This window comes from Thermobia domestica, chromosome 7 (assembly GCF_964235325.1).
Source record: "Thermobia domestica chromosome 7, izTheDome1.hap1.1, whole genome shotgun sequence".
NCBI classification, from domain to species: Eukaryota; Metazoa; Arthropoda; class Insecta; order Zygentoma; family Lepismatidae; genus Thermobia; species Thermobia domestica.
In genome coordinates this window covers 280,841,456-280,985,634 of record NC_137460.1, presented here as the reverse complement: position 1 = coordinate 280,985,634, position 144,179 = coordinate 280,841,456, and the positions used below count along the sequence as shown (strand labels likewise).

General features: G+C 35.4%; 1 protein-coding gene across 1 annotated transcript; it reads right to left on the bottom strand.

Moving 5' to 3' along the window:
- Positions 1-46,089: 46,089 nt before the first annotated feature.
- LOC145690967 (uncharacterized) lies at positions 46,090-96,523 on the bottom strand. Its single transcript, XM_081766436.1, has 2 exons — positions 95,633-96,523; positions 46,090-46,579 (listed from the first exon to the last, which is right to left on the bottom strand). Exons 1-2 carry the CDS (start codon positions 95,995-95,997, stop codon positions 46,099-46,101), a joined length of 846 nt encoding a protein of 281 aa, XP_081622562.1. The 5' UTR covers positions 95,998-96,523; the 3' UTR covers positions 46,090-46,098.
- Between the last annotated feature and the right edge of the window lie 47,656 nt (positions 96,524-144,179).

Genomic DNA, 144,179 nt, shown 5'->3' with positions numbered 1-144,179 from the left:
TTTCCAATCGACGTTGTGATAAATCATAAGAAGATTGTAATAACCAAACAGGCAAGCGTCAAGAGACTTTAAAACTTTCTCAATATATGAAATAACTCAATTTCATTGTAATAACCACGGTCCCTGGCCATTGAACCAAAACCATTGAAAGTTGTTGTCTGAATATATAATTTAAATTCCTATTATTTGATCGAATGTAAGCACAAGATTCGTTTCAGACAATTAAAGAAGCCTATATGTGAGTATAGTAATCGACTCTCCACATTCTCATTCCACTACGTTAAAACCCGTAATTTTTGGAACCCCTGTATATTTATCTTTTGTCAAAAACCAAAGCGAAAAAGAACAAGGTAGTATTTTATTAAATTATCCATTGCACATTGAAATTAATCATATCTGCATTCAACTGTTGCTCAACAACAGGATGTATATATATATCCATGTATATAGTATCTATGTAGAATTATTCTCTGAATAACTAAATCACTTACGATTATGCGTTTGCAGTTTAAAACAGAAAAGTTCACCACAGACGGAAACATATGGTTGTTATCAGTCAAGGTTAGTTGAATTAAAAGAAAGCACGGAGCATACTTCCGGTGTTTAAAAAAAATACTCTAGCTCAACCATAGCTTTCGTTGTGGTTAACTTTTGTGTTTAAAATCTATCCTATAAAACAACAAGAACCACCAACATGATGGAACATGATGTAACTTTACTTCGTAAATTTCCTTTTTTTTTTTACAAAGAAATCCCTTTCTATTTTTGTTTGTATATAAATGCTAGTACCAATGCTAGTACCAATACTACTTTTAATAATAATAAGAATAGGAATACTAACAATACTAACCTATAGTCCCTCCAAACATCGCCCCTGATTACGAAGAAACTTTAAAGCGTTTCCTTGTACAGTCCCCTTCAAAACATGTACTCTAGTATGGTAAATGTAACTGTATCCCTGATTATTATAATTTGTATCCGTTATTGCCGTAGGCCATTAGGGCATAAACTAACACACTAACCATAGGGTAAATTCTTCAACTATTCAGTCTCCCTCTTGCTGACAGAACCTCTCATAGAAAGGAAATCCATAATTGTTTGTATTTCATCCCTAGGTGCGCTAAAGTGCGCTCATTAGTTTGTAATTTCTGTAATTTGCCAGTATACGTAAATGTCAATGTGTCTGGCGTGATGCATACCACACAGGATGAGAAAGAACCAAATAAAAAAAACCGAAATGGGTAGAAATTAATAAAAAATATATATGCTTTGATCACTAATATAGGACAGAGTTATGCAGTAAGATTGTAATATATTACACTTATTGCAACCAATATTGATAGTAATAGCTAATAATGTTAGTTATATTCTTCGCCAAAAATTGGGTTCAGTTTTAAATATCAAATGTTTATAGACACACTTGAAAATATTTATTAAGCATTGTGTATTAATCGTTAGTTGCTCATTATTCAAGTTATATTACATACACGATTTAAGCATTTAGTATGCAATCGCTTCTGTATTACAAGAAATATATTACAGGATACGTAACATTGTACTCAAATACTTTCCAAGTTATATTTTTCCTTATATGCCATAAATATTCAACATTCACTTGATTCTTGTTTTATAGGAAAATAGAGTATCGCCTATGCTTTATTAATAATAAATGGTATATTGAAACAACATAATGAATTTTGTTCACAAATTGTAAGGCACAACCCCGCAAGGTTTAGAGAAATAAGGCAAAAACGATCGAGTGTACTATTCTATATCATTATGTGTTTCCCATTTGGTTTATACTATAAACAAGGAATATTGCTGTTGTAATTTTATTGTTCATTTCAGTCAAACTTTAAAGCGCTTCACGCTATTTGTTTTTGAGTGTACTTAATTATACTACTAGATTAAAATCTACTAGATTGATTTCACACGAAACCTCTTAGTAATTATAGGCTAGAAGGATACCATGATTGTAAGGTTTCATCCAACAAATTTCAACTCATAAAGCTTCGTACTAAACATGGTTCTTTAATCTACTATTTTGTTAGTGGAACTGTTCTAGCATTTAAATGTAGTATAGTCAAAACACATGAAATCTTACAATCCCGCTCTCTTGCAAATCATTCGTTCATAATCTCCAAATTCTCAGGAAAGTTTGTTTTTAGTTCCTTAGCGCCTTACGTAAGGCCCGTTCTATATTAACCCTTTAAAGTCCAGCAACTTGCCTTGGACAACCGTTTCCGTATTTGGTTATTTTATTAGGAAGATAACTTTCGACATTTTTTTATTTATTTCTTTTACTGAGGTCAGCGGATAACTGTTACGCAGTTAAGCCTCGAAGTCCTAAGCCGGACTCAAATTATAGGGCGAGACGCCCGCGCTTTTCTAATTGTGTGTGTTGCAAAGAAAAGAGAAAAAGGGAGAACGGAGTCAGGTGAGGCTTTGATTGTATTAGCAACCTGAGACCTCATTGACACCAACCCACCCGCATGTAATAGTGGTATGACCCTGGCTTTGATTTACTCAAATCACAGTGCCGGGTCGCGGATGTAAATTTAGTTAACACCACGGAAGCGATAAGTACATGAAAAAACATTATGTATTTGGAGCTATGTGTGAAATAAAAATGTAGTAGTAAATGTAAAATAGATACTTCAGCCCCGGCGTGATGGGGAAAAATCATAGAAACACTAGAAGTCTTGGCCACTATTGAGCATGCGCGTGAAGAAGCTTTTCCAAGCTCGTCGAGGCTCGTGACGTAGCTCTCGAGCGACGTCATCACTGGCAGAAATGCGTGGGACGAAGTCGCTTTATAAGCGAGGCCCGTCGCCCAGCTCGGTTGATTTTTCTTTCCAGCATTCGTCCAGTGTGTTTCGCTCTTCGACCCGGACGCTCGTCGTAAAATCAGGTATGTGATTATTTTTCTAAGTCCCCCCTCGATACGGGATGAGCACCTTGAGATTTGTCAGTGATTAATATAAAGTTTAATTCCAACATGAAACCAAGTTCCCCCTTCAAGAATTATCACTTCCCCTTTGGGCCAATTCAAGTTAAAGTAAAAATCATCAAACTTACTATTTTCAATAAATCGCGGCTTAGCATAAAAACCTCCTAGCTCCCATTTGGTAATGAAGGGGTTGTGCCCATAAATGTGATGTATGTAATAATAAGTTCAAGTTGTAGTTCCAAGTAACCGATTTGTGAGATTCTTTGTATTTTCATTTTTATTTTTTTATTCTTATAAATAAACCGTACAATGGAAATAGTCTCTTTAATTTAGTCAAGCTATCCCTCCCTATCTAGATTCAGTTCACAATCTTCATATGTTACCTGGGTTTCGATTTCCAGTACAAGCTCTACCACTGAAATACGAGTCTCCCCCCCCCACTATTGAGACTTTTAGTGCACTTTCTCATCATCTTCGAACCAGTAAGCCAAAGACGTTTCGATACTGAGGTTTAAAGGGAGTTGGACTCAGAACCAACCTTGACATACTGGGTGGAGAGTAGAGGAGTGATATCAAATACGATTACGCAAAAGAAAGTGTATAACAATATAACACATAACAAAAAACACATAACAATATATATATATATATATTGGGTGTGTATGTTCCATCATGTAAATAAACTTCCTACATGTAGTACTTACAGTCTACAAAAGAGTACTCTCGGGGTAAGCTATTGGCAATTGGAAGGGGGATATACATAAATTAAATGCGTTCGATATTAGTGTCGAATCCATAGTTCGCGTTGTTGCAAATATTAATAATTACAACTCCGATAGCGTTAAAGTCCAAATATAACTCTCATCGTAAAGCTCCGGTGTGGGATAACGAGATTCGGCCCTCAAGCGAGAGCTCATGTAGTTCGGATTCTACGTTAATTAGTAGGTCTACGTCTCATATAGCCTCACTGCTGAACGGGACGTTAAACTCAAAATCAACTCAATCGATTCAAAACCCATAATCATGGCGGGCGATAAAGGATGAAAAATAAAATGCCTCAAGTAACTGAGATTAGTGTCAAATCCATAGTTTGAGTTCGTGAGTTATTACAAACACAATGTTTTTTAATGTCAATTTTTGGAATGAGCGATTATGCCACCTGGATTTTGAATTTACAGGAGCAACATCGAAAGCGTTACTCACACAGCTCTCAATGTTTTGATGTAAGTATACATGTATATTCCATCGAAACTCCAGAATGTCTGGCGCAACTTTTACCTAACATGGGAGACATATTACTTTCAATCTAAGAAAAAAAATATTGTGGAAGTCAGATACCTCAAGGGATGGAAGTTGGGAGGAGTGACATGTAAAAATAGTGTAAAACGACTGATTGTAGAGTGTTATCCATTGTTTTCTGGGTCGTTGAGATGAGTAGTGAGGCACTCAATGACGTTATATCCAAATGCATCCCCATCTTCACAGGATAAGGGGCTTGGAGATATGATTAATAAAATGTAAAAACTTAAAATTGTGTAGATGTATGTTTCATCTTTTAAATGATATACTACATGTTAAATCAGATATTGAGTGGGGCGGTGGGTCAAATGGGTCAAGATTTGTGAGTGGGTCAGTGGATTGTAGGTCAACAAGGCGTAACCCACTGCAAAACACCACTTACCGTGACTCATACTGACCCATTGACTCACCGACCCATTCTGCTAAGTGCCTTCTAGATATCATATTCTGAACACCTGTAAGTTTGTCTACGTTTTACTTTCAAGACCTCCATTTTTCTTCTTTTCATTTGGTTGTAATAAAGAAAGAAGTTCAGGCTCTTTTGGATTTTGATATTTCGAATTGTAACAATGGCAATAGGACTTACTAGTTGGATTTTGAGATGCAGGCTGTGAGATTTTAGAGGAGCTAACTACTGGTAAAAATCGGTTTATTACAAATGTAACCTCTTGTAAAGAGGATGGCGTGGATCATGGATCAAGTTAATGACGATGTATTTTAGTAGGTCGGAATTGGTAAGAATGATTGAGAGTTGTTTATAGTTGGTGGTGGGTCAGAGTGGGTCATGGTTAGTGATGTGCATTGGGAATATTCCCGGTGGGAAGGAATTTAAAAATGGTAATATTCCCGGTTTTTTTCACTGACCTATAAATTCCCGGGAAGGAATTTATTTCCATTTCTCTACTTTATCTTCAAAATTATAAGAACCATATAACTAATTACTTTATTTTAATATATTATGATTTACTTCTAGGTTTTAAAGAATTTGGAGGATAAAAAATTTAAAATTATTTGACGGTACTTTATATAACTAATAATATGAGTTTTTAAGTTCCATTTCCATTTGTACTAAAATGTAAGATAATTGTTTAGTATTGGGAGGCCAAAACTAGCAAAAAGTAAAATGATTTACGGAAGAAATGAGTTGATAGTGATGTTCAAGTAGTCAAGAAAGTATCGAACACAATTTGTTTAGAGCAGTAGGGGATTTATACAAAACGGAAAGGTAAGTAGAAGTGATTTATGTGAGAAAAGAAAGTGAATTAAAGGTAAAGAAGATAGAAAACAACGTGCCATGCGGGGCTCTAACCCGCCTTCATTCGCTAACGCTCGCTCTGCAATGCTGTCTGAATTTAATGTTGGTAACGTAATTTAACGTCTGAAACCATAAAACAACCGCATCGGAATAGGATATCGCAAAAAAAAAGTAGGTGCAAAAGCTGATTCCCAATGCTAAAGAACAGCCAAAATTAGCAAAGTACTAATTTACAAATGATGAAAAGGAACCATTTTGTAAAGTAATTTAGAATTATGTAGAAACAGAGATGAAGTACTATTAATAAACCCTGAACCACCATTAGTAATAGACCTCTTTCTGTCTCCTCTCTCTGACTCGAATTTCTGAAGAGGTACCCGGACTTCTTTTACATGTGAATTAACGTATGGAATTTCGAGAAATAAGTAGAATGAAAAGTCGTGTTTGGCAACGTTACGTGCTAAAATATAAAGACAAGTTAGTATCTTGAAACTTTTGTGAACATAAATCTGTATGCACAAATGTTGATAAATTCATAAGACATGTAACTTCTAGCATTTACCCAATCTAATTTGTTTATAACATTTATAAATTTAATGTGTTTATAATATCAGTAATAATGTGTTTAATGTGTTTAATGTGTTTATAATATCAGTATAATATCAGTTGAGCAAATCCACTTACATATAAATTTAAACTGTTTAGTGGTTTAAAAGTATTAATTTTTCACATATAATTAATTGATAGAACACATTGTAAATAAATATACATTTATGCGTACCCTCTAAATATAATAAAGTGTTAATAAAGTAACATAGTACCGTTCAGATTATATATTTTAAAGAATACTCTGTGGACAAAAGTAATAATATGCTGTGATATAAAAATTAATTCACCTTTGAAATCATAATATAGTAATAGAATGCAATTTTCTTTCTGATTGAACATAAATTCCCGGATAAACTCCAATTTTGGGAATCTTGCCGGGAATATTCCCAGGGAATATTCCCGAAAAATATCTTCCCGGGAATTTATCCATCACTAGTCATGGTGGGTGAATGGGTCTCGTTGGGTCCTTAGTCATTTTGGGTCACGGTGGCCGTCGGTCACGATGTGTGGTGAGTCAGTATAATGTGGATCAAGATTTCATTGACCCGCACCATCTCTGGGCAACATTGCATTAAAGAGGAGACGCTCCGAAGGTGAGCGTCGGCGATTTTCTCAAATTTTGCACATAGATAGTACCCCACCAGAAAGCAATAAATCTCGAAACGGTTCACAATACCATCTTACAGAACTCGAGATAGAGGGTTTTGTTTGATTGCCTAAATTAAGACCTCAATAATTTATCCTTCTACAAGCGAGATTTTCTTCATCGTTTCCGTGGCGAAGTCAGAAGAATATGCGGCAAGTAAACTTAAGGTTGAAAGTTCGCCCACCTCGGGATACTTCTTTTTTCACTAGTGTTTTTTACACTGACCTGAATATAAACGAATCAGGCATATAGACGATTTAACATATTTTGGGGGAGGTACTTGGCTTTTCGTCGAGTCTCTGAAGCTGGTAGTATAATTTTCAAAACGGAAGAGGGACCACCACGGATCGTAGCTACGGGATCACCAACTTTTGGCAAAAGGTTGCCAGTTGCTCATCGGTGGTCCACTGACGCTTACGGCATGGGGGCTTGTATCTGAAAACTAAGAGAATAAAGAAGCATGGTATCCACGAAGCCCGTTGGCACTAATAAAAATTTGAAACGATAAAACAGATGTCAAAACCGGCAAACACGTATTTTATAATTTCAAAGGTACCCCGTGTCAAGGAAAAAGATTTCCTCCAAGGTTCCCCGGAGGGTCTCAGGAGGGGTGCAACTCAAAATTTGAAAGTGGCAAGGGGAATCAAGTAGTGTGTCATTTAAAACTATTGCTAAACTTTAAAAAAATGGTAAGAGTCTCGAGTCTTTGTGCTAACTTGTGCAAAATAGCGAGCGTTCAAGATGGTAATAAGTTCTTCATTGAAAACTTCGTGACCACCTGTAGAAATGTAAAACTGTGAAACTACCCAGAAGAGGTAAACATTTGTCTTACCATTGCAAAAGTATAATGCACCAAGGTAAAACAAGAAGTTCCCCATTATGGGTTTATTACATCACTAATGTTAAATTCTTCGTTCCACGATTGTGCCTTTAAGCTAAAGGACAGGGTGATTATGAATTATGAAATTAATGGTAGAATACAGAATGGACCCACCACCAATTATGAACCACTCTGAACCATTGTGACCAACTCCGACCGGTCCAACTCCGACTCCGACATATATATTGGGTGTGTATGTTCCATCATGTAAACAAACTTTCTACATGTAGTAATTACAGTCTAAAAAAGAGTGCTCTCGGGGTAAGTTACTGGCAGTTGGAAGGGGGATATATATAAAGTATAAGTGATCGATATTAGTGTCGAATCCATAGTTCTCGTTGTTGCAAATATTAATAATTACAACTCCGATAGCGTTAAAGTCCAAATTTAACTCTCATCGTAAAGTTCCGGTGTGGGATAACCAGATTCGGCCCTCAAGCGAGAGCTCATGTAGTTCGGATTCTACGTTAATTAGTAGGTCTACGTCTCATATAGCCTCACTGCTGAACGGGACGTTAAACTCAAAATCAACTCAATCGATTCAAAACCCACAATCATGGCAGGTGATAAAGGATGAAAAACAAAATGCCTCAAGTAACTGAGATTATTGTCAAATCCATAGTTTGAGTTCGTGAGTTATTACAAACACAATGTATGTAATGTCACGTTTTGGAATGAGCGATTATGCCACCTGGATTTTGAATTTACAGGAGCAACATCGAAAGCGTTACTCACACAGCTGTCAATGTTTTCATGTATGTATACGTGTATATTCCAGCGAAACTCCAGAATGTCTGGCGCAACTTTTACCTAACATGGGAGACATATTACTTTCAATCTAAGAAAAAAAAATATTGTGGAAGTCAGATACCTCAAGGGATGGAAGTTGGGAGGAGTGACATGTAAAAATAGTGTAAAACGACTGATTGTAGAGTGTTATCCATTGTTTTCTGGGTCGTTGAGATGAGTAGTGAGGCACTCAATGGCGTTATATCCAAATTCATCCCCATCTTCACAGGATAAGGGGCTTGGAGATATGATTAATAAAATGTAAAAACTTACTTAAATATTTGACGAAGTAATAGTTTTCTGGGGTCGCGAAAGCGTTTCTAATAACTTCAAAGTGTAGTTTGTACCCACTTCAAGATAGTCTTTTTAATCGTATCAATTTCTCACCTCAACCAAGAAGAAATTACCATCTCAACTAGTATATGTATCAAGCTAGCCTTCGAAATTCTAGAAAAAATTGTGTAGAGGTATGTTTCGTCTTTTTAATTATATACTACATGTTAAATCAGAGATTGAGTGGGTCGGTGGGTCAAATGGGTCAAGATTTGTGAGTGGGTCAGTGGATTGTAGGTCAACAAGGCGTGACCCACTGCAAAACACCACTTACCGTGACTCATACTGACCCATTGACTCACCGACCCATTCTGCTAAGTGCCTTCTACATATCATATTCTGAACACTTGTAAGTTTGTCTACGTTTTACTTTCAAGACCTCCATTTTTCTTCTTTTTTTCATTTGGTTGTAATGAAGAAAGAAGTTCAGGCTCTTTTGGATTTTGATATTTCCAATTGTAACAATGGCAATAGGACTTACTAGTTGGTTTTTGAGATGCAGGCTGTGAGATTTTAGAGGAGCTAACTACTGGTAAAAATCGGTTTATTACAAATGTAACCTCTTGTAGAGAGAATGGCGTGGATCATGGATCAAGTTAATGACGATGTATTTTAGTAGGTCGGAATTGGTAAGAATGATTGTGAGTTGTTTATAGTTGGTGGTGGGTTAGAGTGGGTCATGGTGGGTGAATGGGTCTCGTTGGGTCCTTAGTCATTTTGGGTCACGGTGGCCGTCGGTCACGATGTGCGGTGGGACAGTATAATGTGGATCAAGATTTCATTGGCCCGCACCATCTCTGGGCAACATTGCATTAAAGAGGAGACGCTCCGAAGGTGCGCGTCGGCGATTTTCTCAAATTTTGCACATAGATAGTACCCCACCAGAAAACAATAAATCTCGAAACGGTTCACAGTACCATCTCACAGAACTCGAGATAGAGGGATTTGTTTGATTGGCTAAATTAAGACCTCAATAATTTATCCTTCTACAAGCGAGATTTTCTTCATCGTTTCCGTGGCGAGGTCACAAGAATATGCGGCAAGTAAACTTAAGGTTGAAAGTTCGCCCACCTCGGGATACTTGTTTCTTTCCTAGTGTTTTTTGCACTGACCTGAATATAAACAAATAAAAGCGGATTTTCATGTGTCCTTTACCTCCGTGAGTTGCGAGCGATTGTGCTAAACAGCCAATGAAATCACGCATCGGAGATGGCGCGCTACACTCGCGTCAGAGTAGAAATTTGTTCAATTCTGACGGAAGTAGCGCGCGTACACTATTGTATTCACTGACTAACATGGCGGAAGTCGCAAACTTTCTATTTTACGCATGCGCATTAGCTAGGGAGTAGTAATTTGGCGCAATACACGCACGGATGTATGAAAACGAAAATAATTTACGGTGAATACGCTACATGTGATGCTTCCGTTCTAACGCGGGCATGAAAATCCGCCTTAAGGCATATAGGCGATTTAACATATTTTGGGGGAGGTATTTTGTGCTTTGTTGGTTTTTCGTCGAGTCTCTGAAGCTGGTAGTATAATTTTCAAAACGGAAGTGGGACCACCACGGATCGTAGCTACGGGATCACCAACTTTTGGCAAAAGGTTGCCAGTTGCTCATCTGTGGTCCACTGACGTTTACGGCTTGGGGGCTTGTATCTGAAAACTAAGAGAATAAAGAAGCATGGTATCCACGAAGCCCGTTGGCACTAATAAAAGTTTGAAACGATAAAACAGATGTCAAAACCGGCAAACACGTATTTTATAATTTCAAAGGTACCCCGTGTCAAGGAAAAAGATTTCTCCAAGGTTCCCCGGAGGGTCTCCGGAGGGGTGCAACTCAAAATTTGAGAGTGGCAAGAGGAATCAAGTAGTGTGTCATTTAAAACTATTGCTAAACTTTAAAAAAATGGTAAGAGTCTCGAGTCTTTATGCTAACTTGTGCAAAATAGCGAGCGTTCAAGATGGTAATAAGTCCTTCATTGAAAACTTCGTGACCTCCTCTAGAAATGTAAAACTGTGAAACTACCCAGAAGAGGTAAACATTTGTCTTACCACTGCAAAAGTATAATGCGCCAGGGTAAAACACGAAGTTCCCCATTATGGGTTTATTACATCACTAATGTTAAATTCTTCGTTCCACGATTGTGTCTTTTTGTTTATCATTCTTTTCAGAATAACTGAGAACACGTGATTTCAGGGCGAATGTTCTACTATTATCAACTTACAGATAGACAAGAACACAAAGAATATAACAAATTATTTAATATTACGGCAGTTAAAAAACTACATATTGCATACTATATTAAGTGCGATTATATATGTGCACATGCAATAAGGATACACGTCCTACGCAATACGTTCGAGAGCTGTTTACTAACTTCACATACCAGCAGACATGTTTAGAAGTGTATTCATTGTAGAATATCAGAACAACAAGTATTTTGAAAGGAACATAATGTAATCGAACAACAGTAAAATTATTGCTTTAAAATTTTTTTCTATTATACCACGAACCAACAAACCATTAAACCTTCCTGGGGGATTTCTCGGTACTGGGGTATGTCGTAATACAACTAATGAGAAAATCGAATAGAATAATTTGTATCACTTGTTTTCTATAGAAAAATAAAACGGAACATTGACACAAAGTCATACTCATACCTAAATGAAAATCAATTATTACGAAAATTGTAAAGACTTTAAAATACATATTTCCTCTGCTGCTGTTTGATGAATCAAGACAAAAGTTTCAGTTTCAGTTGAACATAAAATAGAACACATAATTACATTTTATTATTCACGCAGTTTGCAGTGTTGCCACGTAATAACTGTACATTGACACAAAGTCATACTCATACTTCCATGAAAATCCATTATTATGAACCCTGTGAAGAATATAAAATACATATGTCCTCTGCTGCTATTTGATGGATCAAGACGAAATTTTCAGTTTAAGTTGAACATAAAACAGAATACCTAAATACATTTTTATTCCCCAATTTGCAATGTTGCCACGTAATAACTAAAAGAATCGCGAGAAGGGAATTTTTAAGGGAAATTTGCTTAAATATCCCTCCATTATTTAATCTTTGTAAGCAGAAATGTCTCGTTGGTTACGTACACTGAGAGCCTACACTCTTCCAAATCGATCGAGGTATAACTTGTTCCAGTGTTGCACCGACGGTCAGAATATTGACACAAAGTAATACTCGTACTTCCGTGAATATCTATTGCTATGAACTTTGTGAAAACTTTCCTCTGCTGCTATTTGTTGGATCAAGATGAAATTTTCAGCGTAAGTTAAGCATGAAATGAGATCCATAAATGCATTTTATTGTTTACGTAGTTTTCAGTGTTGCCACGTAGTAACTAAAAGAATGGCAAGAAGGGACGTTTTTAGGGGAAACTTTGTTAAATATCCCTCCATTAGTTTTCCTTTGTACACAGAAATGTCAATTTTATTACGTAAACTGAAAGCCTACAGTCGTATAAATCGATTGAGGTATAACGTGTTCCAGTGTTGCCCTAACGGTCTGATCTACGGTTATTTAGAGAGGTCCCATCGATGTCTGTATACATACACGGGTGCTAAAGGGTTAAGGGACCCAGGTGTTACAATTATATGTTGACTAACAACTATTTTTAGATTCTAAGGACACTAAGGAACATTCCTAATATAGTGGCAAAAGTTCCCTAGGGGGGAGAGTTATCACCCCCTTGGCCGTTTGTCTATATGTTTTGAACGCTGAATCGATCCTTGAAAACGGCTTGTCGACAGCTTTTGTCGTTTTGCTGTTGACAGACAGACGGACGTACTCCCATACGAAATAAAAATTGCGCGTATACTGCAACTCACGTTTTTTCGCATATATTCCATTTTATGGATAAAATTCACTAATTACTATGTGGAGATAATAGAAAGCAATCCATCTAACGAGATATTTTCAAAAAGTATAATAAAATAATAAAAATATAAGCAAAAAAAAAATTATGCTCGGTTTTGTGTATACTGGCAGCGATGCTTTCTAGGGATTTTTTCTGTAGCAGAGCATATTTGCGGAGGGAATTCAGTAGGGGAGTCAAGGAGTTGGATCAAGAAACTGGATAGTGGAGTAAAATGTTGCATTTATTGGTTAAAACCTAGTGTGTAGATTGCCTGCCAAATATAAATTAGATTCTGTAACTAAGATGTCGTACGAAAATATAGAATTACACAGAAAAACTCTTATCTTACGGTTCGAAGCGATACGAACCATGGTTATGAAGATTATTTCTTAAGAAAAAAGAGCAAACACAGCGTTGCCTCCGCGGTTAGGTGGATAGAGTGGCGGACTCGTAGTTATCTTACCAACGAATCCCATCCTATTCCATTCTTTTCTTTTTTTTTTACAAAACATTATAATTTTCATGTTAATAAGAACCGAAGCAATATAATAAGGTCAACTTATTGATATTTTGCTGTAATGACGTATTTATCAAGGATTAGAGTACTATTGATAATAGCTATTGTTTTCAGTTCATGCTGTTGTATAGCTTCTCTCATCCTGTTTTCTTGGGAAGAGAACAATTTTGTCTCCAACAAAGTGTGAAGGATATATACGGACAGAAGAAGACATCTTAGTACCAAACCTGATTTCTCGTGATGAAATGGACTAGTTTGCCATTATTAAAAAAAAGAAAACAAAATTATTGAAGTTGGCTTCTCTTTAGCTTTTAGGTAAAAAAAAAAAGTTTTTTTTTCTTTATAAAACTATACTTTATGAGGCAAGGTCTGCGATCGTACCCACAAATTTAGCTAAAGAGTGAAAGATAATTGTTTATACCAACATTTTACAAGTTTAGGTGCGTTAAACACCAATACACCATGGTCTCGCTTATCCGACCATCCTTTGTTCCACATACTGTATGATCCAATATATCATTGCAGATAGCACCAATCGGCAAGAAGAACTGCCAGTTGTGGTCTTAATCTATTTTTCATGCTCTGGAGTCTATCGCCTATCGCGTCTGTCTACACCTTGACTCATACGTCTATCATGCTGTGCAGACACGTATCCAGGTTTTCGATTCGGAGGGGGCCTAACACGAATCCTTGTAAGCACGTAATTCTAATGTTTTAAAAATATCAATAATAATAATAATAATAATAATAATAATAATAATAATAATAATAATATTGCAACAGTTATGTACTTCTCTTAAACTTTTTCCTACTTTTCATTTATAAACCGGTTTACTTTGGAAACTGCATTAAGCAAAAACAAAATGAAATATATTTTCGAGAGAAATGTAACTAAAGAAAACTGTCTATTACGTATATCACATAACAAAAATAGCAAGAAGACATTGAGTGTATCGTTCTAATATACTAAAGTTAAAAATAGAACGGAAACGAAGTGTTAATCCTATTTGAAACTATTCTTTAACCCTTAAGTACTATTGACGAAAATAATCACATAATCTGTCAGACCGCATTGTTGTTTTACATTTTCTGAATAGTAGTTTTATTGCATATTTTCTTATAATGCTATCCTACATATCTTAGTTGCTTATAGAAAAATAAAACAGTAATTTCACGATGTAGAAAAAGTTTTATATTTTTAAAGTAATGAGAAAAAGAATATAGTTAAAATTTGCAACAATGTTTTCATTGTTATTCTAAAATTGTAATTGTTGAAATATTCAATTCTTTCTTCGTTTCTATGTAGTAAAAATAACACTAATTTAAAATACGCTCTTCTTATAGATGCACTGAGAATAAAAAAATACAGTAAAAACGGAGGAAAAACATGGAATATTAGCTTTTCAAAACTTACAAGAAAGCACAGTTACAGTTGTACTGTTATATTTTTTGTAGTAAAAAGGTAATGAATAACACCTATCTTTAGCTTTTATATGATCGCGAGAGTAAAGAAAATTCGTTTTGCCGGTAAAGAAAGTACCGCACTAACTGTTCTGATTGCATGCACTTTCTTCAAGTAGGCACTTACATCTTTTTATTCTTCACTACATGGAAATCGGTACCCTACACCGCTGACACGAATATCATTGCTTTGCGGTTACAACTTAGTGTAGAGCGGACTATGTTCTCCTCTTCCACTCCTTGTGCGCGATGGTGGGAAACTCACTTTCAAGTTATAGTATGCTCTTGATTGAAAAACTCAGCTCTCATGGCAGATGTCCAATGAATATTCTACGTTCTATGTGAGGCCTAACAAGTCCTTTTGCCAACCTTTTCATGAAATCAAGTCTTGTCATCACTTCGGACTTAGCATAGACTTGAGGCAAGGCATACACATTGACACCACACTCAACATCCACCAGAAAAAAGAAAATTGTCAATGGCTATCGTCTTGTTTGACGACTTGATGTGTAATCTGTACATTTTTTGTCTAGAGTATCCACTCCGCCTTTACTCATGTTATAAAATATGATAATTTCAGATTTTCTAGTCTCTGGGTCATTATTTGATGTGTGGTGTAAGACGTGCCACACGGTAAGACTCAATACTGATAATAATCAGTAGATAACAAAAGACAACTGAACAGCAAAATACTCACGTAACTACTATAGTACGTCTGTGAGACCGTTCAACCCCTCCAGCGCCGAGCACAGGGGATCAATTATAACACGAACTTCACACTACATAACCATATGCTAGACAGGAATGTAGACGAAAAGATCCACTTGTAGTAGTGAGACTGTAGAAAATATAATGATACGAAAAGCAGCAGCGGTCTGAGAGATGGTCCATAGTACTTACGGGTTAATTCCACCTGGTATAATGGCATTATGATATGTTCTTAGAATTATAACAAGACAACAGCACATTGCCCAAAGTTTGAACACTGACTACTAGTAAACTGATATAAAAGAACCTCAAAAGGGTAGAAACAAGTTTATTAAAAAGTGCTTGAATTTCAGAGGAGCCAGCCCTCAGGCCCTCACGCTGGATACATCCCTGATTCAGTGCACTGCAGTTTTTTGTTATGAAACATTATTATTAGAGGCGTAATATGTAAAATTATATCATAAGTTTTATTTTTAATAGGTCTTCTCTTAACACATCCATATTATCCAGCGTTCTGCCTGCCTGTTTATGTCGGATAAGCGAAAGCCTACTGTATTTCTAAAGCTAGCATATAAATGAACTAGAATTGTATTGTCCTAGAACAGACAATAGTGGGAAATGCTTATATTAAAAGGCTGGAATAAAAAAGCATAAGTACTGCTTTGGTGGCGTGAGAACAAATTAAAAACAATTCAATATATTTCCTAGTATCAGATTATCATCTTATTGTGTCGGCGTGTATTATTTTTTAAACATGGTTTTAAAAGTCATACCATTCGTAATATTCCTAAGGAAATCGAAAGAAAAAACTCCTATGTGCATCTTGTGGCAAAGCGGCATAAGTGCATGGTCCGAAACCGATTCCCACGTTAATTTATAGATAGAGTTCTCGTACTTCAGAAATGCAAATCCGGGACGATACTAAATTACGAGAATCTTTGAAATGCTTAAAATTGAAAGAAGTGTTGAATACTAATTTACTTTCCACCATTAGATAGAGTTATTCAAGAGTAGAGTACATATGTAGGTTCTAGGACACTTTTCCCCCTCCACCCCTAACTGCCAAAAAATTATAAACCCACCCCTGACTTTAACACAGAGGGATAACCCAAAGTGAGATTGAATATGCTTTTATGACATTTAAATCATAAAAACTTACATCTAAAACTTATAACTAACTTACATCTACTTCTTTTCTATCTTATAATGACCCCAAGCTAATGTATTTACCCCATCTCGTAATATATATCTCTTATCATCTGAAGAATCTAATGCTAGCTTATGAACGGTTATGCTATATATATCGTGCTTATAACTCCTAATGAGGTTTATGTCTTTATACGTTTTAACATTTTAAATAAGCTTTCTTTATAATCACCAAACTGCAACTCCCTGGCAACTACACATTTAGTTACTCCTTTAGCTTTTTTCTCTTCTTTATTTTCTACTCTATAAGCATACATCTTTGATCTCAATTCAATAAACTCCGTCATTATTTTACCCTTATTCTCATCTTTCATCTTACCTATTACTTTTTTGTTTATTAGTGGCAGTCCATATATGTTATTTTCCCCGTATTCACTCGTATCAAACTGGTCAACTATTTCTGCTATATCCTTATAAAAGTCATCAGTCTCAATCTCATATATAAAGCTATCGGTATCCATATAACATAAATCTATATTGTTTCCATATTTCGGCTTCATCGTGTTATAGTGAAAATCATACATTAATAGCTTCGATAGTTCTAACACACTCATACCAACATATATTGGCTTATTAAATGTTAATCGTTCTTTTTTCATATGTATAGCACACAAATTCTCTGTAAATATTTTTCTGTAATCAAAATTAGGTTTTGCAATTAATTTTTCTACTCTTTCAGGATCACATTCTAATTGTATAGGTTGCCTCTTTCGAATATTTTCCATTGTTTTTCCGAATACCGAGTTATTCATGAGCTTATAAAAATCTTCTTCAAACTTGTTTTTAGCTTGCGTTCTCATATTTGTATTTAAATCAATGTATTTCTTTAACCAGTCTGATTGTTTGAATTCTAATACTCTATGCACTTTCTTTAATTTCATTCCAAGCGACATATATAGTTTTAAGTTCCTATAGTGAAGTATATATCTGTCCTTATTATAAAATGTTGTTAGTAGTTTCGATTGTTTTGATTCTGGTGGACACATGTTTTCTGGAGCTAATGGTAAATCAGAGTGTTTGTTGTGTAAATACTTCGGATATTCTAAATCTACTTCTAATATGTAGCCAGTTTCTGAATCATCTGTATTGTTCATTATATCTATGTAAGGTTTAACCCACTTAAAGTCTTTTTAAGGCATGTATTGACTCATAGCCCATCCATATAAGTTGTTTGCGTCTAGATATGCTAGGTATGTTGAACACTCATCCTTATTATAATCTTGCATATATTTGTTGTTAGCTTTTACATATCGTTTACTGCATTGTAGGATTCCTCCTCGTATACCCTTTTCTAGCATTAGTATTTTATCATAATCAGTCAACATTTCTAAGTTAATTTTAGTCATCTTTAACATTGCATCCCACGATAGACCTGGTGCTGTATAATACCAAGCAGGATCTAATCCATATGCCTTTAAACAAACATCTCTAAAGTTTTCAAATATATCTGTTAATTGAAGGACATCTGTTTTGTTATAATGTTCAGTTAAGTCCTCCAATAACTCTAGATTGAATTCTTTACAAACTCGCACATGAAGCTTATGACGTTCAGGACTCATTTTTTCTCCTGTTAATCTGTTTGTAAATTTGTCTGGAGATAATAGAACAGGTTCTTTCAATTTTTCAAATGAATCAACATAATCAAATGGGTAATCACCTTTAGAATTAACTAAATCAAGTTTATCAATCGGGAAAAACTTTAATGTTTCTCGAAATTGTTCTGGCTTTAAATTCTTTGTTAGCTCTGCTAAACTCTTTGGCATAAATCTAAATGAATCAACAAATCTTAAATTTATTCCATCTTTTTCTGATCCTGCTTTTACATATTCTTCATATGTTATGTACCTTTCCTCATTATTAGCGATCAGTTTAATTTTCTGTGTATCATAAGCTAACTCCTTAATAAAGAAATGCGTATCATAACCAGTTAAGTTGTGAAGAAATACAGGAACAAAGTTTGGATTTTTATAGTTTAAATTGCAATAACTGTGAGCTGCACCTCTAAACTTTCCAGTTAAATGATCATGATCTCTTACCTTTGCTTTATTTTTATTTATCTTATACAAACATTTTTTTAAGTCATGCTTCCATTCTTCTATTTTTTCACTCATATCATCTTTATCCTTGTAGAATTGTATTTTCTTCTTCAGTATATTTATTTTTTTCTCAACAGCTGGTGGTAAGTCATTCAAGTTTTTCTCACATATATGACAAGTATCCGAACTGTTATAAGCTTCTATTTCCTTCTCACTAAGCGGGATCATATCAACTACCCTATTATATATTTCCATAATTTCTATTGCTTCTTTTGTAACATTTCAATAAATACTTTCGCAGCATCTGGACCTATATAAATAACAGGAGCTTTATAGTCCCCATTTGAATATTTGACATAGTAACAAAAACTCATTGGTTCATGCTTTTGATATTTTACTGTTTTACTACAATTATGCTCTATTTTTAACTTACATAAGATACATTCGAAGTCAGCCATTATCGTAAATGGAACTCTTAATGATCGATTATAGTTTTGAAACTTTATTTGATTGTCGTATGGTTTAGGAAGTTCTATTCTAACAGCCTCATGCTCTTTACAATATAGCTCATGGTTTTGCAACTGTTTCTCATTTCGAAAGTGTCTTGATAAACATCTGTCGCAAAAGTATAGTTTTTCCTCATGTTTTGTCACTTGACTTCTTATTAATCGTGATAGTTTTTTTTATCCAACAAAAATGATTGTTTTTTTCATCTTTTACATATAATAAATTGACATGAGTTTCCTGCTTATTTTTTTGTGATTTGAAGTGGATATACATTATAGTTCTTGTCATAGCTGTAAACATTGATGGAGATATTTCTTCTTCTTTCAAATTTTGGAATATCTTTTAATTGTACAGGAAATTCAATGTTATCACAATACTTCTTTTGCAATTCATTAACAAGCTGTTTATAATGTGAAGGTCTTTCAGGATGTATTTCAACAGGTTTTAAGCAACTTGCAATAGAATACAAAAAACATTTATTGTCTTTATTTTTAACATTAATCACTGCTTTCTTATCTTTAATTGGTTTAGGAAGTTCAATATATGAAGAAGCTCTTAATGGTACATATTTGTTTAATCTGATTTGTAAGTATTTAATTTGGTGTAATGTCCATCCTGATCCTCTACCTTCAAACTCTTCCATTTCTCTACGAAGTATTTGTTTTGCATGATATATATATTCACTTAAGTCAGTTGATTCTAATATTCTCTCGTTTGATGTTTTGAAATTGTGCTCTTGTATTTCTTTATCTTTAATATAGTCACAAATGAAAACAAGGTTAACTTTAACAGGGTGAAATTTTAATTCCTCTTTGATTTTGTTAATAGCAACTCTTCCACTTGTATCTAAAAATTTTATTGGGTCTTTATATCCTCCTGTCTTTTCAACTTTAATGGTTTGTAAACGCTTCTTGAATGCTGTTTCTTCTAATTCTATCTTAATTGGTATACGTGCTGGTTTCGGTTCTTCAATTATTTCTTGCTTAAATGGGAATATATTTCTAATCTGTCTTCTGCTTTGTTCATCATCATATTGTTTAAGAAGGTCTATCAGTTCTGCTTTTCTTAATCGGGAATATCTTCTGATTCCCCTCTCTTTACATTGTCATCTTAACTCTACTACGGTAAATGTATTATAATTATTCATCCTATTTATTATATAGAAAATCTTGCTATAACTCAATTTTTTTCTTCACCGGATTATTTCAGTTCATTTTCGTGCTATTTTTAATTCCATATATCCTAATTCAACGCTTAACATTGTACACTCCTGCCATTGTCTACATATTACGCGCTGTATTAGAACACGGCTTTGATGAGAATACCTCATCAAAGTGACATATACACATATTAAAATTAAATCATTTTTGTAACTTACTCATCATCATCATAATCATCACTACCATATTTATATTCATCATCACTACTCAAATCAGATGTTTTTTGTTGCATTATTAATAATTCTTTTTCCTTCAACAGTATTTGCTTCTCTAGTAGTGTTGCTAAGAGTTTAAGATCATGATGAATTAGTTTAAGTCTATCATGTAATAAATCAAAATGTGCTTCCATATTTGTTATATAGAAAACCAAGAAAAAATGAAATAAATTTAAAAAATCTAAGAATAAAAACAAACATGACCAGTGCTAAGGATATATTATCTTACAAACCTATATTTGATTGTGTATGTAAATATTTAGATATTGGTGGTTATAATGATGAAGACAAAATAAATTTTAGCGTGTCCATAGGTATGTTAGATCATTTGTTCAAGAAGGCCAGTAAAGAAAACAACTCATTTCTCATACAAACCATTCTCTATGCAAACGTTATGAATTTGTCTGATGAAATATTAGATTCACTGACTGATGAACAATGGTTATCTATAGGCTATGATCATTATGAGGGGGAATATAACTATGATCACATTACAGAAGATTTCATACGCAAATATCTGCTGAAAGTTAATTTGAGTGAAATATGTTTATGGAAAAAGTTATCGGAAGAGTTTATAAGAGAATTAGCTGATAAAGTTGATTGGGAGATTATTTCAGGAAGCCAAGACTTATCAGAAGACTTTATAAGAGAATTTGCAGATAGAGTTGATTGGAAAGAAGTATCGTATAATCAAAAGTTATCTGAAGAATTTATTAATGAGTTTATAGATAAAGTTGATTTTAATGCTATATCTTATAAAAACGAACTCTCTGAAGCCTTTATACGAGAACATGCAGATAAAGTTTCTTGGTGGTGCATATCTGCAACTCATCAATTATCAGAAAACTTTATAAGAGATTACGCTGACAAAGTAGGTTGGGAAATGATTTCAATGTCTCAAAATTTAACAGAAGGATTTATTGCAGAGTTCGTAAACAGAGTTCATTGGCATAACATTTCAATTTATCAAGACCTCTCTGTAGAGTTTATATATGCATATAAATATTTTGTGGATATGAGAGCTATAATAAGAAAATATCATAATAATCCCGATTTAGGTAATATGTTGAATGTAGCATTCGCTGTTGCAGCAGATGGTTTTGTTTAACACTTAAATTGTACTTTGATGGGTTAACCCATAAAAGCAATAGCATATTTAGTTTCTCGTTTTTATACTTAAATGTCTCTTAACTGAATAAACCTGTCAACAAGATCTATATCACTTAAATCTGTGTTCATATGCGAGCCGTGCCAAGTTATTCTATCATCATATCTTTCTTTAGCTCTGTTGTATAAGTTTATAGAGTTAGGATCATCAATGTTAAGCACAGTACTCATACTTGGGTATTTAAGTTTGAGTTGTTTAATTCTATTTTCGTAATTGCGTGTTTGTACTCTTCCAACCCAATACTTATATTGTTCTATTTTTTCTTTTTGGTCTTGTTCTTCTTCGTCATAGTAAAGGAGTATATTTTCAAGTTGTTCTTTACTAAGGTTCTTCTTGATAATAAATAGCCTGTGTATCTTTCCTTGATCTTCTGTATATGGTGCTGCAACTGTTATAAGATAATCAACTTTGCTTTCTAGTTCTTGATTGTACAATCGTAATTGCTCCATTGTTTGTTCTATCTCCTCTACTCTTCTTTGCAACTCTTTTTGGTCTTCATGAATCTGTTTGAAGTCTTGTGTGAAGTAATCTTCGATTATATTGTAACACTTATCATAAAACTCATTTGAAATCCAAAACGAGATACTCAATATTAATTCTTTTCTTACATATGTTCCTGATACTAATAGATCTTGTTTATTTGTTCCTTTTGACTCAACTATGTAAATTGGGTTTTGGTGGTGCAGATCTGGCCCACCTAATTTCTTGTAATATCGCAGGAGATCTTTTGATTTATCTAACCTTGTCCAATGTTTAAATTGTTTTCCCCCATTTTGACACAACTTAGTAGCATTGAAATATCCTGTACTCTTATCTATAATCAACTTGAAATCACCAAAATACCATACCAAAAATTGCCTTTAATCTGTTCGTAGCAAATATCGTTTAAACTAAGAGAATTATCCTTAGTGCTCATATTTATTATATAGAAAATCTTTGATCACTGTTTGTACCTTTTGGCTCTATATATTACGTTCAGTTCTGCTGGCTTGGATGTAAGCCGGCTAATTTTTATCATAATGTTCAAGTAGTTTCTTACTTCTTACTAATCTTAAAGTCATCTTTTAACTCCAATCCTTTTAATTTTTCGATTACTTCATCATCTTGAATTTCTTCTATAACTTCTTTGATCGTGTTGAGTTCGCACTTGAAAAATTCACCTTTATATTTAAAATCATCTAATTGTTTATGCACAAGTGACTCTAACTTTTTAGCATCATTTGTCTTATAGGTTTCTTCATAATAAAATAATTCAAAGTCAAGTCTAAACTCATTAAACTGACCTAGGCGTTGTTCAAGGTTTTTTGTATAACCCACTTTATATATATTCTTCTCTTGGTGCTGTTTGGTAGTTGCTATATAAACAAAACCTGACTTATCATTATCTTTTTTCAATTGAGACTATCTTCTTATTTCTTGGAACAAGTCTGGATGAACATATGTACCCCTGATTATTTTTCGTCTTCCTCCTAAAATCAAGTAATATATTTTTTAGACTGATACTTTTCTTCTAATTTTTTATCAATTCCTTTGATTCTTTGTTCCTTAACCAATGATCAAACCTCTTTCCTCCATCTTGACACAGTTTAGTAGCATTGAAGTAATCAGTCTTCTTATCTATAATCAGTCTAAAGTCACCAAACAAACCATACCAGTAATCATCTTTAATCTGTTCGTAGCAAATATCGTTTAAACTAAGTGAACTATTCATAGTACTCATATTTATTATATAGAAAATCTTTATTTTTAACTTCATTTTCGTTACCAGCTAGTTTTACTGTGTAAGATGAGTTTTTGAAGTGGCCGGAATCCCGGCGACTTCGAATTTTCTTGTAGTCATAGCATTTGTCATAGAAGTCTTGTGAAATTCAAAAAGCAATAGCAAGAAATATTTTCCTGTATACATATGTTCCTGAGATGATTGATGTTGTTTCTTGGTCTCTAAATTTCAGAAAATTTTTAGCCCCTCTGTATTCGGAGTTCCAAAATAGCTGATGATGGTCACCGGTATACCCGGAGCCATGCTTTTTCTCATAATATTCAACTCGTCTCTTAGATCGTTTATTTTCTAACCAATGATCAAGCCTTTCTCCATATTTTGATTGTGTATATAGAGCGGTTGGTAGAATCGTCCCCATCGCCTTTTTTTATAATTTCTATAGTCGGAATACCGTCCCCGGAAATATATGCTATGAGGGTTATCGTTTCCTTACCCGTATCTCATTTAAACTATCCTTTTATGGCTATTATTCCATAAAAGACAACATTTATATTTACACTACAACATTACTCTTATCTACCAAACTATTATGTGAATCATCAAACCCTAACCATTTAACATATACTTTGTCACCTTTCATTCTTAACACCTTTTCCACCAAGTATTCATCTTTATGTTTCGTCTTTAATAGTTCCGGTTCGTAAAATCTACCTTGCACATCCTCTTCTTCTAAATCTTTAATTCTATATGTAGGTGGATTGGATGAAATAACTTCACTAATAACAAATACTTCTGTTGACCAATTAGGCGTATATCCCTTCTCAAATAACCCTTTCGATTTACTTATACGAACATGATCACCTAACTTGTATTTGGGTTTAACACACTTATATTCTTTTTGATACACTTTCTCCAATATTGTTCGCTCATTCTTCTTATTAACTTCTATAGGCTTTAAACCAATTGTTCTATGAATTTGATAATTATACTCTTTAACTAGTGTTGGTAATATCTCTATCCATTTGTAATTCCCTTGTGTTGTGAACCTTTTCCACATGTTCTGTTTAAGTGTTCTATTGAATCTTTCAACAACAGAAGCTTTCTTGCAACTATAGGTTGAGTAGTGATTAATCTTATTGTCATCCATTAACTTCTGAAATTCTTTATTGTAAAACTCTTTACCTTGATCAGTTTGTAAGTTACTAGGTTTTCTTGTTCTTAATATGGATTCGAATGCTTCTGTAACATTCTTACCACTTTTATCTTTAACAGGAACAGCAAACGCATATTTAGAGAACACATCTATAACCGTTAGCAAATACTTATAAACTTTATTTAATTTGGAAACACCTTTTAATACTCCACTATCCATTTCTACAAGATCAGCTTGCCAAAGATCATCGATACCTTTTATAACTACACTTAATCTGTCAAAATTTTTTCTAGATGGTTTGTGAATTTCTTCTATAATGTCTTCTCTAACACCTTTACCTTCTTCTAGTCAATCAGGCTTTTTAATGAATTGAGTTTTAGTAACACCACATACAGAACAAATACCTTTCTTTAGATATCTTCCATTCTTTGTTTGTTCAATTCTAATGGTATCTTTCTTCGTATCTGTCGATTTCTTACACTTAACACAATACATCCTGTTTATTATATAGAAAATCAATAACTATCGCTGTTTAATATTATGCTATCAACATTCTCACCATCATCATCACTATCTTCGTCTTCTCTTTCTACATGCATAAGAAGCAATAGTAATTTACCATGTTTCAGATCAGAATCTTTAGATGGTCTAACTGCTAATAGATCATTTATATTAAAGTGTAATGGAAAAGTTTCAACTAGAGAACCATTTAAATATATATCAAAAAAATACGTATTATAAGATGATTCTATATACATTACCCTACCTTTATAAAGAAATTTGTATGCGGTAGATAGATTATGTATTAAAAAGAACGGATTTTCAACATTTTTTGATATCAATCGACTTGGAAGTTCTATAACATGACTCCGTTTGATGAAGTTAAGCTCTTCTTTTAACATGGCAATATCTTTTCTCACAACTGTATTATCTAACTCTGATGTCATTTTAACATTACCAAAGATATCCATATTTATTATATAGCAAACGTCCTTAGGAAAGCTCTCTTTCTATGTACATTACAACAAACAATAATTGCCCTTCTTCCATAGCTGAATTTTTAGTTGGTTTAATCGCAATTATATCGTTCTTGTTAAAGCTAAAAGGTATCTCTTTAGTCAAAGTATCACCCAAATATATATCTAGAAAGTATTTATCCAAACTTAATTCCATGTGCATTATTTTCCCATTATAGAGAAATTTTTAACCATTAGAGAGATTAAATATTCTAAAGATTGGCTCCTTAACGTTTTTAGCTCTTAATCGATATAGTAGAGGCATGGTTTCTTTCTGCATAACCAATTTAGTAGTATCCATCCTAATCTTTTCAATATCTTCTTTCTTGACGTATGTGTCTTGTAACGTTTCTAATGCATCTTCAAATCGTTTTCTATCGTTCTCTAATTGGGCTTCTATCGATCTAAGTTGACTTACGCTAACAACATCATTTAAGTTCTCCAATAATTTTAATTTTTCTTCACTAATATCAACATCACCTTTCCTATCTTTAACATTACCGAATATATCCATACTCATTTATTATACAGAAAATGTCCATCCTAGTTTTTCAAAACATTTCTTTAACATCTCTATTTGTCTAGGTGAGTGTTTAAAATCAATATCAACATGAGCATCGTGCTTTTTCAACAGATGGTACAATACACATTTTAAGTTAATAAACAATGCTCTTTCCGGGTACAGCTCCCTAAAGACCTCGTGAAAGTTTTCGAACTCATTTATAAGTGTTTCCTCCATATGTTGTAATTTTAATGGTTTTTGATCGGTAAGGTGATAGTGTATTAAATAGACATCATCATAATATTTTGTGTATTTGTTTTTCTTTATTACTTTTAGAACATCTTTTGTTGATATTAAGTTTTTTGGTATATCTCTAAGTTCATCATGTAACACCTTGAGCACCTCTTCGGGAATAATTCTATCCTGTAAAGCTTGCAAACGAGATAACTGTAACTTAAATCTTTTTATAGTATCATACCATGGTTTTCGTACGCAAGCAGCTTTCGTTACTTCACAAGTACTGTAAACCCAACCACTCTCTACAGAACAATCATCACAAATGTATCTACTCATACCTTTTGTTAATGACTTACTACCACAATTACTGCATTCTAATATTCTAGAGCTATAATTTGACAACAAGTCCTTTAAGCTAATTATTGGACGTAACTTTTCCAGCTCTTCTTCCATGTACAAAAATTATGGTATTAGCATTTTCCACAAATCAATAACATCATATACGTTGTTTTTATCTTTTAAGTCTATCTCGCTAACATACTCAAAATACTGATAAAAATTATATCTATCTAGCGCATCTAGCTCATCCTCATGCTTCTCAAAATAATCTAAAAATCTATTGTGTATAGCTTCCATATTTATCTTAAAGCAAAACTTTTATGGATATAAAACCATAAAAGCGCTTAATCATTTTTAATCATATACATAACATCGCTAAGAGAATACCCTTGATTTAGAAGATGGTATATAGTATGTGTCTGAGATAAGAAGATCAAGCTTGTTTGTGCCTTTTGATTTGTTAAAGAACTCTAATCCTTGGCCCTTCACATGTGAAGGGCCTAAAAGTCTTGTAAACGTTTCAACTGTTTCCTTCGCATCTTGTAATTTTTTCCAGTTAAATAGATCCTTTTCCCCATCTTTACTTAGTTTAGTTGCGTTCATGAACCCGTTGCAGTAGTCGTCGCTCTTAATCATGATAACGACAAAACTTTTATGGATGTAAACCATAAAAGCACTTAATCATTTTTAATCATATACATAACATCACTAAAAGAATGCCCTTGATTTAGAAGATTTAAAACCTTAACACAAAGATGACCACATATAACTGAATTAAAGTCTTGTATTCGTTCGTCATTGTAAAATAAGTTTTCGGTACCAAGATATTGTACCAGCTGTTTAGGTGGAACACCACCATAAGAATCGAACACGTACTTTATGTTGTTATCTTTCCAATAGCATATCCAATGATTACCAATGTTTTCTAATTTATCAAGGTTAACTACACCACACTCATTTACATATGGTTTTTGTGGAAGTTCATCACTCATAAATACACCTCTAAATCGTTTTATGTTTAGTTCTTTAGCCAACCTCTCTATATCGAAGTTGGTCAATGGTTTTAGTTTTTTGACTTCTTCGGTTTACCTGCGCCCTGCTTTTCTTCCATAGCCATATTGTGTCTTTTTTGTTCTTCAAGTTCTTGTTTATTCTTCTTAGCATCCAATACAGTTTTAGTAATCGCTGCTGCACCACCTGCTAATGAGCCAACTTCTCCTAAAGCTGCTAAAATGGCTGGAATTGTAAAGATAAAACCACCCATATGCTCTTTCTTAATCTTTTTCATTTGTGCAGTAGTTAAAGTTAAATCCATTCCTTTACCTTCTTTAATTTTCTTAGATTTGTCGTTAAGTTGTTTCTTTGGTAATACATGATCAATATTTAAATCCTTTAGTTCACTGTAAGGAACACTAAACATACAACCTTTAATAGAACACATCTTCCTATTTATTTAAGAGAAAATCTTAGTTTGTAAAAATACAATTGTTGTTGCTCCACCAAAATCAATTAAGGAATCATTCTCATCTGTTACCCTTATCTCAAAATTGTCAACCTTGTCTTTGGATATAGGGTAAAATAATGGATAAGTAGGCTCGTAAATAATACTATGTTTGAACTCAGCATCTGTTTTGAATGATGCTATAATTCCTGTTTCTCTATGTGTGTACTCTGTATCTTTAACAAACATGCCATCTGTTATATTACAGTGAACATTTATAGTATCAAACGGATGAAACTTTGGCAACTTACTTCCAATGTGTGTTTTGTTCTTTTCTAAAACTTCAAAAACATTAAAAACCCGAGGACAGTGCCTATACTCCCAAGTGTAACATCATAACTATCAGTTTCAATTTTAACTCTATTTCTTAAATGATCTTCTGATAATGTTATGTTGATGGATTGAGATTTTAAATATTCATTAAGACTGTTTAAGCTGTATTGCCCTTCTGGTATAAAAACTTGTCTATCACCATATGAGAAACTGTTTTTTTGTTGTTATGTTTGGAGTTAGATATGTACTGTAAAACCCAACTAGTCCTATACTTAAATAGTTGCTCTTGTTGTAATGGAGTTTCTTCTTTAAAACAGAAGTATCACTCGTTAGCTTAAATACCTTAGCCATTTATTATATAATAAATGAATGAGTTTGATTTACCTAGAGATATTCCAAGAGAGAAAGTAATCAAGCTAATAGAAGATGTCATTCGAAAGTTAGAATACAATTTAAAGAAGAAAAAGAGAAAACTGCGAATTGTTAAATATGCATACTACACTTTGATCACGTTGTCGGTTATACTTTCTGCAACAACTGGGTTTATTAATATTTTTATACCTGTAACAATTTACTCGATATTAACAAGGTCTCTTGCAACTGGAAGTGCTATAATAACAGGTTTGTCTTCTAAGTTAAACATAAGCAAAAGAAAAGACGAATATAAAACCATTGTCACTTGTATTAACTCATTTAAAGAACAGTTAGAGATGATAATACCATTAAATGGCGAAATGGATAGCGAATATATAAAAGATACGTTGCTTAAGATCAGAGAACAACTTAAAGATATAAGATAGGCTATGTAAATACAAGTCAAGTCCTTAGAGACAACGTAAGGCCAAAGTTTCAGAGTAGATTTGAAGACCTGGAGGCTACAAATGGCGTCCTAGATTACTACAACAAACTTCGAAGTGGCCTGAATCCCGACCAGTTCAGAAAGCGTCCGTAATCCGGACACTCTTCCAAATGAACAACCTCACACAACCTTCATCAACGAACCGGGTCTGTACTCTCTAATCATAAAAGAGACGATTTTCTCTATAATAAATGAGTAAGAAAACTATTAATTGGGATGTAAAAGAGATTCTAAAAGAAACAATAGCTAAGAAAAGAAATGGAGAACTTATACCTGATGATATTCGTTGCGTTATAGTGGGTCCGTCGGCGTGTGGTAAAACTTTTTTGTTATTTAACTTCTTATTACAGCCAGGTTGGTTAAACAATAATTACTTCTACATATATTCTAAAAGCATGAATCAGCCAAAGTATGAGCAGTTAAAAGATCGATTTGAAAAGGCAGAATTAAAGTTTAAGAAGCAAATAGCAACGTTCTTAAGCGGTAATGATTCTATTGTACCTATTGATGAATGTGAAAAATACTCTGTTGTGTTTGACGATTACATTTTGGAGGGTCAAGATACTGTTAGAAATTACTTTACAAGAGGTAGGCATAGACATTTAGACTGTTTCTATTTTGCACAAACATATTCAAAAGTACCTAAACAGCTTATAAGAGATAACGTTAACTTCCTATGTATGTTCAGGCAAGATGATACTAATCTTAAACATGTGTATAATGAGTTTGTTGGAGGAGATATGTCTTATGATAAATTTAAAGAGATATGTTCAAAATGTTGGCAAGAAGATTATAGTTTTATAGTAATTGATATGACAAGGAAGATAAACAATGGTAAGTATAGGAACAAGTTAAAACACTTCTTAAACGTTTGATGTTTTTTCACGTTTTACGTTTTAACGTTTGACGTTCTTTGACGTTTATTGACGTTTTTTCACGTTTATTGACGTTCTTTCACGTTTATTGACGTTTGTTCGTTTTCTATACAATAAATGGATGAGAAAGAAATTAATAAGAATATCAAGTTAAAGGAGTTCTTGATAAAGGGCTTCAAATCTTGGAAGAAAGAAAGAGCAGGTATATACGATAAATTTAAGACACAAGAACAACCTGTAATTGATGCTATTCAAAACTTGGGAAGTGAGATCAAAGAAGTAGCAGAACAAAATAAAAATCTAATAACTGAACTTGTTCCAGTTGCACATAAGACGGCTTCAATATATCGTAGTCTACTAGAAACACCTAAAAAGATATGATAGTTTTCCAAGTAGTAGTGGTACGCCTATAACGGAAGAAATAAAACAAATGAGAAAACAAATTAAAGACAAAGTGGAAGGAGTAGAACCTTTAACAACAGCACAGTCATTTGGTAAGATTGCAACGAAATATTATAGTAAAAGAAATGATACTGTGTTTGGAATAAGAACTGTAGAAGAAGATGGAAAAATAATAAATAAGATAGGAAATTTGGAAGTTAAAGTGAATGGTGATGATTTTATAATTAATGGTAAAACTTATAAAGGAACAGAAGGTCTATGGGAATTGTTAACGACGAATACTAATAAAACCATTGAAGATTATGATGATGATGATTTTGAACAGTACAAAGAAATAATAATAGAATCAGATGCTGCCTTCCAAAAATATAATCGAGATAAAAAGGTAGCATCTAGTAGAGGTTCTAAATACATTAATATTATCAAGCCTATTTGGGATAATTATATTAAACCAACTTTACCTCCAACTTCTAAAAAGAGCACGACACCTAAAAGGACTGGCGAAGGAATCAAACAATATACAGAGATACCTAAAGAATATATATGGATGGATGATGTGGGAAAGTTAATTGATCGGCTAATAGTTATAGATGGAGAAGAAAAGGCTGGCAATAATAACTTTTACAATGAGAAAATAGGTATAGTGAGTATGATTAATAATAAGCTTTTACAGTTTATTCCTAATGATCCAAAAGGAATAGGGTATTTGATTAAGATCTTAAATACATTACCACCACGATTCTGGAATGATGAGAAGCTTGGGAAAGGATTAGTAAATGATTTGATTAATAAACTCCCATTTGAATTACATATTCCAGGATTTCGTACTGTGGTCCGGGAACTAAGCTACAAGAAAGATTAGAAAGAGGTGATAAAGGTATTAACCCATTAGATGAGGCTTGTAAAGAACACGTTATATACTACAGAGACAATAAAGATACAGAGTCAAGACATATTGCAGATAAGGAACTAGAAACTAAAGCTTGGAAAAGAGCGTTTAGCAGCGATGCATCAATTGGTGAACAATTAGCTGCTTTTGGAGTTGGTACTGCTATGAATGCTAAGGTTAAGTTGGGATGGAGGTTATAAGTTTTTAAATGTTATTATGTATGATTCTTTTATGGGTATATCCCATCAAAGCGTTGTTTCAAGATTTTCTTTATAATAAATGGATAGTGTTGAGAGTTACGAGTTACAGAATTTTAAAGCTAACACAAGAACATTTAATAATTTGAATGAAGCTAACAAAGATATTGAGTTTGATTTCGATGTGGGCGATGGCTTTATACATCCACACAAAGCAGATTGCCATATGACTTTTGAAGTTGTTGGTGCATTAGTTGGAGGAACACTTGGTGCAAATGATACTATAAAACTTGCAGATAACTTCTTCCCATTCTTCTTTTCTCAAATTGAGGTTAGAAAGCATGGAGTTGTTATAGATAAGATTGAACTACCTGGAATAACATCTACAGCTATCGGAACATTAAAGATTTCCAAACCAGAAGTTAAATATCTAAAACAAGCAGGATTTGAAACAGATGATAAACTTGGTCTAAGAAAGGACTTTAGCGTTTTGTATCGATTAAGATTAATTCCAGGCTTTTTAAGTAATTATAAAGAGGTTATGTGGAAAGGTCGATTGAGAATAACATTTACAAAAGCTAACAACAATAACGATGTCTTGTACAAATGGGCTGGATCAGGAGCAGCTCCTCATGATGGAAAAATAACAATAAAAAGTATGTAGATAAGAATGCCTATTGTTGAATACGTATCTAATTATGAAAACAAGTTAAAGTTGAATATTCTTAAAGAACCTAAAATCATGTTTTCATTCCATACATATCAATTTAATTAGTAAAAAAACTGTTGCAGGTTCTTTCTTGGAGTTTGATGTTACTACTCAATTTAATTCTAGACAATTTGATATGCCTGATTTCGTAGTTGTAATGTTCCAAACTGATAGAAGTGTAAACAAACAGCAGATGCAAGTAAGTTTGATCATTGTAAGGTAAAGAATATCTATCTTAAGAATGGGAGGAATGAGGTATTTCCAAAAGAATCAAGAAACTTAGATATTGCTAACAAGGATTATTTTAAGATGTACGAAGATTATACTGCATTTAAGAGAATAACATGTGGCAATACCGAAATGTACTATGATCCTAAAGAGTTTATAGACAACAGACCAATGTATGTGATTAATTGTAGTAAGAGGAAGAATGTATCGGTAAATGAGAGAACAAACATAAAGATTGTAGTAGACTTTGCAGAAGCTGTGGCTGCTGATACTATATGCTATGCGATTTTAATTGGACGAAAGAACTTTACATATGACCCTAAGAATGAGAAAGTTGTAGAGGAGTTTTAGATAGTTACATGTATGTTGGCATTGTTTTATGGAAGTTTTTCCATTAAACGAAATCGATAAAAATGAGTAAAATATTTTGGTGAAGATAAAAATTGAAGAGTTGTTTTTCTATATAATAAATACGATGGCGAGTCATATTGAACTTTTAAATAAACTTGAAAGTGTTGAGCAGAAACAAGTTGTTGGATTAAGAGAATTAGAATTAAATACAGAATACAAGATTGTGAAAATGGAAAAGATTAAAACTAAGTTTGGAAAGAGCATTTTAGTTGAGTGTGAGGAGTTCAAGGTCTTTCTTCCACCTAGATTTACAAAACACATAACAGATAAAATGATTGACGAGATCGTTAAAGATGGAATAAAAATCAAATACACTGGTCTAAAAGATAACTATCCAACTGTTGAGTTCTGTATGTGAATCCAAAAAATAATAAAAATGAAAAAAAATATGTTGCCAGAAGTAAAAAATGGAGTGGTTAGAAATGGATCCCCAAACGAAGTTCATTCTTACTAATAATTTCAATGTAATTGTGAAAAATGTGCAAACCGAAGTTCAAGTAGTTTTTGATATTAACGGCTGTCTAGTCAGCTTGAATTATGATCAGTGGACAGAGTTTAAGAAGTCATTGTTTCCTATAGGTTAACAGAATATTTCATTATCAGTATCCGAACTTGTAATTTTAAGTATGTTTTAAGTGTATAAGTGTTTTTATAGTATCAGACTATAAAAAACTGACTTTTGGGTATACAGAACACAGGATAGATAGGAAATTAAATTGTCTATTGATTACCGTTTGAATTTTAAAAATCGGTTAATATTTGATGAAGTTATAGCCAATTCGAAATTTCGGGAATTTTTTACGGGTTTATTTTTGAGTTTTCGGGGAAATGTTATTCTTAAAAAAAAGTCTTAGAATTCATTGTGATTATGGTAGTATTTTTATTTTTTCGATTTGTTGAAATTTTGTAGAGATATTGAAAAACGGAAAAATATCCTGTGGGTTATGCAACCATTTATGCATTTTAAAAAATTGGTTATGTTATTGGTATTCATTTGCCGTTTGAATTTTGAAAATCGGTTAACAAATAAGGATGGTATAAGCATTTTTCGTTTTTGCCCCTGAAATTTCAGAAGTTATGCAATCCGCAACACTTGCCCCTATAAGTATGCAACCCGCATTACATATATGGGCTATCCAAAAATGCAATCAGATTGCCAAAATATTCAATAGTAACCAAGATATAGATAATCTTATTGTTATACATTTTGAATTTACCGCTTCTATACTCATGCTCTCTCTAAAGGATTGTATTACGTTTTCTCCCCGAAGGAGACTACGTCACGGATTCAATGACGTCATGTATTACGTTTTCTCCCCAAAGGAGACTACGTCATTGTACAGCTCCCTCTGTCCACTGCTAGCTAGAAGCTCTGTTGAAGGAAGAGGCTAATGCATATATATGTATGTTGATATGAGAACAAGGAAAGAGAATCGGATTAGACAGTCCTGCGCTGGTACTGGAATCGTTCAAATGAATCAGTGACATATCACCTGTTCCGAAGTTGTATGTATTCCTTCTTATTGAGTTTTTAAAGCTAATTACTAACGGATTTTCATGATTCAAGTGTCAAATGAAAGCTTATAAACTGGAGATTAAGATGCAATAAATATATTTTGTGTGGGATTCCAATGTAATATTTTAGATGCAAGTTTTTATGATTTTAAATGTCATAAAAGCATATTCAATCTCACTTTGGGTTATCCCTCTGTGTTAAAGTCAGTGGCGGCTTCATAATTTTTGGTAGTCAGGGGGTGGAGGGGGAAAAGTGTCCTAGAACCTACATATGTACTCTACTTTCAAGTATTACGTTATAACATTATTTATTTCTTTCACTAGACCTTTTTCCAAGGACGCCGATTTCTCTGTAAATTTGGTGGGGGATATTCAAATGCAGAAGATATATATGAGGATTTTAAGATAAATTGCACTCAAATTATGCCAAATATTGTATATTCATAAATACAAAGGGGGCCTACATGAGCTTTGGTGCGCCCGGCCCCCAGGATCGGTGCCCTTGCCTTCTTCCTAGTTAAGCAAACGTAAGCAAATGATTTACTCCCTCGCCCTGATAAGCAAAATTGTTTTTTCCTCAAGATCTATTGTGTTTCGTGAAATAACAGCATGAATTTCCTGATTACTTAACCATTTAAATGAATGTTTTCACTTAGAGCCATCCCATTGATTCGCGTTGCGTAGGACTAAAATAGATTAAGAGTCAATAATGAAGATGAGACTTCCATATCAAACATGAGAGATATGTGGATCGGAGATCTTTCTTTCTTCGAACTTTGGTTTTTCAAATCCATGATGGGAAATTATATTATGAGTACAATTTTCGAAATTAATAGTATACAATCGTATACATATCTTACAAAACGATGTTTTATGCAAAATACTTTGACTCCAAGAATACATTACAATTTGTGAACCTCCCTGGTTCGTTTCTAATCTTGGGGATGTTTTGAGTGAACACAGAGAAGTTACCTCCCACTCACTATCTGAAATGAGTGGGAATATGATGTACAACTAAGCGAGAGATAATATTTCGGTTCATGTTATTATGGGGATTTCTGTAATTAAATAACAACTCCAGATTTCGATAATTGAATTACTGTTGTATTTTCATTACTTTGTGTAAGTACGTGTAAGGTGTCGTGTATGAATTCGGGTAATTAGAAATTGTCAGTTCTAACACTGCATACCAAACATTGAGCCTTCGACTAATGTTTAGAATGTAGCACATACCTCTTGGTGTTCTGTTCTGCTGCTTCTGCAAATGCTGGTCCACCAAAATCTCCTTCCGATCGTCAAAATACAGGCTGGATGGTATCTCGCTGGCGGTCACTCCAAAAGATGGAACGGAGGTTCGAACTAAGAACGGGCTGCGATATGATTTGATTACGCCGAAGTTTTGCGAACGGTCAGCATAATAATATCTCCTCCGTAACGTATGATAAGCTTTCAGAGTTCGTCTTAGCGAAACGTTAACTCGCTTAAGTTAAATAAAGCTGTTTCTAGACATTCTACTAGTTAGAAGTTTTAACGTCAATCTCCGACTTGTAGTCGTTGTTCCGTTTCTCCAAATCTCCGTCTCCGACTGATCTCGACTGATCACTCCTGACTGATCTGATCTCGACTGTCCAACTGCTCCAGTGACCTCTGGTCCTCTCGTTTTTGTAGAACTTCCTGTGACCTGGAATCTGCCGCTTCTGCATGACGTCAGAAGCGTGTGCTCTTTCTTGTCTAGGAAACGCAATGGTTTGCTCATTGTGGTCGACGACTGGCAATGCTTGGAATGCTTCGACTCACAATTCCTGGCAATTCTAACATACCCGACAAGAGTGTCTTGTGTTCACAAACATCTTACAAATTTACTTACAACGAATTCTGCCAATTCTTTTCAATCGGACATTAATTGAATTCTGATTTTAATTTCCTGTAATGAAACAATTTGCTAGAGAAAGCGTACATCATACCATCGTTGCATAAGTATTTCAACATTAAAATGCAATGACTACAATGTTTATGTAATTTGTTTTTCGTGGATTATTATTTCCTGACAATTTGCTGTTTTTATGAATCTAATACTCAAAATCAAAATCTTGAGTATTAGTAATAAAGTAATAAACTTGTTACTTTCCCTGAAGAGTCTAAGTCTTCAATGAGACGGAGGCTCAAGAGCGTAGTGCTTGGAGCGATTGCCTCACTTGTTCTACCTTCCCGTGGCGCGGCCTTGATTCGAGTTGATCCTAAACGAATCATTCGGAAGTCGAAGTCGGAAGATGTTTCCCATTTTTCCAAAACAATTTTGGCCGATTGCAATCTGTCTCACTTGTGAGGGGACAACCCCATGCCGTAAGCGTCGGTGGACCACCGATAAGCAACTAGCGACACGTCCACAATAATTGGCGTTCCCGCAGCCAAAATTTGGTCCCACTTCCGTTTTGAAAATTATACCACTACCGGCAGAGAAGCGACGGAACGCCAACGAACCACAAAATTATTCCCCTAAAGTACGTTAAATCGCCTATATGCGTAATTTCTTTGCATCAAGGTGAGTCTAAAACACTTTTAAAAAAAGTAAAAGAAGTGCCCTGAGCTCGGCATGAAACACCAGCCTTAGGGTTACTAGTTGCGTGTTTTTCCGAATTCGCCACGGAGGCGATTACGAAGACAGCTTGTAGAGTGATAAATCGTTGAAGTCGTTTCAATATTTCTAATCAGAATGCTCCTTTAACCGTGTGTATTTGACAATAACTGTTTGGAATCAGATGAAATGCACTCGTCATGTAATTTTATAACAAAATGACAAGCGTCTATTTACTTTTTTCATAGTTCTCCCATATTCACTTGCTAGTGATCGGTGACAGTTGCCAACCAAATTCATACGATTATACGCACCCATCTCAAGATTTTTCACTTTATGATGCAAAAGCACGAGTTACTCTTGACCCCCGGAGCTCAAGTGTTGTCCTTATAATAACAATTCGTCAGGGAAAATATTATATAATAATAACCGCATGCACGTGACTGGCGATAGTTCGTGTTTGTCCCTTTGCCATTCTCCGTGACAAATCAAAGGAGCGCGGTTCAAAATGAAGTTCTCGCTGTTATGTGGTGGTAACTTCAATACCTCCGATATTTCCTTTGACTTGACGAATCCCTGCCACTCTTGGCACACTAGCGGCAATAATTCGACGCGTCGCTATATCGACAATCGCCGTTTACCGTCAAGTGAGCCACTAGGTATTGGCGACGTTTACGGCATGAGGAAGCTAATAAACAAACAAACCAATAAACAAAATCTAAAGCCTTATAAAAAGTTTTCCCAAAATTTACATGTAGCAAAATCATTTGTTGGTATTCCAAACCTAAATTCACCTTTATTCATAATTTACTTCTATCGAACTTTTGATATGAGGATGATATGTCTGAAACTGTAACAAAGGTCATTAAGACTTTTTCTTTGGCTTTAGTCAGATTTAGCAGTTTTACTTAGCAGTCAGTGAATGTGGATCTGTGATTTCAGAGTTTTAGAGATTTCCTTAAATTTTTCATTTCTACAATAGTTTGAAACTAACACCATTAACGTATCTCTTTCGATATTTCCATAAGTATTGGCTTGGTCACTTCCAGTATATATCAAACAATAAACTACTTACGATGTCTTACTCCATCAATCCGAACTACATTTAATATCCAACAACTCTGTGCATTTTCCCTTAAATCTGCACACTTTCTACTAAGTTAAAACTGACTACTTCCTATTTTCATCTTTTCTTGCTAAAACGAAAGTGTTCTTTAGACAACCTGAAATGATGGCTCTATACTACATTATGTTGCATAGGGCATTTTATGTAGCATCTCATTTGACAGTTGGACAATTTCTTCGTATATTGAAAGCAACAGGGATCAAGTCCTTGTGCACTTACACGAGAAGGAAACAAATTCTTTTTAATTCTTGGAATTGTGCCAATGCACTAGGTCCAGAGAGTTTTCAAATTATTATTATTATTATTATTATTATTATTGACTTAGGTTTTCTTGAATATTAAGCAATATTTCACAAAAAGCTGGTATTTTTAAACAAATGTGTTCGATATCAAGTTTTCATAAAGTAGTCATCTCTCCTATAAATAATTTCAGAGGGGCCGCGGTGGCTCAGTGATAAAGCGTTCATCTTTGGTGCATGGGATTCTTGGTTCGACCCTAGCTCGCACCAAGTGAATTTTGTGGTGGAGAAGCACCATGAAGAAGGGTTTTCTCGGGGTTCTCCCGTTTTCTTCCACTTTCTTCATTCCACCATTTCATTCATTTCTCATCGACACCGTGTCCTTTAGCCTAGCCGGTATAACTGTAGGTCGTAAAATTTAAAGATTTGATTTCAAATAATTCCAACTCAGACAGTTGCAGGGAGTATGTCATTTCGAATAAAACAAACTACTGTATAGAATTCTGAGTATTATTATTTTTATATATACAATTCTAGTGGACCTTACTTTCAAATCGAAGGATAAAAAGACTAAATTCACTCTCTTATTATTATAGATTCATTTCAATTGAAGCAGTTAAAATAGCTGGGAAAAATAGAAAGCCATACCCTATATTCCAGTGTGTCACAACCGGATAACACGGCACATTGGCGTGCCCAGCAAAATGAAGTGTAACGCAAACTTTTACTTATTATTTACAAGAATATTTGTCGAGTTTATTTTATTTATTATTATCAACGATTCTTCCACGGATCAGTTATCTGTATACAGTTAAACAAGTATCACATTGAGTGAATGAGTGTAATTATTTACTTTAAAAGTAAAAGAAAAGTATATTTTCTTGTATATTCTACCGTGAATAACTCATCCGGTTTAAAAAATGGGACTAACAACAAGATTAGCCGATGTGCCAAACACACACCACCCTATAGTCGTGAGTGCCAAAAGTCCTTTTCTACGTCTTGATACCCTAAAGGTTGTTGCCTTCAAAGAGAGAGAGAGAAAACTTAAGTACACTGCACTTACATACTTAAATAAATAAATTATGTAAATAACTGTTTCGTTTTCGGTTTATTATTATTATTATAAATTTCTTAGGAAGTCGACTGCCAAAAATATGCACACTGCTCTCCCGTGCAGCGCCTCGTGTATGATTTTCTGTACACAAACTATATATTCCAAGTTTACTGTGTTCATTCTATACGTGTGTTTGTAATTAGATGCATATGAAGTAGAAGTCAAAATCTAATGCCCACGTTACGTATATGCAAAATCATAGACAAAGAAATTTAAGAACAAAAACATTTATGGCGCTAAAACAAAGGACAAAACTGAAGAAGTACTAGCGGATTGTTGCCCGTAGTGCACAGGTGACAACGGTTAACAGTGTTAAATTTAAACAAATAGTTTTTAATTAAGCACGAATTTAACTCACGGTGTACAGTGTGGAAGGCTCAGGAGTTCGCTGGGATCCTTACAATATCGAACTCCGTGAAATGCACTGCAAACCTGTCCGCAAGCCTCCGAAATATTCAACAGATATTGTGTATTAATACTCATTTCAATGCAAACCTATATAGACCTACGCACTTTAAGACTCAACGAAGGTGCAGACTATTCATGAGTTAAACACTCTCACCCAATGTATTCTCCTAACATGTAAATAAAACAAGATAGAGCAAATCTCAACTCTCTACGATAACCCTGTGCAAACGGGCAAGTGGTCAAAATGTCAATGCAACCTACATCAGAAAATCTATGGCCAAGCTTCTAAATCCGTTAAGTTGCGACAATAACAAAACAGAAAAACAAGTTTAAAAGTGCAAGGTATTGAAGTAAAGGAAATTTCTGCAGAGTCATTCTCTCTAAAGCATCCTCCGATATATTTTATTTCTGCACCATTATTCCAGGTTTCTCCAACCTTCCAATAGAAATTCCACGGTGGAATCTGTGAATTTGGGGTCCCGATGTGCGACGCATATACCGTTGGCTTTTGACCTTCTCACCCTCCACGACGGTTGCGGCTAACAATGTTACCATTCTCTTCTAGGACACGAAATCCAATGGCCATTGTCATTCTGTGGTCCATTGGTCATTCGAAGTCACACTTATACCAGGATAAGGTCCGTTGTGCAACTCTGTGAGAGACTGCAGCAATTTGTTTGACTTCAATACCTTGCACTTTTAAACGTATTTTTCTGTTTTGTTATAGTCGCAACTTAACGGGTTTAGAAGCTTGGCCATAGATTTTCTGATGTAGGTTGTATTGACATTTTGACCACTTGCCCGTTTGCACAGCGTTATCGTAGAGAGTTGAGATTTGCTCTATCTTATTTTATTTAACAATAGCTCTTATACAGTATGCTACTTGACCCCAGGTTCGATTAGCAAATTTTGAGTTGGACTTCGCATGGGATCCTGCGAGTGCCCCGGTGACACAAATTTTTCATTCAAAAGATGCTGGGCTCCCAACACTAATTTGAAAGTTATTGGCTACGTTTCCTTACGGGACCGTTCCCGAAAAATTTGACCCGGAATCCGAATTTGTAATATATAGTATGGAGCTCAATATTTAACTTTTCACGTTTTATCTCCGCAATGGTTGCGATCGAGGATATCCCTTTTCGTGTTATTTTCTTTTGGGACAAGGTATCTAACAGCCATAGTCTCGACTCGAAGTCAAGAGTTTTACTTGGATAGGTTTTCTCGTAAGAGGTAACACCGCAAACAATTTTAACTAGTCTGATCTCGCGAATATAAACGAGAATTCGGACACTAAAGAGCGCGTTATCCCTCACCAGGTAAGATTTTCAGTCAGTTCGAAAAGCAAGTCTCTAATTATTATGAATCTACCATAGAGGTACGCGCTTTAGCCACCTGAAAAGATTAAATTGGAGTTTTTCTATTAATAGAGCGAGATTAAATATGGCGATGAATCGCGAAATACAGAGAGTAGATAGTTAACTAAGCGTATACAATATTGACGATACTGTTTCTGTATATAACATAATCGAGTCGTTCATATTGAAGTATTATAATTACTAAGGGATGAAACTGAAGAAAAACGGAAGTCCAACTATGTATATACAATCATGAATATCTAATAATCAGTCACGTGTGCAGGAACTTATTTCGGAAGGGATCCAAAGCTTTCGAGGGTCCAAACTAAACATACGAATAAGTTATTTTAACATTTGTAAAATCTATTCAAAAATTAGACTAAAGATTAATTAAAACTTGGGATTTATTGAAGGATCAAGGTTCGTGATTTTGATTTTTTGTTACTTCACACACTATACTTAGTGATACGCACGAGATGATACAGAATTTTCGTTACAAGATTCGAGACCAGATAGATCTATTTCAATAGAAAATATATACGGTTTTCGAGACGAGACAGAACTTCGAAACTTTTTTGAGACGAGACATTCTCAAATCTTGTCTCGTGGGCATCACTAACTGTGTTTAAGCATTACTGTAATATGTTGTGTGTGACTCAATTTTTGCAGAGTTGCACTTGCGTTTTTCATTAATATTCAACGCTGTAAACATTAATAGATAAACTATCCAAACCTCTTAATCACATTTGGTTCTAGATAGCCCCCCATAGTCATAGTACTTGTTCATACGTTTAGACACCGATACTATAATTGCGAACCTGTTTTCTTTTCAGATGTTTAGATTGCTTTATACATTTTCTCTCAATGGGGCAGAAACATGGACTTAACCAAAAGGGACGATAAAAGATTGCAGGCTTTTGAAATGTGGACGTGGAGAAGAATATGGATAATTAGAATGTACATTTGATTTCACATAATATGAAGTATGCGTATTTTCTTTAGGGTTTTTGATAATTCTCGGTGCTTTGGATGCAATTCGGGATAAGATATGGAGTAGAAAGGATTACGTTCATTTCCAACATGAATGTTTCCGGTTCTCGAAGTGGCTCAGTAGTAGACCGATCAGTTCTGGTATGTAAGATTCCTGTTTGGATCCTAGCTCTTGTTAAGTGGGCATTTAGCTAGATAAACATCCTATCCGTGTGACTTCTCAGGTTTGTCCCGAACCCGATTTATCTCACGTTCTTCAGTCTACTTTGTCGTTCATCATCACCATCACCTACTCCCATAAACTCAGAGCAGAATTGGACACATCGAACTATAATAATAATAATAATAATAATCTCTATCAAACTAATAATGCTGTGCAGCGCAGAGTTGAGATATTTCTTATTTTTTTTATTAAGTTTACAATTACATCGCCTGACATATTAATAATTTCAACAATATACATAATAACTTCCACTTTATAATTATTTACATTCCAAGAAAACACACTACTCATTTCATGAAAAAAATTCGGAAGTTACTCTGAAACATATTATTTAATTTGAAAAGAAGAATTAACCATTACCATTGAGTGATCTCAACCATTAGTAATTGGTCTGGAAAACCGTACGCATTATTGATGTAAAATTTAAGAAGTATAATATTACTGTTTTCAACATTGACATTAGTATTTTCCCATCCTATTTCGTTCATTGATAGACCTACATCACGAACAGAACTACTAAAGGATATATCAACCCACTGTTCTTGAGAGAAAATACTGTCTTCGATTGAGTACTCTGAGTTCGTATCAACCTTCCTATTACTTGTTGTAAATGAATTCTAATACCGACATCTCTTTCGCTTTTGCTGTGCAAAGCCTTCTTCTTTGGTTTCATCTTTCCTGGAGTTGCTGTTAGTATTCTTGTTCGACCACTCCTCTTTTTCTCACGGTTGGTTTTATTAAGAGGGGTAGGCAGCCTTCGGATAAGGACGGATATTCTGAGTGAATACTAACGCAGTGGAAGATATTGCTGCAAAATATAACATATGTAGTTTCTTGGATAGCTAATATAAGCGAGCTTTGAGGCAGAAGCTCTGATGAACCATGGTCCATACCCTCAGATATGACAGCAACATTCTGTGTGGTAAGGTTGCCTATAGATTTTGCTGGTGAAACGGTGCGTTTCTGTTCAACGAGGGATTTGGACGGTCATTTACTAAAGATATCAGAAATTAGTCTTCTGTAAAAGAAGCACTGTTGAAAGGGTATATTACAGTCTTTTTAAATCGAGATATGATATTCTATTGTGTCATAGCATATACCCGTCCTATATACTCATCAATAGAATGAGGAGAAATAGTTTCTCCTTGGTTATTAATCAGCCAGTCATTGCACACACGATTGTAATGGGTCTTCAGAGGTCCATAAAGCGAAACATCCACCAGATGCAGTTTGACTGGAATGCGGGTTAAAATGTTCATTACACGCTATTTTGGTAAGCATTCTCTACCACAATGATGTTTACGAAGTTTTCGTGGTGTTCGAGGAGCAATATGATTGGATTTTCTTTCGAATATTTTGAAATTCGGTTAATGTGTTCTAAACAAACACCAAATACCTCAGCAATATTCCATGCAGTGATCCTTGTTAATACCAAGCTATGAGGTGATATTTTCGTCAGGAAGAAATTCTTGTACTGTCCTGGGTCCAGGAAGCAAAGTGTTAACATTCATGAAATTTTCTTTCACGTTACCACTGTAGGGTTAAGAACAATGAATGTCACGAGTGTGATGTAGAGAAGAATGCTGGTCAAAAGTGCAGTGAACAAAACCACGTTTAAACTATACTATCTAAATATACAATGCATTATAATCAATTTTACGGACTGTGGTATGAATATTAGTTAGTTGCTGGAATATGCTGTTTAGTGGTAATTGAAACGTGTCTGAAAGTATTGGTAAGGAAGAGTGGAATGCCTTTTCTCAACCAATTCTCTACATAGATAAACGACCGCAAGACCACACGGGCGGATTGTTTGTAGTATTAAAATAAATAGGGCAGCACAGCACAGAATGATCTCGTAGGTGAGTGTAAAAGTATTTGAGCCCAAGTAAGTCTATCCAAAACAAATTTTGTCTGGTGTTTCTGCAGAGCATATACGAACAGTCCTCAATTTTAGTTGAAACATGCCATGAATCATTTCCAAATGTTGTCACAAGGTGACAAAATTCTTCATTTTCGTGAATATATCTTGGGCTTACATATGAAACTACAGGAAACATGGGATAACATCGCACAAATGATATTCCTTTGTCGAACATTCTACTCAAGCACTCGACTTGGCATTGTACGATTTTCATAACGCGCGTAAAAATAGCAGCTGAAATTATGTCATGTCTTGGGACGTGTGATGCTTTACTACTGTGTGGATTGACATGTGTGAAGCCAAACTGGAATGTCGATTAAATGACTTACCACACTCTTTGCATGTGTAAGGTTTTTCTCCTGTGTGGATTAACATGTGTGAAGCCAAATATGAACGTCGATAAAATGCCTTACCACACTCGTGGCATGTGTAGCATCCTTCTCCTTTGTGGATTAACGTGTGTATAGCAAAATCTGAACGTGTACTAAATCCCTTACCACACTCTTGGCACGTGTGTGGTTTTTCTCGTATGTGGATAAACACGTGTCTAACCAAAGATGAACGATGATTAAATCCCTTACCACACTCGTTGCATGTGTAGCATCTTTTTCCTGCGTGGATTAACATGTGTCTAGCCAAACGTGAACGTAAATTAAATCCCCTACCACACTCTTCGCACGTGTGAGGTTTTTCTTCTGTGTGGATTAACATATGTGTAGCCAAATCTGAACGTGCACTAAATCCCTTACCACACTCTTGGCACGTGTGTGGTTTTTCTCCTGTGTGGATTAACACGTGATTAACTAAAGCTGAACGATGAATAAATCCCTTACCACACTCGTGGCATGTGTAGCATCTTTCTCCTGCGTGGATTAACATGTGTCTAGCCAAACCTGAACGTGCAGTAAATACCCTATCAACTTCTTGGCACGTGTGTGGCTTTTCTCCTGTGTGGATTAACTTGTGTGTAGCCAAATGAGCACGATGTTTAAATCCCTGACCACACTCTTGGCACGCGTGAGGTTTTTCTCCTGTGTGGAATAACATGTGTCTAGCCAAATATGAACGTCGAGTAAATGACTTACCGCACTCTTGGCACGTGTGAGGTTTTTCTCCTGTGTGAATCGACAGGTGTGAAGACAAATGGGAACGTTGATTAAATGCCTTACCACACTCTTGGCACGTGTGAGGTTTTTCTCCAGTGTGGATTAACGTGTGTATAGCCAAATCAGAACGTCGTTTAAATCCCTTACCACACTCTTCGCACGCGTGAGGTTTATCTCCTGTGTGGATTAACATGTGTCTAGCCAATCCTGAACGTGCAGTAAATGCCCTATCACACTCTTGGCACGTGTGTGGCTTTTCTCCTGTGTGGATTAACTTGTGTGTAGCCAAATGAGCACGATTTCTAAATCCCTGACCACACTCTTGGCACGCGTGAGGTTTTTCTCCTGTGTGGACTAACATGTGTCTAGCCAAATATGAACGTCGAGTAAATGACTTACCACACTCTTGGCACGTGTGAGGTTTTTCTCCTGTGTGAATCGACAGGTGTGAAGCCAAACCTGAACGTGCAGTAAATGCCTTACCACACTCTTGGCACGTGTGAGGTTTTTCTCCTGAGTGGATTAACGTGTGTGTAGCCAAATCAGAACGTCGTTTAAATCCCTTACCACACTCTTGGCACGCATGAGGTTTTCTCCTGTGTGGATTAACATGTGTCTAGCCAAATATGAACGTCGAGTAAATGCCTTACCACACTCTTGGCATGTGTGTAACCTTGCTCCTGTACGATTTAACATGTGCGTAGCCAAACATGAACATACACTAAATTCCATTCCACATACTCCGCATTTGTGGGATTTTTGACCTGTGTGATCTAAGTTATTGCTTGACAAAGTTGTACTTTGACTAAAGTGTTTTTCACTCTTTCGGTAGGTATTACGCTTTTGACTCTCCTGAGCTAGAATATGCCTTGACAAAAGTGATGGATGAAACCCCTTGCCAAACTGCATCGAAGTATGAGATTCCTCATGTGAATGAGAAATGGTTTCCTTTAAAGTAATACACGAGTCGTCTTCTCCGTGGAATGGTAATACGTTATCGCGCCTGTAACAAATTCAACAAATAAGGAAATGTGAATGGAGATAATGATTAAGTAGCAACAAAAAAATAATCATTCTCTTTATTTCATGATAAAATTACACTCAATTTTTTTATTACATGAAATATTGTACAAATGTGAAATGGAGTAACACTGAGTAGTTTCCATATCTTTCTATTCTCAAAATAAGAGGCTGTAATTTGTTTCAATACATCAAATTGAGCCATCGTTTATACCGTGGCTGTCATAAGTCTTTGACCGTGGCTGCTTTGAAACAAATGCACAGTACGAGAATTAAATCGAACAGTACGAATCATTTACAGCGTAGTGATTGTAGTTCAGTGGTCTAGGCGATTGGCGAGTAATCTGGAACTTTTTCGATCGAATACACGTCGAGCATTTTTTTTTTTACTTTAGGAATGTTGATGGCGGTTGACCAGCGATAACACACGCTTTATTACATTCAAATATTTGAATACTTCTTTAATAATTTTTTAATAATAGATTTCTATGATAGACACGCCCCTGTAGTTAAGAAACGTGTTTCGCAACACCCATCACCATGCTAAACCAATGAATTACTTCGTTAATGGCGCGGAGAGATAAAGCTTATCGAGCATACAGGAGACATGTTAAAAATAGTGATCCTTCCAATGATAGCACAATATCCTAATACGAAATTCAAAATAATAGGATGTTAAGAAACCGTTGCACTCAAGAAGTAAGGAAGGCAAAACGGCGCTTTGCCAATTAAATACTTGAATTCCAAAATAATGGAGCAGTTCTTTGGAAAAGGCTAAAGTATTAGGTGTTGGGAGAAACATAGCCAAGAATGCTGTTAACTATACGCCAGATGAATTGAACACTTTTTTCTGTCAAACCTGTATGGTACCAGCCTCCATGAAACTGCAAACAATGAATAATATTGTAGCTTCGGAAATTAACTCTCTGTTCTCGTCTTCTCACGTATAGCACATGTATTAAAAGCGATCCAAAGAATTAAAAGTAAAGCCATTGGTACAGATGATATTTCAATAACCATGATCAGGAAAATCCTACTGCATGTACTTAATCCCATCACTGACATTTTTAATTACTCTCTTGAAACAGAGACTTTTCCCACAGTATTGAAACTCGCTAAGGTCCCCCCACTTCCAAAAAAGAACAACGCTGATAATATTGCAGACTATCGTCCTATCAGTGTCCTTCCCGAGCTTTCAAAATTTTTTGAATATATTGTAAATGATCAAATTCAGGAATACTTAACAACAAATAATTTATTGGATACATTTCAATCTGGTTTTCGAAGTAATCATAGCACATGCACTGTACTAGTAAACATAACGGAGGATATAAGGTTGGCTATTTATAAAAGAAACCTGACGCTCCTTACTCTACTTGACTATAGTAAGGCATTTCAAACCTTTGATTTTGACATATTAGTTCAGAAATTATCATTATTGTTTAATTTTTCTGAATCCGTGGTTAAATGGTTTCATTCTTACCTTCACGAACGTAAACAAAGAGTAGTTATCAATCAGGATCACATATCGACATGGCATTGTATCAACAGTGGAGTGCCGCAGGGTAGCGTACTAGGTCCCCTTCTCTTTGCCCTTTACATTAATGATCTCCCTAAATCTCTCACCTATTGTAAATACCATATTAACGCTGATAATTTTCAGTTATATGCTTCTTTTCCCCAACAAGATATTAATAATGCGATTGACAAAATAAATACTGAGTTAAACAAAATCCGCGACTGGTCTACGGCTCATGGGTTAAAATTAAATGCAACAAAATCGCAGTGCATCTTAATTGGCTCCCCAAGAATTCTTTCTTCTATTAATATCTATCAGCTCCGAAATATAATATTGTCCAATACTGTTATTCCATTCTCTAGAGCTGCCAAAAATTTCGGAGTCATAATAAATCAAAATTTCTCCTGGTCAGATCAAATAAATGGAGTTTGTAAGAGAGCATTTGGTTCCCTACATACGTAAATTGACTATGAATTTTCTTACCAATATCTTTGAAGATCAAACTTGTCAAGGTGCTGGAGTTCCTACATCTTGACTATTACGACTCAGTCTATTCTGATCTAACTGAAAATCAATCAAAGCGCTTGCAAAGAGTGCAAAATGCCTGCAATGGATTTATTTTCAAAATAACTTACAGGGAACATCTCACATCTTTTTATAAAAAAAACTGTCATGGCTGACGTTAGTCGGAAGAAGAAATTTACATAATCTTACCCTATTGTACAAAATACTTACTAAGTCAGAACCATCGTATCTAGCCCGTAGATTTTTATATTTATGAGATTTTCATACTAGAAGCACAAGATCACAAGAAAATTTCTTGCTCTCCATCCGCAGTCACAATTCTGATTCATACTCAAAATCGTTCACAGTAAGTATTACACGCCTCTGGAACAGTTTACTTCAATTAATACACAACGTTTCCACAGTCGCCAAATTAAAAAAAAATCGGTATATTATCTTCTCTTAAGTAAAGATAAGGACACTGGTAACACATGAGGCATCTTCGTTTTACCAGATTATTAATAACCCACTTATGAACACACAACCAATAGGTAACCTATGTTAATTTGTACAGCTTATTCATACCTCTAGTATTGCTATATGCAATATGCAATTTTTGGTTTCTCCATGTTATTTTTGATTCCCCTATTGAATATTATTTTTCAATTTTTGTTTTTTGAAGTGCTTAACCATTTTTTAAATTAAGTAGTATATTGTTTTCTTATGTGGTTCAATACTTTTCTTTTGTAATTGTTAATATTTTCTATATAATGGTGTGTTTTTTAAATATATATAATGTATGCACGTGGTTAAGTGCTCGAAGAAGGCTGCAGATCCTTATCTTCGCCACGCAAAAGAAGTCATAAATACATAAATAAATAAATAAATAAATAAATAAATAAATAAATAAATAAATAAATAAATAAATACTCGTTTGTTTCAACACTTCAACTATCAAATTTTCAGGAATAATACTAGTGATAATAAATATTATCCGGAAAAATATTTAAAAATTTATTATCGCTCAGGGCATACCATTACAAGCAGAAATAAAAAAAAATTGGTTTTGTGTAACGTTGCCCATGAAAAGACGAATTTCTCATCTCGATTCTAAAAACAAACAAAACAAAATCGGGATGAGACTTAACATTTTAATTCCAGACGGGACAAGGCTAATTCACTGTATCGTCATGCTTTGGAGATGAGAATCGAGACGAGACGAAAAGTATCGTAAACATTTCTCGTCTTATCTCGATTCTAGAAATAGTATATGCCACTCTTTAAGCAACAATTTCTATGTAGACTGAATCTTATATATTATTTTGTTAGTTTGTACTTCAGAGCTCACTGATTTATGGTCTGGGTATATATTTTTGTAGCAAGGCTTTTATAATTACATCTGCGAACTCCACACGTTAGTTTATTACAAGCTTTAGTGTTCAATTATATTCAGGTCTTTCTATTACAGTTATTTTCCTGGAAACGTAAAGTAGAATATTTTCTACACGAAATATTAGCAGAAAGCTTTCGTTTAAATTAGAGTAGCTGTACCCCTTCCTCGAAACCCCTACGATTAAGTAAGTTTTGCCGAATTTTAGTGCAACTATAAACTTTTAATACCATTGCTATTATTATTATTATTATTATTATTATTATTATTATTATTATTATTATTATTATTATTGAAGTGTTGTAAATTTAATGGTACAACCTGTCCCACCTAGCTCCCGCGTAGCATGCATTGTGCTGAACAAACAACGTGTGCATAGGTTTCCTCTGTGTTCTGCTTCCTCGTACTTTCTTTATTTCAATATTTCTTTCATTCTCATCATCGACGTGTTCTGTAGCTTAGCCGGCATAACCACTACTTAAAAACAAATTTTCTTACGGCTCTTGTGAGTTCAGAATTCATACTTTCTAAACGAAATTTGCCTCGAAACTTTCCGTTATAACATTTAACTAGTACTAGGGAAAATTTCCGTTATAACGTTTAGCTAGTTGTAGGGACGTTTGTGAGGGTATGTCCTGTTGATCCTGACACTTCTCTCTAATCCCGACTATTTTGTAACTTCTGGCTAACGCTACGGTCGATTTTACAGATTTTAATACACTGTGTCCTCATACGGAAATTGTTACCTTTATTATTATTATTATTATTGAATATTTGAGACCTCAATATTACGTCCTACAGCAATGTAAATAAACATACTGAAGATACGGAAATGAAAATAAAAACTTTTAACCCTATATAAGGATAAATTGAGTTATGAGATACTATGCAAAAAAAAAGATAGGAAAAAGGTGTCAGCTACTGGATAATGTGAAAATCGAACAGAACCTAAGTAGGATGTGTCTTAATCACAACACCCTTTCGAAGTAACACCTTTTCTTTGGGTAAAGGACAGTAGTGTAATAACCTAACTCCTGGGCCAAACTCTAGGCCAACCCATTTTGGAAATATCTTTGACCAGCACAGATTGAGTAGGGTGAGATTAGGCAGGGTGCTTTGCGCATAGGCTTTAATGACATTTAAAATCATAAAATATTTACATCTGAAACTTACATCTAATATTAAAAATAAAAAAGAAGTTTTTATGTCAAATTATACATGCTGGGTTGATTTTCAGAATAAAAGATTGGTTAATGTATCTAATGCTATCGATAAACAAGATCTTGTAACATTAGAGCAGCTTGAATAAGCAAACGAAGAGTTTACACAAAAAGAAACTGTAGAATTACGATGTCGATTGGCAAAAGATGATGTTGAGAAACCAGGCATTTTTGTATATAATTTAGCTGCTGCCTACAAATTTCTTTATAGAAGTAGTTAATGCATACAGAATCAAGTTTAAATTCATAACTTATAGACACATTTTTAAGTACATTCTATTGGAAAGTTTTCCATTACATTTTAATGTAAATGATCAGTTAAACATTAGACCATCCAAAAATTCTGATTTGAAACAAGGCAAATCGTTAATGCTTATTATGTATGTAGAAAAAGAGGATGAAGATGAATACGAAAACGAATCAAGTGATAATGATAATGTTAGGAGGGTAGTATTAGGTAATGATGAATTTTAAATTTCTATATAATAAACAGGATGTATTGTGTTAAATGTAAGAAATCAACAGATAGGAAGAAAAACACTATTAGAATAGAAAAAAACAGAATGGAAGATATAGTAAGAAAGGTATTGGTTCAGTATGTGGTGTTACTAAATCGTAATTCGTTAAAAAGAAAGATTGACTAGAACAAGGTAAAGGTATTAGAGAAGACATTATAGAAAAAATTCACAAACGTTCCGGAAAGAATTATCTTAGGTTAAATGTTATTGTTAAAGGTATAGATGATTTATGGCTAGCAGATCTCTTGGAAATGCATAGTGGCATGTTAAAAGGTATCTCCAAGTTAAACAAAGGCTATAAGTATTTGCTAACGATTACACTGTTCTACAAATTTTAACTTTTTTTTTCTTTCCAAAACGAAAGTAGGTGTTCTTTATGGTTTCTGACCTGCTGATCACGAATCTGAAGTCAGATATGCTGTATCAGGTCTACCTTTTGAGAAATGTTTAAATGAAAGTTAGAATCAAACTCTATATTTGGTGAATTTATGCATTTTAATAATATTATTACTTTTATGTACAATAGAAACCATTTTTTAAAAAAAATGTAAGCATGGCATATCTGGATATCACAAAGATAAAAGAATGCTTATACATTAGTATTTCATGGAGTTTTTCATTAACAATAAACTAAAATAAAGTTTAAAAAACACTAAAATTCCACATTTGGATTTGAAATGCCTTTATACATTGCCACCCAAACAAAAGTCATCTTTTGATTAAAACGTAGAGATAGATTGAGACATCGTAAGAAACGAAATACCTACGAAGATTTCCTCTTGTGTGATGTGGGGACAGTATCACGGGCCAATGTCCAGCAGTAGTCTGCGAGCATTGAAACACCAGATTTCCCTTTGTATCGCTGCTCCAGGATCTGAATTGATTGATGAAACCTCTCACCATGCTCATCAGACACATCTCCTAGGTTTTCGGGAAAGAAAGACAGGTGACTATGTAGAAAATGCACTTTCAGCGACATATTGCACCCCATAGTGTGTAAGTTTGACAACAACTCCTCAACTAGTTGCGCATAGTTCGCACTTTTGTTGTTTCCTAAAAAGTTTTCTGAAACACTCTTAAGAGAATTCCAGGTTTTCCTCTCCACTTCAGTTAGTTTTCCATCGAATACGTCATCTTTCATCAATTGGCGTATCTGGGGACCAATGAACACACCTTCTTTTAGTTTAGCATCTGAGATGTTTGGGAACTTTGTCTGAATATACTTAAATCCTTGTCCTTCCTTTTCCAACCCTTTAACAAATACCTTCATAAGCCCTAATTTAATGTGGAGGGGAGGCAAAAAAATCTTCTTGGGGTCTACAAGAGGTTTCTCTTTCACATTCTTAACTCCAGGAGTGAGGGATGCACGGGTAGGCCATTCTCGTTGTATGTAGTGCATTTCCCTGGCTCTACTGTCCCACTCACAAAGAAAACAGCAGTACTTTGTGTAGCCTAACTGTAACCCTAACACCAAACCAATCACCTTCAGGTCCCCACATATGTTCCACTTATGCTCATCATACCTCACTTTTTGCAAAAGGAGTTTCAAATTTTGGTAAGTTTCCTTCAGGTTTACGGAATATCCAATTGGAATCGAAGGGTAAGTATTACCGTTGTGGAGGAGAACACACTTCATGCTTGCTTTCGACGAGTCCAAGAATAACCGCCACTCATCAATTTTATACGGTATTTGTAATGCCTGCATCAGTCCTACAACGTCAGTACAATATATGCAGTCATCACTACTGCTGTAAAATTTAAGAAAGTCATGTTGTCTTTCACGGTAGAATGTAACTTTGGTTCCTTTTTGAAGAAGGTTCCAACCTTGCAGTCTTGAAGCTAGAAGCTCAGCTTTTTGTTTGGGTAAGTTCAAGTCTCTAACAAGGTCGTTCAGTTCCTCTTGAGTTATCAAATGTGGTTCTGTGACACGTTCACTGTATGTAGGATCTTCATTCTCACTACTCACACAACATTCATTCTCATCATCACTACTGTCTACTGTCCATACTGCTGGCGGCACAGGCACAGGAAAACCTTCGCCATGTGGGATGGGTCTTCTAGCTGATTGTAGATTTGGGTATTGAACCGACTTTTTACCTTTGGACGTTATTCCCTTTACATTTGAAAGACAAAAGTAACAGTCATGTAAGTGATCATGTGATTCAAACCATAACATTGGTGTAGCAAATGGCATACACTTATGAGAACCACGTAACCACCCCCTTAGATTCACAGCACAGGATTTACAACAAAATTTCGGTGCCCAGGGCTTCCCTACGTCGACCTTTGATGAGAAATACAGTTCGTATGCTTTCTTAACAATAGGCGTTATCTTGGTGAGTTTCTGTTTTGGAGTTATTCGCCCACACACATAACAGAAATTGTCACGATGATTCTTACATTTCCTAGGCATTTTCAAAATTGTAACACTTAATTTCACAATACCAAACGTTTCCAAATGTTAACTACTTTACAATGAAACATCTACCCGTTACGGGTCACAAAAACACACCTTTCAATGTTCTTTGTCTGCTATAGCATTCAAGAGGAAATAAAGCTCACCACACCAACAAGCAAAAAGTAAATATTGATAGTCAGTTGTTTCACCGTCATCCGGTGTTGCCAGGTCTATGTGGGGAAATTTCTTTCCGACGTCCAATTTTCCACTTTTTCCGCCAAATTTCTTTACCTTTTGTGTGTGAGAAGGGGTAGTCATGCGTTTTATATTAATAAAGGCTTGCATTTTATACATCAAGATGTATGAATAATGTATAGTGTCTGAAATATATACATATAAAACATTATTATAATAAAGTTTTTAAAATATATATTTCCCCGAAATAGTTCCACAAAATAGAAAATTTTAACTACATTTCCCCATTTTTCCAGTAACTGAGACCTGATACGCAAAAATGGATATTATTTTCAGATTCAGCAGAAAAAAATCTTTAAGAATCACCTATTAGTTTACAGGAAAGAAATTCAGTGTTGAACAGTGTTATAGATGTGTTTTCGAAATATGCTTTTGCAGTTCCTGTTAAAGATAAGAGCGGTAAAAATGTTACACAAGCATTTGAATCCATATTAAGAACGGGAAAACCTAGTAACTTACAAACTGATCAAGGCAAAGAGTTTTACAATAAAAAATTTAAGAAGGTGATGGAGGAAAATAAGATTAATCATTACTCAACCTATAGGGGTAAGAAAGCTTCTGTTGGTGAGAGATTCAATAGAACTCTTAAACAAAACATGTGGAAAAATTTACAACACAAGGAGATTATAAATGGATAGAAATATTACCAACACTAGTTAACAAGTATAATAAACGTATGCATAGAACCATTGGTTTAAAGCCTATAGAAGTGAATAAAAAAAATAAGCAAATAGGAAATCGAAAGGGTTATTTGAAAAAGGATATACACCTAATTGGTCAACAGAAGTATTTGTTATTAGCGAAGTTATACCATCTAATGCACCTACGTATAGAATTAAAGCTTTAGAAAAAGAGGATATGCAAGGTAGATTTTACGAACCAGAACTATTAAAGACGAAACATAAAGATGAATACTTAGTGCACGTGTTGAGAAAGAAAGGTGACAAAGCATAAGTAAAATGGTTAGTATTTGATGATTCACATAATAGCTGGATAGATAAAAGTAATGTTGTAGTATAAATTTAAATATTATTTTTATAGAATAATAACCATAATAGGTTAGTATGGATCAAAGTTTGAATGAGATATGTTACGAACAAACTAAAAATATTGGTATGGTATCTTTGGTGATTTTAAACTGATTATAGATAAGAACACAGGTTACTTCAATGCTACTAAATTGTGTGCAATTTTAGAATATTAGAATATTACAATAACAAACTAAGTGGACCGAATTCAGGCCACTTCAAAAACTCACCTTATACAGTAAAACTAGCTGGTTACGAAATAATGTTAAAAAATATTTTCTAAACAATAAATACGAGTACTATGGATAGTTTAAACGTTATTTGTTACGAACAGATTAAAGACATTTATTGGTATGCCATTTTTGGAGATTTTAAATTGATTGTGGATAAGAGTACAAGATACTTCATTGCTACTAAGTTGTGTCAAGATGGTGGTAAGAGGTTTGATAATTGGTTAAAAAATAAAGTCACAAGTGTTAATAAGATACTATGAGCTAGAATTAACCAACTCCTCTAATTATAGGAATTGCTCTTCCACATACCTAATAAAAGGAGGAGACAAAGAAGCAACCTTAATCATATGTGGAACTTATGTACACAAGAAATATTTCTAGCTGTTGCCTTTTTGTTATCTAAAGATTTTTACAATAAGTGTTATGATACTATCGAAGACTATTTCATCCAGGACTTTAAGCAATATAAAGTTAACAACGAATTACTCCAAACACGAATGCAAGGAATAGAAATAAAGACGGAAAAGTTGTCTTAAGAACAAGGGCTTAAAAAAATAGCAGCACCATATACAGACGAAGATTCAAAAGATAATTGCCTAATCATATACAAGAAGAACAAACTTGCCCTATCCTTTCCCTTATTATGCTATCAGATGCCAAAAGAGAAGTCTATATAAGCCTCTTAATGAGGCAGAAGAAAAATATCCAGATCATGAGATAATATACGAAAAGTTTCGAGGTCCTAACAGAATTAAGTTATTCAACCTAGTGCAAAAAAAATTAGATATTCGTAAAGGTAAGGGTAATGAGTTTTGGACGTCCCTATCAGAAGAAGATTTGGTTAAAGAAATTAAAAAAAATTGATTGTTTCTATTATCGGTTAACATCTAGTCCTATGTAAAAACTTTCGATATAACTTTTATGACTATCATTTCAAAAAAAAAAAACTTAACATCAATATTCGATGTTGATATTTCCAATCTTCCACAGAAAAGAAAACGGATTATCAAAATCAGGATTTTCTTCAGGATATTCATTGTTGTTGTTGTTATTGTTGTTAAGTATAATAACTGTTCTACAGAACGGACAAGTGTTATTAATTCTTAAATAGGTAAGCATATATTCAACACAGAACACAAGCTTACACGTCATTTTGCATAATTCAGTTTTTGTTTCTTTGCATATTGAGCATTCTTCTGAGTTCTCTATTAAATGTAAACCTGTTAAGAGTAGCATTAGTTTGTTTCTGAGGGACTCGTGACATGCTTATTTACTCTTAACAATTTAAACATATCGATCTTACCTGTGATTTTCATTAGAAAGTTTTCTGAGAACTTCCTATCGCAACAAGTGCGTATTATGCTGTTTTTACTCTAAATCTTTGCTTTCGAACTGGAGAACGAATTTTTCGCTTTTATCGTGTAAACAAACATTTGACCAGTAAACTTTATTTTGTTATTTCTCACATGTGCTTCATCTAGCAGTGGTGTAATATCGTGCAAATCGATAATAGAATCAAATTCTCTCAAGAAGGCTGTTAGTTCTTTTCCTGAGATGCGACAATTTTTAGAAACTATATCCCAACAGAGTTTGTCTTTAAAGGTCTTTAGGAATGTAAGTATAAGCAAATCTGTTTTGCAAGAGAGTATGCTCCAAAGTAAGTATTCTTGGAATTGTGTGCAAACCTCAATAGCTTGTTTTTGCGAATATTTCTCCAGTTATTTTCTTCACCAAACACGAGCCAATCAACTTTTTCTTTAAATTCATTAACATAATCTTCACTCATTTGTTGACCGTATTTATACGTGTAGTCTTCCCAATGAATATGTCGTCTTGTATGTTCTTTATGGTTTCGTACGAAATCTGGTTTTAAATGATGATAACAACATGAACCATACCTTCGTTCACACAATTTGTCTCAGAAAAGTTTATCACTATACTTATTAATAATGTTTTCGTATCTAACTAAGTCTCTCCTGTTTGATAATCTGACCCAATTGATGTGTTCTTCATAACGTTCTATAAAAGAAAGTGACAGTTTATGGGTTGATGTAACTCAACACAAATGTATCTTGTTTTTGAAGATATGTAGAAAGTTATCGGGTAAGTTCTTTATTTCTAAACTTTGTTTCCATTCTTTGAATTTTCGACTACTAAGTTCATTTATAACTATATTTCTACAAATCGGATTCTGAAAGTAGTTTACAATATGCTCAGGGTTTAACCTTTGAATCGTGTCTTTTATAAGCTCATCTTTATTCATCATTGTTTTATCTTGTTTACTTGGTTGTTGTGAATTTGCAGCAGTTGTTGCTAGAGACTTATTTCTGTGCTCGTTGATTAAGGCTATTATTTTTGCTCTTCTAAGCTTTGAATAACCATGTACTCCGTTCTCTCTACATTATTGCTTAAGTTGGGGGATAGTTTTCCTTTCCATAACCTCCTTTTTTTATAATAATAAGAAAGTAGGTATTCATTTTTGTTCATTTCTGTATTTAATAAATATGGATAAGCAGTATGAATGGATACAGAATAAACTTAACCTTATTCATCAAGATCTTCAACTCATAACAGTACTACTAGAAAAACAAATATTAAAAGAACAAGAAATGCTATTAAAAGAAAAAGAGGATGGAGTATTAGAAAGATATACACCAGAATCAAATTGGGATAGCGACAAAAAACTTTAGCAAACAAATGATAGTGACAAAGAACTTGAGCCTACAAATGATAGTGATGAACATGATGAGGTAGATTTGAAAAAATAATAACAAAAATGAATTAGTTTTCATTAGATCATTAGTAACATTCATGGGTTATTCCCATAAAAGCAATGTTCTAATACAATATGCTAATAGACATCGAGATTTCCTACGTCACATGAATATTAGCTGTTGAATTAAATAACGAAAATGATTAAAAATTATTTTTTGTATAATAAAAACAAGAGAGTAATTATGAATTTAATTAAGCGCACAGTAGTGGAATTAAAAAAAAAAACTTATGTAAAGGAAAGGGGACCAAAAGTTATTCCCGATTAAGGAAAAACAGAACTCATAGACCGTATTAAAGAATATGAAGGTGAGCAAAACAGATTAAAGTTTAGGAAAACTTTCCCATTAAAAAAAGGCATATTGGAAAAACCAAAACCTAAAAGATTAGGTAGGAAGAGAGCTTTAAAACTGTTTCCATTTAAAAAAGAAGTATTTGAAGAACCAAAAATCAAATCTGAATCAGTACCAATCGATGTAAATCGTCAAAATACTACATTTAAATCAAAATTAGAAACATGGAGATTCACAACACAATACAAACCAGAAGATCCAATAGAACATAATATTAAAACAACATCTAAAGCTATATTAAGAAGAATACAACTCAGCTTACAAAAACATGGCTCATTGAAAATTAATAATTCAACTCAGCTTACAAAAACATGGCTCATTGAAAATTAATCTATGTTTGTTCTAAATATAAGAAAGGAAAAGAAATGCAAGAGTTTTATTTTAATACTGAAAACCGAGTAATATATCAATCAACCAATGTAAAGGAACCACTAACTAATATGAAACAAGCATTAAGAACAAGAATGGATGAGTTTCAAGCTTGAAGTTCTGGCTGGGCTCTTATAAACATTAACTTTTTTGAACTAGCAATCGTTAAATATATACCATACAGAGGATCATCATACATAGAATTACCTAAACAGATTCAAACAAAAAGGCAGTAATTAATGTAAAAATTAAGACGGAAAATGCTTCTTATACTCATTATACAGTGCCTTATATCCTACAAATTCACATCCTGAACGAGTACCAAAAGATGATGAACTATTGTCAAACTTAGAATCCATACTAAAGAATATTCATTTTCCTGTAAAACTAAGCGATATTCCAAAAGTCGAAAAATTACTTAATATTTCTATAAATGTCTATGGGAATGACAAAGACTCTCTCTCTCTCTCTCTATGGCCTATGAAACCCGGACGTTCAATGCCGCGTTCACAAAAGCTCTCCACTGACTTCTATCGTTAGCCAATTGGATCCAGTTTCTAATTTGCATTCCTATCTCTGCGAGATAGATCTTAATATTGTCCTCCCATCTGCGCCTAGGTCTTCCTAATGGTCGTTTTCCGATTGGTCTTCCAGTCAAGACTTTGAAAGCGTTTCTACTTTCTTCCATTCTAGCTGCATGACCCGCCCATCTAAGCCTCCTCGACTTGACAACCCTCACAATGTTGGGTAAACCATATAAATTATGTAGTTCCTCGTTATGAAGTTCCCGCCATTCCCCATTCTCGTTCCTCTTGCGTCCGATTATTCGTCTCAGGATCCTGTTCTCAAATACTTTCAGGCTATGTTCTTCCCTCAGAGTAAGCGACCATGTTTCGCAGCACAGAACAGCATGCAATATTATCGTTTTGTATATTTTAAGTTTCAAATTCCTCGACAGAATTCGCGACGACAAGAGATTTTGAACCGAATAGTATCACGAATTCCCTGCGTTTAGTCGACATTTAAATTATCCGTGAATATGATTTTCCTCCGTTAATATTGTTCCTAGATATTTGAAACTATCCACTTTATCAAAAGTATTATTTAATATTTTAACGCATCCATAATTTGCTGTATTCCGGTCCCGACGCACTTCCATGTATTTAGTTTTCTTTGCATTTACTTCTAAAGTATGATAAAGACTATTCAATTTATATAATACATCACGTACAGACCAAAAAAGAAAAAACTTGTTGAAGAAAATGTCGAGGAAATTGAAGCTTAAAATATACAAAATGATAATTATGCCTGTTGTTTTGTATGGCTCCGAAACATGGTCACTTACTCTGAGGGAAGAACATAGACAGAAGGTATTTGAGAACAAGATCCTTAGACGAATATTCGGACCCAAGAGGAACGCGTATGGGGAATGGCGGAAACTTCATAATGAGGAACTACATAAGTTATATGGTTTACCCAACATTGTTAGGGTCGTCAAGTCTAGAAGGCATAGGTGGGCGGGTCATGTAGCTAGAATGGAAGAAAGTAGAAACGCTTTTAAAGTCTTGACTGGAAGACCAATCGGAAAACGACCATTAGGAAGACCTAGGCGCAGATGGGAGGACAATATCAAGATGGATCTCGCAGAGATAGGAATGCAAAGTAGAAACTGGATCCAATTGGCTAAGGATAGAAGTCAGTGGAGAGCTTTCGTGAACGCGGCATTGAACCTCCGGGTTTCATAGGCCATAGAGTTAGTTAGTTAGTTAGTTGTAGACCAATGTACAGTATTTAGCTTTAACCTCAAAGCACTTTAGCATTCTAATTATTAAATACTTCACGCTATTCTTATGTTCTGATCAAAGCCTTGCGATAACGGGTGTGCTGAATGTTATAGACACTCAAAAAATGGTCTAGAAGTTATATACAATCAGGAGGACATTATGCGATAGAGTAAAAATGTAATTATGTTTACTGTAATGCAGTTTTAGATGTAAGTTTTTTATGATTTTAAATGGCATAAAAGCCTATGCGCAAAGCAACCTGCTCAATCTCACCCTACTCAATCTGTGCTGGTAAAAGATATTTCCAAAATGGGTTGGCCAGAGCTTTGGCCCAGAAGTTAGGTTATTACAATACTAGACATTGGATTACGTATGCGCAATATTGATATATTATCAAAATATATAAAAAGGAATAATTTTAATTTATCAATTTTTCTTGAAGGAATATACGGAACTTCTTGTAAGTGCCGAAAGAAAATATTATTATTATTTCTAGTAAGAGTGCAAGAACACTTAGTAACAATTACACAATGACGTTCCAGGAAAATTTATGACTCAAACTAGGCCTGAAAAATGACCCGTTTCTATTCATGAATCGTTTGCGAAACAAGCGATTTTTTCAGACAGTAGAAATCGAGATTGTAGACTGTGACGTCATGTAATTACTTTTTCCCTGTGAAGGAAGTCGTTTCAACTTTAGTTTGTAAGAACGAGAGAAATCGACAATTCTACATTTTATTACAAATCAGAAATATGATCATTCTAAATTATAATTTCTTTTCTGAATATCCACGGAGAATCGAATCGTGGATCCCTAATACACAAAGCGAATACTCAAGCCACTACCATAATAATGCTCTTTTAAGTAAGTGTGAAGAATCACTCGTCTATGTAGGAAATGCAAACGTTTACAAATGCAATGTTTTATTAACCATGAATCACTGATTTTGGTCATGATAAAATAGTGCAGTCCAGAGAATTCAAGATTAAATTTTAAAAAGACAGAAAGCATCTCTGAAATTTGTCTCTATTCTATTCGGTTATTCTCATTCTACAGGTAATTTCAATAACCTGGAAGGGCAGGGATACACCAAGGGCATCGTATATTTCAAAGGTTCTCCATCGAGAATCGAAAGTGAGACCCCGCCTACTAATCAATCAGATGGGTGGGGTGCCTACTTCGTTTCCAAGGCAAGTAAGGTTGAGACGGACAAAATAGTGGTCGTGGGTTTTCTCGGGACACTCGCAATTCCTCATTACACCAATTAATCCATCATCACCTGCTTCAATCATAGTTTTCCTTAGGCTAACAGGCATAAGCGTTGGACATTGGGTGATTTCGTTTTCAAGCTGTTAACCCAGACCAATCCGAATCGAAAAACAGTTGTATTTTCTATTGCTCATTAAGGTTTTCTCACAAAAACAATATGTAGAAAAAGTCATGGCGAATCGTAATTCCATTCAAAAATAAAACAGCAGACTAGCAATACCTTAACCTAAAATGTAACAATTACATATCCTTTAGAACTTTTTTAAAATCTGTACGGATATTCTGGAAAGTGCCACATATGGAGTTGGTCATTGAGTCGGTGGGACAGTCGATACTGGGTCAACAGCACGCGACCCACTACAACTCACCACTCACCATGACCCACTGCGATAATGACCCAGAAGTATGTATCTTCTGCACACGAAACTACAGACATGGCAGATTTAATTCTTACACTCTGCATTTGTTTCAAAGCAGTCGCCATTATCTGGTCAAAGACTTATGTCCGACACGACACATACGATATCAGAGTTAACTCAGGTACATACAAAATACTTATTTTGTGCTATATGGAGTAAATGTTTATTATAAGTGAAAATAGAGATCCGTTGTCACTAACATTATTGCTCTTTGTGTCAGAAAATTTAAAAATCGGATGAAACTTTTGCAATTGCAGCTACAAGAAACTGTCACTATGATTACAAAGAAACAAAGGGACGATATAACAACTTTTAAAATTTTGCACAAGATACGTGATTTCATTAAGCATTCCATTTTAAGGTTGCGCTTTATATAATCTGATACCTTGAGATAGTAAAATTTTGTTTATATTGATATGTAGCGACGTAGTTACATCTCATACATTCTAAATAAACAAATACATTTGAGAAGCATAGAGTTTGTAAATTATTGTTATTATTATGTAGTTATTTGAAATACATGATATAATGATTCCAGAATTCAACGTTAAGGTAATATGGATACCCAACAGCACCTTCGTTACTCTTACATTATTACTAGTGCTTTTACGTTTGTGCTCTCAACATAGAATTTATCACAATCTGCTGCAATGCCATTAGCAAAAATCGAAATATATAATAGGTTTGAAATTCTGCTGTTACAGGACTTTTGCAAACAATGTCCTCGAGTGTTATTAGCATCGTGAAACACTCTAGTCATTATTGCTTTTTTATGCTAAAAGTAAAAAGGGAGTGCGAAGATAAATGCTAGACTCTGAACACCGAAAAATTGAAGAAATATGTTATACATCACATTATAAAATACAGGGAGCTGAACTGTTTGAAATAAATATTTAATATGTTGAGCGTGTTCATTTAAGTGGCATTTTAAGATACGTTCATTCAAATGGGTATCATAAAGACGGGAACAGAATTAAAACTGTACGTCAAATATTATAATCTGAGTGGTTTCTCTTGTTAGAGAAAGGACAGATGGCACACTAGCTTTTTTACTTTTAAAAAAGTGTCACGTGCAGCAGTTTTCGGAAATAAATATTCAGAAGACAGAAGACGAACAATCTGCATACTACACCTAAGTACAAAAAATTTGACATCAACCTAATCTGCTATTAGCTACAGAAATAGCTGAACCGTGTGAAATTAAATTGTACATGTCTGCAGTTAGCCACAGATGTAACTCATTTAGAAAATTTTTTAATCTTCTCTTACGTTACTGTCACTAGAATGAAGATCCTACGAGTAAAAGAAAAGATTTAAATTTTACGCTAAAAATGGTGAGTGGATTATGCTTGAGAGGTGTCTTTACGCTATACCAGTGAGCAAGTGATCTAAGACTTACAAAAGAAAACGGGCAATTTCCGCAGGTTTCATAATACATAGATTTACCATATGATATAACATTAATATGCAATGTACAGAACTTCATCACACATTGGCTGATGCACTGAAGTGATCACAATTTTGCTAGCATAAAAAGAATTATAAAAAAAACTACGTTTTCAAGAGGATATTGTGAAATTAAGCTGTAAACCTCAAATAAACTTATAGACTTCTTTAGATGTTTTAACAAGAGCAACGTCAAAAACAGCAAAAAGGCTTGTGGTATACGACTTAAAAATTGTTTACTAGGAAACAAAGTATTTTCGTCATTCTCTTTCAAACTACGCATTTATTCCTTCCGAATGTGCTTCTTTACTTATATTGAGCAATCTACTTATATGGGGAAGTATATCTACATACATCTAGGAAAAAATATCGAACCTTGGACAATAAGCGTAAGCATATCGTGAACTTGGGACAATAAGCATAAGCTTGGTCCTGGTTGTATTTACTGTACTATGTGTGAAATTTAAAAGTTGAGATTAAGCATTGGTTTTCTGCACATTCTTTTGCAGAGGTAGCACCCTCGTGATCAGATGTTTGTTTCGCTGGTTACAAGAAAGTACAACGTAATGAGCATACGTTCGCGAAATTATGAATGAAGGCCGAAATAGTCAATTGATTGGAACAAACGTGACCTTCATTTGAAGTTTTCATAGTAATTTTCCCTGTGTAATTTTAGCAGCAAATATTAAAATTTTAAAAATAAAATATATACTTCACTTTAAAGTTTCGTATACATTCAAGAATATACGAAACTCATTCACTCAGTAATTAACGATAACCGAAGTCCCACATCTCATACATTTAACTTCTCAACTGGATCTCATACTATAATAAACCATACTAAACTAACTAACTCTATGGCCTATGGGACCCGGAGGTTCAGTGCCGCGTTCACAAAAGCTCTCCACTGACTTCTATCCTTAGCTAATTGCATCCAGTTTCTACTCTGTATTCCTATCTCTGCGAGATCCATCTTAATATTGTCCTCCCATCTGCGCCTAGGTCTTCCTAATGGTCGTTTTCCTATGGGTCTACCAGTCAAGACTTTGAAAGCGTTTCTACTTTCTTCCATTCTAGCTACATGACCTGCCCACCTAAGCCTCCTAGACTTGACGACCCTAACAATGTTGGGTAAACCGTATAAACTATGTAGTTCCTCGTTATGAAGCTTCCGCCATTCCCCATTCTCGTTCCTCTTGGGTCCGAATATTCTTCTCAGGATCCTGTTCTCAAATACTTTCAGTCTATGTTCTTCCCTCAGAGTAAGCGACCATGTTTCACAACCATACAGTACAACAGGCATGATTATCGTTTTATATATTTTAAGCTTCAAATTCCTCGACAGAATTCGCGACGACAAGAGATTTTGAACCGAACAGTAACACGAATTCCCTGCTTTTAGTCGACATTTAATTTCTTCGTGAATATGATTTTCGTCTGTTAATATTGATCCTAAATATTTGAAAGTATCCACTTTATCAAAAGCATTATTTAATATTTTAACGCCTCCACAATTTGCCGTATTACGGTCCCGACGCACTTCCATGTATTTAGTTTTCTCTGCATTTACTTCTAAACCCATGTCCCTGCAAGCGCTTAATAAGATCTCTGCATTTATTTCTACTGTTCTCCTATCATCCCCTATTAAATTTACATCATCAGCATATGCCATAACCTGGTGAATGCCGTTCAACTCTAGGCCCTGGTTGCTATCTTTGATTTTCCTTATGGCGTATTCCAGCACAAAGTTAAATAATAATGGCGACAACGCATCTCCTTGTTTCAGGCCATTTTCGACGTGGAAGCTCGTGGACAAAAATTTTTCTACCCGGACTTTACTTTGGGATTCACTTAAACATATCTTAATTAATCTAATTAGCAAGTTCTGTAAGAACGTTGTATAATGTTTCTCTCCTAACCGAGTCGTAAGCCTTTCTAAAATCAATAAATAGTATAATAAACCATGCCAACTTTTATTATTATAGCCCATTCTTAGTTTATCGTATTGTATAATATTATCTTATCGTTTTGGTACACCAAACTTTCACGAAAGTTTTACAGTTCACATGCATATTACTGACGCAAGCGACGTGACCCGCCTATAGTAGACATATCGGTTTCTACTGTAAGTGTTAACTATATATATATAACATGTAAACATTCTTTCCTTCATCTCACGCTAAGTAAGTTATTGAAGATGTAACGTCTTATTGCTGATTGCTAATAACCATTTCTACCCTTTCAGCCCTGACCTTCTAATCAGCAATATATACAATACCAGCCGAACGTGCATCATTGTGCACGTTAATTTTTTCCGAAAGTTAATAGTTAAAAAAAATCATGTTTAGAAGGATTAGTAGATCAAACTAGATTATCGAAACCACTATTCTTTCTTTCTATTTTTTGAGATAAAAGAAATGATCATCCATTTCTCAATCTGGTCTTTCTGTAGAGTTGTTCACAGTTCAGATGAAATTTTGTAAAGCCGGTCAACCGATACCTTCTCCTTCCTGATCGATTGCAAGTGAAACTGTAGCTGCGTGATACGTCTATTCTAACAGCTAAATTTATTCCATTCATAGAGCACTCTGAGGAACTGACGTAGAAGCGTTTCACTTCAGATCACGTTATCGCTATCCGATGAGTGAAATAATTATTTTCTACAATCTAGGAAATCATAAGAATATCGTAGGTAAGAGCTATAAAAATATGCTAAATCGTTTTATTTGTAACATGTTTTGAATTTGCATCTATTAATGGCGTGCGTCCAGCTTTTCACACCATTTATAATTTGAAATCACACCATTTAAAACACAAGTGAAATGACATAAAATTTTCGAGGATCTTACAGAACGAATGGGACTAGATAGGAATCACAAACAATTTCTTAGTTTTTTTTTTTTTTTATTTGAAACGTATTTCCAGACTGTAGTGATTATTGATTCCATTTTCGATTTCGAGTGGTGAATCTTTCAAAGATTGTTATAAATATTTTTACACATCATTGGAATCATTATGTATTGTCCTCGATTACTCAACAGGTACTGATTATTAATATATATTTTTCAGTTATATCTTTTGTATGCTTTGTTAAACAAATGATACACAATACGAATTTTTTGCGCAGTATTAGGTAAAAATTCTTATTATAATACTGTACAAACTTGTATTTTACCAGGTGTCAGGCGAAATTGCACTAGCTTTAAGAAAGAAACGCATATAGAAAGAATTTTGAAATAAGAAACTGATGAGAATAAATAAAAAAACACATTCTTGCGATTTCAATGTCTATTACCGGTACATTTGCAATTTTTTATTGTAATTATAATAATAACTATTATTATAAAAATTAAGCAAAATAAATACCAACAAGCAACATTTACTGCGCCAGAAGACTATGGATACTGATAGCGGCCCAATTTGATCATTTTCTCATCTCTACTCTTCATAATATTTTGGGGTCTTTCACATCTATAGTTCTCTTCTCCATAATGTTAGTTATAAATGTATATTAACTTGCTGTTATAAATTAGTATACGAATCGAGCTTTATATTCGTAACGTGATGACAGAAAGAGAAAAAAAATAAATTAATAACATCATCATAGGAATTCCTTTTCCCCAGTTAAGCTAAACCAAATAATGATATATAACCTACTCTTTATTGAAAACCATGATGTCTTGCATAAAACTATTTTGAAGTACCATAAGACGGGGTTACTTGGCACATCGGGCGTTACTTTGCACAAAATTCGAAAAGAGTTTCACAGTTTTCTGTTGGGAAAACCATGAGCAGTAAACCGGAAGTTTCAACTTCCACCGTAAGATAGAACATGTAACTGTATTTTGGCTGTAATGTTAGTGGTTAAATTCAGTTCTACTTACCGGGAAAGTTTATTTTTCTAGAGGTATTGAAAGCAATCACTGTAAAGGCTGATAAAATTTGAAAGATATCATCTATAAGAATTTCCGTCAAGGTTAAATTAGTTTCGTAGACTACCATGTATAGTGCGACTTTGATGCAGTAGTTGAAATTTAAATGTCTAACGTATTAGTCATAAAAAACGTAAAACTGGGAGAAGGGGTTTCAGCCTATACTCGCGGTTATTTTGCACCAGTCCAAAATAACGCTTAGATAGGAAATTATTACCACTGGAGCCTCCTGTGTTTTAACGTTAGGTAAATTTCCTATTTAGGTAGTGCCGGAATGAATTTCTTGTTAGAAAAAAATTATGAACAGCGGCGAATCCAGAAAAGTAGTTTGACAGGACCATCATTCAAAAATCCTTTTCTTATTATTTGAGAAATCACTAGATTTTTGTGAGTAGGTTTGTACCTTATACATGTTGGAATCACTAACAATAGATTTTTCGGCAAATCTTTAGTTTCGGTCAAACAGTGACTGCAAGCGATTCATCTGATCCAGTTACCAGAGCAGTTTAGGAATCATTCCTCAATTGCTCCCGGAACCGGAGCAGATGAATCGGTTACAGTGACTTTCCGAGTCAAAGTAAAGTTCAATGTAAAGAATGTTGCTATAAATACAAGGGCCAAAATGTTACTAAACACTATACCTAATCAATCCAGGTGAAGCGATGACTATCAATATTGATATCTAAATGGGGACTACCGCTCCCTCAACTTCCCACTCAAATATCGTAAAAACATCCCAAAAAACAATATTTATTCAAACCAGTACTATAAAGCTGACGTAAGAAGGAAAAATTTAGAAAAAAGAATCATCACTAATTATAAATTAGTGCAGCATGACGAAGAAAAATAAAGTACATCTCACCAAGATAATGGAACCACCAGCAGCCAAACAAATACTTTGCTAAAAACTCAAATGCAAAGCAAATCAAGAATAAAATTAATATCAATTAATAACGAAATCACTCACCGTTTCCCCATACCAGAACATTCATGAATAATGAACTCACAAGTGATGATTCACGAAAAAATAAGATAGCAAGAACTCATGCGCAATACTCAATTTCACATTACTGAAAAATGTTCCTTTCCGCACAGACGTCGATTTACTAAAGCGAGGACACTTGTTACAAACAAGTATTATTACAAACAAGACTAACCAATAAACGCCCACTTTTACCATACGTCGAAAATATCTTCAGCCTTCGACCACAACCATATTAGGATTTCTCTAACTCAATGAAACCACACAATGCTGCAAAGCGATGAGTTAATATCCGAATCTAATTCAAACTTATTTAAAAACCACAAGTTCAAATTCTTTGTATTAAATTCATGTTACGGTTTCTCATTCGTACTTGCTAACTCGATTGGCACTATGATACGAAAATTCAATTACCCGCTCACCGCATTTAACACATACAAACAGAAAGAACATGTGACGTCACAGTAACAAACTACCATATGACTGTACAGAGACATATAGTGAGAAAAATATGAACTACCAAAAAGGACGTCACTCAAAAGGCACGAACACTTCCAGCAAGTGACTCACGCAGAAACTGTTCCGAGAAGTGATTGAAACAATAAGAACCGTCTAAAGTCACTGTTTGAGTCTAATTAAGTATTTTCCTTTTCTTAAAAAAAAGAAGAAATCATGCAATTTTGGGTGGCCTTCAGCCTGAAAATTACAAACCCCATAAATCTTTCACTGATTACGGTTCGAATGATTCACACAACAGTAATACTATGTAACGGATTTTAAATTGAATTGGAGAATTCTGATATTTAAAAAACGACATAAGAATTTTTTTTTGATTCGTTGAGGAATCTAGTGATGGGTAGGTCCCGTTGTTCATGGTATGTTGAGGGAGTAATGCATGACCCAACTAGGCACGTGAAAATTGATAACGTTCGTCAAGCGAACAAAATGATTGCTTATAAAGTGTTTTAGAGCTGTGTACGTTTGAGTTCAACTAAATGGCAATTGGGCATTATAAATGATTTAGGGCTATTTTCAAGATGCCAAAAGGCTGATTTAGAGTGGCATCCTTACATGAATTTACAGTTATAATGAATGCGTATTTTAACGTGATGCCAATGGCCATTAGAGGTGGGATCACTCCGTAGATAGTTACTCCTTCTTGCTTCCCGAATGCCTAGCTTGTGAATGATAGATGAGTAGGAACCGTTTGTTGTGCATGTGCTAGTAGAGTTTTACTTTGCCGTAGCTAATAAGATGTTTGTTGAAAATAAGATTAAGTAATGATTCTATCAGCTAAAAATCGCGTGCTCGCTAATGTTGTAAAGATCCGTGCATTAGTGTTGATGCCTATGTACCTGTTATATTTGATGATTTGGTAAAAATAGAAGTTTGTTTGCGAGTACTACTGATAATTTAAAAAAATGTAAGTTTTCATATATATGTGTTTAAATAACAGCTAGACAAGAGGGATTGTTTTGTGAGTTGACCTGTTATTCTAAATTTATTTGAAACATTTTAATGAGTCTTTCGTTTTGCCGTATAAGTAATATGATTATTGAAACTTGAGACTTTAAATGTTTTTGTATTGCTTTAGAATTTTTGTTATTTAGTAAGTTGTGATACAGTATTTTAAATAATCAATATACAAGTAATGTTATAACTATTTTGCGAAATGCTTGTTTTGAAAATTGTCTTGCTTTTTTAATGTTTTTTGTGTATGAATATATATATTAATTTATATTATCATTTTAATGCTACATTGTGTGTTTATATTTAGTAGTTGAATATTACAAAATATTTTTGAATAAAAAGGTTTGAGTGTTGAACAAGTTTGTTGTAAAAAAGGTGCATATACACACATTACACTACACTATATACACATATTAGGAATTTCGGCTTTAGCGTTTACACCGTTGTTAGGCAACGCTTCCGAAATATACACATTTTCTATTATGGTTTAGTAATTAAGTATTTTTGTGTTAATGTCTACCAGTATATTCATTTAGTTTCAGGTGTTTACTATGATTTCAAATATGTTATATGTTCAGTGAAAAAGATTGGAAAATCAATTGAAACATCTACTCATGGTGAGAAACCTACAGTTGAAAAATAAATAGACAAATAAATAAATAAGTGAATGAAAGAAAAGGACTTATAAACTGCAAATTTAAATGAATAATATGTACATTTTTATTAATGGTGGTATAATGGTGGCTTAAATGAGGGATTATAAATATAACAGGTGGCTTTAAAAACAGTGGCTTATCGTCTTATAGGTTGAATAACCTTATAGTTAACAAGTGAAAAGTGATCCATTATGTACAGTGAGGTACCAATATACCGATTTCCATGGTGAACTTCCAGTGAATTGAACCTATATATAGGACGTTCCACAATATAGTGATTTCCTCAGTGATACTTAACAAAGACCATTAACCCTCTGGCGGCCGCGGTTCTCTTCACAATTGAATCACTTACAGATTCATCTATCTTTCTCCTAGACGTCCAATATTCAATTCCATTTTCTGAGCAATGGTTTCTAATTGTTTCTATAATTCCTCTGTCAACATTGCTTGAAATTGTTCTAAAACACTAGCCTCCATATCGATATGAGTTAAAAGCAACTATTTCAAAGTACAAAAATATAAATGTCTCAGTTTGTGACGAAAATAAGAAACATGCACTTAAAACTTGAAACACAAAGAATTTTGATATTACGACAATTAGCAACCAATCCTTGTTTTATTCACAGCTCAGATTACACTTTGCGAAGTGCTTCAATATAAAATATCAACAGATATAAACTAGTACCATATAGAAAACATTGTCTGTTATTCATAAATGCATATTAAGGCGGAATCTGCGGAATTTGCCCGTTTTCATCTCGTAAGTCGTAGATCACTTGCTCACTGGTATAGCGTAAAGAAACCTCCTAAGCATAATCCACTCACCATTTTTAGCGTAAAATTTAAATCTGTTCTTTTACTCGTAGGGTCTTCATTCTAGTGAGAGTAACGTAAGAAAAAATAAAAAGTTTTCTAAATGAGTTACATGTCTGGCTAACTGCTGACACGTAAAATTTAATATCAATCGATTCAGCCATTTCTGGAGCTAATACCAGATTAGGTTGATGTTGAATTTTTTGTACTGAAGTATAGTATGCAGATTGTTCGTCTTCTTTCTCTTGAATGTTTATTTCCGAAAACACTGCTGCAGGCGACACTTTTTTAAAAGTAAAAAAGGCTAGTGTGCCAACTGTCCTTTCTCTAACAAGAGAGACCACTCAGATTATAATATTTGAAGTACAGTTTTAATCCTGTTCCCGTCTTTATGATACCCATTTGAATGAACGTAACGCAATAAAATGCCACATAAATGAAAACGCTCCACATATTGTGAGCTTGTGGCCCCCTTACTCCCATTTCATCTTAATTTTTCCAGTTGTTTCTACCTGAATTTGAACGAGGCTCTATGCACTGTACGTTGACGCATACTGTGTTATGGTTTTATCTTTGTCAATGAGTTGGCCGTACTGTGAGTGGTGACTTGAACTTCTTGTTCGTCGGACAAAGGAATGTGATGTGGTCGTGACTTTATAAAAAAAATAGTCCAATTGAATCTAAAGTAATCGGAGAATATTTTGACTATTTTTAATATTTTAATCCTCGTATTTTAATGAAGAATACATTTAATACTTTTCGATATATATATATTCCTTGTAAGAAAACACTTCTTATAGATATTCTTAAAATATTTTCTCTGTCATGACTAGCGCAATCTTACAGACACTGAAAGAAGAAGACGCGGTGTGCTGAATAGTGCACAGCGAAATTTCACTATCACGGAATTAGAGGCGTATACAATTGTTACAGCTATACGTAAATGGGGACATTTATTATATGGACATCACGTGAAAGTTTATACAGACCATAACTCATTAGTGTTTTTGAATAAAATTCGCCATTGGAAATCTCGTTTGGCTCGGTGGAGTCTCGAACTACAGGGATTTAACTTAGAAATAAAGCACATTTCGGGGAGTGAAAATGTTTCCAGTGATGCATTGTCCAGGATAGTTTTAGCCCCTCTTAGTGAAATTTTGGACATCAACAATTTGGAAGTCCTCCCATCATTTTTCAGAAACCTCACACCAGAAGAGTTAACCGAAAAACAAAAAGAGCATCCTGAGTACAGAAAAATTATAAAATTTTTAGAAAAAACAAACGACCCTTATTCAAAGATGCAAAATAGAAATGTAGAGAAATTCTACAAATTGGAAAACACGATTTTGTTGTATAAGAACTTTCATTTCCCTAACAGCTGAAGAATTTGCATTCCACCATATTTAGTAAATCTGGTAATTGAAGAAATGCATTACAACCGTGGACATTTCGGATGTGAAAGAACTGTAAGTTTTATCAGCGAAATTTGTTATTGGAAATCTATGCGACGAGACGTGATGAACTATATTAACGATTGTCTCGAATGTAAACGAACTAAAGTTGATACTCGACCCCCAGCTAGACCTCTAGAAACCATACAGGTGAAAGGCCCTAGGAGATTGATTTCAATTGATATCATCGGACCTCTTGTGCCATCTCCTTCAAAATGTAAATTTATACTTTCAGTCTTGGATGTTTTTACTCGCTACCTTGTTGTTTATCCGATCCGGAACGCTACTACGAAGTGTGTAGCTAAATGTTTGGAATCATTGTACTTTGTGCACTTAGAAATACCTTCAGCTATATTAGCGGACAATGGTAGTTGTTTTATTTCTAAAAACTTCAAACAAAAATGGAAGAATATGGTGTTAAAATATTTTATTCCACGCCATATCCTGCCTCGAACGCGGTCGAGAGAATTCATCGAGAGACGAAAAGGTTGTTCAGACTATTTTGTAAAGATGATCATGGTTCCTGGGAGAAATTTATACCGCAAGTTGTTGTGTTATTGAATTATTCGATATCAAGTAGTCTTGGCGCGAGTCCAGCTAGTTTACATTTGAACATTCATGCTGAAAAACCCATCTTCGAACATTTTGGCATTTTAACAAATGATACAAGTGAAAATGACAATGAAAGTTGGGATAATAAATTGGTAATGGCAGATTTCAAAAGAAAAGAAGTGACCCGAAAGCGAAATGAGAGGTACAATCCTCAACAGGAGAGTAAACACAAAATACAGGTGAATGATCTGGTTTTCTTGAAACAGACAAACTTAAGTTCTGCAACAGACAAGAAAATCTCAAAATTCTTTAATGTGTTCAAAGGACTTTATCTTTGTGTTAATAAACCGTCAAATTCAGAAAAGGTGTTCGAATTGTTAGATCCTTTAACTGGTAAATCAATTGGATCGCATTCAGTAGACCGATTTAAGGTGTGGAAACCTACGAAACAAACTCGTAAAATTGGTTAGATTTAGCTGTGAAAAATAATTCTGAGAAATACCTTGAAGTGATTTCAAGCGAATTTAAAAATTCAGATTTAGAAAGTAGTGTTGAAACTGTTCTTTGCAACGCATTAACCACAATACCAGTGTGTTTATCTCAAAAGGTTCAATCAAGAAGTAATAACCAACGAATACACAAAATTTTGGGAAAATTGTTGGAAGTTGATAAATATTTGAATTTTCTCTACTGTAAAAATCTGTGGTCATCCGATGTGTTGGAATTAGCATTGGTAAATTTACAAAACCCTTATGTGTTATTAAATGAGAGAGTTCAAGGAATGTAAAAAAAAAGTTGTTTCATACGATATAAGCAGGCATCTGTGATCAGCTATGCGACTTCCAGATGGCCGTTGATGTTTTCTTTTCCAAAGTAATGGAAAAACTAGCAAAAATATATGCCAAGTCATTGAGATGAGGCTCCCCCCTATATATTTTGGGTAATGTATTATTTCTTTAACGCTCGGAGTAAGCAATTTTGGTAAGTCCCATTCTTTATTATTTTAAATTTTTAACCTTGTGTTCTATGTTTCGGCCTCATCTCGGGGTGGAAAACAAATAATTCATTGTGGGTAGGTATCTTTGAAATTTAGCCAGGCAGACCTTGTCGAGTGGTCAGAAAGAATCATAGCTGAATTATTACGATGTAAAAATTTAGCTGTGAATCTTAAAGGCGCCGATAAATTTTATTAAATCTCGACAAAAACGTACGTTAGTCAATATTGTGTGAAAATAAAGTTTTAATGTGTAATATGTTTTGAAAAAAATATTTACTAATGAGAGAATTTATTTCATATATTCGTGTTATCGTATTATTGCATTATGTTTGAAAATTTACTTATAAGTTGATATAGTGTCTTTAAATTTCGTATTTTGAATGTTTGAATAATGAAAATATAACATTATTAAAAGTTATTTTGAAAATTAGCCATAAGTAAGTATATATACGTATAAAAATAGTTATCTTTGCATTTTATATTTTATTCTGTTTAAAATATTGAAAATTTTATATGTTTAGTATAATAAGGATATTTAGTGTAAGATGTAATAACACGAGTCAGATACTTACAAAGAAAGAAAAAAAGGAAAGGTTGAAATTTTACGATTTATGTAATGGTATAAGAAATATATTAGTTATGTGATGTGAATAAATAGAATATGAAAACTACATATATACGATATAAAATGGATATATAATAGATAATCAACATGTTATTCCATTTGTTTTGAAACATTGTGCTATGAACAAAAATATAATCTTATACTTGCACAAATAAAAACATTTAAAGTGAATAGCCTATAAAAGTAAAATAGCCCATCTACGTTTGTGTAAAGTATTAGTGAACCATCGTAAATCAAATATTAATAGTGAAAGAATGAAGAGGAGTAATAACCGGAAAAATAAATTCAAGAAGAGGAAAATTCCAAGATTCCAGGATTCTGATAATCTTCAAAGAAGATCATCGTCCCTTTCGCGCGCCATTTGTGAGCGTGTGGCCCCCCTCACTCCCATTTCATCTTAATTTTTCCAGTTGTTTCTACCTGAATTGGAATGAGGCTCTATGCACTGTACGTTGACGCATACTGTGTTATGGTCTTATCTTTGTCAATGAGTTGGCCGTACTGTGAGTGGTGACTTGAACTTCTTGTTCGTCGGACAAAGGAATGTGATGTGGTCGGGACTTTATAAAAAAATAGTCCAATTGAATCTAAAGTAATCGAAGAATATTTTAACTACTTTTAATATTTTAATCATCGTATTTTAATGAAGAATACATTTAATATTTTTCGATATATATATATATATATATATATATATATATATATATATTCCTTGTAAGAAAACACTTCTTATAGATATTCTTAAAATATTTTCTCTGTCATGGCTAGCGCAATCTTACAGACGCTGAAAGAAGAAGGCGCGGTGTGCTTGGCGTGGATTGCAATATGGACTGTCTTGCAAATGTTGTGTGCATCAAAAATCAAAAATTTCTTTGATCATCTTTAAAGGTGTAGTGGAAAAAGTTGTGTGAAAAAGGAATTATGATCAAAATAATAGTTTAAGCATTAAATTTTCATAGAGTGAATCAACGTATGTAAAAGAAACGCATTATTTTCGAAGTGACGAATGACCACGACTTTTGAACAAAGGATAGATGCAGTTATACATTCGACTATTGGCAAAGTTACACAGAAGCGACCGAGATAGAGCCTAAAATACGACCATTGAAGAGGAAACATGAATTTATAAGGAACTCCTTAACTCGGAATAATTAAATGACCCCCCCTTTTTTTCTTCTCTTAAAATCTCCAAAATTAAACTCTTGTGTGAATTAGTGTTCAGTGAGCAACGTGCGTAAAATAATCATCTCTCTTATCACGCAATAACCCGGCTTCTTCGTCGTCATATCCTATATTTTTGAGTTAATCTGTTAAAATTCTTTTTTTATTTTTTTATTCTCCTATTAACTAACATATGGGCTTATATTTCGTACGCTAAAATAATGAATGGAAAGAATTGAAATACAAAAGCATCAAAAGGTATAAATAAAGTCAATATTAATAAAATACAGAAGTAAGTATGTATGTGATATGTATATTATTTTGTGCTTGAATAAAACCAATTTCGTGTACATTTTTGTTTTCAGTTGTTATCCATGTTCCTCGCATCAATCACTACAGGTACGGTAAGAATTCACTACTCCCTAATACAGATCTTGAGTGGACTCGAAGTAGGCGTGTCACTGAAGGTGGGTACTCGCGTATGCCAGCTTGGTTCGGATTCATCTCAACTTGCGAGCAGGTCCAGTTCCTCGTACGAATTCTAACCACTAAAACCACCATTAGTAAGGCGTATCGGACAAGATACGAACCCAGAAGGTCATAAGTATGTCTTCCCAAATAGGGGTAGGCAGGAATCGAACCCCACCAAGTTATATGAATGACCTTCCGGAACAGAAACACGAACCAATCGTGTTATAATATTAAATATTTATTCAAACAGTTCAGCTCCCTGTATTTTAGAATGTGATGCATAACATATTTCTTTTCTTTTTCGGTACTCAGAGTGTAGTATTTATCTTCGCATGCCCTTTTTACTTTTAGCGTAAAAAACAATAATGAAGAGTGTTTCACGATGCTAATAACACACGAGAGGCATTGTTTGCAAAAATTCTGTAAAAGCAGAATTCCAAACCTAGTAGGCTATATATTTCGATTTTTGCGATTAGCATTAGAGCAGGTTATAATAAATTCTATGTTGAGAGCACAAACATAGGAGCACTAGCAATAATCAGAAAGTAACGAAGGTGCAAGTGGTTGACCATATTACCTTACCATATATTCTGATCCTTTAATGGATTGTAGAAAATAACTAATTATTTCACTCATCGAATAGCGATAACGTGATTTGAAGTGAAACACTTCCACGTCAGTTCCTCAGAGAGCGTAAATGAGGGGCCAAAATTTAGACTACGTAAAGAATAGAAGAAACGGATAATTTTAGTTTATCTACGGACATAGTTGTATATTTCATATTGTATCACATAGTAACAAATGTGTTTCCCTCACTTTTTACGGATAAGACAAATTCAATTTATATACTTTGTGTTGAGAAGCGGAAAAATAGTTATTACCAACCACAAGTTTGATAATATTTCAACAATAAGGATTGGAAATATTTTCCTAACTTGTATCGGATTTTTACCCTTTACTTGCAACTATTCTACAACAAACATTCCGGAATAAATAACTTATTTCTTTTCATTTTTGGTAGTTAAGTTTAACAAATAAGGAGTTTGTGCTTTATACAATTTAGAAATTTGTAAGAATATCCCTAGCTTGAAACTACAAAGAAAGTTTCAATTCGTTCTATTTTAAGCCCTTTCGAATTCGAATATTTGTTTACGCTGCTTTGAGCCTATCGTAGAAGTATGCATATTTGACATCCTGCTATTCCTGGTAGAAGAGGCAAATAACTCGTGAGTATTTTTTTTTATGAAGAAGGAAGTATTAATGTCCGAGCTGACAAACAATGAAAGAAATTTTGGTCGTAGTATTAAACTTGTTTCAAACTTCGTGATCAGAACGGCTCCTACTCTGCGGGTGGTATAAATTGAGACCGTTTCATTTCTTTTAGGCGAGTGAAATGAATTGAGATCTTATTTGAGAATATAAAAGAATGTAAGAATATCCCTGGTACAAACCATGAAACATTTCCCAACCATTCTATTTGAAACATGTTTGGAACTTTAAGAGCAATTGCCAGTTACTTTGCTTCTAGCTGGAGAGAATGTAATTTGAGATAACGTCTTTCTTATTAGTTGAGTGAAATAAATTTTGTTACTCTGCTTTTAGATTTTAGACATAAGTGAGAATGGCCATAGATACAAGTTCCACAGGATTTTGTATTTTTTATTTAAGAACAGCTTTAGGATAGAAGACTAAGAATAGATTTATCAATACAAAATAACTATGCAAAGTATCTTTTTTTGACAAAATAGAATCTTAATATATTTAAAAAAATGTGCCCGACGGTTTCTTCCTTTTGGGTTCCCTTTAAAAGGGGGTGGTTATTATGACTACAAATCGATTTCTAAGTAACGTTAGTTTCAATTTCTGTTATGTGGCAGCAGCATTTTAACAAATAATGTTCTCGTTGTACTTTTAGAAAGGGTATTTTATAAGCGACTTTTCGTTCTTCTATATAGTACTCCTGTAGATCATCATTATTAATTAAGTTCATTTCAGACCGATGTTAAGTCAAATTTCTTTGTGGGTTACTGAGATGTACGCATAAAATGCCAGCCAAGTGTTGTTTATTTATTTATAAATTAGCCCTGTAAAGTCAACATTAAGAATATTATCTTAAATACGAATTTATTAAGTACATCCCGATTTTCGAACAAAGTTTCTTAGTAGGATAGAAAACTGCACCGTCTAAGCTGCATTTCATTCTTGAATTTGGTTTACATTAGTAGAGCACGATGATGGCTGAATCCAAGTTTTTATGAGACAAAGATTTAAACTGCTTTAAGAAAAATTATATTCCACTTTTATTATATTTCTTACACGGGGGAATATATTCTATGATCCGATCGAAAGTGCAGGAACGTGAGAGTACAACGAACCAAGACAGACGAAAAGGTTATGCAGCTAATGGTATATAGTTTACTTGTGTATCAGTTTTCTGATATATTTTGTGTTTCCACGTATTTTTCCCTTTCTTTAATTTGCACTTTTCTCAATTTTTAAGACACTATTTTGGATTGAATTCCAACAAAACATGAGTTTTCTATCATTTTGTCAGAATGTATTGATAGCTTTTCCCATAGTTTATACTGCCTTTTTGGACACGTCCTTTTTTTTTCTTGCATTTGAAGCTGTAAACGCGGAGTTATTCCATATAAAATCAGGAAGTTCACGAATGAAGCCTTAATAATTAAAGTTAGATTTTCATTTCAAGTGAAACTGACGTTTGTTCGAGTAGAACTGGCTGATGACTCAAAGTTCATAGAATACAGGCTTGGGTGTCGTTTCTAAGCTTATGAATTACCCTTCACAACAATTTCCATTATCAAACCAGATTTCTTTAATTTGTAGTATTGTTTTCTTTTAAGATTATAGCCTGCATTCTCCGTTTTTTGTAGGCTACTTACAGTCTTATCTACGACCATTGTCTCATGCCTTTTTCTTCCTTGTAATTGTCTATTTTCGTTGCCACTCTTTTCTCGTTGGATATAACTAAGTAGGTTACGATTATGCATTTTAAATATTGCATGGTATCTGAAGTTTAAACTCAATCCCTTTCTCCTTCGTTTCGTTCTGTTTTTAAGATATTTTCTGAATTTAAAAATTACTCTAATAGCAAATACCTTACAAAAATGGAAATCCTTAAAGAGCAGGGAGTCAATCAAAAAGCTACTTTCTCTTCTTTGTATTCTGTTAAATGTGATGTTACTATTTGGGTGAATCCTTCGCGATTAATTCTCATCAGTATTGTCATACGATTGATAGAATAAAGCGCGAGTAAAATGGAATTGAAACAAGAAGAAACTGCTGGCAATCAACAGGGATATCATCTAAAAGTTTGTTCTTGGCTTTCTTTTCATTCTTCCGAGTATCATTTTGTTATGGTTTGTTTCTCTTTTCTATTTGGTCTATTGCCAAACAATATCTGGAATTACAAACATGTATTATAACAAACATTAACAAAACGGAAGTGATGTTCGCCTGTTTCAGGTTATTTCGAGAGAAATTAATTTTGTTTATAACAAGTTTTCGGCTTCGTTTGTAAATATTTATAATTTGTGCTAAAGTAACGTATGATTTTTCTCTTGTTTTCGTTGTTCTTTCTTCTCGCGATATTCTTTACTATATATTAGGCTAAGTTCTCAAATTAATTTTCTATTTTACCACTTGATGTTATCCAATGCCTCTGGATTAGTGTGGCCTCTGGATTTTTCTAATATCAATAGTGTTCTTATATCTACCAGGGTCATAATGAGAAGCTGTCAGGGGTGTAGACTTAAAATCATTAATAAGGCGCACTGAATGTAAAATACAGACGTTATAACATAAGCGTATTTTTTTATTTAACTTGCTGATAAACAGTTGTATGTGGAGTATTATTACAAACTATCCTCGCATACCGTTTAAACGCTCTAAATTGTAAGTTTCAAAACCACATAATGTTATTCCACTCAATAATACATCTACATCAAACATAAGGTGAAGACCTTAGAGGGCAAGGAAAGTGACTTTTGAAGTAGATAAATTTGTCTAGGAAATTGACACTCCATAGTGAAATACAGATGGTGATCAGAAAAATGGAAACACCTGAACGAAATTGCAACTTACCAGATTAATATGGTGTCGGGCCACCTTTCGCCTTCAGAACAGCCTTGATGCGACGTGGGATGGAGGCATAGAGATCGTGAATGGTAGCAAGTGGAATTTTACACCATTCCTCGTGCAGGGCATCGGCCAGTTCTGTGAGAGAGGATAGAGGTGGAAATCGTCGCCGGAATCTTGTTTCCAAGACGGACCACAGATGTTCACTTATGTTGAAATCTGGTGATTGGGCGGGCCAGGGAAGGTGTTGAACGTCATCCCGATGTTCCTCAAACCATTCTGCAACAACTCCAGCTGTGTGAATGGGTGCCTTATCATCCTGGAAGATGGCGTCATTGTCCGGGAACAACATCTGGACCATAGGATGCAAGTGGTCTCCAGAATTGCGACATAATCGTTGGCAGTGATTCGTCCGCTAAGTTTGACCATAGGCCCACAGCATCACCAAGCCGCCGAAATTTTTCACAGTTGGGCGGAGACACTGCAGATCATAAGCTTCTTTGGGTGTTCTCCACACATAAACACGGCCCGTGGTTGGGAATAGGGTGAAGGATGACTCATCGGACCATATCACACGTTTCCAGTCCTCAACGGTCCAAGCTGCATGGTCGCGGCACCATTTGCGGCGTGTGAAAGCGTTATGGTCCCTGATGAGCGGTTTGGCACGTGCAACACGACCCCTTAAGTTCATGTCATGTATTTCGCGGCGGACTGTGATTGTCGAAAAAGGGGGGGGGTGCTGGTTGAGTTCCTCCACCACTTATTCCGCAGTGGCACGACGGTTCTGGGTGACAATGTGCTTTAATACCCGGCGTGACCTGTCAATCATGATTTTATTCCGCTTCCCCGATGTGGTTTTCCCGAGTGTTGTCGACACTGTCCTACGGGACACACCTAACATAGTGGCCACTGCCGTCACACTCACTCCAAATAACCGCGCACCAACAATTTGCCCTCTTTGAAAATCTGATAGGTGTCCCATTTTACACTACCTCCGTCTGAGGGAGCCACTGGACACTGCTGTTCCACTGCGCCTGACGTAGTATGGAGACCGACCTAACACACCACCACCAGCGGTCCGGCGCTGCACGTGCCACATTACTGCCAACCCATACATCTGACGTGCTGCCAACAACAGTTTTTTTCATTTTTCTTATCGTCATCTGTATATAAGCTGGGAGGATAACCACGGCACAATTCACTCATTGGTAGACCCTCGAGTGGAGTGTGATGAGGTTTTCGAAGTTTGCATATTGTGATCCGCAGAGTGGTTTTCCGATTATAAATAAAACTTATTGGAAACATCATGTATAACTTGGATCCCTTTTATTATGGGGACCTCAATTGAGCTGTCTGAAACAGTGAACACAGTGAAAACAGTGAACTAAATGCATTTTCAAACTATCAGCAACAAGGTTACACTTTGTAGTTTTTCATAATTTGTGATAAATTATCAGTTATTGGAAAGAGTGGTGGATAAACTCACATGAAAAGCTGATGTAAAAATGTGGCAATGTACAATTTTTGTGGAATTTGACATCCAGGGTTTCCAATTTTACACATACTTGTTGACAGCTCGAAAATGGAGTTATGATAGTTCACTTTGGTTTCAGACAGCTTAATTACTATTGATGCACTGTCAATAATTATATATATAAATATGTAGTGGCAGTGCATTATATATATATATAGCATTTAACTTTTATTACTTTGATCTGTTTTCATAACAAGAAGGAAGGACATCCTTACCTTATATCAGAAATTTTTCAATTCTGCATTATCATGACATAATTTATTATTTAAGACATCTTTATTCACTCTATTTAGTATATCCTTTCATACTGCATTAACATAAACGATTGAAGGTTGTCTTTCCCGTGTTTTGCTCTCAATCCTTATTTTATAATATTGAGTTTCAAGAAAATCATATTTACAACTTCCTTTCTGCATGTGTAAGAGGGACAGTAAGGAGGAACTTGTACATTTTAAAGAGGTATGTATAACATAAGGCATACATGTGATATTCATATATAATTTTAAACGCACACGTAAGGATGGACTTGCAAGTTTACTTTGATTTCCTACATTCCTGGTTCAATATCGCTTTAACATGCTTCCTCTTCATACTCACTACTTATATATTCAATATCATATTCACTCACAACATCTCCTTGCGATGTCTTGGACTAAATATCTGCATAAAATTTTAGTTCTTCGATAGTTTTCCCTTCATCTATGCCACAGATTTTGTTCATTGCATTTGAGGGTAGTACGTCTTTTAAATTAGAAATCCGCGTGGGATCGAAACACACAAAGTCGTGGTAAAGGTTTTCGTGTAAGAAGAAGAATAAACATATAGAATATATGTTGATTTCAGATAGATAGTCTCTGTTTGTGGTTACAGTAATAAAATAGAATTTTTGTTTCGGTTTGCTATGGCAACTGGTATTTAATTATGGAGACTACATAATAAAAAGTAGTTGTAGTCAATGTGATGTGTCTAGTTTGAAATTTATGCAATCACTAGTTATTACAAATATACGTATAAATTGAGGGTGCCTGATAGTAGTAACTTATCTTAGTATTCGAACTGGGCTAATGTGACGAAAAATACATTAAATTTAATTATAACGTTACAATCGAACGAATACATTCTATGGTTTGATATTATTTGATCACAGCAAAACGCATGCCTCCTGCTGGTTTCTTCGGAACCTACCCCTCTCCAACTCCCTACTACCCGTACAACCTCCCGTTTACGCGACACCCAATCTGCTACGCTCCTTGTGGTTTACAAGGACATTCTTTTTGTTAACCAGTGTTACCTTATTGTCAACACCTGGTGTGAAATGCCACGTAAATTCCGCGTGGTCAACAACTCAGTTCCAGAACTAGAGCGCACTAACTGATGCAACATATATATTTTGAATTTTGTATCTAAGTACTTTGAGAATCGTCAAAGTAATTTAAATGATATTTTTATTACTTGTTTATGGGAATGAAGAATTTGTTAAACCATTAATTTTTAGGTCTTCTCGGGCTAGCAGCCAGGTGAATACTGTTATATCTTGCGACGTTTCGAGGGCTGACATCGTCCTCATCTTCAGGCGAATATGATTGTGCAATGGAGTGTATGGAATATATATACTCATGTATGTACGATTGGACTCTTCAGATTGGTGGTTGAAATGGCGGCTTCTGATTGGTGCTTGAGATGGCGGGATATGATTGGTGTCCATGTTTTATTCAGTTGGAATCCTGTGTCTCTGTTAAGGTTCGTTTTTTCTTGTATGATTGCAACGGCTTCTTTTATCCTCCTGTCCCAAACTCTTGAGCATTTTGCTATTATTTCGGCATCTGTGAACAAAATCTTATGTTGCTGTTTGATGCTATGTTCAGCCAATCCGGATTTTTCTGGTTGGTTTAGTCTGATGTAACTGCTGTGTTCTTTGCATGTGGCTTCAATGCTTCGTCCTGTTTGTCCAATATATGACTTACCACATTCACATGGAATGCGGTAAACTCCAGGAGTTCGGAGGCCCAAGTCGTCTTTGGTTGATCGTATTAAGTTTTTTATTTTTGCTGGAGGCTTGTGTATTGTCCTGATGTTGTACCTGGCAAATAGTCTGCTGAGCTTTCCAGAAGTGTTCCCGGTGTATGGGAGGCAAATTGTGTTTTTCCGTTCTTCATTCACAGTTTCTTCTGCACTTTTGTCCTTGTTGTCACTGTCCTTCGTTCTGGTCCTTTTCAGGGCCATATTTATATCTCGCATTGAGTATCCATTCTGTAGCATGGCGCTGCGAAGATGATTAACTTCCTCTATTAAACAATCTTTGTCGGAGATGGAAAATGCTCTATGTGCTAAAGTGTTGAGAACTCCAAGCCGTTGAGCTTTGTGATGGAAACTATTTGCGTTCAGATATAAATCTGTATGTGTTGGTTTCCTGTATACCCTCTGGCCTAGGCTGCCATCCGGTCTTCTGTATATCATGATGTCAAGAAATGGTAGACGTCCATCTTGTTCAACTTCCATTGTGAATTTAATATTCGGATGCTGGTTATTAAGATGCTGCAGGATTTCCTGTAAGGAGCTGCGTCCATGTGGCCAGATGGTGAAGGTGTCATCAACATACCTATAGAAATGTGTGGGTGCCATGATATGCATTATTTTTTACCATGATATGCATTTTCTTTTGATGATTGCGTTTAGCTACATAATAGGAATTGTTCCAGGATTTCTTAAATGTTTACTTATTTCTTTTTAATCCAATTTTTTATTACTTGTCTTAGTCAGCTAACCACTAACATTTAAGGGGACTGGCGTTCTAAGAAATAGTAGCTCCTTCCTTCAGTTGAATCCTTTCAGTTTATGTCTGATAGCTTGACATCGTACATGGCAACACGCATGCCTCGAAATATGACATGCTAGTATATTTCTCCAATTGGAGCAAGAAAGAATGAATATTTCGCCATCACTTAGAGACGCACTAGATAGATTTGATAAACTACATTCACGTTGAATTCTAAGAGAGGAAAATTAATACAAACAAAATTAATATAATAATATGCATCATGCTGAGACAGAGAAAGCATGGCGGGAATGACTTTTCTTAGTTTCGTTATGTAATGTTTTGTCAGCGTAAATAAATCTTCGAAAATAATATTTACAAGCTCTCGCATGAACACGCGTTCAAGTATCGGCTGGTACAAGCTATATTTTACTTTCAAAACGCATTATTTTGTTAATAATAATTTGTTTTCTGCTTTTCTTGTAGATATCTTAAATTTTATTGGCCAGTGCTTAGTGGAGGCTAGTGTTGGTCAAATATCATTACACTTCTATTTCTTTCTTTTAACTGCGTGGGTTATTCCTGTGGCCATAAAATCGCGGTTTTTGTCGTTGTTAGAACCTTGTAAATATAACCGTAACGTTCATAATGATTTTCGCTGTTTTTCCAAAAGTTTACACATCCTTTCTCTCACTTGTGTGTTGCGTTCATCCCAGCTTGGCTACGGCAAATCACGATTTCTTCCGTACATACGTTGTGTTATAAACCGAAGCTAGATAGAACGGTAGACAAAACATAGATATCGTAAAAATGGAAGTCAGCAAATGATCAAATTAACCTTAGATATTAAAAAACTAAAATTATCTTCTGGTGGAAATCATAAAACCTGGTTAAACTGTGCAGAAAATGTGATAATACTGAATGTAATTTACACAAATTAAAAGAACATCAAAAAGTTACAAATGAAAAAGTAGCTTTTACTGTATATATTTTCGGCCGTGTTAACTTTTTTTATTTCCACTTTTATCTTATTTTATTTTCTTTTAATACTGTACTGTGTGGCACAATTGATAAATTAAGATTTCACTTAATCACAATAATCTTCGACCGGTCAACTCCTTCAGAGGCGTTGCAGTTAATAGGATCTCAGGCGTTCCACGTCGGATTATCCCAAGGGTCCGCTGGAGTCCTCTGCAGATAAGAATAAGCGATCGTTCAAGCAGGCACAATTACTCCTTCCTTTTCAATGATATGGAGCCAGAATTTGTCACAAAACTGAGATTACAAACGAATGTTAGGGTGCTAACACATATGTACTAGTCACTTCACTGCTGATTTCTGCACAATATTTGAAAAAAATTATTTTACACGGAGGCGTATGAAAATATCGTACAACCACTGATGATAAATAAACAAAAAATTGGATCTCACGTATGCAAACGGCGATTCAGCTTGCGAAGCTCAATCCGTACAAATGGAGCACTCATAAGAGTATAACATGAGTTTACTTTAGAACAATGCACTCCACTGTTTAATCCTAACAATCGTTTCTAATCTCAGTTTTGTGTGACAAACCCGAAAATAAAATAAAAAGATATTTCGAAAATACCGAAAATAATAAAAGATAAAAGGGGAAATAAAACAAGTTAAAACAGCCGAAAATATATACAATAAAAACTACTTTATCATTTGTAACCTTTTGATGTTCTTTAATTTGTCTGAATTATATTTGATATTATCATATTTTCTGTAAAGTTTAAACAGGTTTTGTGATTTGCACATCATAATTTTAGTTTGTTAATACCTGAGCTTAATTTGATCATTTGTTCACTTTTCCATTTTTACGGTATCTATGTTTTGTCTACCGTTCTCCCCAGCTTCGGTTTATGACACAATGTAGGTACGAAAGAAATCCTGATTTGCCGTAGCAAAGTTGGGATAAAAGCAATAAACAAGTGACAGAGAGAGAGAGAAGGATGTGTAAACTTCTGGGAAAAAAGCGAAAGTCTATATGAACTTTCCGAATATATTTACAAAATTCTAACGACAGGAAACAGGATTTCATGGCCACTGGAATAATCCACGCAGTTAAAAGAAAGAAATAGAAGTGTAAAGATATTTCACCAACACTAACCTCCACTAACCACTGGCCAATAAAATTTAAGATATCTACAAGAAATGCAGAAAACATATTATTATTAACAAAATAATGTGTTTTGAGAGCAAAATATAGCTTGTACCAGCCGATACTTGAACGCGGTTTATTTCAAAAAATAACACGACCTAGTTCCGACGTATTCATGTGAGAGGTTGCGAATATTATTTTCGAAGTTTTATTTACGCTGCCCGAACATTACATAACAAAGCTAAGAAATGTCATTCCCGCATGCATTATTGGTGAGTACACCTCCTTCAAGAGGTACAACTGGCTTCGTAGATTTATGAAATCAACGTTCTAATTATCCTTAAAGAGCTAGTGTGAATATAGTAAATTAGGGAAACCAATCTTTAAATCGTCGATTCCATCCTGTTCACCCCAACCATAGATAGGTGGGCAACATGGAAATTTTGAAACTCTTCTCTACCGTGGGAGATCAGTTTTAAAACTTGATAACGTCTCTTCTTCGTAAGTGTCTATATATTGTATCCTTGGTATTCTTCTTCCTGGTATTTCTATTGCATTTCCCGCTATCAGCATGGTGATCACATCAGAGTGCCGAATAAGATGGCAAAGCATAGTGTTTCTTCTTTTTCCTATTATTTTCATGATCTGTTGTCCTTCATTAGCAACCCTTAGTGCTTGTTCATTTCTTTTTCTTTCGGTCCATGATATACGCAACATTGTGCGCCAAGACCACATTCAAAGTGCTTCTAGCTTAGATATTTTAGCTTTTCTCAATGGAAACCCTCGATTGATCCTACATATATTTAGACTTAAATGTAACTTCTGAAGATAGTGGATTAAATTTGCCTGACCTTGATCTAGAAATGCAATTTTTTTTCTGAGGCCAGATGTTAACCCATAAACATTTATAAACCGTAAATAAACTAAAAATTGAAATGGAACCGGGGGCAATATATGGCAGTGTGGAGTTTTATGGCTGATTTGAGCATACGCCTTAGATCGTGCACCCAATTCGACAGCGTGTAAGACTCGTTCTAATTAATCATCGTTCGAATGGCAGCCTGGATCTACAGTTTGTTTTTCAGGGAGTTAAGCATGGTAAGCTATGTTCGCTATTGAAACTAAAAGCGGTATATTCTTTAAAGGAAAGAGAAAAACCAGAAACAAAAGGATGGGAAATGCAGACTTTCTATTGTTAAAAGTTGAAATTTCGTTGTCGTGTCCATGCTTTCTGTCTTAGCATGATGCATATTGTTATATTCATTTTGCTTGCATTAATTTTCATACCTTAGAATTCAAAGTGAATGTAGTTTATCAAATCTATCTAGTGCGTCTCTAAGTCATGGCGAAATATTCACTCTTTCTTGCTCCAATTGGAGAAATATACTGGCATGTCATATTTCGGGGCATACGTGTTGCCATGTTCGGTGTCCAGCTATCAGACATAAACTGAAAGAATTAAACTGGAGGAAGGAGCTAATATTTCTTAGAACGCCAGTCCCCTTAAATGTTAGTGGTTAGCTGACATGGAAAAGTGATAAAAAATTGGATTAAAGAGAAATAAGTGAACATTTAAGAAATATTTGGAACAATTCCTGTTATGCAGCAAAAAGCAATCATCAACAGAAAATGCATATCATGGTAAAAATTAACCAAGAGATGACAAATTGAAAAAAATATACCGACTATTAAAATTAAAAAAGGGAAAAGGGAATTAAACAGACTTTGAAAAAGTTCACAGGTCAGGGTTCCTGTAATTCTTATACTAGAAGATTAAATACCTAATGTGATTTAACATGTTACTGCATGGTAGACCAAAAGTCGGAAGAAATCACCGTCGGACTAACTTAGCGGTCAACGGTTTGCGCTTCCTACAAGCAACGGCTTTTGGGTCAAATATAGTGAAATACCATATGATCGTTTTTCTGAAGTTTGAATCCACAGAGATCAAATAATCAATCTATTTGACAACCATATCTTTGAGTTGTATTATATTCAACTTTTCAATTTGGATTACAGGGCAAAATTTGTACATGTTTAAATATTTGGTCCTCTAGCTATATTTTTTACATTTCAAGTTGGTAGCATTGTTATCCTGGATGTGTAGGCCTGAACCAGAAATATTCGATTTAACATTTTTATACAAACGAAAAAGTTATAAAATGTTATAAAATGGCATTCTGGCAATTTTGATGACTCACTACGGTACCTGTGTGTCGAGCAGGTGTTTCCAAACCTAGTAACTTATTATGAAATAGTTATCATTTCGCTGCATTTTACTTATTTACAATTTTGAGCGTTTAAACGGTCTGCGAGGATAGTTTGTAATAATACTGCATATACAACTGTTGATAAGCCTGTTTAATAAAAAAAATACGCATATGAAATAACGTCACTATGTTACAGTCAGTGCGCCTTATTTATGATTTTATGTCTAAGCCCTTCACAGCTTCTCATTATGACCCTGGTAGAAACGAGAACAATATTGTTATTAGAAAAAGCTAATTGAGATACATGGGATAACATCAAATGGTAAGATAGAAAATTAATTTCAGAACTTAGCTCAAAATATAGTAAAGAATATCGGGAGAAGATAAAAACAAGGAAAGCAAGAAAAAATCATACATTCCTTCAGCACAAATTATAAATCTTTATAAACGAAGACGAAAACTTGTTATAAACAAAATTATCTTCTCTCGAAATAACGTGGAACAGGTGAACATCACTTCCGTTATGTTAATGTTCGTTATAATACATGTTTGTAATTCCAGATGTTGTTTGGCAATAGACAAAATAGAAAAGAGATATTCGGAAGAATGAAAAGAAAGCCAAGGACAAACTTTTAGATGATATCCCTGTTGATTGCCAGCTGTTTCTTCTTGTTTTAATTCCATTTTACTTGCGCTTTATCTTATCGATTTTAGGACAATACTGATTGGAATTAATCGCGAAAGATTCGTCCAAATAGTAACATTATATTTAACTGAAGACAAAGAAGAGAGAGTAGTTTTTTGATTCACTCCCAGCTCTTTTAGGATCTCCATTTTTTAAAATGTATGCTATTAGAGTAATTTTAAAAGTCAGAAAATATCTTAACCCTTAACAGGGAACGTTATTTTTGTTCGCTTACAAGAAACGCGTGTCTCTGGGACACGGACATGTATAAAGTAAGATCTTTTTTAAAAAACGTATGTGTAATGTAGAACAATGAAACTTTATATTTTGTACTTCGAGCAAAATATGATAAACCAGAATTATATATATTAATTCGGTTTTATTGGAATATAAATTCGGAAAATATTTCAATATCTAAATTAAAATAGAATATAAATTTAAAAACTGACAAATTTTAAATTAGTATAATTCTACATATTACTACCCCGCAAATATGCTATTTGTCCACATGTAGCTGCCCTGTACAAATGTTCTATTTGTCCAAGACCTTGGAAACGTTTAACGAACATGGTAGCTTTAAATAAAGGTCGTCCCAAAGTGTCTTGAAAATGGTGAATACATGTCTTCGTTGCCTGATTTACAAATAGAACACAATATTAGGAGAGCAATAAGGGCTTTATTTTCAAATAGGTCAGTAGATCTGTAGTTTGACTTTGCTCTAATTTACTTCAAATTTGTTTCGATTTTCTTCCAACTTCATATTGAAATCTCCTGAATTATATCATTATTACATAAGTTAGACAGGATTTTTTTCCCAGATTTCTTACATGGGTGACTATACCAGGAATCCCTCTGACTATGTTTTGATGAGAACCCTTCGGTTTCTTAGAGGTGCATTTCAATTCCAAACAAACTTGTTTTTACCTCTGTATCTAAGGCCTTCGTTATCACATGAAACTTCACTAGGGCTTCCCACATTGACAGTTCTGTTACTACTTGAGCTCACACCTGGCACTGTATCAGAATTGGTATCGTCCTCACTTTCAGTAGGTAATTCTTGATTTGAGGAAAAAATTAGGCGTCTCAGTCAGAATCTACTGAAGACAATAATATAAATTACTTCTGTACTTTCAACATTTTTGGAATTTTTCCCGTGAAATAAGGATCTGCTGTACTTACAGTTTCATTCTTAAATTTCTTTCTCGAGGTACTAGGTCTATATTTTGCAAATACATAAAATCTCACACAAACAAAATTGTATGTTTCAAGAGCTCAATAGCTTCTATTTCATGGTAAATAAAAGTAAACCACAAAAATTTTTGAAAGCAAAACTCCCTTCAGGAAATGTGTGTCCAATAATCACGCAAAAATATAAACAATAATGGAAATGTGTGCCTCTTTCTAAAATCATCGATAAATGTTCACTCAGACATTACGCCAACAATAGACTACTGCGAAACACATACAACTAAATAATTGGAAGGTACTGAAAGAACCGATACATTGAGTGAATCAGTGTTGCCAATGTAATACAAAGAAAAACCATAGGTGTCTGACATACACATATTTCGTCTTAAGGGTTAAAAAGCAGAAGGAAACGAAGGAGAAAAAGATTGTGTTTAAAATTCAGGGACGATGCAATATTTAAAATGCATTTTCCTAAACTACTGAGTTATAACTAACCAGAAAAAAAAAAACAAAGGAAATAGACACTTACAAGGATGAAAAAGGATTACGCAAGTGCCCGAGATAAAGCTGTAAGTAGTCAACAAAAAACGGAGAATGCAAGCTAAAATCTCAAAAGAAAACAATAATACAAATTAAAGAAATCCAGGTTTGTTAATGGAAATTCTTGTAAAGTGTGATGCACAAGCTTAGAAACGACACCCAAGCCTGTATCCTATGAGCTTTAAGCCATCAGCAAGTGCAAATCAAACAAACGTCAATTTCATTTGAAACATAAAATCTAACTTTAATTTTTAAGGCTTCACTCGTGAACTTCCTGATTTTATATGGAATAGCTCAGCGTTTACAACTTTAAGAGCAAAAATATAGACCTGTCCAAAAAGGCAGTATGAACTATGGGAAAAGCTATCAATTCACACAAGTACTGACAAAATGATAGAAAACTCATATCTTGGTGGAATTTAGTCTAAAATGGTGTGAAAAAATCTTAAAAATTGAGAAAAATGCAAATTAAAGAAAGGAAAAATACGTGGAAACACAAAATATATCAGAAAACTGATACACAAGTAAACCATAAACCATTAGCTCCATAATCTTTTCGTCTGTCTTGGTTAGTTTTACTCTCACGTTCCTGCACTTTCGATTGGATCATAGAATATATTCCCCCGTGTAAGAAATATAATAAAAGTGGAAAATAATTTTTCTTAAAGCAATTTAAATCTTTGTCTCACAAAAACTTGGACTCAACCATCATCGTGCTTTCCTAATGTAAACCTACATTCAAGAATGAAATGCAGCTTATACAATGTAGTTTTCTATCATACTAAGAAATTTTGTTCGAAAGGCGGGATGTACTTAATAATATCGTATTAATGATATTCTTAATCTGGACTCTAAAAAGGCTAATTTATAAATAAATAAATAACGCTTCCCTGGTATTTTATGAGTATATCTCAGTAACCCACAATGAAATTTGATTTAACATCGTTCTGAAATGAATTTAAATAATAATGATGATCTATACAGAAGTTCTACATTTCTATGTAGAAGAACGAAAAGTCGTTTATAAAATACCCTTTTCAACAGTACAACGAGAACATTATCTGATAAAATGCTGCTCCTCCATAACAAAAATTGAAACTAACGTTACTTAGAAATCGATTTGTAGTCATAATGAAGCCCCCTCCCCCTTTAAAGGGAACCCAAAAAGAAGAAACCGACGTCGGGCACATTTTTGAAACATATTAAGATTCTATTTTGCTAAAAGAGATACTTTGCATAGTTATTTTGTATTGATAAATCTATTCTTAATCTTCTATTCCAAACTGTTCTTAAAAAAAAAAAAAAAAAATCCTGCGGGACTTGTATCTATGGCCATTCTCACTCTATCTAAAATCTAAAAGCAGAGTAACAAAATTTATTTAACTCACCTAATAAGAAAGGCGTTATCTCAAATTACATTCACTGCAGTTAGAAGCGAAATAACTGGCAATAGCTGTTAAAGTTTAAAAGATGTTAAAAATAGAATGGTTGGGAAATTTTTCATGGTTTGTACCTGAGATATTCTTACTTTCCTTTATAAATTCAAATAAGATCTCAATTTATTTCACTCGGCTAAAAGAAATGAAACATTCTCAAATTATACCATCCGCAGAGTAGGAGCCGTTCTGATCACGAAGTTTGACACAACTTTAAAGCTACGATGAAAATGTCTTTCATTGTTTGTCAGTACAAACATTAATGCATCCTTCTTCATTAAAAAAAAAAAAACCTCGCGAGCTACTTGCCACTTCTACTAGGAATACCTAGATGTCAAATACATACTTCTACGATAGGCTCAGAGCAGCGCAAAAAAAAATTCGAATTGGAAAGCGCATGAAAAAGAACGAATTCAAACTTTCTTTGTATTCCCCACCTACGGATGTTCTTATAAATTTCTAAATTGTAAAATGCACAAATCTAAATTTGTTAAACTTAACTACTAAAAATGAAAAGAACTAAGTTATTTATTCAGTAAAGTTGGTTGTAGAATAGTTACCACGATCGTCGCCATGAAACCAAAATTCAATTACCCGCTCACCGCATTCCACACATACAAGCAGACAGAATATGTGGCGCCACAGTAACATAGTACCATATGACTGTACAGACACCCAGTGAGAAAACTATGAACTACCACCAATCTGTTTACAGTTCAGGGTTTTACTAACAGATGACTGAAACTCTTTTCATATTTTGTGGGAAGTAATGCCCAATGTGCAAAGTAACCCCGTGTTACGGTAGCTAGTTACCACTGTAAGCGAAATGAAATATCAACATTCAATGTGGCAAATCATGACACAAAACTAGAAAAACCTTTGGGAAGGAAGGAATTCATATAACTAAGGAATTACGTCCCTAATATATTGCGTTAGTTTGGAACACAAATATACAAGCAAAGAAAGCATTTCAAGATGTTACCTATAAAATACTTAGGAACGTACAAGAACACATTCAACACGTAAGACATGTAAGTTTATCCTAAATACAGAATTTTGCGCTATCCTCGTTTACCAACATTCTGCGTAATGCTCTAATCTGCATAGCAATCTTATTTTTACCGGCCATCTAGCACATGCTGGTTAGCGTTGACTGTACAATAATTCACACATCATGTACGTTCACTAAGCCCCTACAGTGATTATACATTGAGAAATTTAGGTTCATACTCTAGAAATGATTCCTGGGAATGTAAAAAGTCGACTTCCTTGAAAGAAATGAGTGCAGCTATGAAATGGTTTAATGTATGGACCTCTACAATTAACGAACATTCATTGATGGTTAAAATATTCTTTCTCTTGTATTTTACTAATGTCTTTCGAAGCCCTCCGGAAAAATGAGGCTAGACACATTTGAGCTAAATTCTAAGTAAAAACACAAACGTCCATAGTTCTTGTTCCAATATAATATTTTCCACGTTTAAATTTGCAAAATATTAGGATATATACCATTCTCACGATTTGTTATTTTACATAAGTCTCTATATACATAAAACAATATTGTCGAGCACCCATATTTAAAATATGTGCAACAATTAGTGAGAAGTGTGTGATCAATAATAAAGAAATAATTAGTTTATCAAGATCTAAACTACATAAGATTTGTATTAGTCGTATCGATCCTATTTTTATTTGGTATACAGCTTATCTACCTGTGTCTTCCAATTTCCTAATTGTAGGTTACTAACTTACGTTCGAGATATCTCCCATATCTAAATATTTCTCGTGAAGTATTGCTTTTAGCCAACACACTTTCCGAACGCATGTAACCGTATTATCAATCTGAGCCAATTAGTATATGAAAAATTGAACATTACCTTTCTGGGTGAAGTGAATTTAAACTTTTTGTTGTTAATTGTTGGAAGTCATTAGAGTACGACGCGCAAGTCTCCTGAACCACTATTTTTCTAGGCGTTTCTATATTCCTTTCAAATTCAGGATCATCATCTACTGCTAATTCTGATTTCACCCTTTCAACGTTTAGTTTCACATCCAAAGAACACATAGCTGTATCCTTGTCCATTGTTACCTCTCCTTCCGTTGTGGATAATATTAACTCTTTCTTGCCAGTCATCAGTTCGTATGTCCACCCTTTCCCTTCGAGTGGATCTTCCTGAGGTAAGTCAAAAGCAGTTTCTTCTTTGCACATCAATTCCATCTTAACAGACGCCTCACCAGCCATTGTGAATTGAAATATAATAAGAATGTAACACTGTTCTTACACTTCCCTTATATTTTATGTTGCCAGTCTTAATGAAATGATTTACAAGAACGTTCACAAAAGCAACTTTATATTTAAAATCATCTTCTGCAGATCCTTATTTCCTTAGCCACGATCGCTCTCTAGGAGATTGTTTGTTTGTTTGTAGCAGCCGGAGGAAAATGAAAAGGAACCCGGATGTTTACATCTTTAGTTCATATTTCGTTCAAGTGAGATCTTTTGTCGCTAGTGTAGCTCACACTCACATACCGCTATTCTCGTGTTTCAGAAGTTATCCATCCATCTTTATCGTTTTAGCGGGAATAGCAAATCCTGTATTTCTGTATGCCATTGCGGTTTGACTGACTGTCAATCTCCCGTTGCGTATACCGGTACTAATTTTATTTAATACACGTGCTATTATTGCTTCAAATGCTACTTTTGATTGTGACTTGTGCCGCGACTTAAGATAGTTAGTGCGAACAATTTAATATTTTAACACAATTTTTTCACTTGAGAACAATAACTGGTTGTGGCTTTTGTGTGTATGTGTAAGCGTCTCGTGGAATAAGACGTTGATTTTCGGTGCCATTTGATAACAGTCACTACCATCACTCACGCACCTACTGTAACTATTGGAGACAAACTTAGAGATCTCTTGCCCCAAACGCTACACATTTCCCCCCACACAACCCAGGGCTGATCTTAAGCAGCACGTGCACTGTCATTCTCTTCAATGTTGCCGTACTTCCGTAACCTTTCATAAACAACAAAATTCAGCATTTAAAAACAAAATGAATGAAAGAGAAAAGAAAGGGACAATAGAGGGAAGTAGCAACGTTGATTTTCAGGTAACGGGGTCATAAATCTCTAACAAATATCTCAAAGAACAGAAGGGAAAGTTTTGAGGACTTTCCAGATTCCATGATAAAAGCATCTTTAACTGTGTCTGCTAGTATTCCAGGTCAGACAAACGCTGCCCTTGTAAGGTGACCATAATTCCAGTATGATACGCCAGGTGGCAGCACCGAACCGAAAATGGGTGGGTATAAAACGATTAACCTTCTGTAATTTCTAGCAAGTACCTAGGTATATAGCATTAGGCAAGGGCGCTCATTTCTCTGGATATTTGGAGGGGCACACACACGCAGAAGGTATATATATATATATATATATATATATATATATATATATATATATATATATATATATATATATATATATATTTATATATATGAGGATGTCACGACTAGTGATGGGTAAATTCCCGGGAAGATATTTTTCGGGATTATTCCCGGGAAGATTCCCAAAAGGGGAATTTATGTAAAATCAGAAAGAAAATTGCATTATATTACTATATTATGATTTCGAAGTTCAATTAATTATTATATCACAGTATATTATTATTGTTGTCCTCAGAGGATTCTTTAAAATGTACATTCTGAACGGTACTATGTTACCTTATTACCACTTGATTATTTTTAGACAGTACACATAAATGTATATTTATTTACAATACGTTCTATCAATTAAATATGTGTGAAAAAATTATATAGTAACCGTTTAAATTTATATGTAAGTGGATTTACTCAACTTGACACCATACACGACCTTTCATTCTATCTATTTCTTAAAATTCCATACGTTAATTCACATGTAAAAGAAGTCCAAGTAGCCTACCTCTTCACAAATTCGAGTCAGAGAGAGCAGACAGACCGACGTCTATTACTAATGGTGGTTCAAGGTTTATTAAGAGCACTTAATCTCTAATTATACATAATTCTAAATTATTTTACAAAATATTTAATTTTCTTCATTTGTAAATTAGTACTTTGCTAATTTTGGCTGTTCTTTAACATTGGGAGCCAGTTTATGCACCTACTTTTTTGCGATATTCTATTCCGATGCGGTTGTTTTATGGTTTCATACGTTAAATTACGTTACCAACATTAAATTCAGACAGCATTGTAGAGCGAGCGTTAGCGAATGAAGGCGGGTTAGAACCTCCCATGGCACGTTGTTTTTTTTTTATCTTCGTTACCGACAATTCACTTTCTTTTTTCACATAAATCACTTCCACTTACATTTCCGTTTTGTATAAATCCGTTACTGCCCTAAACAAATGTGTTCGATACTCTCTTGACTACTTGAACATCACTATCAACTCATTTCTTTCCTAAATCATCCTACTTTTTGCTAGTTTTGGCCCCCCCAATACTAAACAATTACCTTACGTTTTACTGCAAATGGAAATGGAACTTAAAAAATCATATTATTGGTTATATAAAGTACCGTCAATTTTAAATTTTTTAACCTCCAAATTCTTTAAAACCTAGTAGTACATCATAATATATTAAAATAAAGTAATTAGTCATATGGTTCTTATAATTTGGAAGATAATTTAAAGGAAATGGAAATAAATTCCTTCCCGGGAATTTATAGGCCAGGGGGAAAAACCCGGGAATATTCTCATTTTTAAATTCCTTCCCACCGGGAATATTCCCACTGCCCATCACTAGTCACGACAAATTCCATTCAAGTTATGCCAAATATTACATATTCATAAATACACTAGGGGACCGTCGGATTTGAATCCTTCACTTTGATAATGTGAGCCGTGGTACTCATGATCCAACTGATTCTCTTTACGTGGTGACGTACGTGTATCAATATGCAATTGTCGCAATTTATCAATATGTTCCTGTCGTACTAATAATTCTCGATCTACTCTTTCTAATCTATGCATTTCCTGAGTAATATTTTGATCATGTTCGAATTTTAAGGTAACAGCGGGCAATTTCTCAAAATGCTCCATTATCATTTCAACAGTAGCTTTATGGTGTTCACTAAAACTTTCCAAGGTTTGTGTGGTTCCATCTGACCGTTCACTGTTAAGTTTTAGAATTTGCCTTGCCCTTGTACTTCTTCACCTATCTCACCTGTCTTTTCCGCGAGTTCCTTTACATATCCTTTTAATTCGCGTACGGCACTTTCCTGTCTATTCATACAAAAGCTAACAATCTCGCATTTTCTGTCTGTGAGCACTTGGTGATCTTGCATTTTCTCTACTTCGCCTTTTAGCCCTTGCACTTCCTCTTTCAAAGTATCAATATCACGCTGTTGGGCCTCGGTGGTTTCTCTACTCTCAATCTCTACCGCTTTTATGGATGCCCGTAATTGCCCAACACCTTTCCTATATTCTTCCCTAAGTGATTCAACGCGTTTGGTTAGGCTAGCTAATTCCAAACGTATTTCAGTAACCGTATTATTGAATTCAGTAATCAGTAATCGTACTACTCAAACCATCAAGTCTACTTTTTAATTCAACTCAATTCTACGTCCACTCTTTCGCTAATTTCGTTATGCACTGTTTACATTCATTTGCTGATTCTGTTATTGACTGTTTGCATCACCTATTAATTCATCTACTCATTCTCTATTGCTTTCAATTTTATGTTCTAAAGGTTCACTGTTATTTTCTACTTTCTGCTCTAATTTAGCAGACTGTTTCTCTAACAATGCTTGAATTTGTTCTAATGTAATTCTACTCTCTATATTTATTTAAGTTACAAACAACTAATTCACAATATAAAAGTGAAAAATACGAACACCTAACTTCAACAACAAAGTGTAAAGAAACAACTTTCTGAAACTAATGTGTCATTATTTCAATTGCACAAAACCTTCTCTTTTTTGACACTTCTCAAAACTTATTAAATTATTTTAACATATCTTAACACGTATCCTATAATTATTTCCTCACAATATTCTTAGCATAAGTATAAATAAAGGTGCAAACAGATGGTTATGTCTATATTGGTGTGTGTTCGGCTGTGATCAGCTGATTGGTGTTTATTCATATGTGCGTAATATTGGAAGTTGACGGTTGGAAAACTTTGCGAACAAAGATAAAAATGTTATATTTTAATGTCTTACGAAAAACTTATACTAGTAATATTTCTATAGTAATTAAATGTACTTTATATTTTTTAAAGCCTACTTATTATTTTCTCTTTCCTTTTTCACAAGTTTGAACTATTTCCAAGGAAATTAAATTTAACTAGTTTGCTACATATACTACGTGACTCAAACTCTGGATTCTATACGCAAACACTACAATACCTGTTCTAAATACTTTCGTGTTTACCAAGTAAATCAGTAGTATCTTCGGGCACAATTACATCCGAAGATTGATGATTTTTTCCTGTCATGGTCACTATGTGTTTGTAATCGTGTTTTTTTTCCGTTGTTAAAACTCTATAAACCTAAGCATTCACCCCAGCTTTACTAGGGCAAATCACAATTACATCCGAACTTATATCTTATCGAAAACCCGAAGCTGGGCACATACGGTTGACCGTAAAATAGAAATATGTGAAAATTATTAATTTCAACACAAATATTAACGAATAATAAAGAAACCACTTTACGATACAACTCAAAAAAACCTAATTAAACTGTGCAAAGAATGTGTTGCTGAATCTGAATTACACAAATAAAGAGAACATTAAGAGATTCAAGCGGTCAAGTAGATTTGTTCAATTTTATTTGATGGTTTCAACCTTTCATTTCATTTCTATTTGCTTTCCTTCATTAAAAAGTGGTTAGGTGGCTCGAATAATGAATGTTTCACTTACTCACGATAAATCTTCGACCGGTCAGTTGTTCCACTGCTGAAACACTCTAAAAACAGTACTCATGATTTTGCACAAGTACCCATGAAATAGAAGGTACTTCGCCGACGTACCTATGAGAATTCAATGTACCGAAGACTTTAGTGGGTACACAACGCATCTCAGCCTCTTACCCATGAATTAGTGGGTACATGGAAGATTTATGGGTACAGTAAATTTGTACCGAAGAATGTATCCATGGCAATAAGGTAACATGAACATACGCCATACTGTGTGTTTTCGGTTGATGTGTTGTCTGCGCATTATTTGAATGAAGATTGGAAAGATTCCAACAACCAATCAAACGAGTCACATATAAAAGTAAATGGAATATTTTGTATTTATAATTGTATCTGGATATTTTAAATGAATTAACTTGTCTAAAATGTATATTATATTTCAGTAGTCAAACAGTAATTTATGCCATAGTTCCTTTGAAACAATTTTTCATGGTTAAGCTGATTACAAAATGTACATTTTAAATCTAGTTTTTTTAAAAAAAAACATGCACAACATGCTAATTTTCGTGACTTTATCTGAATAATATTCCGACTGTTCCGTGGGTGCCATTAACGTATGTAGGAAAATCAAGAGTATGGAATTGAAAGTGCAAGGGTAAGTATTCCATACACATGGTTGCGTGCACCTTGCACTACACTGGTTTGTATAGGTTGTGTTTATGGCTTCTGGTGCTTACGTTCAAGGTAACGTTTACTAAATCCCTGTACCTTGTGCTTGAGCAAGGACTTTACCGTGTAAGTGTTGTATCGCCGGACCAATTTTTGGAAATTTACAGGGTGAATTGGAGAATTTATTTTGGTTTGAGAGGAAGAGTAAGGGAAAGTCAGGTGAAGGGAATAGCGATTTCTGTAGGCTGTGTTTGATATTGTAAGGGATATTGTATGCGGAGGCGGAAGTGACTGTTTGGCGGAGAAGTACACTTGATATGATTTAGTGGTGGAAAAGACAGTGTGGTAATAGCGCGTATATGTCAAGATTCTAACATACCTTGTTTGCGTTTTATAGAATTACACAAAAATAACGAATGTCAGTTGTTGAAATTCTGTAAAAGACACAGTATACTGTTTACAAGTGGAGCTTTACTAATATGAAGTCCTATTGAAGCTAGTATCATTGCCAAAAACCATTTGTTTCACTACCAACTCGCATACTCACCATCGCTGACACGCCTGCTTCCTCCGGACGCACCCAACACTGTAGCATACATCCGGACGCCGTGTTTATACGCAATAGTAATTTTTTATGCCATGTAAATCCTAAAAGTTTACATGGCTCTGTTTTGAAGGTAACTGAACCTGACCTAGCCTCAAGTAACGTAATGTAATCTAACCAAGTGCAGTACACTTTGGTACTTTTTTGTGTTTTCATGTAGGGCTCGATATAATGCTAGAGAAGCAAGGGCTCGGAAAAAACCGGCGTTTTTGGAAAAAACTCGGTTTTTTCTGCTTCGCTTCTTTGCTTGGGAAATTTTGGGCTTTTTCTCAAAATTCTGCTTTAAATTGATAAAGGAGACTTTGTTTCGCTTCTCTATAACACAAAAAGTCATTTAATTAGTGGTTGGTGCTGATATAAAATCTCGAAAACAAACTATGAATTTCTAAAAGATATTTCAAACAATTTTTCTTCAACATATTTGCATTATGAATTCCACAGGATTAACCAATGTATATAAGATTTTTTTAACCTTCTATATACAAAAGTAAGCAGAGTTGACAAGAACCATGGTTGTTTTTGAAAATGCCAAAAACCCGTTTTTGGGGGGATGTTTAAACCAGGCTTTTTTGGTTTAAACCAGTTTTTTATTTAGATTTTTTGCTTTATGTATTTATATTACATATTCACAGAAATAAGTTTGCTTCGCCTTTGTGTTATTATGCAACAGCGAGATTTTGCCGGAAGAACTCCCATACGCTTAAAAAAGCCCGGTCAGTAAATTTCTTAAATTGAGAATCTCCCGCCCTAGCCACTGGGAAAATTCCGTCATTACTTGAAATGTAAGACAATAACGGGAAATCCCTGTTATTGCTTTGCATGTAAAATTGAAAGGTCAACGTATCATAATCAGTACGCTAAAACTGAGGTATTAAATTATAAATTTAATACATAGATATCATTGAAAGTGCAATCCAATCTAATGCTGGAAGCTACGTAGGCAATCGATAAATTTTGCCAATTTCTATCAATATATTTAAGCAATTTTGGATTCTTTATAAAACAACAGGCATTCATTCAAGGAAAAATATACAATTTGGTATCGTTTTGTACGTTTAGGCTGAACATCTTTACGTAATACCGAAGTTATCAAGGAGAAGACTTTCGCTTAAAGTGACATCCAAACCGCTACTTGGTTTGTTCGACCGAGAATTGATCATGAGACACCTTGTTTAAAAGGTGAAAAGGAAATAAAACTATTGCAGGTGGTTTGATATCTGGAAGGGTCACCATGGCGTTCACACGATTCGCATTTTTCATTCTTTTTATTTTTATGGTTTAAACCAGTTATTAAAAAAAGTTGGTTAAACAGCCCACCCTAAAAGTAAACACTTCTTTTTTTTTAAAAAAAAAATACACAAATAACTAGCAAAATAGTATGTAGTATTTTTACTTCAAAATATTCCAAACCCTCTTTTTGAAACAAGATAAAATTAGAATAAAACATACGAGAAATACTTAGTTTTATATCATACACGTAAAGGCTGCACATCTAGAGCTTTTGGTTTTGTATATTCTTGAAATTCTACAGTTACGTTTTATATAACCACCATCACGGTTTACCCAATCCTCAAGTTTTCTGAATTTTTAACAAGAGGGATTCAACATATCATTACGGAATCCCCCCCCCCCAAAAAAAGGACTACGGAATATATTTGAAGACTACAGGGGAAAATGGAGGTAAGTCAAGATATGGTCGAAAATGAGTTAACAACAGAATAATCTAGCCTGAAAGGTGTAGTTAGCGTGCATTAAATCTCACGGTAAACAGAAAATTAGTCACTAAGAAATTTAATGCTAAAGACTTCGTCTACAGGGGAAGAAGTAGGTAAGTCAGTGGAAAAAAGGTCAATTGTGTAAAATCATAAACAACTGACTTACCTCCCTTTTCCCCTGTAATCTTCATTTAAGTTAAGCTAAATACAACTGCACGACAGACATGACTGAGTGATTAACTTTTACGCTTCTATCGGGAAGTCCGGGATTCAACCAGCATTCGACCATTCTGACAATGCTTTTCTTCATTCCATCTGTGAATGTAGAAATAGTGCGTGTACCGTGAGTTGGCCGACTTCCCTTCTTATTGTTTATAAATCGTTATTATTACTAATTATCAGCAAAGACGGTTTTGCGAAGGTTAGGGGGCGGTCTCTCGGACCGAAGCCCGTTCCCCAAAGTTACGGAATGTGTGCAACAAACAAAATATCTATTAGTTATGCTTTTACTCATAAACTTTAAGCTCTCGCCAAATAAAAATTACGATTGTTTAGAAAACTAAACATTAGTAAGAAAAACCCTTCCCAAAATACTTTTCTAAGTCCGCCTTTGATTCTCAGTATAAAATTATTTTTAAAGTTGTATCCGGAAGATTATTGCTAAACATATAAACGAAACGAAATATTAGTTATGCCTATACTCATAAACTTCAAGCACCTCCCAAATAAAATTAGAACTTTTTAGAAAACGAAACAATCAGAAAAACCCCTCCTAAAGTACTTTTCTAAATTCGCTACTGATTATTTGTATAAATTGGTATTCAAGATTGCGTTCGGAAAATTATTGCTAAATCACTTCACAGCTACAGTTTAACAGAAATGTGGAAGTACGGTTTGACGGGTATATTGAAAAACGTATGCTTTGACGGATAAATAGAAAAACGGGCAAGATTAACTTTTGTGCTAGAAGCTAGAGTACTAAGCTCTTAGAAATGAAACATGGATGACAAACTAAAATGATCTAGAGAAGAAAAAAGATGTCGATAACTCAAAAGTTAAAATAAAGTTAAATAGCCTCTAAAATTGCCCTCAAATACTACATTCTTCATGTTAGCTTTAATTCGTAAAACATGTGCTCCATCCATCTTGATGGTGAATTTCAGAGCGAAATATTGCATTCAGGTCATGGAATTCTTAACTAACTACAGAATATACTATAAGAAATAACGTGGGTTCCTGTCACCACGGCATGGCGCGTCCTCAGGTTGCGGATCGAGGAGAAGGCCTCTAGATATAGAGGTTAGCTGCGAATATACTGAATAAGCAGTCGCGGACAGACGACTAGGAGTGGTCCTCCAGCTTGGGGGTTTGGGTAAGGCTAACACCCTCGTCCTTTAAAAAAAGGTACTTGTTCAGAAACATTCATAAAAGCCTCGGACAAGGACTGATAACTTGGCACGACATCAGCAAAAGAAAATGGACATGAGGTTTGGAACATGAAATATTAGAAGTCTTTATAGGGCAGGCGCGTTAAAATCTGTAACGAGTGAGTTAGAGAAATACAGGATGGACTTAGTAGGAGTTCAGGAAGTTAGGTGGGAAGGAAATGGATCTGATAATTCCGGAAATTTTACGTTATTTTACGGGGAAGGAAATAAAAATCACCAGTTAGGAACAGGGTTTTTCGTTCACAAACGAATATTACCAGCAATTAAACGGGTTGAATTCGTTACTGACAGACTTTCTTTTATTACTCTTAAGGGACGGTGGTGTGATATTATTGTTTTAAATGTACATGCTCCAACTGAAGATAAGGGTGACGATATAAAAGATAGTTTTAACGAAGAAGTGGAACAGATATTTGACCAACTCCCGCGATACCATATGAAGATTCTATTAGGGGATTTCAATGCGAAGGTAGGACGAGAGGATATTTTCAAACCGATTATAGGGAACGAAAGTTTACATAAGGAAAGTAATGACAACGGTGTTAGACTCGTGAACTTTGCAACATCCAAAAACCTAATTGTGAAGAGTACAAAATTCCCACATCGCGACGTTCATAAATACACTTAGACATCACCAGACGGAAAAACACATAATCAAATTGATCACGTTTTAGTAGATAGAAGAAGACAATCTAGCATAATTGACGTCCGGTCATTTAGAGGGGCTGATTGTGACACTGATCACGACCTGGTAGCAGCGATAATACGGGAGAGATTATCGTTGAATAAAGGTAATACTCAATGTCCGAAAACGGAGAGATTTAATTTAAAGAAATTAGAAGAGAGCCAGGTAAGAGAGAAATACCAGATTGAAGTTTCGAATAGATTCTCGGTTTTAGAAGTCTCGGAGTGCACTAGTGTTGAGGATACTTGGATTGCAATTAGAGATAGCATTAAAAGTTCAGCAATAGAAAAATTGAGACACGCGGAAATAAGTAGGAACAAACCATGGTTCGACCAAGAATGCATTAAATTAGCAGAGAAGAGAAAACAGGCAAAATTACGGTGGCTACAAAATCCGAATGAAATAACTACACAAAATTTTGCACATATCAGGCGAAAAACTTCCAAAACTTTTAGAACAAAGAAACGCGATTTTTTGAAAGCTAAAATTAAGGAACTTGAAGATAATAGTAAAAATAAAAATATTCGGGACATGTATAAAGAGATCAGCGAATTTAAGAAAGGCTATCAACCTCGTGCTTATATTTTAAAGAAATCTGACGGAACAGTTCTCACTGATACGGATAGCCTCTTAAATAGATGGAAAGATTTCTTTGACGATTTGCTGAACACGCAGCCAAAAACTAATGTGCGTGGAGAAAAGGAGATACACACCGCAGAACCGTATATTCCAGAACCCAATCGAATAGAAGGGGAAGTGTAAATTTAATAGGGGATGATAGGAGAACAGTAGAAATAAATGCAGAGATCTTATTAAACGCTTGCAGGGACATGCGTTTAGAAGTAAATGCAGAGAACACTAAATACATGGAAGTGCGTCGCGGCCGTAGTACTGCAAATTGTGGAGGCGTTAAAATATTAAATAATACTTTTGATAAAGTGGATACTTTCAAATATTTAGGATCAATATTAACAGACGAAAATCATATTCACGAAGAAATTAAATGTCGACTAAAAGCAGGGAATTTGTGTTACTATTCGGTTCAAAATCTCTTGTCGTCGCGAATTCTGTCGAGGAATTTGAAGCTTAAAATATATAAAACGATAATCATGCCTGTTGTTCTGTATGGTTGCGAAACATGGTCGCTTACTCTGAGGGAAGAACATAGACTGAAAATATTTGAGAACAGGATCCTGAGAAGAATATTCGGACCCAAGAGGAACGAGAATGGGGAATGGCGGAAACTCATAACGAGGAACTACATAGTTTATACGGTTTATCCAACATTGTTAGGGTCGTCAAGTCTAGGAGGCTTAGGTGGGCAGGTCATGTAGCTAGAATGGAAGAAAGTAGAAACGCTTTCAAAGTCTTTACTGGTAGACCCATAGGAAAACGACCATTAGGAAGACCTAGGCGCAGATGGGAGGATAATATTAAGATGGATCTCGCAGAGATAGGAATGCAAAGTAGAAACTGGATGCAATTAGCTAAGGATAGAAGTCAGTGGAGAGCTTTTGTGAACGCGGCACTGAACCTCCGGGTTCCATAGGCCATAGAGTTAGTTAGTTAGTTAGTATACTATAAGAAAGCTATTTAGATAGAAAAATCATGAAAATGAAAAAAGCCAAAATTTCCAAAATTCTCGTTTTTTTCCCAAAAAAGCCGGCTATTTATGTGAAGAAACCATCGATTCAAAAAAAAACCGGCTTTTTTTACATCTCTATATAACACAAATTCCCCCTTCTCCCTCGGACACCAGTCACAACGTTGCACCCCTCTACCTTCTACGAATACCTCGAAGTCCTTGTACAAGTACATGACAAAAAACATACACAATGTGCACACAGAGAAGGCGGTTTTATCAAAATGCGGCAAATAAAACTCGCAATGTCATGGGGGAGGGGTTATCCTTTCCCTCACCTCATAGGCCTATATCACGAAAGTAACGACGAAAACTGAAAGGACTTAAATTAACCTGGCCCTAGCTGATATTCCACAAGAGTTCGTAGGAAAAAAACGTAAAAGCGATCGAAGGAAAATTTAGCAACTGGGCCTACAACTTACACAGTTCTTCTGTCTTTTTTTATGAACGGTGATAGCTTAAACTTGGCCAAACAAAAATAAAATATACGGTTCCTTCGAAATTTCAGTGTTTCTTGCTCAGTATCACAAACTCAAATAGGGAATACAATATCTCAAACTAAACACACAGACAAATATAATTTCGTTAAACTTTCCTGACCCACTCAACAATTTGTAAATACTGTGATTCTACTCGTGTGTAATTTATAAGACCCCCAAAATTACTTACGCTACTAACATATAATATTACTCGATACAGCTGGTGGGAAATATTTTGTTTGGTGCCAGTATCTGTCTGCTACACAGGGTCAGCAAAAAAAATTCTTTTCAAGTGGTGTTTTGGATTAAATAAATTTCTTAATTTATTTAGATTACATATGGATATAAATAATTTTATTTGGCCTTAACGTCCTTATGCAACACAGTGATATGAAAGTAGATCTTTTTCCGAAAGTAGACATCGATTACTAGGAAAATGTTTAGCTGTCTGATGCAATAGGAATAAATAGCGCGATTATAATACAAATGTGTTGCTTCATATTTAAAGCACACTAACTTTTATTTTGATTTATAATTAAGAATTAGTTCATTATTGGTAAAATAAAAGTGACAGTTCTCTGCTCTTCTTCTTCGTAAGGTATTTTCATAAGAAGATTGACAGAGGAAGAAGGAAACAAAAACTGTTGACAAAAGAGAAACAACAAACCCGTGTCGTTCCAAATGAACTTGAGTTAGGGGTAATTATATTAAAGTTTTGCTTTATATTAGCGAGTGACCGTAGGGCAGTTGAGTAGAGCGTTGGCTTCGTTTTAGGAAGTTCCTGGGTTCGCGCTCAGCAACCGCTTATCCCTGGTTTATCTCAGTCGTACTAGGCAAATGCTGTAATGGTGCCTTAAATACGGCCAGTGTCGACTTTTTAAACCCTTTAACATAGGTAATAGTATTGTACGAAATTTTAACCATTTATTTTTATCTTTTGCAATTTTTTATTATTTTGAAAATAAATTTATTAGAAATCGCAACATCAATGTTTCGGATGTCTTTAAGATCGTCATCAGTAATTACAGTAAATTGGAGAAGGAATTTTGAATAGCCTGTTTATGCAATACTCATGCATTGTAGTAAAATCTGGTAATATGGCAGTAGGATACAGAGGGATATTCTTCTTCTTCTTCTTTTTTTTTTTTTTTTTTTTGAATAGAAGTGCTTGGAATTGGGACCGCAATTTGATTAATCTTCGCCTTTGCGTTGTAACCTCAATAAGTAATTCGTTATTTTATGAGACATAGATAGCAGCAAAATCGAAGTATGTTTTAATAAATAATCGCTTTGATATTTTAAAAATCAAGTGAATGTTCTCTTACCATTAAAAAGGTAATGTGTTGCTATCTTTAAAGAGCAATAATAATTATAGGTACCTGTATACATTTATTACATTTAGTAAACTTCCAATTATTTAATTACTGTACCAATGCCTTTAATCACGTGTACTAGTTTTGTTTTCCAATCACACATCACTTTCGAAGAAATTGCTGGAATTGCTCTATCAGTGAATGCTCAACATAAAATTCATTGTATATTGATTCAAAAATTCTAATTTTAACACATGAAACCATACTTATCTAAAGTTACATAGATCTTTCCGCGATCTGCCGCTCTTTTCCCACGGAATTACTGTAGTTTTTTAATATATTTTAATTGTATACACTTTTTCTTTTCCTTCTGACATCCTTCTACCACCAACAGATTACATCTATTGCACATAAGAATTTAAAAGTACCTTGAAACCAATTTTGCAGTTCAGAAAGAAGTCTTGTAGCATCTTTTGCTTGATTTTGTAAATGAGAACGAGAGTTGACCGCAGTAGCCGTGCGCTTTTAAGTATCATTCCGCTTACTTCAATGTTCCAGGTTCGATTCTCACTGGAGCATGGTTGTTTGTGGATTTTAGGAACTTAACAGCTAATAGCATCGTACCCAGACAAAGTCGAGAGCTACTAAAATCAGGGTCACCTACGCCTGTATCGGTTTTCTCGGACTTAATTTATTTTTCAAAATATCTAAATGTAAGTGGGTAAAATTGTTAAAATGTGATTTATATTTCAAGATTCTCATTGTCATAATTTGCAACAAGGGGGCGCGGTGGTTCAGTGGTAGAGCGTTCACCTCCGGTTCTTGGGGTCCCTGGTTCGATCCCAGCTCGCGCCATGTGGACTTTGTGGAGGACAATCACCGTTTCTCGGGGTTCTCCTGTTTCCTCCCACTTTCTTCATTTCACCATTTCGTTCATTTCTCTTCATCACAGCCTCTTTTAGCCCACAAATCATAACCATGGGACGTAATACTCAAAGACTTCATTTATTTCAAATATAAGCATAATCTGTACATTAATTTGTATAATTATCTCAACTAATTCCATAATTATCTCAAGCTGAGTTTTTAAAAATTCATTCAGTACTTTAGAAAGGTCCTAGAAAAGACTTAATTAGTATATATTGAATGATGTAGTATGCCTAAAAGTCCAAATTTTGTAAAAATCACTTTCAATGTGATCCGCTTAGTTGTATGACTAATATACTCATCAAAAGCTCAATAACCCTTTGGGTTTTTTTCATGTGTTTCCAACCCGAAAAAAACACCTTTTTTGGCTGAGCTGCGCTCACATGGACAAACTCTGACGAAAATTCAGAATTTTACCAAGAACAATCAAATTTCAAAGTAAAGTTATAAGTTTTTGTAGTATGTTACCACTAAAACAACGTACCAAAGTATAACATATTTCATTTTTAAAATTAATATTGTTAAACATTCTAAGGAGTACTTCTATTTTTTTGTTGTCTTTATAGAGAATTAACGTGTCGTCTACATAACGATAGTATGTAAACAACTTTTCAATTTAGATGTAGCTACACTGGATAAGATAATTATTGCATATTTTGCACAGCATTGTTATTTCGTGATTTTATTTCTTTATTTAAATATGTACTGTGTTCTTTGTATTTTATTAAACATATCTAAACTCATTCCTTTGGATATATATATTACAGGCATCGTTTCCAGAAACCTTGAAAGCCTCAAGGACCAACCCTATTCTATACTGCCGAGTCCAAAATGCTGTGGAAAGGAAATGGAGAAACAGCCGTGATATCGAAGAGACATCCCTGCTGCTCTTATGTATTTATTACGTTAAGAATTTATTATACCCAACATGGTTTGGACAATTTCTGGGACTTGCAAAAAAATTTTGACATGTGACAAAGAAATATTAAACGCAGCGTACTGCAGAAACCATATAAAATACTAAATATTATAACGAAAACAACTGCAAGAATAACACTTAAAGAATAGCAATAAACTTGTTTTGTATTACTTGAATTATGTTCCTGTATATCAAGTATTTTTAGCACTTCATTTTAAAATAAGAATGTTTATTTATTATTTAATAAGGTTATATAATGTAGCAGCAAAAATTGTGAACAATAAGGTTAAAACATCAAATTTGCATTATCAGCGCCCCTTCCCCTAATTTCAACAAACCAGTCTGGTCCTTGGTTGTTCTTGAAATTTTTCGCGTAGCTTCCGCATCTGCTTTATTCAATTTCGGATGCTTTAATCGGTGTGAGTCCGCACGCGCAAACTGAAATATTCTTCATTTTTTCCTAATCCACAGCTTGAAGAAGAATATGTGGCATTTTGCCCCAAGTAAAATAAAATAACAGCTGAACAAAGAAAATAAGTTTTATCAAAAGCTAAAAGCTTAGCTTTTAATGGAAGGTATTTGCATTGCTCAGCTGTTATGTTGTTTTATCTGGGTTGATATAAGCAGAGCTTTGATGTCGAAAATATAATCGATGGTATTTTTAAGTATTTTCATTACTTTCATCAGAAAACTTGTAACTTAAACATCCTTCAGAAAGGACTGAACGTCCAAAAGGAACTACAATATTTTCCCACAGTTAAGAGGACTTTGTATATTTGTGGCAGCATAGAAAGCATCACTAAGAAAAAAGAGAAGTCTCAGTTCTGTATGGCATCCAATCTTAAAAAAAAAAAGTTACGATTGTTCGTTCACTAAAGGTGAGATGCTTTCCGAAGGTGATGTTTGATGGATAATATCACACTGATATTCGTTCTTTTGCATAATACCTCTTATAGGAGTTTTATATTCTTCCGGGAGGACAGATTCTCCATTTTTAAATCAGGAGGCGCGTCCTTCCAGTAGGGCGAATGGCCGTACTTTAGTATTAATATAAAATGTATTCAAACATTTCAAATCGAATAAATATTTGTGTTTATAATAAGGAACAAAGTACAAGGTATATTCATATATGAGACGGTACAAAGTAAGTCAAAGTTAGAGCCACCTTGATTACTGTATATTCTGAAGTAAAAGAGGAATAATTGTAAATTGGTTTAGTTGGATGCGGAAAATTTCTAGCAGTATAATGTGTTCTGTAGGCCATTCTGGAGGCAGCCCTGTTGAATTTGTCTGAAAATAATCTTAAATGGAAAATGGAGCCCACCTCATTTTGTGATGCTATTTCATGAGAACTTTATCGAAAAAAACCAGTTTTCATTATTACTGTTTATGTAACCAGTTTCATATTGTTCCTAATTTCAATATCATTAATAAAGTCATCTCTGAAAAGTAGCAGGGAACAAATACTGAAAATCTGACTTTGCCTTTGAATTTCTATTGAAATCTAGTCTTAAAGGTGATTCATCACATGACCCTTGTTTCCATTAATTATTTTAAATAGATTAAACCAATATTTCTACTTGTGAAATGGGCAAGAGACTCACGTTACGATAGTTTTCACGAGCCCACCTAAGTTTTATACAGAACCATCACATTTCTTTTTAGCATATTTATGTTAATCAGAGTGATTGCGACTTTTATTGATATTGTTTCTGACTATACATGTACCCCTGAAATTAGGAGTTTTAGTACCCATGAAAAATATTTGTAGCTAAAAAATCAGACGTACATTGTACCTGCTACCTCTTGGGTACCATGTACCTGCTAAATTCATGGGTACAGAAAGGCCGTTTTGTACCTCTGAAATAGTGGGTACTGTATTTAGAGTGTACAACTCGGGTCCTGGCGTCGAATCCGCTAGATGTAAACAACATCCACAAAAGTTCCTGTACTAGAGCCGAAATAAGCTCGGATCTGCGTCAACTAGTCTTGAAGGTTAGTAATTCCCTACTGGCAGGAATAAAACGATTATCCGAGTTGAGGCCACAATCGAATGTTAAAGTGCTAACACGTATTACGAGTCACTTTATATGAGAATTCGACACACTGTTAGAATGACCTTTTTGTACAGATGCGTAACATATCACTGTTGATAAACTCTGAAAATTAACTCTCACATATGCCAACGGCGATTCAACGTGCGAAGCTCAACCCATACAAGGGGAGCGCGTATTATCTTTAGAACACGGCACCCCACACGCCTTGGTGAGTGCTCTTCGAAGTAACAAACAGGCACGCGTACTAAACACAGAGTGAGAGTCCTATTTAGCAAACCAAAGCTTGTATATGGTCAACGGGAAAATCCTGATTTTCGCTCCTAGCGTCGGGATCAGAATTATTGTGCAATGAGCTTTTGGTATTAAAAGTGCGTAGGTTGAAAGTGATTGTCCCAAAATCAGACCTAAAAGGACATTTACCAAGCATGTAACTCTCACGTGAACAGTCCTTGTTCCTCGACCATATATGGCCGTAAATATCAAAATGAGACCTACCAACACAGATGCACGAAATACAAAACTGATGATGAACGCTTCGAGATTGTTCCTTATATACGAGGGTTGGTTAATAAAGTTTGATATTATGTCTCTCTCTTCCAAATGTCTTTTTTAAAATTTTCAAAGTGAGCTTCGGGTCGGTGATAGTAGAAATACATGACGTACAAATTATGAATGTCTCGAACACAGAAAAGAACAGCTATTGGAACTATCTTGGGAATTCATGGATAAACTTTTAAAAAATGAACTTTGTAACTTTTGGTTGCTTGTGCGCTGTGAGTATAAAGAGTTGTATGAAAAGGCATCACAACATTTGATGGCTTCCCCTACCACTTACTTAAGTGAGCATAAATTTTCTGCTCTTTGCATTATTAAAACCTAGAAATGAAATCGTCTTGGTGTGGAATCGGACCTAAGATTGATGGTGACAAAACCTATTCCAGATTTCAACGTAATTATGAAAAAAAAAATCATTCTTCACATTAGTGATCGCACATTTGAGAACATTGTTTACGAAGTGGTATCCTTTAAGAAAAAAGACTGATTTTCAGTCTTGAAGATTACTGTATTTTCAATTGAAATTTCGTTAACTAGGAAACAATCATGTATATTTAGAATAAACTAATTATTTCATTATTTTCCTTGATCTTTTTCTTCTCAGTGGTAATTCCATCTATTTCAAATAGCGTTGCAAGGGGACCTACAGATCACTTTCCGAACGAACAAGGGGTCCCCGTTATTGGAAAGTTTGAGAACCACTGAATTAGAGAAAACTACTTCCAACGTTTCATATTGGCACTCCCATTAGGCAAAAGAAATTCTGAGTCCGTGCCCCTGAAAGGAGAACAACACAGGGGTATTATCCTATTGTTACTAAGACTCTTTTTTAAACAAACATTTTCTTTAAAAAATAATGACAAATTTCCCATTAACTATAAAAAATGTTTAGCTCCTGCCAGTAAATCCTTGCGTAAGAACAATCATATTGAATTTATTATGCTCTTCGAAGGGGGCTGTAGTCCCATATTAGTCATTGGTATCCTCGTCGCCAAAAGTGCCTTTACATCGCCGTGACGGGTATGTGACACCGCAGTACTCTAAGGAAGGGATGGCTGCATAAGAAATTTTTATTAATTTTGAAGAGTTTTTATTTTGACTAGGGAAATAACGTAGGTATAGAGAGTAAGGGCATAGATTTAAAGCATCAGTGCACTGTCATCTCTGAAAAAATTTGTATTCTCAGTTTTTCAAATTATTGTCTTATATGTTAAGTTAAAAACTGCTAACAACTGCTACTTGCGCTTTTCACTCTTCAGGAATTTACTACGACATGTTCGGGCTTGAATTATTTCATTCGCCTCAATGTAATTATTTGTGAATGGAAACTGATTACGCTGAACATGAATATGTTTCGTTGTCGTAAAGCAAGGGCCGTAATAAATGTAGATCAGGTTCTTATTATTATATAAAACACATAAGTATTTATTCCGTGTATAGAATAATATAATACAGTAACTAAGCAACATCATAATCACTAACACCCGCAGGATTTTTTCTAACGGGGGGGGGGAGACCGATATAGAGTTTTTCGTTTTATTCCCTATATATATTACGTTAACAGTCATAACACTGATAACGTATATCGTCTTTCGCCGCTGTAGGCTATTAGTCAGAACACTGATCTCCAGATATGTCGAAAGAAAAAATAAATTGATATGAACAGTGATGTGATTAATTTTACTGCGCCCTGGATCGATCTACCTTCGATTTACTCATACTCCCCCAGGCCCCCTGCCCCAGGTATTTCAGCTGCTGCGTTATATATAAGGTTCCATGTCAAAAGGGCCTGACAAAAGGGAAAAGACCGAAAGGCCAGAGTCAATATGGCCCGCAACAAAAGGACCCGAGTCAAAACGGCCCTGCTTCAAAAGGACCCGGGTTGAAAGAGGCCCCGCTACAAAGGGGCCCGAGTCAAAATGGCCCATGTGAAAAGGACCCAGGTCGAAACGTCTCCGAAACAAAAGGGCCCAAGTCAAAAGGGCCCGAGTCAAAATGGACCATGTTAGAAAAGAGCCAGACCACAATGACCCCGCAACAAAAGTGCTCGAGTCAAAAGGTTTCCGCAACAAAAGGGCAGGAGTCAAAATTGCCCGAATCAAAACGACCCTCATCAAAAGGGTCCATGACAAAAGGGCCCGAGTAAAAAGGGACTTGCTTCAAACGAGCCCGGCTGAAAAAGAGCCCTGCTACAAAAGAACCCGAGTCAAACGGCCCGGGCTAAAAGGCCTCCGCAACAAAAGGGGCCGAATCAAAACGGCCCTCATAAAAAGAGCCCGGGTCAAAAGAGACCCACGACAAAATAACCCGAGTCAAAAGGCCCCGGGTCAAAAAGGGGCATCGCTGCAAAATGGCCCGAGGTAAACGGCTCGGCGTCAAAAGGGCCCGGTTCAAAAGGTCTCCGCAAAAATTGGCACGAGTCAAAACGCCTTTCATTAAAAGGACCCGAGTCAAAAGGGTCCCACGACAAAAGGGCTTGAGTCCCAAGCGACCTGCGTCAAACGGGCCCGGTTCAAAAGGTCTCCGCAACAAAAGTGCCCGAGTCAAAAAGGGCCGAAACGAAACGCCCCTCATGAAAATGGCCAGGATCAAAAGAGTCCCGCTACAAAAGAGCCCGAGTCAAAACTTTCCCACGTCAAATGGACCCGGGTCAAAAGATCTCCACAAGAAAAGAGCAGAAGTCAAAAGTGGCCCCTCTACAAAGGGCACGAGTCAAAAGGGACCCGCGAAAAAAGGGCTTGGGTCAAACTTCTCCGCAAGAAAAGGGTAGGAGTCAAAAGGGCAAGAATCAAAAGCTCCGCGTCAAAAGGGTCCCACGACAAAAGAACCCGAGTCAAAAGAGACCTGCCTGAAATGAACCCGTGTCAAAAGGTGCCGCGCTACAAGAGGGCCCGAGTCAAAATGGCCCTAGTCAAAATTGCCCGGGTCAAAACCTCTCCGCAATAAAAGGGTTTGAGTCAAAAAGACCCGAATCAAAACGCCCTTCATTTAAAGAGCCCGTGTCAAAAGGGTCCCACGACAAAATGACCCGAGTCAGAATGCCCCGCGTCAAACGGACCCGAATCAAAACACCCCTCATCAATAGGGCCCGAGTCAAAGGTTCCCAGTACAAAGAGGCTCGAGTCGCGAGGGCTCTGCGTCGAACGGGCCCGAGTGAAAAAAGCCCCGCTACAAAAGGACCCGAGTCAAATGGCCTCCTATCAAAACGCTCCTCATGAAAAGGGCTTGGGTCAAAAGAGTACCACGACAAAAGGATCCGAGTCAAAAGAGCCTGGGTCAAAAGGTCTACGCAACAAAAGGACCCGAGTCAAAAGGGGCCGAATCAAAACGCTCCTCATGAAAAGGGCTTGGGTCAAAAGAGTACCACGACAAAAGGATCCGAGTCGAAAGGGTCCTGCGTCAAACGGATCCGAGTCAAAATGGGGCCCGCTACAAAATGCCCGAGTCAAAACAGCTCTGTGTCGAAAGGGCCTAGGTAAAAAGGTCTCCGCGACAAAATGGCTCTGCGTTAAAAGGGCCCGGGTCAAAAAGGATCTGCAACAAAAGGAGCCGAGTTATAAGGACGCTGCGTCAAAAGGGTCCGGATCCAAAGGGTTCTGCGACAAAAGGGCCAGAGTCAACAAGAAACTTCGTCAAACGGGCCCTGATCAAAAGGAGCACCATTACAATAGGGCACGGGTCAAAACGGCCAGGCGTCAACTGGGTGCGAGTCAAAAGGACCCTGCGTCAAAAAGGCACAAGTCAGAAAGCCCCCGCGTACAAAGGGCCCGGTAAATACGGTTCCACGTGTAAAAAGCTTGAGATCAAAGCAAGAGTGGAGATCAATCATGCAAAAGAGGGTTGTGTCCCCTTAGTAAGTTGAAGTGTTTATGCAAATGAAGGAAATATATCTGTGGTTATTAATAACAAATAGGAAATTTGAATGATAATATTAGTTTTGTTTGCTTGTTGATTGTTTTGGAACAATCGCTATCGCTTAAGTCGTTCTCCATGAAAGTTTGCTTGCACTTCCGTCATAGGCGGACTGGGTGTATTAGGGCCTAGGCCGCGGTTACTATGGACGGAGCTCAGACTATAACACCAATTTCTAAAATAACGTACAATCAGTGGCGCAACGAGCTATGAACTCGTGGGCCCATGCCCTCTCCGAAGCAAACCTGATCTATCTTATACAGCAGCGTTGCAGACAAATTTTGGTGAAATTTCAAAATAGATCAAAGCATAAATGAATATTGAATTAAGTCAAAGCACTGTACGAAAGGAGAAATACCCAGTGAAAACCCCTACATTAATTTCTTAGAGTAATAAATGTTAGTAAAGAGTGCGTCATTTTATGCAAAAATAAAGATGTTCAAAATATTTATTATAGCGCAAATTTTAAAACTTGTAACCGTTAATAATAGGGAATTTGTGAATTGGAATTTTCATTTTAAGGTTTTTTTTAGCATGTTAATAATAAGGATAACTAAATTGCTTGTAATGAGGAGAATTCAAAATTTCAATTTTGTCCACATCAAATGGTGCAGCACGTCGTTTGCAGACTACTGTACTGGATATTCTTGGCCCCTCCCGAAATAAAATCCTGGTTGCGCCACTGCGTACAATGAACATCTGCGATGAGACATCGCGTTGTGCAGTTGTAAATTCGTTGTTACTTGATAGTTTTTGCAAGCTATAATTTATCATTGGTCGTTGAAAATTTGATGACACAGCAAGCACAGAATTTCCAGAAACAAACTTCCAAGAGAATATTTTATAATTATTATTGCATTGCCACACGGGGTGTCTAAAAAGTCCCCTGACATGGATAACTCTGTTGTTATCAGAGTTACAACAAAATGTAAGAGAGGAAACCGCCTACAAATATAATGTTTTAATAGACAGTAACTTCATTCATTTATGTTGTGGGTCCGGGTAAATGGTAACGTTGCATTTTCATGTAAGATTGGGCGCATATAGAGTGTACAGCCCAAACGGCTTGTCCGATTTGAAAAACTCTTTCACTTTAGATTGAAAACATCATATTTGGAGACCGTTTCACCGCCTATATTTTGTTGTAACTCTGATAATAAGAGAGTTACCGTATGTCACGGGACTTTTGAGACACTCTGTATAGTAGCTGAAACACTAAAAAAAATAATAGCGAATAACTTTTACTATGGAATGAACAGGGCAGCTTACTAAAAATTGTAACACTAAACAACTAATAATAACTTTTGACTATGGAATGAACACGACAGTTTTACTGAAAATGATAAACACTGCTGAACCACGAAACAACTAATAATTTTAAAAAGTTAAGATTCTTTGCAGTTCAGCTTATGAACCGCGGAGTTTCTGAATAACTTCGTTCACAGACACCAAATTTAACATGTCTCTTTCCATATTCATTAGCAAAAATGTGTCCAAATGTCTTCACACAAACTAGCTCTGAGATTTGTTTACTCTGACTTTAACTTTGAGAAGCACCTTCCACATGTCACTTGTGTGCATGGTAGAGACAACGCATGTTTGTATACAATGTATAAATTATTAAAGCAACTAGACTGACGGAAATTGGTGCAAGATTTTCCCTGCACATGACAAACAATTTTTATACAAGGTGTTTGCAGCATCATTATCACTCTTACCGTGAATCCCGTCCAAAGATGTTCCATCTTCCATAGCATGCTCAGATGCATAATCATCATCATCTTCTACGGATTCAGGGGCATCATTCTCTACAGGATCATCAAAAACGAGAACGTTTTGTGACAGTGAAATACACGACAGAGAACTGCTGGAGCTCTTTGTATATTTTCTCCTGTTTTATATTTAGTTTGTTTTTTTCGGAAGAACTCTGAAAGCTCTTGCAGATACACTATTCTTCTTGATTTCTGAAAAGTCCTTAGGTTCCAGTATTTGGAGTTCTTTCGGCTGCTGAAATCTATCACTGACACATGTAACAGCTGTATTCAGAATTTTCGTTGAAGTTTTTTTATTCTGAATAAATCATTTTCACTTATATCGAAGTTCTTTTCCAGTTCATCTGCTCTCCTGGCATTTTCTTTTTCTTTAGGATTCTTCTGTGCAAAAAGTTTTTTTCCATTGCTATCTCTACACCAGATTGCGCAAGCTGTTGATTTATTTTCACACAAAATATTTTTGTGTTTTCGTAAAGCATTAAACAGACATCTTTTGCCTCTATTTTCTTCTGAAGCTGCTGCTGCAAATTGTCTAAAAATCTCCAGGTAGTAAGATAGTCCAATCCGTGAGACTGCAGGTATTTTGAAACAGGCTCCGTTTCCGTAAATAAGTCCTGAAACATAGAAGTCCTCATTACAGTGTTAAATTCTGTCCATTTATTCAGCAAAGTTTAGCTTAAAATTTTCATTTCGCATTAAAACCCCTGTTCTGTACATCATCACTGAGGAACAATAAAAATGAAAGAAATTTTGATGATAGACAGTCATCCTCGTCTTGGTTTCATGTTTCGTAGCGAAACTCATTAGTGTCCACTACTGCATTCAGTGCCTTGTTTCTGCTCCATCATCGTGTTGTACCAACTTGTTGAACTTTTCGTAGTCTGTCTTACAAACATCAATCATTTCCTTACAAACATCCTTTCTTTTGTAGTATTCAGACAGAACATGGCACTGGTTTCAAATAAATTTGCAGCTTCAGGTATCTACTCAGTCGAATTTGTCATAACGAAATTAAGAGCATAAGCCATGCATTGGGTGTAAATGATTTCAGGATTATCCTTCTCCAGTAATGCTTTAACTCCTTAGTAGCATCCACTGAAGTTAGCAGCTCCATCAAAAAAGCAACTTACAATATCATCACAAGCATCAAAACATTTTTGTCACAAAGTACTCTTTTGATTTCATTATAAGTTACTTGTCTTGTAGTGTCATTGTTTACCACTGGCGTCTCTGGCATATACAATTTGGGGAGGACATCAAAGAAAGTTATTTAAATGGTACTATCTAGCCCAATCTGTTTATTATCTTTAATTCCATTTGTTACATTTCTGCTTACCTTCACGGACCCCGTGAGTCATATCAAGAACTCTGTTACACAGCCTGAATATTATATGACAAATAAATATAATTATTATCATTTATATGTTATTCTGCCGTTAGTAAATAAATTAAATTAGAACAAAATATTGAATATTTTGTACTTCAAAATATTGGAGGGACGCGTCCCCATCGTCCCCCCGCCAGAGATGCCCAAGCTGTTTACGACAACTACTAACAGCCGCTCAAATACTTGAACGTTTATAACGCAGAGAATTAATATAGCCAGCTGATTAAGCCCTGAAACATCTTGGATAGAATCAACCATTATGTTGAAATGCCCGCTTTCTTGGCGTCTTCCACTGTTTTCTCCTGTTATTTTGTAAACTTTTTGATAGAAAATAAATTTTTAAAAATGCGTTGTTTTCCCATTTTTGAATTATCAAATATAGACCTACAAGGTGTATTAACATTCATAAGGAACCAATCAGCCTGTGGTTAAATATGAACCCAGCTACAAACCAGGCACCAGTCTTCAACCTTGAAATGGATGCAACTACCCTACATTATGAAAATAGGTCCCAGGTCCCAACAGCTCAACATGATGAAAAACATGCCTAGGACCGCAACTGCTCAATGAAATGAAAGAAGGGCCCCAACTGCCCAATATAATGAATAAAGGGCCCAGGGCCCCAACTTCTCAATGTAATGAAAGAAGGACCCAACTGTCCAATATATTGAAAGAAGGGCCCAAGGCCCCAGGTACAAACTAAATCACAGTTTCTGATAATAAAAGACCATAGTGAAAGATGGACCTAGCCACAAATCTAGTAACGAAAGGACCCTATTAAAAAAGATAACTCACTGATTGATGGAAGGGTGGAAGAGGAGTGTGTGTTGGTAGCATAATAACACTGAGCTACCGAATTATTTAGCTCTCTTTTGTTTTAGCTTTTCTTTCTCTTTCTTTCTTTATTCTTTCATCATTGTTTTCTTAGAGGGCCTATGCCGCGATTGCGACCTAAGGGCCCTGGCCAGTCCGCCCCTAACTACCGTCTTTCTGAGTTTGTATTCTCGTGACATAGCTCAATCAAACTTTATCTATTGCTGACTTTTCCCTTACTTCTAGAATTCCATTTCTACTCCTGGATCAAAGTATAAAAATACATATTAGTATGAAAAATATTCTGTGGAAAACATTAGATTAATTTTGCTGTGAGAAGACATGTGGATCTGTATACAGGGTTACTAATAACGACATAAATGATTTAGTGCACATCATGGCAGCCATCTTGAATTCCGAATATTGTATACCACACAATATTTTTAAATAGAAAGAGGTATGTGTTGAGTTTTGATTTAGAGTTTAACGTCCCGTTCAACAGCGATGTTATATGAAAAGAGGTATGTGTGTCACATAAATTGATGCTAGAATCTTCGTACAAACTACATTCATCGTCCGTTTCAAAAGCATCGGAGCCTACATTATTTATTATCTCCATAATTTCACCGGACGAAAATACGCCACTATCATAAGAACCACGGCTTGTCGCGGTGGTATTCATTAGGGATGGCCTTTTTAAAAAATCTGTTTTTCGATTTTCGGAAATTTCATTTCTCGTTTTTTCATTCGTTTTTCGAAAAAAAAAATGTTTTTCGTTTTTCGGAAATTTTTTCGTCTTTCATTTTTCGAAAAAAATTGTTTTCCGTTTTTTCGAAAGATTTTTCGTTTTTAAAAAAAAATCGTTTTTGGTTTTTTCGAAAAGATTTTTTTCGAAAAATTCGTTTTCCCTTTTTTGATGATTTTTCGCTTCTCGAAAAGTTTTTGGAATTCGTGGAATGATAATGTGGGAGGAAATGGGAGTACCCCGGGAAAATACATGGACACGATGTTGTCTGCCACGAACTTACTTGGTCTGGGATCAAATGCACAAGAGGTAAGCGTTCAAACAATGAGCTATCGTGCTCCTTGGATTTGGATCTAATGAAAGGTTGAATTGATTTTGAGTTTAACGTCCCGTTCAGCATCGAGGCTATATGAGACGTGGACCTACTGATTAACGTGGACGTTCACCTCTGGTGCTTGGGGTCCCGGGTTCGATCCCAGCCCCCGCCAAGTGAACTTTGTGGTGGACAAACACCGTACTCGTGGGTTTTCTCGGGGTTCTCCCGTTTTCTCCCACTTTCTTCATTCCACGATTTTCATTCATCTCTCATCATCACCGTCTCCTTTAGCCTAACCGGCATACCGTGGGACGTAAAACTCAAAGATTTCATTTCATTTCATTGATTAACGTGGAATCCGAACCACATGAGCTCCCGCCGGGAATCCAACGCGGGTCTAACACGCCAAAGGCGCGTACGCTAACCGCTAAGCCACGGAGGAGCTCGATCTAATGAATGGATAGTGTGCAGTGCTACTATTGACGAAACTCATCCAATCACGACCAAAATTAGTATGGTTATGGACTGCAATGTATTTAGTACACATGTTAAATATTATGGTGTTTGGGACTTTGGTTCCAGAGTTATTGCTAATCAAATTTGTGTTTTAAGTTAGTGATATCAAGAAATTTCACTAAGTCGCATTTGATTAAACTCAAATGATCTTGACTAAAGTTGGTAGGATCGTAAATATTGACAAGCTTGGTATGCATGGAAGCTCATATAAAATATTATGATTTGCAGACTTTTTGTTCCTGAGTTATTAGCTATCAATGTTAGGTTTGGAATCAGTGGAATCAGTGAAATCAAGAAATTTCATTAAAGCGCGAAAGATGGAACTCATCCAATTTTTACCAAACTTAGTAAGGTGGTAGATCTTGACTAGCTTAGTAACTGTAAAGGTAACCAAGAAAGATCTATCGCTTTTTCACCCAACACCATCAAACATCGATATTTAACCTAAGACATACCTGGAAGATCAAAAATAGTCTCCTTCTGCCAACGTTTTGGAAGGCCATGTATTCCATCGCGGTAGAACTTGGTGGGCCGTGAATCGAAAAAGGTATCAAGTGCATTTTGCACCTCTACTAGGGATTTCAACTGGTGTCCTCTAAGCTGATTGTCCAAGGAATGGAACAGGTGGTAATCGGCCGGTGCAATGTCCGGGGAGTATGGCGGATGCAATAGTGTTTCCCATCCAAAGTGTAGAATGGTGTCCCGGGTTATCCTAGCCACGTGGGGCTTAGCTTTGTCCTGTAAGAGGAGGACCCCTTTGCGATTCAGAAGTGCTGGCTCCAGTCTTGAGGTTTTTTTTTTGAACACGGCTCAACTGCTGACAGTACAGAGTTGCATTGATGCTCTGACTAGCCTGTAGCAGTATTTTTTCTCAAAATACTGTTCAGAAAATTTGGACTTGAACTTAGTTAAATGAATAAATTTCATTAAAACGCGTTAATCTCATCCGATATTGGCCAAAGTTGATATGGTCATAGACTTTAACAAGTCTAGTACGTGTGCGAGCTCAGCATGAAATATTGTGATCCACAGACCCTTGGTTCTCGGTTCTTGAGGGATATAAATTAGAAATAATAATTCACAAAGGTAAACAGTGTAAAATTTATATTTTACAGAATATTAAAAAATAATTATTTACTAGTGATTATTAATGTGTTATCGACAATATGGCATTACTGCTGAATCGCCGGATCAATTTGAAAATCGTAAAACTGGAACAAAATATACTGCATTCGGTTATATTTGGTTGGATTACATTAAGTTACGTTAGATTATGTTATTAGGTGCGCAGTTTTACTGTACGGATCCATAGTATAAGTAGGAGTAGCAGTAGTAGTAGGAGGAGGAGTAGGAGTAGGGGTAGTGATAGTAGTGGGAACGGATTAGAAGCCCCACAGGGGTTTGTTGGTTTCTGTTCTCGACATGAAATGGGCAAATTAAAGATTTGCTCAAATTTATCTATACATTTTACAATCTATGGATTCGTATAGTAAAACAAGTGTACCTCTCCGCGAAATAGTCCATCCGTCTCCACATACAGTGCCGCTTACAACATCAAAAACAACCAGCAAATGCAATCACTATCTGAGCTTTTGCTATTCCCCTTACCTGACTTTCAATCACTCTTCCTCATAAACTTAAATAAATTCTCCAATTGACCCGGTAAATTTCCTAAAATTAGTCCGGCGATACAGCAATTAGCCCGACATTATATTTTATAATGTAAAAATAGACTAATAAATTACTAAATAGAAGGATGCTGTATAAACTGATCGTGATAGTATCAGGCAACTCTGTAATAAATTGACTTTTAACAATTGATTTTAACAAAATATGAAACATGAAGTGATTATATGTACTGATACTAAAGACTTCTCACTAAGATCCCCCATTCATTTATCTTATTTTCTATAACTAATTAAGTCAGTATCAAAAACAATTCGATTGCTTTCAAAAATAGGCAATTTAATACTAACAAAATACTATTGAATGGTTTATTTGTTCTAAAGATGTTTTATATACGGTAAGACAAAGAACTAAGTATCTGACTATAATAATCTCATCAAACGAGAATTCAAATTTTAAATAGGTGGGTCTTCGTTTTCGTATTAGCTTTTACTGCTACTAACTTCAGTAGAAGAATACTACTAAGATGAAATATTTTTTATTTGGTTGTTTGTTGAAGTTCAGCGTCCCTTTTCAGAATCGAGCAAGACTATACAAGACGTGGACCTACATTATAAAGTGGAATCCGAACCACCATAACACATTCAATGTTTTCCCACTCGAGACCCTGTGCATCAAAGGAATACGCGCTAGCCACTAGACCAGTTGCAGGGCTTGAAATCTTTTCTTGGAATTATAAAATTATATATTGAAAAGAAACGTTTGTCGCTTCCTAGTACTTCTCTCGTTCTATGAGAAAGAAAGATTGTAACCAGAGATATAGTAAGTATTTATCACTTTCGGTTGCATTAAACTTAGAGATGGAAACTACCATTGTGGCACAGAATCCATATCAAAAACTGCTTCCGGTTATCGCCTTTTCTTTACTATGAAATCGGAAATGGTAGTTTCTCACTATTTCCGGTTTACATATAGGGATAGCGATCGATATGACAATCTTCGAATCCTGGATTCATATATATAAACATATCTCATTACCTCTTATTAGTTTTGCTCTATGGTGATCACTATTGAAATTAGAAGTGGTAGTAAATTTCTACCACAGGATAAAACTTGGACATAGTCTATTGCGAAGGTACTGAATTCATGCTTCTCGCTTGCTCTATGGTGATCAATACTGAAACCGGGAGTTGTGATCAGGGGCGGATCCAGGACGGACTTCTGGGGGGGGTTGTAATACTGCTACTTAGAGCTATTTTTACGAGCTCCAACTCTGGGATGGGTTTTATTTATATATAAAATAGGAGTGTTCTCTTCTGGGGGGCGATCGACCCCTGGATCCCCCCTGATTGTGATAAATTTTTTCCTGTTTTTGTAGAGAAACAAATGAGTTTCGTTTCACAGTGTAAAACTGAGGCAGACTTGCAATCCATGCGAATTGAATATTCAAAACTTCAGTACAACAAGTAGCACAACTAAAACTCTTGGTTGGAATAGATTAATAAAATCAAAGATAGAATCTGTTCCTCGGATGCTGAATCCATATCAAAAAGCCATTAGTAGCTATCACTTATGGTTTTTGTTCTATGGCGATAAAGATTGAAAGCAGGAATGGCTAATTTGAACCACTTCCGGCTTGAATAGAGGGTTAAGGGAGGAGACGGAATCTATTTTTAGGACGCTGAATCGATTTCAGAAAACTTCTCGATATCTTTTATAGTTATTGTTCTATGCATATAAGTATTGGAACCGAAAGTAGTAGTAAATATCAAGCATTTCCGTTTCAGAAGAGTGGTGCAGGTTATGAAGATATGTTCTCTTAAAACCCTGAATTGATTCCAGAAAATTGCTTGTCGCTATCTATTACAATTTTGTTTTATTGCGACAAGTGTTAACACCGGAAATGGTTAATTTGAACACTTTCGGTTCAAATAAAGTGTTAACGAAGAAGGTGGAATCTATTCTTGGGATGCTGGATTAATTTTAAAAAATGCATCTCGATATCTCTGACCGATTTTGCTCTATGGAAATTAGTATTACCTATAAAATCAAAAATAGTAATAACCTTCAACCATTTCTGCCTTTGTGGAGTGTTGTGGATTGTAATTGTATTTCCTCTTGAGAACCTGAATCGATTGTAGATGAACCACTTGTCGCTATCTATTACCAATTTTGTTCTGTGGCGATTAATGTTGAAACTTGTAATCGTTAATTTGAACCACTTCTGGTGTGAATAGAGATCAAGGGAGAAGGTAGAGCCTATTCTTAGAACGCTTAGTCGATCGCAAAAAACCGCATCACTATTTCTTCAATCTTTTGCTTTATAAAAATCCGTATTGAATCCCTATTGAATATACTAGTAAATTCAGCCATTTTCAATTTCGATAGTATTGTGGAGCTCATCCGTGGCTAAGCGGTTAGCATACGCGGCTGTGGCGCGGGAGACCCGGGTTCGATTCCCGGCAGGAGCTCATGTGGTTCGAATTCCACGTTAATCAGTAGGTCCACGTCTCTTATAGCCTCGCTGCTGAACGGGACGTAAAACTCAAAATCAATCAATCAATCGATAGTATTGTGCGTTGAGATGATATATAGCTTATATACTCTTGAGATGCTGTATAGATTAAAAAAAAACACTTGTGGCTATCTATTACTATTTTTGTTCTATATCGATCAATGTTAAACCGAAAATGATTATTTTAAACAACTTCCGATCTGAATAGAGGATTAATGGAAAAGGTACAGCTATTTCTATGTAGTTGAATCGATTGCCAAAATCTACATCTCGATATCTCGTAATTTAGTATTAAAACCGGAAATAATAGTAAATATAAACAATTTCTGGTTTTGATTAAATGTTGTGGATAGTTGTATGTTGTCTAAGACGCTAAATTGTTTGCAACAAATCGCTTCTCGCTCTCTATTACGATTTTCGTTCTATAACGATACAAATTGAAACCAAAAATGGTATTAGAACCACTTACGGTTTTAAATGGAGGGTTCTTTAGGAGATCGAACCTATTTTAGGGGCTCTAAATCGACCGCAAAAAACGACTTCTCAATATTTGTTACTGTTTTGCTCTGACACCTCTCGACAGACAGACGGACAAAGCCATTCTCAAGACTTTCGACACTTATGCATAGCTTAAGCTGCAAGTGTAATAAGGGCGAACATTGAATATATTCTTGGGACACTGAATTGGTTCTGGAAAATCGCGTCTTTCTATATGTTACCGTTTGTGTTCTGTGTTGATCAACAATGTAGCAGAAAGCGATAGATCTCTACCACTTCTGGATTATTAAATAAAAGTCAAATGCATTAGATGAATCTATTCGTGTTGCAAACTTACATGTATGCTTCTCGCTAGTTCTTGCCGCTCTTGCTCTGATACCAGCTGACAGACGAATGGATGGATAGGCAGACAGATGAACATAGCCCTTCTATAAGACTTCCTATACGTATGCATAGTATACTATAGTTTGGAAGTACTAACAAATGAAATTAACTCAGTTTGTTTTACAAAAATTATACGTTTTCCGTTTCTCGGTAGTTTTCGTTTTCCGGTTTTCGGAAAAATTTCGTTTTCGTTTTTTCGAAAAAAAATCGTTTTTCGTTTCTCAAAAAAAATTTCGTATTTTCAAAAAAATTTTCGTTTTTGAAAAATTCATTTTTCGAAAAAGTATTTTTCGAAAAAATGTGGCCATCCCTAGTATTCATAGCCGAAAGCTCAACTATAAAGAGGAAGTGAAAGTGCTAAGCAAGCTACAAGAAGGATGTTGAAACAACGCTTCCACTGGCTAATAGAAAAAGGAAAACAAAAGTAGCTACAGGTTTTTGCCTTTTGAGTACTCATATCTTTTTGGGAATATATACTTGACACAGCATGCCTTTTAAATGTACGCCAGACGTGATCTGTACACATGAAGGTGAAAAATATACGTGAAAAGTAAACAGATGAGACTAGTTATATGCTTCTGTTTTCTAACAGTCAACTTCGTGTTCAACTGCAGGAACTGACCTTGATACTACCTGACTCAACACCTTGTAACAAGAGGGCAACTATAGTTACCCATAGGTCTCTTGCAGCTACACAGCGAACTGTGTGTTCTGTGTGTCTCTCTCTCTCTGCCCCTGGCTGTGTTTGTTTTTCATGCTTTGGGGGAAGGGGGAAGACACCCATGCACACCTTCGAACATAAAATGATCGAAAGACGACCTATGTTAATGTAGAGTTCATAGTTTCAAACAGTGGCGTATACTGGTTTGAAGGCATGGGCTACCACTGACCTTGCATATTATTATTAATAAAAATGGTAATAATAATAAAAGTAATATAATAATAATAATAATAATAATAATAATAATAATAATAATAATAATAATAATAATAATAATAATAATAATAATCACAATATGCATAACAATGAACAAAAAGTGATTGATGTGTTTTGTTTAGTGATGAGCAAATGCAAGGTCTTGGTCTGAGCTCCTCCGTGGCTAAGCGGTTAGCGTACGCGCCTTTGGCGTGGGAGACCCGGGTTCGATTCCCGGCGGGAGCTCATGTGGTTCGGATTCCACGTTAATCAGTAGGTCCACGTCTCATATAGCCTCGCTGCTGAAAGGGACGCTAAACTAAAATCAACTCAACTCAACGCAAGGTCTTGGTCTTGCACATCGAGCCTTGGCCTTGGTCTTGCACATCGAGTCTTGGTCTTGGTCTTGCACTGGAACCCTTGGTCTTGGTCTTGCTCTTGCATGCAACAGTCTTGCAAGTCTTGCATTTAAGAAATCTCAAGCTTTTCATAGGTAAATTTTATTATGGATATAAGGGATAATAAACTCTACAAAGCACCAGTAGTAACGGAAATACAATGTATGTTTCTAAATGTAATATAATTTAACGTCGTGTAAGTATGATAGCGTATAACATAGGTTATGACCTTTATTTTTTTTAATGGGTGCCCATGCTTCACTACATATAAGATATGCCTAAATCACAGGGTTTCGTAATCTGTTTATATATATTTTTTTAACAGATCCAACATTCCACTGGTTCCCAAACTGAGGAGGCTACCCCTGTTTCGCATGAAAGAAAATCAGACGGCACAGATTATTGAAATACCATGAACTGCAAAATTATTTTTACACTCTAAAGGCGTCAGATTTTTCTTTCCAACCACGATTAGCTAATTCTTGTATTAAACAAACTTCCAATTAAATATTGAATTTTTGTTTTACTGATTCCAATATGTACTCCATGGGGCAGAGACATTCACATTACGCAAAAGCGATGAAAAAATTGCAGACTTTCGAAACATGGGCATGGAGAAAAAAGGAGAGAATTAGCCGTGTTGAACGAAAACGAATGTGTTAGAAATATTAGCAGTAGGAGAAAAAAAAGAAGAATTTTAGATATTGTTAAGAGGGGGAAAGGGAACTGTTTAGGATATTGGCTGACGAGGAACTGTATTACAAGGGACGTGCTAGAGAGTATTGTGGAAGGAAAAAGAGGGAGGGAGCGAAGCAGACTAGTTGAAGGAAGGTATTGAAACAGAAAATTGCCACGTCAAGACGAAGAGACCAGCTGAGGACCACCGAACGTCAAACCTTGTCTGTTGAAGCAAATAACCTGCCAATAATAGCAGAATAGCTATTATGATGATAATATGTTTAGCAATATTGACAAAAAAAAAAAGAAAAGAGGGAAAGAAAATTAAAATAATAATTATTATAATCAAACCTCTTAATATTTTAGAATAATTTGAGGGAAAACTGAAAACGACTCAACTGTCTATGTCTTTTGTGTAGACAATTTATATAAATACTGTTGACCTGTATTAGAAATACAAATTAAGGGCATCAAACTCCAAGTTATTTGAAGTATCACTTTTGAATATGGATTACTAGCATCAAGTATCTACTTTGTTGGGTTAAACTAAAATAATAATAATAATAATAATAATAATAATAATAATAATATATATATATATATATATATATATCGTTAGTCAATCACTTTTTTACTATTAGTAAAGCGCTCTCTAATATCGGTCATCTTCGATTATTTTTATGTTTCCCTCTCTTCCTCCTCCCCAAGTTGCCGGGCTGAATTTGGATTTAAACGGCATCACAAGTGTCACTGTTCGTGTGAGAGACCACGAAACTATGGATTCGGCACTAATATTTGGTCATTTTTAATCATTATTATGCATCTCCCTCTTCCCCAAATTACGAGGCTGAATTTGGTCGTAAATGGTATAGGAAGTCTCAGTATTCAACTCAGCGACCTCGAAAACTATGGATTCGACACTCATATTCGCCATTTTTTATCATTTTTATATATCTCTTCTCCCCTCCGCCAAGCTACGGGGCTGAATTTTGATTTAAACAGCACCTGAGGTATCATTGTTTACCTTAGCGGTCCCCAAAACTATAGATTCCATTTCAATGTCGGTCATTTTCAATCATTTTTAAATATCTTTCCTCTCCCTCTCCCTTAAACTTCAAGATCAAAGTGATATGATAAAAACCATCTCAGGCCCGATCCTCATCTATCTTAAAATAAGATCGAGTTCGGTCAGGTGGTTCAAGAGTTATTAAGTTATATATATACCCTTTCGCTCTTCTCCACCTAGGTTCTACCACCAAAGTGAACTGACATATAACATTCCAGGCTTGAACCTCATCTATGTTAAAAATTTGATCGAGATTACTCGTTTGGTTGAAGTTGTTAAGTTTTATTTATTATTATATAACTCAAAGTGAAATGATGAAAATACTCCCAGGCTCAAACTCCATCTGTGTTGAAAATTTGATCGAGATCGGTTGGGTGGTTCAAGAGATTAGGAGTCACAAAAATAGTCACTTTCAATTTTAGGACATAGATTTATTGTTGTAGGATAATGTTATATCGCTCAACCCTCGATGTGTCGTATACCTAAGGATGCTAAAAGTTATATTGATAAACAATTATTCAACGTATAAGCATCCGCCCATGAAATCAAACTTGCGGTCACATGTATTAAGTTTTTTCAATGTCATGAAAATGTTATTTCGATATTAATTTTATGAGCACACATTAAAAATTCCCAACGGATGCTTGAGTCTGGGAGCCAAGGCCATACCCATGTAGTCGACACCTATGGTGTACGGTATCACCAATGTTCAATACTACATTTCACTTTAGTTTTGGAAGAAAAACACCACTAATATGTTTTAAAACGAAACGAAATATCTAGTTTAACGTCCCACGATTATGCATCGGGGCTAAGGGAGACGGTATTCATGAGAAATTAATGAAATAGTGGATTGAAGAAAGTAGGAGGGAACATCAAAACACCGAGAAATAGAGACCTGCACGGGCCGAAGTTTTCGGCCCGAGCCCAATCCAGCCAGAATGTACGTAGGCGCGGCCCAGCCCGGACCCGAAACGTTTTGGAGATTTTCGGCCCGAGCCCGGCCCGGCCCTATAAGTTTTTTAAAATTCTTGGCCCAGGCCCGGCCCGGGCGCGATAAATTTTCGAAGTTTCATTTTATAACATTTTTCACGGGCACACTTCTTCAACGTTTGCCTTTATTCTAATTATCGTTTAACGAATGTCAATAATTATTAACCCTCGAGTAGTCGCGCCGCAGTCAAAAGCACCACAGGAAAATTATTTTCGATCGTGTGTCCATTGAGTTTGTCCGACAGACTTCGCCGTCTAGCTAATCTTGCCCCTCACCTTCCCAAACATTCCTGCTCAATCACTCCGTTATCCGTTGTTTAGTTTAAGTACTAGTGATTGTTTAGTGATTCTGCGGTGCTTTCCACCGCGCGCGACTAACCGTGTAATGTTTTTTCTCAGTGTTTCGCTCTGCACGTGACCTTTGCTTTGGAGATGTTTTAAGCTTTATAAACATAAATATTATTTTAATGGACGGAAGAGAGGTCGACAGAGTTAACAAACTGATACCAAGTATGAGAAAAGAGAAAATTAGAACTGAACAGCTTAAAACAACGGAGAGAAATGTTAGGGATTGACTATTTGGATAAATCAGCCGACATGATCTCGTGGAAGCTTTGTCTGAGGAAGATCATAACAAATATTTATATATATATGAGTGAACACGAAAGGTCAAGTGAGGAGTCTGCGAGCGAATCTGAAGACCTTAAACCCAGAAATGACCAGCGATTCCCCGAATGTAGTCAGAGCAAGAGGGGACGAAATAAGCGACGACGAAGTGTAGAACAGTGTAAATTTGAAGATAACCTAAAATAATTCAATGTAGTGCTGTATAGGTGAAGTTTCAAAATAACAGGACCTTAAAATAATTCAATGTAAATTTGATTTGATTTCAATTTAGCGCCCTTTTCAGCATCAACGCTAGGTAAGACGTGGACCTACTGCTTAACGAAGGATCCGAACCACATGAGGTCCCACCGGGAATCGAGCCGGCAGTCCCACGCCAAAGGCGTGTATGCTAACCGCTTAGCTACGACTGAGCTCTAATTCAATGTAAAATGCGCTGTGAAGCTTTGTTTTATTGTTATGTTTATATAGTATATTTTTAACTAATTTACTATTGCATTTCTAATTTTAGACGAACCAAAGTTGACAAAAACAAAAGATCATCATCAGGTTTAGAATTTTCAATAAAACCAGTGCGTAGCTATCTATCTAAAGAAATATGTAACGACAAAAACATTTTATTCCAAATGAGAAATAAAAAAATAACATGTCTAGTTGTAGGTTTCTCTAATAGTTATTACTGTAAAACTTATTATAATAATAAAAATGTTATTCCCTCTTAATCAGAAAATATACAAAATTACGTTTCTAATACAAGAAAATTGTTTAAAACGATTTTTGCAACACATTATGTTCGTTCGGTCCATTTGACAGCGCGCGACTACTCGCGTTACTTTTTCAGCGCGACTTCTCGAGGGTTAAAGAATTGCAATTAATCGGCCCCAGACCGGCCCAACCTGAAAAGAAATCAGTGTCGGACCGCCAAGCCCGGCCCGACTCAAAGAAATAATAGAATCGGCCCGCCCAAGCCCGGCCCGCGGGTAGGGCCGGGCTTCGGGTCTCGGGCAAGGCCCGGCCCATGCAGGTCTCTACCGAGAAAACCCACGCACACGGTGTTTGCCCACTAAAAAGTTTCCATGGCGCATGCTAGAATCCAACCAGGGACCCGTATAACCACATGTGACTGCTCTACCACCGAAACGGTACTTGTGCAAGACTCTTGCGCAAGAGTCTTGGTCTTGTTCTTGGTCTTGCAGGTGTGGTCTTGGTCTTGGTCTTGCACCCCTTGGTCTTGGTCTTGGTCTTGCATGCAAGACTCTCGCAAAAACTGCAAGACCAAGACTCTTGCGCTCATCACTAGTTTTGTTTGATCTTTTGTTTTGAGACCGTTAATGTTTTCCACCGTAAATGAAATTCCATCATACATTTGTGCAGTTAACTTCTTGTGGATTGCGTTCGTAAAATGTTAATTTTTACCAATGTCACTTCCCTCAAAAGTCGCCTCTGTTACTGACGTTGGTTGTCATTCCGTACCAGTATACATAAAAATTCTGCAGACATCATTATAATTGTTATGTTTATTATCGCTATCTAAATCTCAAATTTTTGCGTTGTGTTAACAAATGATTCTCAGGCCCTTTTGTTGCGGAGACATTCCGACCCGGGCCCTTTTGATGAGGGGCGTTTTGATTCGGGCCTTCTGTCTCGGGCCCGTTTGTTGAGGAAATATTTCGACCCGGGCCCTTTCGACGCGGGCCCGTTTGACTCCGGCTTTATTTGACCCGGGTCCATTTGACGCAGGGCCTTTTGACTCGGGTCCCTTTGTCGTGGAACATTTTTGACTTGGGTTATTTTATGAGGGGCGTTTTGAGTCGGCCCCTTTTGAGTCCAGCCCTTTAAACCAGCATCCTTTTGACGCACGGCCGTTTGACTCGGGCACTTTAGTAGGGGGACCCCTTTGGACTCGGCTCCTTTTTATGAGGGGCATTATGATTCGGGCCCTTTGGTTGTGGAGACCTTTTGAACAGATCCCTTTTCATGTGAGGCCGATTTCACTCGGGCCCTTTTGTAGCGGGGCCCATTTCGACGCAGGCGCGTTTAATGCAGGTCCTTTTGACTCGAGTCTTTTGTCGTGAGACTCTTTTGACTATGGCCCTTTTGATGAGGGGCGTTTTGATTCGGGCCTTCTGGCTCGGGCCCTTTTGTTGAGGAGACCTTTCGACCCGGGCCCTTTAGACGCGGGGCTGTTTGACTCCGGCTTTATTTGACGCAGGGTCTTTTGACTCAGGTAACTTTGTCGTGGAACCCTTTTGACCCGGGCTCTTTTTATGAGGTGCATTTTGATTTGGCCCCTTTTGATTAGGGCCTTTTTAATCCGCGACATTTTGACTTACGGCCGTTTGACTCGGGCCCTTTCGTAGCGGGGCCCCTTTTGACTCTGCTCCTTTTTATGACGGGCGTTTTGATTCGGGCCCTTTTGACTCGGGACATGTTGTGGAGACCTGTTGACCCGGGCCCTTTTGATGTGGGGTCGTTTTCACACGGACCCTTTTGTGGCAGAGCCCCTTTTGACCCGGGCTCATTTGACGCAGGGCCTTTGACTCGGATCCTTTTCTCGTGGGCTCCTTTTGACTATGGCTCTTTTTATGAGGGGCGTTTTGATTCGGCTACTTTTGACTCGGTCCCTTTTGACGCAGGGTCGTTTGACTCTGGCTCTTTTGTAGCGGAGTCCCTTTTGACTCGGGCTTTTTTATGAGGGTCGTTTTGATTCGGGGCCTTTTGACTCGGACCCTTTTGTTGCGGAGACCTTTCGACCCGGGTCCTTTTTATGAGGGGCGTTTTGATTCGGGCCCTTTTGATCCTAGCCCGTTTGACGCAGGGTAGTAGTAATCGCATGACTTGGCCTCACTTTTTGGCCCCTGGGTCCCTGCCTCAGGACCCATGGTCCCTGGCCCAGGGTCAATGACCTAGGGGTACCATGGCCCACCCCCTAAAATTTGGCAGGGGTACATAGGACCACCCCCAGGAACCATGGTCTTTGGCCCGTGTCAATGACCTAGGGGTACTTAGGACCACCCCTCTAGATTTTGGCAGGGGTACATAGGACCACCCCCTTAAATTTTGGAAATTGCCAAATCTAAAAATTGGGTATGGTAGCCTAGGACCATAGTATGTACCTCTAGCAGTATTCGGGGTCTATGTCGTTCCCTTTCATGGGTAAAAAATTGCCAAAAATTCAAATTTCGGAGGTTTTTGACCTAATTTATCCCCTTTGATGAGGTATTATTACCTTATATAGTTATATGGGCGTATACAGGGGTCCATTCCCTTTCATAAGACATGGGTATATTAATGCACCCCTTCAAAAATTTGGGAGGGGTACCATGGCCCACCCCTTTAATTTTGGAAAATGACCAATTTCAACATTGGGTATTATAGTACAGGACCCTAATATGTATTATAATAAATTTGGGTGGTCCACCTCATTTCCTTCTAGGGGTACAAAATTGCCAAAAATATAAACGTAAGCAATACGTTATACCACGTGTTTGGTTTTTGGCTCAATTTATCCCCTTTGATGAGGTATTATTACCCTATATGGTTATATGGGCGTATACAGAGGTCCATTTCCTTTCATAAGACATGGGTATATTTGTGCACCCCTTGAAAAATTTGGGAGGGGTACTTTGGCCCACCCTTAAATTTTGGAAATTGCTCATTTTATATATTTGGTATTATAGTACGGGACCCTAACATGTATTATAATAAATTTGGGTGGTCCACTTCGTTCCCTTTTAGGGGTACAAAATTGCCAAATTTTAGTACAACCACGTGTTTGGTTTTTGGTTATTTTATTCCCTTGGATGAGGTCCTATTACCTTATATGATTGGGGGCGCGGTGGCTCAGTGGTAGAGCGTTCACCTCTGGTGCTTGGGGTCCCGGGTTCGATCCCAGCCCCCGCCAAGTGAACTTTGTGGTGGACAAACACCGTGCTCGTGGGTTTTCTCGGGGTTCTCCCGTTTCCTCCCACTGTCTTCATTCCACCATTTTCATTCATCTCTCATTATCACCGTCTCCTTTAGCCTCACCGGCATAACCGTGGGACGTAAAACTTAAAGATTTCATTTTTTTACCTTATATGGTTATATGACCATGTATAGGAGTCCATTCCCTATTATGAAACATAAGTACATATGTGCACCCCCGGGAATGGTACCTTGGCCGCCCCTTAAGTTATTAGAAATTGCCAAATTTAAACATTTGGTATCATAGTACTGGACCCTAATATATATTACTACAAAATTTGGGTGGTCCACCTCGTTCCCTTTTAGGGTGCATTTTGTTCCGCTTTAGGAGTGAACCTTGCAATCGTCCCGAGTTTGATTCTTGGAAATGTTGAATTTAACGTCCCCGCGAAAACGGTGAGAGATGATAGGACGAAACATGAACTTACTTGACTGAGGATTGAAGCAGTGACCTCATACAGTAGAGAGACAAGCACTGAGCCATCGTACACGTGTGTTGATTACTATGCAATGGTCCCGAGTTTGATTCTTGGTGCTAGTGTTAGAAAAATTTAACGTCCCACTTGAAACGATGATGAGAAATGAGAAAACATCATAAACTTACTTGCTTGCGGATTGAAGCAGAGAACTCACACATCAGAAAAAAAAAACGCTGAGCCACCGTACTCCATTCAGTGCGAGCAGTTTTGCGTATGAAAAGAACATGAACAGATTATGTTACATTACTACACATTTCTGCTTGTTGTTACGCATAGAAGCTTGTTATTGTGAAATTGCAGAATCTGCTTTTACTACATCAGCATTTTTTCTCAGCTGACGGACTTTTAAAGCTCAACTTTACATTTATGTCAAAGACAGTTTCGTAACATATCGATGAGTGTTACATTTTTCAATCAAGTTTAAGGAAAATGAATCACATTTTAGATGTGTTAATTTGAATGTCGTAAGAAACTAACGAGTCAACGGTATGATGTCATTATCAAAATTGCGATACTAGATGTCGTAACGATTGATGTGTAAGGAGAAAAAACGTGAATAATGTCACAACCAATCAGATTGCTTCTTACATCACGTTTCGGCTCATGATGAAAGCTGTGTTTTCATTGGTTCTCCGTGATGTCATTGATTCATTTTCCTCGTTTCTGATTGGCTGATAGTGATGTCACTTTATAGTTGAACACGTTTTAGACCTAAATAAATTTCTTAATTTCATTTTCAAATCCTACTTCCACGAAGATCTTGAATGAACGTAGGTGTACCTCTAGTGACAGCGTGACTTTACTCCGTTCCTTGAATTTGAGGTAAGTATCGACTGCGTTTTCTTAACATCAATGGAGTGCTTTTGCATGAGGATAACATTGTTATCATTGTTTTATTTTAACACGAAATATTTAGCAAATGGAAGAATAACTTGACCGGGGATCGAATTAGGAATCCCACACATTAGAAGTAAGCACAAGAAATTTGTTGATTTTGGTTTAGCGTCCCTTCAGTAGTGGGGTGCTAGGAATACAGCTTAATGTTGAATTTGAGCGCATACTGGGTGTTGAACCCGGGCCACATTAGAAGTAGGCACGAGAAAGTTGTTGATTTTGGTTTTAGCGTCCCTTCAGTAGTGGGGCTAGGAATACAGCTTAATGTTGAATCTGATCGCATACTGGGTGTTGAACCCGTGCCAGAGGAACGTAACGCTAACCACTTAGCTCAGTTTCTGATAGTAAACAAAGAAACTACGCACGAATTTGTTCCCTACAACGTGAGACGTGGACCTACAGTTTAATGTGGGATCTGATCTCCCGCCGAGAAACGAATTCGAGTCTTTCTTGTCTTAGCTCGAGAAAAGCAAGCGCATGAGATTTTGTTTTCGTTTCATGTTCGTCATACGTTTTAAAGTTCAGTGTCAGAGGAAAAATGCTTACTACTACAATGATTATTTCAGCACAGTTAGAAAAACAATTTCATTCATTCTTTTTATCACTACAGAAACTTAGGTCATTTACATGTTGATGTTGGTCCGGGTTTGACGACAATAAAACGTTTCAGTAGTAGAACTATTTGAGATATGATCATTCTTTTAGGATTGATCGTGTAGTCATTTTTGATAACGTAGTGATCTCTGAATTCAATTTTAATTCGTGCTTTTTTTTTCTCTTTTCGTTTTAGATATTTGTTTCTCTTTGCCTATTCCTTTTTTTGCTTACCTTACCTTTTTTCCCTATTTGAATATGGCTACTTCTGGCTTTACTGTCTTGCGAGAAATCAATAGACATTATCGGCGTTTTAATCTTGAAGGACGAATGCTGGAAATTCAAATTAATGCTCCGACCAGTGGCACCGATATTGTGGAGTGGGTTCAGGCCTCCTTTCAACAGATGTTGGATTATTTATTGGAAAACGTCGACGAATCATCGATGGTTGGATTATCGATTTTATCCCACGATGAGAAGAACAAACCGTTTTATCTATCTTTCCGGCATGCAAGTAATTTGACACTGGAGACTTTATGGGCATCATTTGATCGCATCCTTCAAAGTAACGATAGTTTTCTCATGAACGAACCGTTCATTGTCCATTTTCATCATGTGGATGTGCCCCGTGGATTTGGATTGGTGCGTCGAGGTCTTTTATCAAACGACGAATTATTAAAACGCAAGAAAGGCATTTTACGTGTAAAAAACACCGACAAGAAATGTTTAGCGTATGCGATTGTGATTGCTATTGGCCTAAAGAAATATAAGGATACAAATAAGAAACTGTACAGACAATATCACAACCAGAGAAAGTGTGTTGTTCTCCCTGACGTACATGAACTTTTGTCCAGATCATCAGTGAATTTAGAGCATGGGGGATCCGTGGAAGAATTACGACAATTGCAACGCTACTTGACAAATTATAAACTTACCGTATACACTAGCTTTTCAGGAGAAGATATTCTGTATGAAGGGCCTGGTGGCGAAGACAAAATTCCAATCAATTTAATGTGCATCAATTCTCATTATGACATCATCACGTCATTAACGTCTGTTTTTTCTACCAACTACTATTGTGCTGCATGCCACAAAAAATATGATCATCGTAATGCACACGTCAAGAACTGTTCGGCCATGTGTGAGAAATGTTTGCAGAAACCGCCATGCAGTAAGACCAATACGGAGAAGCAGTGCCTAGAATGCAATCGTGAATTTTATGGTGAAACATGCTATACAAATCATCTGACTGTACCATACCATAAAGGCCAACCAATATGCAAGATGGTGAAACAGTGTGCCAAATGTCTACGCATTTATTCGTTTGTCCATACAGGGGAAAGAAAACATGATTGTACTGATTATTTTTGTAATGTGTGCCATAAACATGTTACGTCTACCCACCAATGCTACATGAAGCCTGATACGACTCAATTAAAGCCTGGAGTTCCGTCAGTGTTACATGCCAAGAAGGCTATGATTGTCTTTTATGATATCGAAGCCACACAGGATACTTTCTTCGATGAAGACACGTTCATTCATAAGCCCAATTTACTGGTGGCCCAACAAGTATGTTACAACTGTGTTCAAGATGAGGATATACATCATCCGTGTGAAGTTTGTGGACAGCGGGAACATATGTTTCAAGATGATCCGATCAATGCCTTTCTTGCGTATTTACGTCAACCACGACCCAACATCAAACTTATTGTATCTTTGGCACATAACTGTAAGGGATATGATGGTCATTTTATTCTTAAATCTTTAGTGGAAGAACATGAATTGAAACCTACTTTGATCTTGAACGGAGCAAAAATTTTAAGCATGAAAGTGAATCACTTATCGTTTATTGACTCCTTAAATTTCATGCCAATGGCTTTAAGTAAATTATCCAAGGCATTTCATTTACCAGCGACCAAAGGATATTTTCCACACTTTTTTAATACTGCTGCAAATCAAACGTATGTGGGAAAATTACCGGACATCCATTATTATGGTGCAGATGAAATGAAAGTGGATGAACGAGAGAAATTCATGACATGGTACAACGAACACCAGAACGATACGTTTATTTTCCAAAAAGAATTGGTGAACTATTGTATCCAGGACGTCAACGTACTTCGATTGGCTTGTATATCTTTCATGACCACTTTTGAACAAGAAACTCACGTCAATCCTTTCCTGGAGGCTATCACTTTGGCGAGTGCGTGCAATTTAGTATTTCGACGAAATTTCTTAAAACCTAATACTATTAGCATTCTCCCTGCACGTGGATACCGTCACAGAAACAATCAGTCACGGATTGCTTTGCAGTGGCTTGCCTACATGGAGGAAAAAGAGGGTCATTCAATTCAACATGCTGCGAGAGGAAAAGAAGTTTATGTTGCTGGTTTTCATCTGGACGGTTACTACAAAGATCCTGACACTAAAGAGAAACACGTGTATGAATTTGAAGGGTGCAGATTCCACGGCTGTCCTCTATGTGTCCCTACAGGCCGTGATCAACCCATTTATGAGAACTCCGAAGAAACAATGAACTATCGCTACGAGAGAACACAGCGTAAAATGAAGTTATTACGATCCATGGGATATAAAGTACATGAAATGTGGGAATGTGAATTTCGTCAAGTGTTAAAATCCAATCCAGCATTGGCTTCTTCTTTAAGCACACATCCTTATACTAATAAGACACCATTAAATCCAAGAGATAGCTTTTTTGGAGGAAGGACCAATTGCGTGAAATTGTACCACCAAGTCGACGAAAAAGCAGGAGAAGTAATAAAATATTTCGATATTGTCTCGCTTTATCCCTATGTAAATAAATGTGCTAAATACCCTGTAGGGCATCCACGAATTTATCTACAGGGTGATGAAAATATACCACCAATAAATAAAGTCAATGGTCTAATCAAAATGTCGATATTACCAAGTCGCCATCTTTATCATGGTCTCCTGCCTTACCGATGTAACAAGAAACTACTCTTTCCACTGTGTGCTGCGTGTGCCGAAGAAATGAACCCAGACGCTACAGCAACGTGTACACACAACGACCAGGAGCGGTGCCTCACTGGAACATGGGTATCATATGAAATACAGAAAGCAATAGAATTAGGATATCAACCAGTGGAAATTTTTGAAATTTGGGATTATGACATTGAACAATATGATCCCATCACGAAAACAGGTGGCTTGTTCACGGAATATATCAATACATTTTTGAAATCGAAAATGGAAGCGTCTGGTTGCCCAGTTCCTGTGTCACCGAAGAAGACAAATCAAAATTCATACAAACCGTCCTGGAGCGTGAAGGTATTGCATTGGATCCGTCCAAAATTGAAAATAATCCTGCACGAAGAAGTTTATCTAAGCTTTGTGTGAACTCTCTATGGGGAAAGCTTTGCCAGCGTACAAACTTTAGCCAGACCACAATTATTGATCGGCCGGAAGAATTTTATGAAAAACTCACTTCCCCCGACATTAAACTCCATCAAATTGTACCCATCAATGATACGATGTTGTATGCGTTCTGGGAGTACAATGAACATGTGCCTGTTCAAAACCGAAACACCAATGTCGTGTTAGGTGCATTTACAACATGTCAGGCACGTCTGGAACTGTACAAGTACCTGGAAATGTTGCAGGAACGTGTTTTATATTTCGACACGGATTCTGTAATTTTTACAGAAAAGCCCGGGGAGCCAACCATTGAACCTTCTACGTACTTGGGATGCTTATCGGATGAGATGGAGTCTTACGGACCACGAGCATACATCAAGACATTTGTCAGTGGAGGACCGAAAAATTACAGCTTAGAAATATACAATCCGGATACCAACGTCACCAGTTACATATGCAAAATTAGAGGATTTACATTAAACTACAATGCTGGACAACAATTAAATTTCAACACGCTAAAAGAAATGATAACAAATCAATGCCGTGGACAAGTCACCATCACTATCCCCCATAAGATATGCAGGACCAAAGACCATACCATCGTCACACGCAAAGAAGAAAAAATGTACAGCATCCGATACACAAAACGGCGATTTAAAGAATTCAATTCTTATGATACGGTTCCGTACGGGTACGTTAAAAAACAGAAGATGGAACTGGAAAAAGAAGATGAAGAAGAAAAAACTGTAAACACCCAATAAGGCCGCCATTTCTTTTTTTTTCCTTTTCCTTTTCTTCTTTCCCTTCCTTAACCACAAAGCAGCAACACCAAGAAGAAAATGAAGTACCCACAAGAGTTCATAAACCACCACCAACACCATCAGTGGAAGAAATGCAGGCATCTCGTACCGAAGGAGGAACCTTGACCATAAAGCAGCAACACCAAGAAAAAATGCAGTACCCAGAAGAGTTCGTAAACCACCAACACCACCATCGGTGAAAAAAATGCTGTCATCTCGTACCCGAGGAGGAAGATGAGCCTAAACAGATCCATCATTTACGAGTAAGTTTTATTTCTCTCTTATCAATATTGACTCATTTTTATTGTTTCAGAAAAAAAAAGAAATTCATAAAGTAATCCGTCGTTTCTTCTTTTTCTTTACAGGATACGGCTACAAGATTCGAAGATGATGACGCGTCCAACATATTCATTAACTAGATCCTGTATTAATTATGTTAATAAACATGTATAGGAAGACCACATACCTTTCGTTAAATACAACAAGTTGAAAAAAAAATGTGTTTTATTATTTCTTGAAACCCTGAACACTTGTTTTCAAATCATGGTAATCTTGAAAATTTAAGGTGGAAAATACATCCAAGATTTGGTTTACATGATTTTGTTCGAAAAATAATTAAAGAATTTTTAGTGTCCAAAATTTGGTTTTTAATTTTAGTTCGAAAAAAATTGATTTGAAAACTTTCAAATGTAGTTTACATCTTTAGTACGAAACTTATTTTTAAAAATTGGTTCGAAATTTTTTTAAAATTTTTAGTTCGAAAAATTTTGATTTGAAAATTTAGTTCGAAAGTTTTTAGTTTAAAATATTTTTCGAAAAATTTTTAATTTTTTTAGTTCGAATTTTTTTTTGGGTTCGAAAATTTTTTAAATTCCTTTTAGTTCGAAAATTTTTTGATTTGAAAATTTAGTTCGAAAGTTTTTAGTTTAAATTTTTTAGTTCGAATTTTTTTGAAATTTTTGTTTCAAAATTTTTTAGTTCGAAAATTTTTTGTTTGAAAATTTTTGTTTAAAATTTTTTAGTTACAAATTTTTTTTTAGTTCGAAAAATTTTTTAGTTTAAAATTTCTTGCACTCTGCGGAACCGTTTCGAAAAGAATCGGAGCAGTTTAGGTAAAAAAAAATCTGGCAACACTGTTTCCATTAATGAAGCGCTTACTGAGCGTTTAAAAAATCGCTTAAACTCACAACAATGTGTTATAAGAAATCTACAAGCGACACCCCTCTTTCA

Bases quoted from the DNA above. Each gene is read 5' to 3' on its own strand.
- LOC145690967 (XM_081766436.1), bottom strand. From the start codon at position 95,997: ATGGCTGGTGAGGCGTCTGTTAAGATGGAATTGATGTGCAAAGAAGAA. The intron at 46,580-95,632 runs GTAATGTTCAAT...AATTTGTTACAG, and splicing joins AATTCACTTCACCCAGAAAG to GCGCGATAACGTATTACCAT.